Here is a 144,179-nt window from a genome sequence, read left to right as displayed (position 1 = left end):
ATGGCCGGCCGCATCGCCTCATGTGCACTTGGATCATCCGTCCCACCAGCCATACCATCTGGGCACCCAAGCCACTCCACCTTCACCTCCGAGGCGAGCTCTGACACTCTTCCCCCACTAAGACCCCAGTAGAATACTGCGATGGCTGGAGGTGTTTTAATCTTCATTGGTCTAGACGGCAGCTACACCGTTATTAGCATGGGATGCAGGAGGAGCAACAAGAGGGGGATGGTTGCCATCTCACATGTGGGACTGCATATATCAACGAATCAGCAGGTGACACATCATCCACGCAGCATGGTGGTGGCATCCTCTCGCATGCCGGGTGCCCGGCTCCTGCTTAGAGGTTCACTATCAAGCGCGGATTAAGCCCATAATTGTAGATTGTAGCGATCGCAACAGTGTATAGTAGCAAGGCTACAACTGTCTGTCTTGTTCTGTGAACTTATCGAGAAACACGGGGTTCTAAAAAATAGACGCCTTTTTCGCACCAGAGGTTCATGTTACAATGTCTTAACAAGGTTTCTGTGCTGTGGCCTCTGTTTGTAGCAACAACAACGATGAGCAAATTGCCGATAAATCAATATTCCCTCTTAAGAGGCCGCTTATTTGAGGTCCAGGGCTAATTAGCGGGCGCATTTCTAAACGATTCTGTAAAATAGGATTCTCGAGAAAGCCTTTTCGGTGTCACAAAATCCTTAATGCTTCTTAAGTTATATGCGCGGATTTTCTGCATGTGCAGATGTCCCATCGTGCCTTGGGTAGTGCATCAACCTACATATAGTTTCCACGAACGTGCTGTACTTTTCAAAGTGGTGGATTTAATTTTAATTTTTAGTTTTCTGACCCAGTATTAGGATGATGTGATGCGTTTATATTACTGTAGTACGTACAAACTCGCGTGTAGGGGCGTCTGCCCAGTAACGAGCCAATTTTCCAAGACTAATTGTGCGCGATGCCCAACTTCCAACCATAAGGAGGTGACCTCTGTAAGGTCACTGCTTAGATGTGTGCGCTAGATTTATGATCATGAGTCATGATCATATATAGTGAGATGACCTTAGCGTATCAAGAGCTGACCTCTACGCAGGGTGAGATGTATGTACTGCATTCGCTTTGCAACAACAGCAAACTCAGGAGAGAATATCACATGACTAGTGAGAATATCATCTCATGACTCATGAGTCACTGACTAGTGAGAAAGCACCAAGAATGCCGGTGCATGATGATATAGGGAGAAGCACCTAGGCATTACATGCTCTTTTGCCTCTACTCTTCCTTTTTGCATGAAAACCACAGCATGACCTAGTGCCATGCACAATGGTTATGTTTGTTTCCCCTTTACAAACAAGGCAAGGACTTCACACCAAAACAAGAACAGATAAGGAAGCTCTATGAAGCATGCAAGAAGAAGAGTTTCACGTGGACACATCTAGATGTGGTATATGGGAACACTTGATGGATGTGCATATGCTAAGATTGTGTTTTGGAATTGCTATGGCTATTCATGGATGGTGCGAAGAGGCATAAGTAGGCTATGTATAGCAAATGGTGCCAATATTATCTTTTTTGCAGGAACATGGGAACATGATGCATGCCAAGTTCCACATGTAGAGGCATACAATATTTAATGGCATTTGGTGACACTATACATGTGGATCCTGAGAAACTTTGCAAGTGTGGATCCTGATCCTCTTAACTAATGCCTTGATTTGCAGCCATTACACACTTGACTCTTTTGAGTCCATGTTTTGGCCAAGGATGCAAGGATCCTGATTATTTCACTTCTCTACTTACGCTAATCATTAAGCCTAATTTTTAATATTAACTAATGGAATTCCCTTAACTTAATAAAGAGCTCTCTAATTATAGAATTGAGAGCAAAAGAGATATATAAGACTAGGAAGCTTCAAGAAATGGCCTCCTAGGATGCTATACATTACTCCATAGCACATTAGCAGCATAATTAAATCCTAGGGAAAGCTTAATTACTAAAAATTCAAAGAAAAACTAGAAGTTTACTTACAATACTTACACCTTGACTTTCGTAGAGCGAATAGTGGTCTTCTAGCTCTATAAACTGCTTCAAAATCACCCGAGAGTGGAGAGGATAGTAGTAGGAGGTGATAGAGGCAACAAGAGGGAGAGATTGTTATGACAAAAAAAAACTCACAAGGGCTAGGGAAGTAGGTGAATTTTTTAGCTTGATGATAGGGAAGCAAAGTCTCCAGATAGCCCCAATACAACATCAATAGGGTGGGTATGGTCATATATGGAAAGGGGATGCATTAGGGGAAGGTTGAGGTCTATGGGGGCCCTTTAAGCTGCCATATTATGTTTTTAAGTATTTTTGCTTAAGGACTCTAAGCAAACTTTGACTAGGCCTGAAAAGGGGATCTTTATGCAATCATTATTTGAATTTCTATTTTTTCAAATATATATTTGCTTGAGCTAAATTGGGAGTAACTTTTTAGTTTCACCAAATTCAAAATGGCTGAAAAGGCTTTCCTCCTCTCTTCCCTCCACTTTTAGGACCCCCACCACTTTCTTTCTCTACATTCTCTCTCTAAGACACCCTCATCTCATTGAAACTCTCTTTCTCTTCCCCTTTCTCACATTTGGGCGTGCCATGGCCAAGCAGCTCTGATTAGTAAGCTTCCATAACCTCTGCACTTCCAAATGCTGATATCTCACACTCTCTCATCCTCCATGCCTCATCTTTTTATCATTTTCTGCTCTCTCTCTCTCTCTCTCTCTCTCTCTCTCTCTCTCTCTCTCTCTCATGTCTTTCCCACATTGAAGTGCAGAAAATCCCTCTGTCAACCTCCATAGCTTCAGAGCTTCCCACTTTCCATTCTTGCATTGTTTAGCATACATATCCCCTACTTCCGTCTACATTCTACATCTCTCTCTCTCTCTCTCTCTCTCTCTCTCTCTCTCTCTCTCTCTCTCTCTCTCTCTACTGTATTATGCTGCAAAACCTCAATCTACCATCTTCTATGCCTTTTGTCATCTTCCTTGTCCTTTTTCCTATTACCTAATCACTATCCATCTATGATCTTCTAATATTTTTTACAGTAAAACTTCATTGCACTCTCCTCAGAATACCCTATCCTCACTCTCGCATTGTGTTCTACAAGAAGCACTTTTCAGCATTGCCTAACCCTAAAGAAAATGCCACTTGAAGATATATCTAATAGAGCACCAAAGTTCAGGTTACATGTAGATTTGGCTGTTGCTGAGTATGCTACCATCCGCAGCTCAAAAACAAGTGGTGTGACCAACGTGCCATTGGATACTCTTCGATCACAAGGGCGAAAATGTATTGACCTCTGGACGAATGGATTCATATACCCTATTGACCCTCTCACCAATGCTCCACCTCATTTTGTTAATATCACTACATTTCTTACGTATGTAGGTGATGGAGCTAATGGTCTATTTGGCTATTGTAGGAGGCTTTCTTTTGTTGTTGCAGCTCAGGAATCACATGCAAGAGTGCATTTTCGAGGCTTATGGCATGAGTTGCAGCAGCAACACAAGAAGGACATTGATAGGCTTGAAGAAGTGGTGAACAACTTGAAAACTCAGAATCAGGAGCTCCAGAAGAACAACTTGTTGCTTAAGCAGGCCTTTGATATTGAACGGGGACAAGATGAATGCAGCCAAACAAGATGCACGAAACAAGCAACGACACCTTGCAAGCCTGAAGAAGCTTCCAGTAGGCTTTCGACAACGGAAGAGAAAGCGTCAGTCCCTAGAAACCTTGGCAACCCTAAGTGGAGCAAGAAAACGACGTGTACGAGCAACAAGGTAACTTCTATTCTTGCCATTATTTTGCAGGCCATTCTGTTTTGTGAAACATATTGATGTTATTTTGTATTTATGTTCCATGTAGAGATATTGCTGTGGGGATATGATGGGATATGAAGGTGGTGCTGAGGAATGTAGAATAGGCATATTGAAACATGTTGTTAAGTTATCAGACATATCAAAGCTGCTAGAAGATCCCACATGCAAAATAGCTAAGCAAATCCGAAACAAAATTTTTGGAGAGCCGCAAAATATGGTAAGCCCCATACAGATTATGGATGCATGTGATAGTGCTGGTGTCAGTAGGAAGGGAGATGAAGCCATTTACAGGGTGTTTACACTAGGTCATCGTGCTAAAGGACTTCTACGACCCATGCTACCAACTCCATACAGTGTAACCATGGCAAGAAAAAGTACAAACTCAGACATTGCAAACAGGTTATATGGCTACCGTCATGTGGAGGATGCTCTGCTTGTATGTACTTCTAAGGTATTTGAATACAACAAGTACAACAATGTCTTTATTGATTTAAGGACCCTTCAAAGAGCTATGATTTCTTATTATGGTCTAAGCATTGAGGAGTGCCAAGGTCAGAGGCTGTGTTTGTGTTAAAGCTTGATGAGTGCCAAATTGTAAAAGGATGAAAATTAGAAAGAGTCAGCCTAACACTTATGAACAGGGCTATCAAAGGAAATCCGGAATAGGATGATAATCTTCTTGACTATAGTGCATAGAAAAGAATATATGCTGGTTGTCAGCATTTGAGCTTCCACAGGAGACGAATGATACATTGCGATGGTACCTTACCCGAACAGGCATCCCAAACGTCATATCATTGCAATCAAAAGGAGAGACTTTGCATGTGGAAGATGCAAGAACATTTACAGTTGAATGGCACATGGCAATGGATTTAAAGACATTGAAGTGTATGCTAGGATGCAAGCTAGGAGCAAATACTTTTTTCCATGTATTTATTGCTGCCATTCAAAATCAGAGTATATTGAACGCGGCAAAGCTTCAGGCAAGGTTGCAGCCACCAAGACAACCAAATCTCATGCAAAGGGCAAGAAAAATGTACAACCACCTTCAATGAGTACAACACAAAACAAAGATCCAAAGAAACCTATGCAGTGGATTAATGGCATTATGAGTTGTAATACTGTGACACAAAGTTGGGGTTTTGACTTTGGTCACTTCTTAGAATCAAAACACAATTGTATGAAACCTCACAGCCTCCTCACCTCCCTTTCTCTCCCTAGGTTAAGATAAAGATATACACATCAAAGGTGAGATCATAATTCATGGAAGGAAAGATGAAAGACTCAGGAGAAGCAAGAATTTCTGCCAGTCTGGCAGCTCCAAACAAGAGGGCAATTCTTTGTTGAAAGAAAATCTTCCGACTCAGGATTATGTGAACGGAAACATACGGGGAATGTTGGTAAGGTTCATCCATTTGAATTGGGCGATTTGGACAAAACATATTAAAGCAAAAGAATATAGCAATTACCTACAAGAGGATAAGACACATGGGATTTGCTTTTTGATAAGAGATTAAGAGGAATTAATCATTATTAAGAAGAAAGAATGGCCAAAAGTTTATAAAAACAGAGATACATAGAGAATTTCATTGCTTAATCCATATAGACTATGCAAAAGAGGATTACATACGTGCGTAGAGCTTGAAGAGAGCTTCACGCCTATATAAAAACTTTAAAAAACGGACAACCGAGTGAAAAGTTATGAGCATTTTACTACAAGACTATAAAACTGCCAAAATTCTGATCATCAATGAAGTAAAGGATTAAGAAATTAGTTACATGATTGGAAAGAGCATATAAAGAGCTTCCTAGACATATAATCAATTTTAGAAACCAATACCCGAGTGATGAGTAATTATTGAAATTTGGGTACAAAAACTGCACTTCCCTCTCTTTGCATGAAACCTCAATTTTCACATAGCCTCTTGCCTCTCATCTCCTTCATGATTCAAGCTAGAGGGTAAGGGTTAACATTGCTTAGCAGACAATCGTAAAGATTTACCTATGGTCCCCAAAGTCTTTCCACATGCTCATTACCGCTAAAACCATTGGTACCTCCAAAGGAGGGCGGCAATAAGGCAAGGGCTACCTTGAGAAGTCATAGGCCCGCCAAGATAATAACTCCTTATCCCACTTATCACATGAATCATCAAAGAGGTCCAAAATTGGGTTAAGCATGAGGAGCTAATGCTAAATGAGACATTCACATGTAAAGAGAGTGTTTGAATAGGGGTTTGAAAGATAAGAGAATGGCAATGACACAAAATGCTCAATTGAGGAGGCTCATTCCTTGATTTGAAAGGGAGAGGAGGGCTCCTTTTATAGGTGGAGAATCACCCTCTCTTCCATTGTTACAAATTACAACATAAAAATCTTCAACCCTTCAGTGACATAAGGGTAGATGTCACCATCAATTGTTCTCTTAGGCTAAGTCTTCTATTAATTATTAAATTGAAGACTTTTTGACTTTGAAAGTGTGATGAGATAATAGCCAAGTCTAAGTGGCATGTAGGTGGAGATCCCACTTACACATGGTGGAATTCTCCTCTTCCATGTAGGCATTCTAGAAGAATCTTTCCCAATTATGCACCTACACACACTCCTCCACATGCCTTCCACACTCCCCAACTTGTAGCCTTATGGTGAATACCATATTAATAATACAATAAAAATCCATGTGAGCATTTACAATGTGTGCACCCTAAATCAAGTAAAACCATTATATTTGAAGATAGAATGTTGTTATCAGGGTAGCTGCCAAGCCGCCGCATCACCACGCCGTTATTCCATTGTGGGTGCCGCAATCTTCTTGGACAAGCTTCCACCTTATTACCATTGAGAAACCATCAAAATATGCACAAAATTGAAAATGAAAGATATCAATTTTTCATGTCACATCTTCCCCCCCCCCCCCCCCAGCAGATTCTCCATGCTTTGTCTTGGGGGTCCGTTGGCCATGGTGCTCGAGGGTAAAATATCTTTAGCCGCGGTACTTATTGGCACGTCCGGGAACCTCCTGTCCACTTGCATCCTCTAGAAGATAGGTGTTATTTTTAAACTTTTTTTTAATCATGAAAGGGTCTTCCCAGCGTCGAAGAAGCTTCTTATCTAGCTGTTTCTCCACACGGCTATCATACCTCATGACTAAGCTTCCTTACTTGAGTTCTGGCTTCTTCTTCTTCTTCGTGAGAGTGTCATGCCTTGCCTTGCGTCGTTGTTGTGCAGCCTTCAAATTTTGAAGTGCCTGAAGTCGCCTGAAGTCACCTCTCATCCAAGGTCTCCAGTTGTACTAGGCGTTGGGCATGTGTTTCTTCTTCATTATTCAAGCGTGCAAAAGATGTGCGAAGGCTTGTGATTTCCAATTCTATTGGCAAAATAGCCTCCATTCCATAAACTAACTGAAAAGGTGTGAAACCAAGAGAGAGTTTGTGAGTTGTCCTATAGGCCCATAGGACCTCTGGCAAATGCACATCCCACTTTCTCTTCATAGCATCCACTAGCTTAGACAAAAATCCACAAAGCAGTCCATTAGTTTTTTCTACTAAACCATTACATTTGGGATAATAGGGAGTTGACATAGCATACTTTATTTTTAATTTCTGCACCAAAGCTTCAGTCAAGTCATTCCTGACAGACCTCCCCCCATCCATAAGGATTTCTAATGGACACCCAAATCGGGCACATATGTATTCCCTGAGAAAGGATGCCACAGCCACCCACTGCTTTATTATTGACCATGGCCTTTGCTTCTGCCCACCTTGTTGCATAATCTGTGGCCACCAATATGTAATACTTTCCATGTGAGGAACGAGGAAGTGGACCCACAAAATCTAATCCCCACCTTTCAAATGAACCATATGTTGGGATAGGGTTTAAGGGTCCGGGAACCAATTGCTTATGCCCATATGCCTGGCATACTTCACAGCTTCTGCACCACTCATAGATATCTTTGCTAAGTTGAGGCCAATAGTAACATGTGTTAAGGATCCTCCGAGTTGTGCTGGCTGAGGCAAAGTGACCTGAACATTCATGACATGATTCCATAATCCTTTTAGATTCTTCCAGGCTCACTACCCTCCTAAGAATCTTATCCTTACCTTGCTTGTAAAGAACATCCCCTAGAATTATGTAAGGATGAGCTTTCCTGGTAAGCCTTTGTTTCTGTTGAGGATTCAATCCAAGAGGGAAGTATCCTGTATCTAAATAGTGTTGAACATCTTGGAGCTCAGGCCAACCTGTATCCATTAATGCAAGAGTAGCTTCTTTGAAAGAAGCCAAGGTTTTAGTAGCCCATTCATCAGCCTTTTGATTATCCTTCCTGTTCACATGCACAAATTTACAAAACTCAAAGCTTCTTTTAACTCCATTGCCCTTTTATACAATTCTTGGAGGTTAGGACTCCTTGCCTTATATTCTCTTTTTCATTTGTCGGATGACCAATTGCGAATCCCCCTTTAACCTCTACCTCTTTAATTCCATCTTTTACGCAATCTTCTAATCCCCAAATTAATGCATTGTACTCAGCCACATTATTTGATATAGCCCTTTGGAAATTCCCTACCCTTGGCCCATACCTCTTTTCCTTCTGGATAAAATAAAACTATAACCCCAGTCCCACATTGCCTGGAAGGGCTAAAGGCTCCATCAAAATGCATAGTGAAAGCAGTTGGTGGTGTCTCTAAATCTTCATATACTTCTTTCTTTGTTCCTGTTCCTTCTTCCTCTTCCTTCCTTGTAAGCAAATATGCAAGAGAGGCCCTAGTGGTGTTTTCTGTAATAAAAGTGAAAGAGAATTCTTGAAGCTCACAAATCCACTTTGCAAACTTCCCTCCTGCAGGATTGGGTTTGCGGACCAAGAATTGTAAAGAAGGTTGAGATGTGAGGAAGAAAAAAGGGCAAGGTAACAAGTATGACCTGAACTTCTTTACTGCAAAAACAAGAGACAAACCACCTTTCTCCATTTCACCATACCTCTCCTCGGCATCAGTCAGTTGTCGGCTTGCATAATACACTGGTTGCATATGCCCTTGCTCTCCCGTTTGCAAGAGTATAGCACCCACTGAATGTGATGAGACACTTGGGTTCACATAAAAGTCCTCCCCCCACCTAGGAGGCCGCACAATTGGACTTTAACTCATGCATTCCTTGAGCAAACAAAAAGATTGAATTTGATCGGGCCCCCATTGGAAAGAAACATTCTTCTTTGTTAACAGATTTATAGGATACATCTTCTCAGAGAACATGTCAACAATGCGTTGGTAATACTTTGTTTTTCCCAAAATCCTCCTTACCTCCCTTACATTGGTAGGTGGTGGGAGGGCCACAATTGCCTGCATCTTCTCAGGATCCATCTCTATGCCTTCTTCTGAGATAACATGTCCCAAGAGAACACCTTCCTTCATGCCAAGCGGCATTTTCCAGGATTAAGACACCCTTTTGCATCATCAATACTTTGCAAGGCCAACCTCAACTTTTCCAAGTGATCCATGTGGCTTGAATAAATGCAAAAATCATCCAGAAAGACCCTTATAAACTTTCCCAAGTAAGGTGCAAATACTTGACTCATGAAGCGTTGAAAAGTTGCTATTGCATTGGTCAAGCCAAATGGCATCACCCTATAGGCATACACTCCCCAAGGGGTGATAAATGAGGTTTTCCTTTGATCTTCTTCACAAATCTGGATTTGAAAGTATCCAGAGTATCCATCACACACTGAATACAATTCATGACCTGCAACTTGATCCAAAATCTCATCCCCTGAAAGGATAAAGGATAATAATCCCTCTTTGTACATGCATTCAGAGGGCGAAAGTCCACACACACACGCCATTTTCTACCCTTTTAGGAGTGACTACAACTGGGGAAATCCACTCTGAATTCTCTACTAGAAAAATAAATCCAGCTTCAAGCAAATTAGTTACCTCTTTCTTAAGCACCTCTGCTTGCACTACTCCCAAACGCCTTAGCCGCTGTACCACTGGCTTACTTTGGGACTTGAGATCAATCTTGTGCTCTACTAGGGTAACTTGGCGTACTTGTGAGTAGCTGTTTGCAAAAAGGTTAGGAAATCCATCCAACATTTTTAAGTAATTCTCCCTTTCAGTACCTGCTACTATGGACTCATCAAGAAGAAGTTCATTTTGTTGGTGAAGACTAGTGAGGTCCACATCTCCTTTCTTGCACATCTCCTTTTGTTGGTGAAGACTAGTGAGGTCCACATCTCCTTTCTTGCACATGGTTGAAGAAGCTTCCCCTTCCAAGGCTCCATTGTCTTCATCAAGCATACTTGTGGCATTTACAATGTGTGCACCCTAAATCAAGAAAACCATTGTATTTGAAGATAGAATGTTGTTATCAAGGTAGCCACCAAGCCACCGCATCACCACGCCGTTATTCCATTGTGGGCGCCACAATCTTCTTGGACAAGCTTTCACCTTATTACCATTGAGAAACCATCAAAATATGTATAAAATTGAAAATGAAAGATATCAATTTTTCATGTCACAATACCAATTGTCCGCCTAATTGTGATCAAGAAGATATCTCATGGAGCCCTATATTAGAGATTCCACTTTCCCGTGTTCATATTTGCACGCTTCATGCTAGGTTATGCATAATGGACAAATTACTGAAGTTACATATCAATTATGCATGGAATATGGAGCCTGAACATCTTCGCAAACAATAACGAATGCATTAGTAAGCTGGAAGATGTCCTCTCAAGCGTGGGGCTTTATGGTGGTGCTGTAAAGTTAACTAAGGATACTAAAAAGTCAGGACCGGGTCGTGATAATCCAAACAAAATATGCATGGGTGGGTCCAAAGCTAGACACCTTCTCTCAAATTATGAGGGGTACAATAGTCACACAAAATATGAGATATGTAAGGCCATTTGTGGATGCACCACTTATCGTGGGAATTATGCAGAGCTTGGTCTCAAGCATGAAAGGGTGTGGGAGTCACTTGATAAAATGATTCAATTGCTAGAAAAGGCTCCACTTGTTGGCTGAGGAGATTACAAACTTAAAGACTGCAATACATACATTTACTCAGCAAATGGTTGATGCATGGGGAGAAACACATATCACCCACTATATGGTATTTACCTTTCTATCTATTTATTGGTATTAATCGCCAAATAGTAAAATTCTGATATGATCTTTGTTGCAACACATTATATTTGCCCACGCAAAGTTTTTTCTTGACCAATATGGTCCAATGGCAATTTGGAGCACCCAAGGAATAGAGCGCTCTCATTATCAAGCTAAGGCAGCATACTTTAAGAACACGCGACATGGTGGAGGTGGTAAGGAAAAAAGCAATGCCTTGCATGAGATGTTTAATTGGTTTTATCGCAGTTTGGGAGGTCGACGCCGACAAAAACCAAATGGGCAGGTGTCATTACTACGAAAGGTTGTAAAAAATGTCAATATGAGCAATTGCATGGCGAGCATCAAGTGCCATGCATGGGATGTGTGAGTGGTTCGGTGCGTGTAGGCGTATCGGTCGAAAATGGGTTCCATATTAAAAAATTATACCCTTTTTTAAGTCAAAGTTTTTTTTAAAATTTCTAGAGATATTTTTTTTATCAATAAGTTTTTTCAAAAACTATATAAACCTGTAAAAGTCAGTTTTAAAAGTACATTTTCACATTCATTCACTCGTGTAAGTCAATGGATGGCTAGAACTAAGCACACTGCACGCAAGACTGAGAACCCAAACGTACTGTCTGGTGCACACAATTTGATACAGGCAGTTGCCGCTGCACAGGCATTTCAACAAGCAAAAACGCATCAAAAAGAAGCATACAAGCATGGATAGAGAGGTAGAGACTCAACAGGAAGGTGTACAACAGGATGTGTTTTCAGGACTGGACAATATTGAGGATGTCTCCAAGCAGCCTGGAGACACCAGCTCATTTAGAGCCACGCGTACACCATTCCCTCGACCTCTCTCAGAGGCTGAGCAGTAGCAACGTGTGCTAGAAGAGCAACAATGCCAGATTGATGAGGAGGCGCATAGAAGAAGAGAGCAAGAGCAAGCTCTACTCCCTCAGCAGCTAGAAGAGGAGCTAAGGGTCGCATTTGAGGAAGACCAAGAAGCACTTCTCTGTACTGAACAAGACCAGTATCAACAGGCTGTTGACTTCTATGAAGCAGAGGAAATAAGCCGTCGTGAGGAGCAGGATAGGCTCTTAGCACAAACACTACATGAGGTAACGTGCAAAGAGGCAGCCACCAGAGGTGGAGATGGAAGAGGAGGAAGGACGATAAGAAGAGGAACGAAGGGAGAGGGAAAGACGGGAGCAGGAGGAGCAACAAAGAATTAAGAAGCACGCAGATTAAAACAAGAACAAGAAAAGAAGAAGGCAGAAGCAAGTAAAAGAAGACTAACTCTAGATCCAGCCGAACAAGAAAGGCGAAAAAATTTAGAAATGATAGACAACCATGGGAAGAGAGGTCGCATCCACCACCACCCCCTGTAGCCAAAAAGAAGAGAAGATGGAAACCGGGGACCATGGCTCTGCGAGAAATCAGAAAGTACCAAAAGAGCACAGACCCCATCATGGTGGGGCGAAGGCCCCTTTTGCAAGAGTTGTAAAAGAAGTCATCGACAAAAGTACAGAAACAGGGTCACTCGGGTCCAGAGTACGGCACTCGAGGCCCTCCAAGAGACGTCAGAAACAATTTTGGTCTCTCTATTTCAAGATTCGGTGCTGTGCCATGCTCACGCCAAAAGGGTGACCCTAAAGCCTGTTGACATGGCAGTTGCACTACGTCTACGTCAGGATAAAACGCTCCATAGGGAAGGCTTTATTGGATAGGATTAAGCTTTTATGCGGCCTTTGTGCCTTTTGTAATCTCCAACATTGTAATACATTTTTTTTTGAATCTATAAGATATTGTAAATGACTCGTTAACCAACGTTTTTATTTATTTCAATTGTGTTATAAAAGCAGACATTTTATTTCATGTACTGTGGTTTGAATGGGTAAAACTGTTGATCATGTATTAACTGCTTTAGTCAAACAAGAACAAAATTTGTATTATTGTTGATAAGGTGATTGTGAAAACAAATATGAAATTTGATTATTATCTTGTTATACGTGGTATTGTTGTTGGCATTGAATAAAGGATCCTTCTATAGTGTAGAAACAAAATTAAACTGAATTTATTTTAGGAAAAAAAAAGGCTTAATGCTCAATAAGGCCTTAGAAAAGCTCAAGGAAAAAAAAAAGCCATTTGGGGCTCAAAATCACCTGGTGAAGTCTGGCAGCAGTAGATACAACATTTTTTAAAAAATCAAAATTTTTTCTTTTTCTTTTTTGATGTTTGTAGGCAGATTAATCATCAAAAAAGTGTACACAATGCATGAATGAGTAGAATAATTAAAAAAGGGCCTGTGCGCTACGACGCGAAATTAAGCCTTTCTTCAGATTTGAAATGCTTAAATTTGTACCGTAGCAGTGCACAGGCCTTTTTTTTTTCATTTTTCTACTCATTCATGCATTGTGTATACTTTTTTGATGCTTAATCTGCCTACAAACATCAAAAAATGTAAAAAATTTAATTTTTTTTTAAAATTTAGATTTTGTACTGCCAGATTTCAGCTGGATGTTAATTGACAATATTTGAACAAATATTTGATCATTATCAATGAAATTGTTGCCATATATATAGGCAGTGATGTGTGTGAACACACTTAGGACCATCGGGGTATTTTTTCCTCTTTAGGAGGTTTTTTTCCCCGGCTTGTACATACGTCTATCATTCTAGGGCTAACTTATCTTTGTACATTGACACAATCTAATACATCGTGTGTTGTGTGCATTCTTGCTTCTTCTTCTCCAAGCTTTGTGTGCTTTCCTGCAACCCTAATTCCAACAATTGGTATCAGAGCAGGCATCGGCTCCCAGGGCTACACTGCTAGCACCCTCCGACTCACGTTCTCCAATTGAGGTGAGCTTTCACGAGCGCTTGCAGGTCCCTATACTCTGCAGATAAGCCCGTGGAGCTTTGCGTTCTCAGAAATTGCATCTGAGGTCGTTTCGGGCTCCATTTTTGCATTTCAAGTTCTGCACAGGTGTTTTCGTCATTTTGTGCAGAAATTTCGACAGTGCAGTTTTCTGTAAAACAGACATACGTATTCTATTGTGGACCGTGCTACATAGCACGAGTTGTTTTCTGTTCAGTCTTTGCTTCATTACAGGTAGCTTTTGCATCAGTTTCAGTCAGTGGCTATGGCTGATAACAGCAATGATGTATTTCGCATGTTGTCTACTGATGACAAACTGGATGGAGACAGCAACTACCCACTTTGGGCATACATGATGCAACATGTTTTGGTTGCAAAAGGAGTGTGGAACATTGTGCAGGATATGGATGTACGTCCAGGTTCTGTGGATGTAGGATCTGTTGAGGATGTTGCAGGTTCTAGCAGCTCTACTGTTGCTGCTGTTTTACCCACTGCTGAACAAGCTCGTTGGGATGGTAAAGATGCGTAGGCTCATGCCTTGATTGCACTTTCTGTCAAACGTAACATCACCCCACATATTCGTTCAGCTAAAACAACAAAACAAGCTTGGGATATTCTAGCTGGTTTGTATGTAGATTGTAACGAGGCAAAAATCTCTTACTTCTTGCGTAAAGAGCTAGAATCAAAGATTATGCAAGAAGATGATGACATGAATATTTTTCTTGCTGAGATTAAAGATCTCAAGGAATAGTTAATTTCTGCAGGTGAGATTATTCCTGATCATTCTCTTGTGCAGAGTGTTCTTGATGCTTCATATTAGACTTTTGCTTCCACGTGGAGACTTGTTACTGAGACTTGATGTTGTCAAGTATGATACTTTAGTCAACAAGCTCTTGCAAGAAGCGCAGTCTAGGCAAAACGAGGCTAGGCAGCGTGCAGTTGATCAGGCATTTGTTGCTGCCCAAGCAGAGAAGAAGTGGTAAGGCAGCCCCTTCCACTATTTCTTCTCCTATTAGTCGGTTTGCAACTTCTTCTCCTTCAATAGGTAGCAACAATAGGTCAGAGAAGGCTCTTGATAAAGGCAAGAAAAAAATCAGGTGCAACTATTATAAGGCAAATGATCATATCATTAAGAATTGCCCTAAGCTAAAGACTAAAGAGGCAAAGAAGAAAGAGTCAAATGCAGCCACAATAGCGGATGCTTCTACAAATGCATATTTTGCAAATGTTGTGCAAGATACAGAATGGGCGTTTAGTGTGTATTGTCAGTTTGACCCATCTGTACATGATGCATGTTTGGTAGTTTCTGTTGACTCTGATGTATGGTATTTTGACAGTGGTGCTACAAAGCACATTACCTCGCATCGTGATATGTTCACTTGTCTTGAGGCTGTCCCTAATGGGAATACTGTCACATGTGCCAATAATGCTTCTTACCCAGTGAAGGGCGTTGGTAAAATTATGCTTACTGATGGGATAAAGAAGAATCTATTGTCTGTCTCTGCGCTTGCTAGACTTGGACTTGTAGCCAAATTTGTGGATAACAGATGTACTGTTCATGATTTGTCTTCTGGTGATACGATTATTGCATCTGGCACCTTGTTTCGTGGGCTGTATAGGCCCAATTCTTATGACAAGTGTGTGGAAGATTCAGCAAATGTAGTTTCTGATGATGAAAAGGCAGTTTCAAATGCAAAACTATGGCATGCTCGTTTTTGTCATCTAAACTTTGCTAATTTGCTGTGTTTGCAGAAATTTGATATGGTTACTTCATTGCCCCCTCTTGAGGCACCATTGAAACATGTTTGTGAAGGCTGTATTTTGGGCAAAATGCAGCGTTCTGCATTTCCAAAGGATGGTTCTGTGCAGAGGCCACTCGCAAATTGTAACTTGTACATAGTGATGTATGTGGGCCTATGCAAACTCCGTCATTTGGTAAACACTTGTACTTCGTGACTTTCATTGATGATTATTCAAGGCATGCATGGGTATATCCACTAAAGGCAAAGTCCGAAGTGTTTTTGTGCTTCAAACAGTTTTCACTTATGGTTGAAAATGTATCCAATTGTACTGTGGGCACCCTCCGTTCTGATCGAGGGGGGGGGAGTACATGTCTAAAGAGTTTGATGCATTTCTGGCTAATCGTGGGATAAAACACCAATGTACAGTGCCATATACCCCTCAGAAAAATGGTGTTGTTGAGAGGAAAAACAAGTCACTTATGGAGATGGCACGACGTATGGTCAAGAGCCAAGCTTTGCCACATGCGTTTTGGCTTGAGGCTGTCATGTGTGTTGCATATGTACTCAACAGATGTCCCACTAAGGCCTTGCAGTCTGTTACTCCATACGAAGCTTGGCATGGCAGGAAGCCTTCTATTGGTCACTTGCGTGTCTTTGGTTGCTTGGCCTATGCTTTAGTGCCTGTGCAACAACGCAGAAAATTGGATGATAAGGCTATCAAATGCATTTTTGTTGGTTACAGTGTTGATAGCAAGGGTTACATATTGTATCATCCGCAGTCAAAGCGTATCTTGATTAGTCAAGATGTTGTTTTTGTGGAAGATGATGTGCAGCCTTTGTTATCATGTACCAAAGAGACAGGTGTGAGCTCACGGGATGTATTTGATACGTTGTTGCCTCTATTTACAGGTGGGAATTCAAATGTAAGTCCTAATGAAGCAAATATTCAGCCTATGCAGATTTCAAACGACATCATAGATCAACCTATTTCTGATGCAGATTTACATGATGTAATTTATGAAGATAGGGCTGAAAATGAGCAGACTAGAGGTATGCCTAAATGGCTGGTGCAAACCTTGCGTGATAGTAAAATTAATGCACCTATGTCTAGTCGTACTCGTTCAGGTTTTCAGCATGCCTCTTATGCATCAGATTGTTATGCTTTGGCTGTGTCTAGTATGTGTGAAGAGGAAGAACCTCTTTCATTTGATGAGGCACAAAAATCAGAAATTTGATTGGCTGCAATGTAAAGTGAATATGATGCTATAATGAAGAATGGTACATGGTCTTTGTGTGATTTGCCTATTGGTAAAAAGGCCATTGGATGTAAGTAGGTTTTTAAGTTGAAACGAAAGCCAGATGGCAGTGTTGATCGCTATAAGGCTAGACTTGTTGCAAAGGGTTATGCTCAAGAAAAGGGCATTGATTTTGATGAGACCTTTGTTCCTGCTTATCGTATGACTACCATTCGTAGCATTTGTGCATTGGCAGCTCATAATGGTTGGAATGTACATCAGTTGGACATAAAGACTACATTCTTGAATGGAGATTTGCATGAGGAGGTGTATGTATTGCAGCCTAATGGTTTTGTTCAAAGAGGGTAGGAAAACAAAGTGTGCAGGTTGAAAAAGGCTTTATATGGTTTAAAGCAGGCTCCACGAGCTTGGTATGAAAAGATACATGCATATTTGACTGCACATGGTTTTCAGAATAGTCCAACAAAAAGCACCTTGTATGTTAAACATGTGGATGATATGTACATCTAATCATTGCTCTCTATGTCGATGACATGCTGCTCACAAGACCAAATGAGAGTCATATTGCTGATTTTAAGGCTGATTTGAATGCCTCTTTTGAGATGTCAGATTTGGGGCATTTGCATCATTATTTGGGGATACAATTTAAGCAGTGTGATGGAGGTATTGCTTTGTGTCAGACAAAGTATATTGAGACATTGTTGTGGAGATTTGGCTTTGAAGACTACAAGCTTATTGCTACTCCAATGGAGACAGGTTTGAAGTTGAGTCTTCATGATGCTGGAGATCACTTTGATGTCACACTCTATCAGACAGCTTGCCTCATTTATGTATGCATTACGAGGCTGGACATTCAGTTTGCAGTCTCACAGAGGTGAGCAGGTTAATGCTTAGCCCAGGGTCTCAGCATTGGAAGGCAGTTAAACGCATCTTTCGCTACTTGAGTGGCACCATACATCTTGGGTTGTTTTATGCCAAGGGGGGATCGTTGTGCCGCCAGATTTACATGCTTTTTTGGACTCAGATTGGGCTAGTTGCTAATGACACAAGAGTGTCCACAAGTGGTTTTTGTTTCATGCTCGGTAGCTCATGCATATCTTGGTTGAGCAAGAAGCAACCTACTATGGCCACTTCTAGTTGTGAAGCTGAGTACAGGGCAGCTTTCACAGCTACGGTTGAGTGTGTGTGGCTCAGACAGCTTATGGCTGACTTGGGTGTTGGACAGGAGTCTGCCACCTCTATCTACACTGACAGTCAGAGCGCATTCGTAGTTGCGAGAAACCCAGTTCTTCATGCTCGCACGAAGCACATTGAGGTGCATTATCACTATGTCAGGGAGAGACTCTCAGCAGCAGGAGAGATCAGCTTGGCCTATGTGCCAACACAGGACAACCTCGTCGATCTTTTCACAAAGGCGCTTCCTCGCGTCGGTGAGAAGTTTGAAGCTTTCCGCAAAGCTTTGGGCTTGCTCCCCTTTGTGGACTGATCTACTTCGGGCATGGCACTTCCCTATACATGAGTGCCAACTCTCGTTCACACCATCACTCCCAGGGGAGATTTGTTGCCATATATATAGGCAGTGATGTGTGTGAACACACTTAGGACCGTTGGAGCACTTTTTCTCTCTTTAGGAGGTTTTTTCCCCCGGCTTGTATATACGCCTATCATTCTAGGGCTAACTTATCTTTGTACATTGACACAATCTAATACATTGTGTGTTGTGTGCATTCTTGCTTCTTCTTCTTCTCCAAGCTTTGTGTGCTTTCCTGCAACCCTAATTCCAACAGAAATTTCTTACACATTCACATGGCTGCCAATAGTTTATAGGACATAGTGCTGACACAACAAATAAATAAGAGAAATGGTTGAGAATTCTTAAAAACATTACAAATAAAAAAGTATACATTTTGTATTGAATTCGTAGAAAGAAAATTACAAGTTCCTGAGAAGATTTCTTAGAGCTTCTTTATCTTGGTCACTCTGTGTGGCTTTCTCACCTAGGCTATTAGCTATAATACTAGGATTGGTTACACCTTTGGAGATTGATGTAGCACAATGGCTTAGTACATGGCCGGTGTAGTTGCCTGCAAATGTATACATAGCTGCCTTCCTTGCTAATAAGTATACATTTGTTTGCATTATTTGCTAGCCCATCTTCGATGAGAACCCCACTTAGAGCTTTACACTTGATGAGCTCTGCTTGTGCCTCCTCAGAGTACTCTAAATGGATAACTCGAATAAATGATGGAGAGAGGCTAGAAAGATAATGAATTAGGGAGGTGTCTCGTCCATCGGATTGCACACGAACTCCACCTCCACATGCAGCAGAGCAAACTTGTCAACAAAAATATAAGCTTTCTACAAGAGAAAAAGTTTAGGTGTTAGTAACAACTCACTTATAAATATGAAGGCATAGCTTCTTAGAACTTTGATTTAACCCCACCTCAATGTCATCATCACATTGGCTTGTGCATGGGTTGCATATGTCTATACTACTTCCATGCTGCTCAACTGATGTATGTGGTTGAAATGCTTCTTGAGGGACACTTTCATACTCTGCTGCTACATTTTCTATAGCAACAAGAGCATTGGAAACAGTTTCCTCAATTGTATGTTCTGTATCATAACCTTGGAATGCTAGCGCTTTGGTAAGATCATGGTCATCAAAATCTATCTGTACACCTGCAGTCTATTGCTCAGGTGTGTCTTCTTTGCAGAAACCAGACCCAATTGCTAATATGCTTAGGGCCTTATCCTCCCTTAACCCCAAGGATTTACAAATGTCATCAAGGAAAATAAATTTCTTTTTATCCATGACGATGGGATTCAAAGTGGTTACATCCAACTTAGGGATCTCTTCCACAATTTCATCCCCCTCGAGGTCACCATGAGGCTCTTCATCCTCAGTTGACCCTTGTTGGAGAAGCACCAAGGCCATGGACGCTTCAGCTTCATCTGAGAAAACCTCTTCCACCTCGCCTTTGGATTCCTTCACAAGAGCTACTTCTTTACTCATTGCCTTTCCCTTCTTTTTTTCTGCATCCCTGGCTTCTTGCAGAAACAGTGCTAATGTCATATCCCATGAAAGGAAGGTGGTGCCTACATTATCAACCTGCAATTCATAAACGGTGTCATCATCTTTGACCCTGTAATTGCTATAGATGTAAGCCCTTTCAAAAATCGGTTGAGCGTGAATCGGAACGACGTGTCACCATGGTACAGATGCCTGATTAAGTCCACTGGAACCCATTTAGTGGTGGACTCAGGCAATTGCACGACATATTGTGCCACTACATCATTCATGTACTGGACCTGCTCTTGAAAAGCCTCTGCATGAAGGTCTATAGTTCCCTGCATATCAATCACCCCCTCAAAAATGGGGACCAAAACCTTTTCTTATAAAGCATTCCATTTAAACATTTAATAAAATTTTAAAACATACTTAAAAATTTTAAAATTAACAAAATTAAAATCCAAATTGGAGTGAAATACAGAGGACATTCGGGCTATGGTGCAATCAAAATTTTTGTATTCAAAAGTACACTACAAATTATCACCAAAATTCACTCAAAATGTTACCTAAGTCTGCAACTTAATAGTCTTTCAAGCTAAGGACCCTAGGGGGCTTCAACAATGACATACAGAGTGTATGTTTCTCTGAGCGAAATTCCAATCATCATTAACTATGACTGTATGCTCCTCTCCTGGGTGAACTTCAATATGAAGTTCTACCTCCTCCCTAGCATAGAGATCAGAGTCCAAAGCTTCCCATTCACCATGCGAGCATTTCCACCTTCTAATTGGGTACACCATAGTTAGATTTTGCTTGCCTATCTGATACCTGCATCTTACCATTGACATTACCGCTGAGCACTTTATTACGTCGCCCTGATGTTCTGCCACCTTGGTGGTCCAATCGCCTTTTAGAAATGTATCTAGAGCTTCAAAGGCCCCATCTTTGCTTATCCACATTGTTGGGGTGCGATGGAACTTGCCTACTTTAAAAATAGCAATAAACACATGTAAAGGCATGAAAAGAGATACACTTATCCTGTGGATCCATATGCAGCCTTTAGGCTTGACTAAATATCATGGAAAATCTTGCACTAAAAGCTCTCCATTGTGGTGGGGTCTAGAATGGGCCATTCCGGGCTATTTAGTGCAGGAGGAGAAATTGGCTCAAGTGCTCCAAACCTTCTCCTCTGTGGCACAACATATGTTGCAGCAAAGAAAAATACTCTTCTATTTGTTGCAAGTTCAAAACTTGTTTCCCCAGCATACATAAGCCTACCTAGATCAACATGACATGCTTCGAAGGTCCCTGTAAAACATTCTAGAGGGCTGCCATTCCACACATGTTGAAGGGAAAACATCTGCATACAATAGAATACATTGGAGTTCTTGATATTCCCATAGTCTTCATGCAAGCATTTCTCTAAAGCAAAGAAACTATAAACAAGTTCTGAAACTTACTGTTAGTTGGGAACTGTGGTGAGTTCTCATCTTCAAGATGTATTTGGCTTGATGTGTAAACATGTTGCACCTTTGCAAGCCGCTTTCCATCCTTGTTGCAAACTTTGAATTCTAAGATCCTTCCTTTCCAGTGATGGCTTGTGGAAGCCATATGCCTTCGGCGGGGAACCTTGTGTGCACCCCTCAACCTGGGTTGCATTGTTATCCACATGAACCGCTTAAAAACGGTAGGAATCCAATAACCTTCATCATCCTGTACTTTGGAAATAGCCATGGACTCGATAGTGGAGGATGGCCTGTGTACACACTGAAGAGCCATAGATTGCCCAAATAAAAAGAAAGTGAATGTTAAGAATATGGCAAAAAAGCAAATACCTGCTCAGAGAGAGAGAGAGAGAGAGAGAGAGAGAGAGAGAGAGAGAGAGAGAGAGAGCTAGCTAAAGCTTCTTCAAAGTAGATCGCTGCAAATCCATACACACATACAATACACACACACACAAAGAAAGCTAAAGCTTCAAAAGAAAGCTAATGAGAGATTGCATTAGGTGCCTGCTTTTGCAGAGAGAGAGAGAGAGAGAGAGAGAGAGAGAGAGAGAGAGAGAGAGTCTAATAACAGAGCTTCCTCTAGAGAGAGAGAGGCTGATTAACAGAGCTTCCTCTAAGTAGCTGGTAGCAAAGAGCTTTCCTCAAAAGAAAGCTAATGAGAGATTGCATTAGGTGCCTGCTTTGCACACAGAGAGAGAGAGAGAGAGAGAGAGAGAGAGAGAGAGAGAGAGTCTGATAATAGAGCTTCCTCTAGAGAGAGAGAGAGGCTGATAACAGAGCTTTGTGTGAGTAGCTGGTAGCAAAGAGCTTTCCTCAAGTTGGAGATAAAGATAGGGCTGCAAGTGAGGGTTTAGAGAGTGGTAGATGGGGAAAGTGGGTTAGTCTAAAAGGGAGGAGAGAGAAACACGCCCCTACTTTTGGAGGGAAAAGGGAAGTGAGGGGGGGTGACTTTTTAAAACTTTTCCTTTATAAAAATATAAAAAGAAAAGATATTGAAGATTTTATTTGTTGTGCAGATCTGAAAAAGGTAAGATTCTACCTTTGACCACAAGATTTAGGCTCTTAATCAGCCCAACATTTTTGTACACATGTATTTTTCCTATTATCTCTTTAAACTCATGGCAGCTTAGGGCCCCCATAGACCTCAACCTTCCCCTAATGGCAAGAGGTGAGAAGCATTTTTTAGCTTGATGATAGGGAAGTGAAGTCTCCAGATAGCCCAAATACAACATCAATAGGGTGGGTATGGTCACATATGATGGAAAGGGGATGGTAAGAAGTGAGGGAGGGGAGAAGCATCCTACCCTTTCCAGAAGGAGCTATGGTGGACACATGGCTAGCGGATGGGCAAGCGAGCTCCTTTAGTAGGTTCCCCAAGTAGGCCCTTATTTAAAAGGTCTAATTAACAAAGATTACAATCTGTGCACACCTAAGTGTCTGAATGGTCACTTACATTGGACCAAAATTTTACTTTCATAAAAATCATGAAAAATAGATTATTTTAATTTTCTAAAATAATTTGATGTTTTTCTTGCTAATGTACCATGCCTAACTTGAAATCAAGATTTATTAGCATAACTCCTGATAATGGCCAACTTAAGAATTTTTCTCTCTCTTTACCCAGTAAAAAATCTCTTGTCTAATAGTCACTATATTGTTGCTCAATAAAATGTATAAAATATCTATTATTATCTATCATTGAGTCTCGAAATCAAAAGTAATTTTATATCTCTTTATAGGAGTGCCGTAAAAGAGAATGACTAAGATTACAATCCAAAGGGCCTACATTCTTTTTTATTCAGTTCTTTAAGGGCCCTTCCATAAGTCCACTAATGCTCTTATATCCCCATCTTTAGCGTAAGGTTAGGGTGGCCAAAACAAGAAGAAACTAGTCCAACCTACTCCTAACTAAGAGATTGGAGTATAGGTGAAAGCACACATACATTGTTAAGGGACTCCATCTCTAAAAGACAGAGTTTAAAATGTGATGATTAAGGGAAGCGTAGTTCTTTGGACATATACATGATATATGTTTCATTGGTATAAAGGTTGTTTATAATTGAGAGGAAGAAATAAATGTAGATGTGAAAAGGGGTAGATATTCCATATATCATGGATGCTATAATTAAAGTGATGTCATGGAATCATGTGGAATGTGCTAGACGCATGGAGAGTGTGTTCTCTAGATCTCCATAAGAAGCATGTGTACAATTAATGCTCGTTGAGCTATTTCAAGAAATTCTTAAGAGCTCTCATTTGAAGCGAGCGTGATTATCAATATGATTTTATGTGTTGAGTGTATCCTGTTTCTCATTTGTGATTAAGTTTAAGCCTTATTAATGCTTCATCATTACAATGGAGTTATGATTAGCATTTGACTCACCATGGTTGTTGCACACTCATCTACCTTCAAATCGTATGTGCTCTTTTATATCCTTTTGGCATAGCCCCATTGGTGACAACACTCCCTCGTCGCTAGGTTGACCCTGTAGTCTAAACATTGTAAAGTAAAATAAGAGAAAAAGAGGAGTGTGGGTGGCCGATGTATTGGCCTACAGATGGGTGGTACGGATCAGTCTGATGCTTTCCTTTTTGCACGTTATATGATGATGAAGATCTTGGAAAGAACCTTCCATTAGAATTTTGTACAAAATATAGCATACTTGCATCGTTGTTTGATTTTTCCTAAGTCTTGTTGTATTCTCTTGTTATTTATGTTGAGACGTCAAGCTTAACCATAGCTGACACTCACAATGTGACTAGGTGATTGTTCCACATTTACATCACTGTTGCGTTTGGTAGCCGACACGACAAGCTCTACTAGAGTTGACACTCACAACATGCCTGGGTGACCGTTCCACATTCACATCACTGGCGCATTTGGTAGCCCCCGATACGATGGATCTTTGCAAGTGATTCTACAACTGGAGTACACTTACATATAGTTAACCCACTGAGTTGTGGCATACTTATCTTGCTAGCTCATTTACTTAGCATGTTAACATTACAGACCACGTGTACATAGTACTCTAGTACTTATGTTGGTTTTCACTTATCTTTTGTAGCCTTCTTTTGAGAACAAGAAGAAGAAGAAGATTTTAGCCTTCCATCTTTGTGTGTGTGTTATCTATTTTTATGTGTGTGTGTGTATGCTTGCAAGAGCTTAAGCTCTCTCTCCTTCCCCAATCGTTTCATGGTAGCAAAGCCTAGCTCAAGCTAAGGAGCTAAGCAACAAGCAAAGGAAGCTATGAAGGCAAAGCAAGCGTTACACCGGGTAAGAGTATTCTCATCATCTCTTCCCCTTCTTGTTTAGGTACGACACCCCCTGGGTAGCTCCGAGAGCTACACATCTCTGATTGAGGAGGTGGCTTTGCAGGCATGGAGGTGCCTATAAGGTATGTAGTACTTTGTACTTAAGCTTTGTAGAATGGCATTTCAAGCATGTTTTGATCACTGTTGCAAGGTGTTCTCAAGCACTTTTGAAAAGTTATGGTTGAGATTTGTATTTGCTCGAAACCTGGTTATTACAGTGTAGCAATGCATTTTGGGAGTGTAAACAGTGTTTGCACATGTATTGTTGATCTTCGGTGCATGTACATGTACTCTGGTCACATCTAGTGATATAAAGTTATGTAGAATAGGTTGCATTTAAAAATTATATCTTTGTAGGTTTCTGGTTGCAAGCAAACATGTCTGAAGGATTTAATTAGATTGTGAAATGAGAAGCTGGACAAGAACTTCCATACTTGGAAGTTCAAAATGCCCAATTTCCTAATGGGTGAAGGATTTTGGGACTATGTCAAAGGAGACAACGAGGAGCCTCTAGAGTTGCCTGGAGAGAATGCCCCTCCAACATATATAAAGGTATTCAAGGATTGGAGTGATATGAAGAGTGGGAAAATATAGCAAAACAATTATGCGTCTTTAAGCAAGCAGGATGAAGATAAATATGAGTATTTATTTGTTATGCACAACACATGGTAAATATAGTGATTGTAGATATATCCACAAATGATGATGATATATGGTATGTGGACTCGAGAGCCTCTAACCACATGACCTATCATGGTGAGTGGTTTAGAGATGTGAAGAACTTGGAAAAACTAGGTTATGTAAAGATGGGAGATGACATAGCTTGTCATATTACTCATATTGGAAATTGCCTTTGGCTATGTAAGACGACAAGATGAAGTACTTATCTGATGTACTCATGTGCCCAACAACACAAAGAACCTAGTTTCTATTGGGCAAAAGATTGAGCAAGGTTTGCAAGTATGTCAACCTTGATGATTGCTATATAGAGAGGACTTCAAGAACAAATGTCATTTGGTTGTAAAGGGAAAGAGAGTGGGCAGAACATTTACTTTGGATGTAAGAATGCCTCAGGTCAAAGCTGCTATGTTTGCACAAGAAGGTGCAGGTGATATGGCCAATTTGGCACAAATGCATTGGTTATTTAAATGAATCTCCCTCTTTTATCTTCGTCAAGAGTTGGGAGTGGAGGGGGCTTGATGGTATGAATGAACATATTTAGTTCTAATTACTCTTCATGATGAGTAATAACAATAGGATATTCAATATGCTAAAATTTGATCTAGATGTTTATAGATTTTATGATAGAGCTTTAGTATGCCATAAAGAATGGTATAGTGTACTTGCGTGTAAGCTTAGATTCTTGTGTGTCATATCCTTGGGTTTGGAACCCAAAAAAATGAGTTGGTAAGAGTTTAAAAATTAGTGGGAGTGCAGGGAAGGTTAAGAGGCATAAAGAGTTCAAGCATATCTTCCCTCATCCAAAATGGTAGAGTTCATTAGTACCCGACACCATGATCTAAAGTTAACTACTATTGGGTGAGGGCATAAGTATACATGGCCTTATAATTTATAAGATAAATATCGTTATGAAAAATGGCCATAATAATGGTGGGGTCAACATCTCTATCAAAATTTTATTGAACTAATGCAATATCCCCTCTAGTTAGGTCTTGACTAATGTTTAGGTCATATTGTAGGAAAAATGGCCATAATCATGGTGGGATTAGCATCTCTATTAGAATTTTGTTGGACTAAAGTAATTTCCCCCCTAGTTAGTTCTTCACTCGTGTTTAGGTCGTATTGTAAGAAAGAGTGTTCGTGTAGAAAAGGAAAGTGTTAAAGTTTGAGGAGGGGACCGAGGAGTCACCAGTAGTAAAGCCAATTGCAAAGCTCACTCCACGAGTTACCTCATGTGGTGACTTGGCTTTTCAGCTCTAGTGGCTAGAGTTGTTAGCTCAATTGTTGCTTAAGTTGGGCTATCCTTTGATCTTTCTCTATCAATATTGTTATAATAGCCACTTCTCTTGGTGCCCTTGCCTACAGAAGTTGATCATATCTTTCAATGGCCTACATGCTACTTTTGCATGTTCTTTCAACTATAGAAGGGTCTGTCAAGGCACCTCTTCTTTCATTTGTAGCTCTATCTTTACTTCTTAAACTAATGCTATCAGGTGTGACATGACCTATGGTGGCTACTGAAGCCCATCTCTAGCTGTTCTTTGTTTGTCTTTATCTTTGCATGTTGTGCTATTATAGCATGGGCATGTTATCTATTTAGCTCCTCTCATTCTTTTTCCAAAAATTCAATTTGTTCCTTCTTTACTTCTTTGACCTTGTGTAATGTGGTGATTTTCTCCTCTGCTAGATTCTTGCTTATCTCAAAGTCTTTCTATATTTGTTGCACCTTGAGCTCATTTTCTTTCTCCACTTCATGTTGCAATATTTTTTCATACTTAGCTTTTTCATCCTATAGAGCTGCTTAACATGCTGACTGACTTGGTGGGCTTGCAGCCTCTAGTTCATGAATTTGAAATTCTAAGACTTGGCCTTTTCATCCTATAGAGCTACTTAACATGCTGGCTGACTTGGTGGGCTTGTAGCCTTTAGTTTATGAGTTTAAAATTCTAGAACTTTCTTGTCAAACTCAACCTTCATCTCATCTATGTGTGCATTAATCTCTCCCAGTTTATCTTGATACAATTGTTATCGTTCTTGGAGGTCTTGCTGCTGCTCGGCTATCCTTCTCCTTGCCCGTTCTTCAACCAGCTCTTCTTTTCTCCTATGTAACTCTTCACATGCTTCTAACCTATTTTTATGAAATGAATTATTCCTCGTCAGAATATAACGTGAGCATATGGCATTTGGTCACAAGCTTCTCATTGTCCTCATCTTTTTTTATTTTATCATCCCTATAAGACTCCACATTTTTGTATCTTTCTCCCAACCAATGTGCTAAGGCTGACGTGATTGAGAAAGCTCAACTCTATGGAGATAACAATGGTAAATCCTTGAATCCCCCTATGGCTGGCATTTACAACATGAACTCCAACACTCTACTCTTATCATTGACTTGCTAGATATGAATTTCATGCTGATTGGAAACTATCGCAAGTTTCTCCTCCACTTTACTGTTACCCTTGTCCCTAATGATACTCATCTTTGTTAGATTTAGTTCATCAAGTTCCTTCTAAATTATTTCTACATTTTTGTCAATGGGACAAGGTGGCACTTATAGTTTCTTCTCCAGAAAAATGTTTGTTTGCTTTCAGTGGTCACTCTCTCTTACTAGGTTTGATTCCTTCAATTTTCTATCACTGGACTCTTAGTGCTTGTTTGTCATAAACGTTTATTTTTGTGAGCTCTGGTATCCAAATCTTTGGGGTACCCTTCTAGTATCTTATTTTTGTGAGCTCTGGTATCTAAATCTTTGGGGTACCCTTCTAGTATCTTATGCTATTAGCATTACCTAAACTACTTAGCAATTGGACTCCATTTAACTGGCTCACTTTTCCATTGTGGTTGCCAATGGTGTTGGTCTTTCTGGTCTTGAGATAGGGACTTTCTTCCCTTTTACTTGGGGTAACCAAACCTCTTTATTCCCTTCATTGCAGCCTTGTGCCAACAAGAGATTTATCGAAATCCACTACTTTTAGGTTGGCTAGTCCCTATAAGCTGTTGAAGTTGTTACTCTGGTTGGTCTTTCCTCAATGTAGATTTCTTAGCTTGTTAGATCATCCTTATTAGAACTTGAGCAACCATTCTTTAGAACTTGGGAACCAAAGTGGTATGTCATGCTACCTCTCTTTGTCTACACATTGGATGGTTTATTCTTACCATTGTATGAAACAATCCATTACATGGATCCATGCTCTCCCTGGTTATCAACTCTTCCATAACACCTGTAAGCATAACATATACCTTTCTAGCCACCACAGGGTTACTGTTGCCAAATAAGTTAAACATCCTTCAACCTTCACCATGCTAGCATGGAAACTTCGAGCCTTTTCATAAGTAGTTTGTAGCAATTTTGGTTTACCCAGAGATTCCCATGTTTCATACAGTACCAAGTTATAATTGGCCCCTAGTTGATTAGAGCTATGCTCATGGTGTTGGTGTTTCCATTCATCAAAACTTAAATATTGACCTTGCAAGTTCAATATCTAGGTCATTATCCTCCATGGATGAGTGTAGCCATGTTGGTTGATAATGTTTTTCCCATCTGTTTTTTTGCTTTGTTGATTCTGGGAATATCATCCTCTTGGTGAGCCTTTTCACCCTATCTTGCTCTTGTTGTATCTGCAGTACTAGAGGGTCCATGGTTGCATCTTCATCAGCTTATCTTCTTTAAACTTTTGCACACTATGACCTATAGAGGCGGTGTTCGAATATTGTGCATCTCAGTGTATTGGAATTGTGCCTATTTATTGGGGTTTTATATATTTTCTCTTGCTTTGTGTGAGTCGTGGAGCAGTCGGCTAGCTCCATAGGGGCAGTCAACCAGTTTCTACAATCTCTATATAAAGGGCCTCCTCATCATCACTTGTGGTATCCATTTCCTGCACATTGTAATGCTCTTTGTTGCTAGCTATTTCCATTGTAAAAGCATCATACTATAATAAAGGTGATCTTGTCAACAAGTGTGCTCTCTCTCTCTTTCCTATTATTGGATCTAGTTCAACCTCTTCCTTTCTTACAAGCTCTTGGGCAGCTTGTTTTATTCTCTCTTTCTTCAACATGGGGTTGGGGTACTCCTTGAGTTCTAAGCTAAGGGCTCAAGAAGCAGCTTTTTCTTTGGCCTCTTAAGAATGGTCACGGGTTCCGTCAAGGCCTTTAGTAGGCTTGGAGGTTCCATTATTGGTTCTAGGATTGACTTTGGAATAGGGTCTAGCTCTTTCTTTGGCCTCTTAAGAATGGTCATGGGTTCAGTCAAGGCCTTTAGTAGGCTTGGAGGTTCCCTTATTTTTTCTAGGATTAACTTTGGAATAGGATCTAGGGTAGGAGCGGAGTCAGTGGTTTGTACTTACCCACTTGCTTAATGATCACCCTATACCTTTCTTACAACCTCTTAGGCTTGTTTCACTCACTTCCTCTCCACTCACCAGTGGGTTGTGATACTCTCCACTCACCAGTGGGTTGTGATACTCTCCACAACACTAAAGAGGGAGGTTATTTCACTCACTCCCTCTCCAACACCAAAGAGGGAGTATCACAACCCACTCACCAGTGGGTTGTGATACTCTCCACAACACTAAAGAGGGAGGTTATTTCACTCACTCCCTCTCCAACACCAAAGAGGGAGCTTTTTTCACTCACTCCCTCTCCAACACTAGGTTGTGATACTCTTTTAGTTTCTTAGGTTAGCATAGTTAATTGGTTAGATGATATGTTGTTCTCCCAAGGAAGGCAACTTTGGAGCTCTTATTTAAATGACTTTCTATGGTCACGATGGCATCATCCTTTAGGATCAATCATGCATTGTTCTTTCATTTCATGTGCTCTTTGATGTGGCTTCTTCTTTTGGAACTCTGGTTTTGGTCCTCTAGCCTTTTCTGGGGCTACCTTAGCCTTTGGGTCTTGCACCTTAGGCTTCTTAGCTCAATCTTCTTACCTACTTGCATTTGAGGTTGAGGCTTGAGCATCCTGCTTATTTGTGGCCTTGGATGTTACCGTAGATGCTACCCTTATCTTGGATTAGAGCCTTGTGATGGCAAGGGGGGCATTGAGGGGAAATGTAGTATGAACGAGTTAAGGCTCATTCGATGGCTGATGCTTCTACCATTAGGGTAATTGTAACTCTATTGGGACAACCCTTAGAAGCATGTTTTAACAAGTGACTCGATAAGGAATGCTATTGGGGCCTTGCATAGGATTAAGCATGCTAAACCCTAGCTTGCTAACCCTAGAAAGCCAAGATTTAGCTACTCAAGAAGTATGTGTGGATTATCTCAAAGGTATTTAGTGGCTTAAGGGATGCCCATGGACATCTTAAAACTTTTCAACAAGTTTGTGTAGCCTTGGGAGTGAATGAGGCCATGATAGAAGAAATTCTAGGGTGTGAGGTATCTCCAAGTCCATGAAAGTTTGTAGGCTACGTCCCCAATCTTCTTAAGGACCTTGAAAGGACCGTAATATCTAGGAGAAAGTTTATCACACTTTCCCGTTTTCATGGTTGCTGACTGCGCAGGAACCTTTAAAAATACAAAGTCACCTTCTGCAAAGGTCACTTGTTTGCGTCCTTTATCGGCAAATGTATTAGCGCGATCCTGTGCGCTACGGATGCTCTCACGTGCAGCTTTGAGCATATCATTCATTTATCAAGGAACTCCTTGACAGATTGAATCTTCTCCTTTTCCAGGCCTACAGCCATCGGAGATCTCGGCTGGCATCCATACATTAACATGAATGGTGTAAATCCAGTCGCTGAGTGTTTGGAGCTGTTATAGGCAAACTCCAATAAGGGCAAGTACTCTTCCCAATTAGATTGCTTCTTACTAATATAACAACGCAACATATTCTCGAGTATTTGGTTAACTCTCAGTTTGACCATCAGACTCCGGATGATCTACCATACTCATACTCAGAGTAGTATCCAATTTTTTGAAGATTTCCCTCCAAAAATGACTGTTGAACTTTCTATCTCTATCTGACACTATATCTGCGGGCAGGCCATATAGCTTGTAGAGATGTTCAATAAAGAGTTTTGCCAACTCTGGCGTTTTTATAGTTGTCTTCGTGGCGATCAACTTTGCCATTTAGTTAACTTGTCCACTACCACCCACACCGAGTCATTTCTCGACTCGTCTTGGGTAAACCGGTAATGAAATCCATGGAAATGCTTTCCCATTTTCCTTGAGGAATCTCCAGCGGATGGAGTAGTCCTCCAACCTTAAGACGTTCATGTTTATTGACATGGCACTTACTGCATTTCAGCACATAAGTCTGGACGTCTTTAAACAAACTAGACCAATAAAACTGTCTTTTTACTAGTGCATAGGTCTTCTGAATCTTAGGATGACCCGCACTTGGACTATCAAAACTATACCCCGAAGGCTCGGCTAGCCTCTCCGGACTAACTCTCGCCTCGCTACCCGCCGCACCTACGGCCAGTCTCTCCGGACTAGCATTACTTGCCGGCGAGGAAGGTGGGCGCGGTTGTGACAAAGTGCGTATGCGTACAGCACGCCAGACCTCTATAAAGACAGGATCATGCTCACACAAGCCGATTTGGTATTTCAACCAAAAACTTAAGGCAAATTTCATGCCTTATTTTGCATCATGTCATTAGCACAGAAGCTAATGTACTGGAGAGCACTCTAGTAGCGCAAGTTCTTAGACTATGCTACTAGATATTTGTAGACTACGCTACCATGTTGCTTCACCAACTTGTTAAAACTTCTCCTTGGAAAGATCTACGGCCATAGGAGAAATAAACTAGAGCCAATCTAATCATTCATCACAAGGATTAGTTCCAAAGTTGAGAGACTTCTCTTTCAGAGTAACATCTTTGCACAAGCATATGCTCTAGAATCTTGTTGAGTTTCTAACTACCATCAATCTACGGATGGTTAAACTCCACTCTAACTCAGAGTAAATGTAAGTTTTGAAGATTTCCCTTCAAATATAACAATCAAACTTCCTATCTCTTATGCCATACTATATATGCGAGGGCCATATAGTATGCGGAGATGTTTGATAAAGATTCTGGCACCACTACGGGTGTCTGGAGTTACATCCAATCACTTACAACTCTTTGTTGCTATTACCAGACACATCCCTTCAAGTATTGTCTGGACTCACACAACTATTCGAGTTTATGTGATATTTGAGGATATCCCTCCTTTCCCTTAAGAAAGGTTTTTGTCCTCAAAAACTCTACTTTCAAGCGGACTACGCGCTAGTGTCATAGGTCCAAGAACAAATCTAGACCATGTTTAATATCATATGTTATATCTTGAGTCCTTCCAAGAAACTTTTAAACATCTTGCAACGAAGATGTGGTATAGTGTCTACGCACATATGGTGGTACTATTGATAAACTGCTTTGCAACAGATCAGTGGTTTCACACTTGTAACAAAGTGCTTTATTGTTGCATATTATTACCCTTCATAAGTGGTTACACACTTATGAATTATTTGGGTGCGTTGTACCATTTATCAAGAAAATTCCAAACTATTAATAACCACATTATCAATCCACAGATAATGACTGAGCTTGCTGCGAAGCCATAGGTTGCTAGATAATTGATGGTAATTACACAAGCCCAATGTCTCATTACATCATACATTCAATATAAATGCAAACATCACAGTACTTCGTGATGATGAACTTAGGAATTTCATCTATCCCTGTTTGGTGTTGGTATGAAGTATAACTATGAGAACATTATTTGCTGCCTCCTCATTATAGCGGCAAAGCTACCTACCCATCACAGGTGGCAATCTCTACCAAGCTATAATCAATGACAAGCAAATAAACGAGTACTCTTGTAAGAACTTCATAACCATATCTCACACCCAACTCATAATCACTACGGATTAAATGTCAGGGCTTGCAAAATTGAATGTTATCTGATAGGTAGAGGGGATCATCAAACTACGGATGACCTCGACAACTCACTAGGACTAGTGATGTGTAACTTTTAAGTTACTCCACTCTCCTTGCTTATTCCATACCATCGAACAAATCGGTCCCTCGATTTGAGCAACGTCAACATATTTATGAGTACCTCGATACTCATGGATTGTGGTTCGGTAATTTAAAATGTTGATCTAGAGTATCTTTCACTCAAGGATCTTAATGTTATTAGCAGTTATGTATTAGTAGTGAGTAACTACGTACCCACTATCATCACACTAGTAGCTCCATACTAGTCTGTGAGTAACTCCGTACCCAATGTCGTACCTCCCCCGAGTGGGAGCACCATATACAACCATCTATAACAAGATGCTTAAGTCACTTGTTGCTAAGAAGTGACTACACAAATTGACCCCTCCATTGCACATTGCAGTACAATCTCTGGTATTACAACCCGAATTTTTGGACGTCCTTAATAGAGGTCAACTTAAAAACTAGTGCATAGGTCTTGTGGAGTCTCGGCTGACCTAACTACACCACTGGTGACTTCCTACAAAAAATGTGGCGCCGAAGTCACCACCTATGTACTTTAACTCCGTAAAGTACATGGTCTTCATCTATCATCTATGGAAAGTTGTAAAACATTCCTGCGAGATGGATTTTTATCACCCTAAAATTATTGTGCACTATTTTAGTGTGAAGAGCTTTTTTCCTGGGTACCATGGTTCACCCCAAGCTCATCTTTTGCTAAATTCTCCGATTTAACAAAAGATATGTCTGCCTCCGAACACTCCGGTTCAGCCCCAGACTTTGAGTTTACTTCTTAACACTCCGGTTAAGTCAAAACTCACCAGATACAGTAGGATTTACCACTAAGCTCTCCGGCTTAGCCTTCTATCCTAACTCAGCCCGAGTTTATGTACACTTCATATGTCGGATCCGATACTAACAACAACCAGGCTCATTTGGAGTGAGATACTACTCACTATTGCCATGTAAAACCTTATTAAATCCTAGAAATGCTCCACTCATTCCTTAGGGGTCATACGACTTATAGGGTTTACACGCACATGAACTTTGTAAGCAAAATAGCCTGTCATGCAATATTACAATTGCTTATGTAGGAAAGTAATATATTTCCCAAATTCATATGGTAGCAACTAAAATGTGCTCACACAATCGCACACTTATGTTGAACATAGGCAAGACTACACTTGCAAAATGCTATAGGGCGTCCCCCATGCATGAAACTGTCCAACCAAACTAGTCTTACTGCTAACCTCTAGATTTAGATCACTCCGGAACTAAATCACTCTGTTAGCACTAGTACACCATCATGGTCTTGCTACCTAGAGCTTCTCCGAACTCTGTAACTGGGTTTTATCCCAACTCATGGCTATATTTGTAATTGTCAAAGTTCAAATTTTATCTTGCACACTTTATCACTACGGACAAGTGTATATACAGACCTGCCAAAGAGTCAAGTTACATGCACAAGCCTTGGCGTCCCATTCCACCAAGACTACAATCGATTCCGTGAGAATTGATGTCCCATACCATCAAATTACCACCAAACCAATTGATGTGACATATAAAGAGGCTCTTTCCCCCCTCGAAAGATCACCACAAACTCTCGAGCAGTGGGATGTCGACGCATGGCAATAAAAAGAAGAGAAAACCATGCTTAGTAAGTTTAAGAACAGTTCTCTTCGATCAACTTCTATAAGGGCATTGAGCATTACATCTCAAGATTATACCCCTTCAGATTTGTTTGTCACTACAAAACAAACACAAATTTGTCCGAACAAAACTTTAACTCTAGCAAGACAACGCTCGCAAAAGCGGAAATTGAAATCTGGCGAGGCTACGCTCCCAGAGTCTAACACTAGTCATGTCTAGAGAGTACGTTGCCAATGGGGTCATGTGATCAAGGCTACTAGCAGGTAATCGACAAACGCGACCTCAATCCCAGCTATCTTAAATGCCATTGACCCATTTTAGAAGTCATGACCATGGCAAGACTGCGCTTGCAAAAGTGTCTCTACGGACTACATTTGTTCGTCACAATGGACCACATCCAAGTAGACATTTTTCATTGGGTCTAAGCACATTGGAGCACGAACTTCTTCTTGTGGACTTTCAACAAGAACAATGTGTCTAATCTGCTCTCATATTACTTTGTGGTAAACCACATGGTTAAACCACTAATTAACAGAGAGAATATATCATGTATTTATGTATTGTCAACGAATACTTCTCGAACTACGCGAGAACATTACCATCGATTTCCCTCTTGCCACCTTAAAAAAAATTCTAGTGCACTACGGCACAATGTGGGTATGAGTGCACTTACGACGTGACACCAACATGTGCACGCTGTCGTGAAGTGTGCGGAGTAGCCAGGAAAGTACGAAACTTCTAGCTGTGAGAGTTGGTGTCGAACCTAACAAGGAAACTCACATACAAGATTTCCCAAGGAGTATTGAACACCATTATTTCCAATGACAAATACATGTGTCCTCTTCCCTCAATACATCCTTGAATTCATCCAGATGATTGCACAGAATTGCATGAAATCCCTTTGAACCATTCACATGTGGGCATAATAAAGCTTTTTAATTTTTCCAATATACATGTGGCCAGCTACATCCATTACATCCAGTGCCCTCAAAACCATTAAATCATGATGCTCTTTTTCACCTGAAAACCTGCCTTAATATTCTAACATTTCACAAGCAAAAGATAGAATACGGCATAGCTATTTCATGTACATAATTTCCAAAACTCAGTCAAGCAATCACAAGGCCATCTTCCATGATTTTACAAACTTCAGTTCTTCCAAAATTTATATCTTGTTCATCAACCTTTGCCCATATATTCCAAAACCTTTAAGGGCTTATTTGCCATGCCCTTTTTCTAAAGTAACAAGGTTAATTTAAAATTAAGCTTATCTGAAATAAGCGAAAGGTGAACACGTTGATTTTTCCTTTGTTTTTATTAATCAAAGATGGCCGCTTCAGCGCCGGTACACGGAGGAGGAGGAAATGGCGGAATAGAACCCTCTGCTGTTGACTGTGAGCTTGAATTTTCCAGAAGCACATCATTGAATAGCACTCAACTTTCCCATCATTTCTAGCACCTAAAAGCAGTACACAGAAGATAAGCCCTTCCCATCAAATTGACTGGTCGCCATCGACGCTGTTCTTCTCAACTCTGCAAAAATCCCTTTCTCTCTGGTTCGCCGCCGTGAAGCTCCGGTCTCTTCTCTCTTTCCCGCGGCGATTTCGGCGCCCCTACCCGCCAGCTTCTGCCAGCTGTATATACCATTAAGCTGCGCTCTTTCTAGAAATTCCCCAATATTTTGTTAACCTTAGCACTAAGGTTATAAAACATAACCTTAGCATTAAGGTTAAAATCCTCAATGCACCTATTATTTCCCTTTCTTCCATTGTTATGGAGTGTTGACCATATATATATATATATATATATATAATCAACTCCTTTTCACCTTTACACCATAACCTTTCTAAAGGTTTTTCTCACGCCTTAGCTCCATTTAGCATCCTTATTGTGCATATGATTTTTGCCATTTGAAACATACGATCAAGATCCCGACCAATATGCACCATTAGGTTCTCTGTCTCAGTGCTAATATCACAAGCAAAGTCCAGTCCTATCAAGGCATAAGATATCTGCTAGCTCCAAAATTCTCCATAAGCATAAAAAAAAATCCTCCACAATTCACACCACACTGTCAAAGGCTTCAAAACCTGGCTCAGCCTCAGCTCATCTTATTGAACCTTATCTACAATATGAACATATATACTCAGGCATCATATAATGATTCGTCATGGCACATAACCTCATGCATCTGGATGTGTATTTGACGGCCTCACATGCACGGTTTCACATCATAGACGTACCACGGCACGACAACGCCATGACATGACTTGTGTGTGCAAGACTGTCAATGGTTCAGCAGACATGGGCACACTACGGCACCCTTAGATGTACGTGCACCGCACGAGCAAGTGCGTTATGCCACAAATGGCCAGGTGCACTACGGCACGACTGTGCCACACTTCTTCCAAAGATATAACTCCAAGTGTTGGTGGGGGGTTAGTGTGCTACGGCACATATATTCGTCTACTACACCATGAATACAAAGCATGTGCACTACGGCACGAATCAGACATGAGGGTATACGTACACTACGACACGATTGGGTTGGACTCTACCAATGCGTCCACAACTAGTACCAAACATTGGAGAATGCAGGCATTATGCATATTCTCACGGGCTACGGTCATAGACGTGTTCACTAGGCACAACGGCCATAGAACGGCTTTCTCTCGAAGGACTCGGCACTACGGCCGTTGGATTTGTCTCTCTCTTAGCACGCGACGCTACAGCCGTGTGCGGTGGGTCTCTCTCGTGGAAAACAGGCACTACGGCCACACGGCGCGACGGTCGTGTTGGGTTGGTTTCGTGGGGTGTGCCGTTGTTCTGTGTTTTTTTTTTTTTTAAATAAATAAAATAAAATAAAGTAACGGGCCGGGACGTTCTCGCCGCTTCGGGCGTGACCGCCCGTTCGTGGGGAGTGTTCACAAACAGGCTGCTGGCTGGTCGTCCGTTGCCAGCTCGCTGGGCATGCCCATATGTGGTATCAAGGGTTGGCCGCCTATATTTTCATTATTCATAAAAATGAATAATTAAAAATATATTTAAAAAAATAAATGGTTTTTTTCTTAAAACCCTTTTTTTTACATCTTTTTTTTTTAAAAAAAAAATTTCCTGGCCGTTGCAGCGCTGGTTAGCTGCCTGCTGATGGCGGGCCGGTCTTTGGCTTGGCTGGCGTTGGCTGGCCGTTGCCGCCGGTTGGCTGGCCGCCGCTGGCCGCCGCGCCTGGTTGGCTGGCTGGCCGCCGCCGCCGCCGTCGCTTGGTTGGCTGGTTGGCCGGCCTGGCTGGCTACGCAGCCGTCAGAGCGCCTGGGCTCTACGCCCCCCCCTTTCAAACGAGGGTTAGCACTTTTCGCAGCTATTCAAGTGTTTCGCAGCATTCAACGCATCTCCGCTGACAATGGGGCTGGTTTCGCCCCCCACCCCCACACACAATGTGTGGTCTGCGCCTTTGCTGACAACGGGGCTGGTGTCGCTCCCCACACACAATGCAAGTCGGGCCCCCCAGGCTCTTCCACGCAGCCGTGGGGCTCGTGGGTTAGTGGTCTTCGCCCCCCCCCCACACACTTGCCTTTTTTGTGGTGATCTTTCGTGGGGTTGGTTTGCGCCCCCCCCCCCCACCTCTACAGGTTTCAATTCGCAAGCATTCAGAGGAGACGTTTTCGCAGCATTCGTAGCCATTCAACGCGAAAACAAAAAGAAAGCAAACAAAAATTGAGCTTACCTGCGATGCTCCTTCGTGTGTGTGACGGGGAGAGAGAGAGAGAGAGAGAGAGTTCTTCCCCTCCATTCTTCCATGGCTGCCTCCTTCCACACCCTCCATTCGAGATAAGGATAAGGAGACGAATGGTCGAAAACCATCGAGTGGGCTCCAGTCCCCCGGTCACGCGCGGGCTCTAACAATCCCATCGAACCACGCTCTGATACCAGTGTTACATTCCCGTAACGCCGCTACGGGCATTACCACAAGAGGGGACGGCCTCTGGCTCACCACCCAGCCATAGAGGAAGAATGAGGATTGCCCCTCATCCCCCAGGCTATATAGTGTGTGGCCTGCCGTCCACACTAGCCTGGCCGCCCATGACTCCGCATGGGCGTCCTCTCCCACTGAACCCCGGATATAGCCATCCGGTCTGCCGTCGGTCCACAGGCGTTACAGCCTACGTGACAATAAGTTTACTGGGGGATTCAAAAAAGTATGTGCAACCTTGGGAGTGAATGATGATCCCTCAAGGATTGAAGCTGGGCCTTTGCATTAAAAGCATTGAAGGCATTGGCCTCTATGGCATATTGCACCATAGCTTGGAACACAAGGAGGTGGTGACATCTCTACGATTTGGAGCCTATTTTGGATACCCATATGGATCGTATTGCTCGTATGGATTTTAGTGCTCATAAGACCTATAGCTCTCATATATTTAGGGCCTATATTTAGGGTTCTCTATATTTGTAGAGTCATCAAGCATTGTGATTGGTGCCAGAGGTGGGTATGGTAACTTTGGTGTGGCCTATATATACCTCTTAGTAAGGGGTTCTAGTAGGGGGTGGCACTAGAGTATGTGTCAAAACTAAGGAGAAATTGATGGGGTTAGTAATGCTAATGGTTGCCTTGGGGATTGGGAGCATCTATCCTAGTAATAGAGTCCACCTTATCGAGCTTCCTTGAGTTGTATCATGGTTCACGTGGCACTGACAATGAGCACAAAACTATTACAACTTTAGACTTAGCATTTGATACTCCACGCTTGTATGGTTTTATTGATGGAAAATTATGCACCAAACCATATCTCTATGTGGGAATAAATGTGGGTGTTGGGCATATGGGGAACTCGCTAGCTCCTTGCTAGTTTGGTGGGTCGACCCTACCAATGGTGGCCTAATTTTAGCTGAGGAAATTTCATACTAACTCATCTATGCTCATGTTATAAACCAAAGACCTTTCTAGTGGCGGTTGGGCTCCGTAAGTTATAAGGCTTAGAATGATGCATCCTCTATCTCTTGGTTTAGATGACGATGATTACTAGGTTCCTATCTTACAAATTGTCTACTAGGTCCACTACTGCCCTGTGGTAACACTCATCAAAGATCTAGTCCCTAGACCTGTAGAGTCATCAAAGATCTAGTCCCTAGACCTGTAGAGTCATCAACAAGGCTCTTCACTTTAGACTAATCATGAAACAATCAATGAGAATTAGTCAATGAGCGACAAGTCATCTAGTCTTTCTTGGAGACTACATCTCATATGGAGATATCTGGAGATATTTGGCGCTTGGGGACATCTCATATGGAGATATCTGGCTCTTGTTACGTAGTGCCCCAAATGGATTCTCCTTCCTCTTACTTAAGGTTATAGATCAAAGTGATGGGACTCCATCTAGATTTTCTTAGTTAAACCCAAGTATGAAAGTGTCATTCAAGGCCTTATATATAGCCTTTTTAAGTAGATTTATGCTTTAAGTTTGATGAGCAAATCTTGGTGGGATCATCTATCCTTCCCATGGCTTTACAAAAACTTTTTCAAATACTAAATGGGATGTGTTCCCATCAAATCTGATCAATTATGAGCTTTGAGATGTGGATAGGCTTAGCCCTAGTGAAATCCATGGTTCTATGTGCCATAACCCCCCTTTATACTTCATGTTGTTCCACAACTTGTCTTTGGTATGTATTAAGGGAATGATTGTGCATAATCCTATGCCTCCAAGTTTAGAGTTTCAAGCCCCATGGGATTGAGTTGTATGGAATTGATCCTATGCTTGCCTAGATCTGAGGTCGTGGGCCTGTGAATACCTGAGGACCCACTAGGTTGTTGTCCTAATGGAATATGTAGGTAGATCCACTAGCCCTTATGGAACATGAAGGTGGAATCGATATCCAGGATCTATTCTTTAACTTTCCCCACATTCTCTACTCTTCATCCTAATTGAGAGGAATTGAAACTTGGTTCCATGGTGAAGAAATGTCCCCAGGGCTCCTTTGAGCTTTGAGAGGTGGCACTCCTACTTGCACTATGTGTGCTTGCAGATTGGTTTGGGGGCTAGCCACCTCCGATGATGTGTTGCAAAAGAGACATGTCTCCATTACAATAAGGGAGGTAATGGGGCTACTTAGCTAAGGCCATTCCTAACTCAAGATCAATGTTAACGGTTTGAAAAAGTGTGGCATTTGACATGGATGTAAGGCCCCCTATATCAGGACTAGCTGTTTGTGTTAAGAGCACCTGGGCACTCGACAATTCCTAGTTTAGACATTGGATAGTGGCCAAACAACAAGTAGGATGCATTCTTACATAGCCTATGTGTGCTAGGTAGCAAACCAAGAACACATTGTTGTGGGTCCCTTTTGAGGGTCCAAATGGTCTGAGATGGCTACAAGAGTTGTACAAAGTCCCACAACTATGTTGTAGACTAATATAATCTGATGTTATGGTCAGTTGGTCATTTTGAACTCAGTTGTAGGTTGGTGGCTGACCTATGTCCATGTGAGCCTTGGGCACTATATATAAACTAGTTGGTAGCCTTAATTTATCATCAAGTTCATTGTGTTTAAGCACTCTTATAAACAAGACATCCTCCGCCCTCCATCCAGAGTCTATCTATATCATCATCAAAGCTCTCATGTTAGAGCATATGGGTGGGTGAATATTAATTAGTTTATAAACAAAGTTAGTAATATTTCTTATAAATTTTGATTACAAGAAATAATATTATTTACTTTCCACTTCTTTCTGCAATTTAGTGAAGATCCTGGTTATTGTGTTTTCATACATGGTATCCACCAAAAGCTTAGGCTCTAGGCAAAACTTATTTTGACACTTTGCTATTTAAAGGCAAATTTAGAGAGATGGCTCTAACTACAGACAACGCAGCTACTCTCGTGCCCATCCTCCCCCTTTTTTGGTAATGGAAAGTTGGATAATATAATTACACTCTAGAAGTTCAAGATTATGTCCATTCTTTATTCATATGAGTTGTGGGAAACAACAATAGGGATTGATTCAAACTCTAGATCCAGTAAATCCATTACAGACCATACCACTAAATCCCGCTCTCACTTTAGCAGGGCGGCAAAGGAAAGTAAATACGTTATGTGCCATTGCCACCAGCATTACGTATGCAATGTGACCTTAATTTAGCATACCACCATAGCTTTTGAAGCATGGAAATTTCTTAAGAACTAGTATAAGAAGAGGAGCTAGACAAGAATACAAAACCTTGAGAATCAACTTGCATGAGTAGTTAATATCATGGATCAAGAATCTAAAAGATCAAATGTGGGGATCACTATGAAACTGGCATGCATGAGCATTAGAGTTTTCCCTTGAAGTATGACAATTTGGTAAACTCACTGAACCTGCAGCCCGTTCCTTTACTTTACAGCATTTAAAGATGAGTTTCCAATGCCCGAAGATTGATGGTCTACATCGACTAAAGATGAGTCTCCAATCCTCAAAGATTAGAGATGGATTGATGGTCTATTTTGGCTAAAATTGAGTTTCTAATGCACACATGATGGAAATTTATTTTTGATTTAATGCTTCATTTCAATTAGAAAATGCAATATTAGGCACCTATGAAGCTCTAGGATATGCACAAGGATGATGTACCTAGATTACGAGATTAGAATAAGGATCTGGAGACTAGACTAGGGAATGGCCTTGTTTACTAAATTAGGAGCTTAGAGAATAAGGAGCTAGAGACTAGACTAGAGAATAAGCGAGTTTTGGGTGGTTGTGGACAAGTGTGAATGCTCCCATAACTTAAGTTGTATATAATTCAAAATCTCAAACCTCAATAGACTTTTACATGCTATTTTAACTTGGGAGCTCTCTTTCTATCTTTCGTCTTGTTGATGTTCTTGCTTTCATGCTTGTGTATGCTTCTTTGTACTCTCATGTGTTTATTGAGAAGAATGCAAGGGGAGTGGGTGAGCTTGAGCTTCTTGCATGCTTTCTTCTTCACCACACACACACACAAAAGAATAGAAAAACACACAAGAGAGAGATGGATGACTGAATTTTTCACTATCTTCTTCACTTCTCTATAACCATAACATAAAGATAATAAGGGATTGGGTGAGCTTGAGCTTCTTGCATGCTTTCTTCTTCACGCACACATAAGAATAGACAAACACACAAGAGAGAGATGGATGACTGAATTTTTCACTATCTTCTTCACTTCTCTATAACCATAACATAAAGATAAGAGTATATACTATAAGGGATTGAGTGAGCTTGAGCTTCTTGCATGCTTTCTTCTTCACGCACACATAAGAATAGACAAACACACAAGGGAGAGATGGAAGATTTAATTTTCCACTATCTTCTTCACTTCTCTACAACCATGCCATAAAGATAAGAGTACAAGATCCATAATGTGAAACCCCACTATATGAGCTAGCGCTATAACTATATGATCTAGTGCTATAACTATGCCATAACTCTAATAAACCAAAGTGGCTGTCATACAACCTATAAACCACTAGCAACATATCAACAATAATCTCACCAACCATGCAAGTGGTATAAGTATGGAGCCATCATCCAAGTGTATCATGTATATCTACACTAGTTGAGCTCAATATCTAAACACTCCCCCTCGAGCTCAACTCCATACTTTGCACTCCAAGTAAGATTCTAAACTTGCAAATCTTCTCTGTACCCAATGCTTTTGTAAAGATATCAGCCACCTAATCCTTTGTTGGTGACATAAATCAAATCCATATCCTTTATGCTAATAAACTAAATCCACATCACCTGTTCTTCCTCAAAATTGATAATACATCTCAATTTTATTTGTCCTAGCATGATACTATGGGTTACTACTGTGGCCAATTGTATGCTGCTCATGTTGTCAACAATAAATGACAACTTTCCTATCCAAGGGCTCACTCATATCTGTAAAATAACTTCCATAACCAAGCTACCTCACATGTCACCATAACAGCACCCCTGTACTTAATACCTATACTCAATATAAAGCAACCATCACAAGATGACAGAGCTCTGCTTCTTGTTGCTCTAACTAACAACATCACTCCCAAAAGAGAATATAAAGCTGTTAGCTAGTAGATTCCTGTCTACCAACCTAATCTACATATATGTACTTGTACCCATGTACTTGTACCCACCCTATCATCCCATATGTGGACAGCAAGCATATTGCCTCTTACAAGCTAAATCTCATCACATGATCTAATCACCTCTACACTATGAAGTATCTGAGCTCACCTGAATCTTTCATTTCAAAATTCTTCCTGAGAAGCATCTTCACCTCATGAATATCCTCATCACTATCATGAATGTTATTATCATGATGCATCTTCTTCTTGAGAAGCATATTTCATGAATATCATCATCACTGTTACCTATGACAATCAAGTCATCAACATAGATACCATAATCCCCCTATTAGTTTTTCTCACATAAAGTGAGAAATCAACATTGGATATCTGAAATCCAATAGTAATAAGATGTTCCCCTATCTTATTTGACCATGCTCGAGGTATATGTCTTAAGCCATACAAGGCTTTGTGCAATGTGCAAACAAAATGTGGGTGTGTGTGATCCTTATGTCCTTATGCTACACCATGTAAAATTCCTCCTATAAGTCACCATGTAAAAAATTTTCTTTATATCCATCTAATGTAAAGACCATCCTTAGCTCTACAACTATAATAATGATTGCTCTCATGGTTATTATCCTAGTAATGACTACTCTCATGGTTATTATCCTTGCAGGAGCTGAGCTAAATGTATCCTTATTACCATGTGTAAGTGCATATGGCTAGATGTCTCCTTATGGTCAATGCCATATGTTTATGCTGCATATCCCTTGGAAATCAATCTTGCCTTATACCTACTAATAGAACCATTTGAATTATGCTTCACTTTGTAGACTCACTTACATCCAATTACCTTTTTGTGCTCATAAATATAGCTTGATACATTCCACTTTGGGCCATTAATATCAAAAAGTAACTTGGTCCCCAAGCTTGGCTATTTACACTAAATTGGTTGCAATTTAATTAAATGAAACTATGGGCGGGTGACCATCATCGCACATCAAAATACGACGGTCGCGCACCGGCCAAAATCCATTGCACCCACACTACTCCGTGCACTGATCTACTCACCAAAAATACAAAACACATTAAATCTCGCTTATCCACCCAACACGATGCGACCATTGCTCCACGCTCTCGTGCGTAGCTAGTCATGACCATGTGGCAAATGAGCGTACCATAAATATCACATAAAATATCAAATAATTCCATAATTAATTCCACAATTCTCATTTCCATAACAACGATAGTAACAATGGTGAATCCACACCCAATAAGCTTATCCCTTAAGGGTAAAGCTCCCTTGTGTCTACTTCTCCACAAGGAGAAAAGCATTAGGAAAACCCTCTCTCCCAATGGACTCTTACACCCTTTCTCCCAAGTTTTCTCTCCTTCTCTAAACCTTCTCTAGTTGGCTTCTTATTCTCTCTTATGGATCACCTGCTCTCATAGGCATTTTGATGTGTCATGTGGTCGTACTATAGGAGCTGAAAATTCAGCAAGTTCACATGTATCATGCAATGGGAAAGAAAATGTGTCATGTGGTGGTACCATAGGTGCTAAAATTTTAGCAAGTTCACAACAAAATTAAAACGTCACATATACTTGTGATATTTGTGTCCTTCTAATAATGTATTTTGTAGCAAAGCTATCCAACATCACTATTACGGATCTTCTTAGATCCTACACTATTGACCGACCCTCTAATTAGGATTAACATTTGCCTCTACTTCAATTTGCATACAATGATACCCCCCATTCGGCTACTGGTTGAGCTCCCTTTGAAATTGTCTATGGCAAGAAACTTCCCATTTCTGTCTCTACCATAATTAGCGATATTCCAGCTGTGCTGACACTTTAGCTTATAACCATGCCACTATTTTAGCTGAAGTCACTGAATCTATTAAACGAGCACACTTGAAATACACTGCTCAAGCCAATAAGAAACAACAACCAATGAAATTCAAAGAAAATGATCTAGTTTGGCTTCGCATAGAGAAATGACAGTTAAAGAATATTGCCAAGCATCCTAAGATCAAGTTGGCTCCTAGATTTTATGGACCATTCACAATTATCAACAAATCAATGAAAATGCATTCCGCTTGGGCATTCCCACTCACTGGAAGATACATAACTCATTTCACATTAGTTTATTGAGACCCTTTAAAGGCCCCACTCTTGTTAACCCTATTATTGATGATCCACCTCTGCTCGAGGATGACTCTAAAGTTCTAGTACCTGTTAACCCTATTATTGACGATCCACCTCTGCTCGAGGATGACTCTAAAGTTCTAGTACCTGAAAGTATAATAGACCATGACCAAACAACTACCGGTACTGGCACTGTGTATCATCATTACTTGGTGAAGTATAAGAATCATTCTATTAAAGAATCACAGTGGATTCCTGAAACATCGCTTACCCCGCACTACTGACACTTGATTCTGGCATACCACTCACATTCACATTGATTCTTTTATGGACACCGATTCGCCAACTGAGGCATTGTCATAGTTCCTCCACATGTTTTGGTGTCGATTCACCGATTGAGGCAGCACATTCTTTTAGTGCCGATTCGTCGACTAAGGCAGCACATTCATTTAGTGCCGATTCGCCAGACTGAGGCAACACATTGATTTAGTGCCAATTCACCGACTGAGACAGCACATTTATTTAGTGCCGATTCGTCGACTAAGGTAGCACATTGATTTAGTGCCGATTCGCCGATTGAGGCAGCACGTTAGCATGAGGTTGGCCACCCTTACTTTTGTTTATTTCACACAACTGAGGACAGTTGCTTTTTAACTCTGTGGTATGTTATGGAAATGAGAATTGTGGAATTATTTGATCTTTTATGTGATATTTATGGTACGCTCATTTGCCACATGGTCGTGACTAGCTACGCGCGAGAGCGTGGAGCAGTGGTCGCACCGTGTTGGGCGGATAAGCGAGATTTAACGTATCTTGTGTTTTTGGTGAGCAAATCAGTGCACATAGTAGCATGGGTGCGATGGATTTTGGCCGATGTGCGACCGTCGTATTTTAATGTGCAATGATGGTCGCTCGCCCATAGTTTTATTTAATTAAATTGTAACAATTTTAATGTAAATAGCCAAGCTTGGGGACCAAGTTACTTTTTGATATTAATGGCCCAAAGTGGAATGTATCAAGCTATATTTATGAGCACTTGCTTTTTGCTAATACATAAATACATGCATGAGGAAGCGTGCTCACTCATGCATGAGGGGAGATTGAACCCACTCTCTTTGTCGTGCATAGTTGCTATATTTATCTTCTTCTTGTTTTATTTGAAAAGCTGGAAGCTATGGTTATGGAAGATTATTGTCAACAATCGTACTTGTACTTGCACTTGCACTTGTGGCAACCTCACACTCATGTTTCCACTCGCACTTGCACTCATGGTCACACGCGCTTGTAAAACCACTTCCCACTTGCACACACTCGTGCCCATATCCTCCATATTTTTAATTCATCCTAGTTGAACTAAGAGACTAGTGAGTCTAAGGAATTCAAATATGAGGTTCTTCTTAGCACATTGAATGCTTGTTCCAAAAGACTCAAGGGTGATAGACTAGTCTCGGCAGTTAGAGTAGGTAGGAAGAATGAGAATGAGGGAGGAGCAGAGTAAGTCGAATAGGTAAGAACAATAATGAGGGAGGAGTAGAGTAAGTCGAATAGGTAAGAATGAGAATGAGAAAGAAGAGTAGGGTAAGTAGAATCTTAGTGTTGGTAGCCCCATTTGAATCTAGGGGTAGCTCTTTTAAGTGATAGTAATTAGGACAGGATGAATGCGTAGATCAAATGGGTTGCCTTAGGCCTTGCCCACTCACTTGGCCACTACCCCTTTAATAATAAGTAGTTAGCTTGCCCACTCACTTGGCCATTACGTCTTACAATAATAAGCAGTTACCTTTTAATAAAGGATCATAAATTCCGTATAGTGAATAATTTGATGACCTTGGTAGTAAATTGTACTTCATGATTGGATATCATTTTTAATTGGTGGATACCCGAACCTTGTGATGATGTGTTCATAGGTGAATAGTGTAGCGCTTGTGGTTTGAGTTTATGTAATGCCATAGTTGTGGCCCACCTTGTTGGCCACTCTAGCTACATTGTTTATAGAATTCATTGATATCCTTGTGTAGTGTAGACCATCATAAACCAGCTTGTAGTATACCTCTTTTTGGGATCTTGGTTCCAAAATGTTCCCTTGTAGTACTACCATGTGCTTCACTTATAAGAATTCCTTGTTCTCAGATTTGAACAAAGTGATGAAGTATATGATCAATATCCTTCAAATCAATACATTCCACTTGTAAAATCATGGTGAATTTTTGTAATCATTGGACTTGTAATCATGGTGAATTTTTGTGCTTTCAACATAAATACCTTTCTTAAATTGGGGTGCATCTCCTTAAGAAACTCCCATGGATATCTTGTCACATAATCGCTAATGGCTCTGCCCTTTAGCCAGCATACAACCAAGTACTTCATGGAGAAAACTGCTACCATATTTATTTTTTTAAAATAAATTTAAAAAATAGTGTGGAAAGTTTTTCCCAAAATCACGATTCTTATCGACAGGCACGCTAGTACTAGAGTTCCATGCATGTGTAAGAGAAATTCATAGACATGAGAGAGAGAGAGAGAGAGAGAGAGAGAGAGAGAGAGAGAGAGAGAGAGAGAGAGAGAGAGAGAGGGCAATAGACAATGCCCAATCATTAGCACTCTTAAAACAAAGGCATAGAAAGAAATTAGTAGGGCATAAAGGCCTTAATATAAGCCTTCTTAGCCAAAACCAACCCTGATGGCAAGGTTTGCAATTAGATACCCATCTCCTACTTGTTGCAAGTGATGAACTTAAATTCTCAAAGCAGTTGGTGATCACATAAAAATGGAGAAAATTATGAAGTAAATATTGTTAATTTTTTGAACAAATATGATTCCTTCATCTACAAAGATCACGTCCACGTTACACAAAGTGTCAAAGGTAGATGCCAAGTTTCACTAAAAGAATGACTATTTTAAATGCTCAAGGAGAAAGCTATGAATGCTCCAATTCTCCCAAAAAAAAAAACGAGGTGAGATGTGATTTTCATGTGCATGTTGATCCATCAAGGCTAATCATTGGAATATTTTTAGCTCAACGTTGTTATTAAAATTTCATGGGAAACTCATTAAAACCAAGAAACAATGACCCCAGTCAATCTATCTATTCTATTAAGCACAAGTTTCTCCCTTTACCACGTGTCACTCTCTCTAGCCATCTCCCTTTTTAAGTGGCCAAAGGAGAGGAGGGAGAGAGCTAAGGAAGAAAGGGGAGTCCCTTTCTCAAATTTTAATTTTCTCATATCATGTCATTCCAATTTTGAAATGAGAGAAAAATAGGGGCCTCCTTCATAAAAGGTGAGCTTCATAATGAAAACTTCAATGTGTAGGTATATATCTCTTTCTCTCTCTGATTGCAAAGAAAAGGCAAATGATAGTGCATATAAAATACACTTATTTAAGAGTGAACACACCCCACCACGCATCCCCACCTATTAAAACTTCATATTAATTAAAATTATATATGTATGTGTGTGTTTATTTATTTTATAAATACACATGTATATATATGCATATATGTGTCAATATGTCTAAATATAATAAAACATAATATTATACATAATATATATTTACATGTGTGTGTGTGTTAGAGAGAGAGAGAGAGAGAGAGAGAGAGAGAGAGAGAGAGAGAGAGAGAGAGAGCAACTAGCAAGTAGAGAGATAGAGAGCAACTAGCAAGTAGAGATAGAGACAGAGACATACAAGTCTGTGTGTGAGAGAGTGTGTGTGGGGGGGAGGAGAGTGTGTGTTTACATTAGTGCATGTGCGGGTGTGTACATGTGTGTGTGTGTGTGTGTGTGAGAGAGAGAGAGAGAGAGAGAGAGAGAGAGAGAGATTACATGTAAGATGAATTTATTTGAGAGTGAGCACACCTCACCTCGTATCCCCACCATTAAAATATATCTGTGTAAATTTATTTATGTGTGTGTGTGCGTGTGAGAGAGAGAGAGAGAGAGAGAGAGATAGATAGACATAGAATTTATGTGTAGAGAGTGTGTGTGGGGGGAAAGAGTATGCGTTTGCATTAGTGCATGTGCGTGCGTGTGTGTGTGAGAGAGAGAGAGTGAGCGTGTGCATGCATGTGTGTGTGTGTGAGAGAGAGAGAGAGAGAGAGAGAGAGAGAGAGAGCATGTGCATGCATGCATGTGTGTGTGTGTGAGAGAGAGAGAGAGAGAGAGAGAGGGGAGAGTGAGTGTGTGCATGCATGCATGTGTGTGCGTGTGTGTGTGAGAGAGAGAGAGAGAGAGAGAGAGAGAGAGAGAGAGAATAAAAGGAGATATCAATAAAATATAATTATAAATTAAAGAATATATACATGTGTGTGTGTGTTTTTATTTACATTTATAAGTACATACATACATACATGTAAAAAAAACACACACACATATGTATGTATGTATGTACTTATAAATGTAAAAAACACACACACATGTATGTATGTATGTACTTATAAATATAAATAAAAACACACACATATATATTCTTTAATTTAATTTATAATTATATTTTATTGATACCTACTTTTATTCTCTCTCTCTCTCTCTCTCTCTCTCTATATATATATATATATATATATATGTATGTATGTATGTATGTATGTATGTATATGCGTGTGTGTATACACACACCTACACACACATACGTGTTTTATAATTATATTTTATTGATACCTACTTTTATTCTCTCTCTCTCTCTCTCTCTCTCTCTCTCTCTATATATATATATATATATATATATATATATGTATGTATGTATGTATGTATGTATGTATGTATATGCGTGTGTGTATAGATATATATATTATATACACACACCTATACACACACCTACATACACACACATATGTATGTATGTATGTATGTATGTATGTATGTATGTATATGCGTGTGTGTATATAATATATATATCTATATCTATACTATCTACTATGCACAAGTTTTTGGGAGGGGAGGGGCCACATAGTGTTTGGGAGAGGGCGAAGTGTTGGGGTAGGGGAAAGAGAGAAGGGGGTGTGATGGGGGACATGTTGGGGCAGAGGAGGAGAGAGAGAGAGAGAGAGAGAGAGAGGGGGGGAGTGGAGGGGCCACATATTGGGGAAGGGGAGAGAGAGAGGAGTGTAGTAAATATATAACAATACATTATAATAATGATACATAAATCAATATATATATATATATATATATATATATATATATATATATAAAATATAATATATTAATACTATTATATATAAATACATTCACACACATATATATACATGTACACACAACCACACACGTACATGTGGAAGGTGTACATGTATATATATATATAGTATATATATAATAATGTTATATTAATACTATTATATATAAACTTATATGTAAACACATTCGTACACATATATGTACATGTGGAAGGTGTGTGTATATGTATATGTGTGTGAGTGTGAGAGAGAGAGTTTTTATGTGTGAGTGTACATATACAAACATATGTATACACACATACCATACAAACACGTGCATATACAAACACATACCACACATAAAAACACACAAGCGCATACACTCACTCATACACACTTACACACATATACACATGCTTAGATGCATATGCACATACATACATATGTATGCACATATGCATAGGGTCACCCACTTGTGTTGAGCTTCATTAAAGTTTATTTTATTATGACCAAGTAACTTCCCATTGTAGACACAAAAAAAAAAAAAAAACCAAATTTGAATGGACTCTAAGATATATCTGTGTTTTCTTTCATCATCTTCTTCTGTCGATCCAAGCCAGCCTCTAAAGCAGGCAGAGAGAGAGAGAGAGAGAGAGAGAGAGAGAGAGAGAGAGAGATCGGTCTTGGTGTAGTGCGCTCTCACAAAGCGTGTGATCCACTAGCTCTCTTTTGGGCGCCATGGCGACATTTGATATGAACGATCGAAAAAGTAAGCTCCCACACACAGGAAGAGAATTTTCCAGCTCTTAAAAAAGAAGAAGAGAAAAATTGTGGTGTCTCGAAAATTCATTTTATGTCAAGTGTAAATCTATGACCTAGCTCTGCCCACAGAAATTGGAATAGGGCTGACTGGGTTTGGAGCGTTATTCACCCTGTTGGGGGTAATCTTTTTGTTTGACAAAGGCCTTCTTGCAATGGGCAATGTGAGTAGAGTCCTTTTTTTTTGGGTCGATTTTAGCATTGGAATCTTTTGATGACATTTCTAACCTACCAATTGAGGATTCAGGTACTGTTCATATCAGGGCTGGCTCTCACTATTGGCCTCAAATCTACCACATCTTTCTTTCTAAAGCGCAGCAATTATAAGGTCTTCACTCCATGCTCATTAATATCCTTAGTGGCTACAAGATGAGGTTGTACTTTTACACTAGAAAAAGTAGTAGACAACAGGTCTATCTCTTGCAGGGCTCAATCTCATTCTTGGTTGGATTCCTGTTGGTGATTGTTGGATGGGCTTTTGTTGGTATGATCCTTGAAGCCTATGGCTTTGTTGTTTTGTTCAGGTAAGATGACTTATATTTGTCACTTGATTTGTGCTTGACATTAGATTGGCTTGTTTGTTGAGGTAAAGCGACTTCATTTTGCACTTCCGTTTGATAGATACAAAGAGAGAGGGACAAAATTCATGAAATCGCCAAGGTTGATATTGAAACTATTATTCTCAGGAATGAAGACCAAGACAGTGTTCAGAGACGGGGCAAGAACTAAATGGGAATTGGATGGAACTGAATGGGAACTGGATGGAACAGATGCACAGATCTTCTTTAGAGTTAAGAGTGGATTTGGAGACTGGACTGGGTATTCAGTGAAAAGGTTGCCAGGGTGGGAAGGATGACAGAGGGACTCCGGGAATAGAATGGGATGATGACAATCATCCAAGAAGCAGATTGGAATCTCGTCATCAAGTTTAACAGAGGGGGATGTCATGTGCACACACATGTACATGCTAATCTGAGGGGTAATCCTAGAGGCAACATGACAAAGACTCACTAGAACCAGATTTTGGAGCAAGTGTTGCTAGTTTTGGAAGGGATTTGACTAATGGAGGACAAAGAGGGTTGTCGGCCAGCATTAGCAAGAGCATGTCCAGTCGGTTGTAGCAAAGTTCATAATATTTGTCCAGGAAGCTGGCCGACCAGCAGTCAGCTAGTTTATTATGTCATATCCAGCCTATGAATAGTATTGGATGCTCATCGTTTTTCTCATTTAGGTCAGCAATGGGCTGAGTCATGGAATTAGGCCTAGCTTAGGGTTTATACCTTTTCATGGAAGGTAGCCAAGGGCTGCAAGGATTTATGCACCTTTTTGTACCATAGGAAATACTAAATTTCTAGCTCTCTCTCTCTCTCTCTCTCTCCCCTTTTTGCGAGGCATCGGGCTCGTCCGACCAGGCATCTCACTTTGGCAGATATCCAGGCCATCCGGCAGAGACCCATGCTAGAGCTCCTAGGATGATTACTACTCCAGCCATATACTGTTGTACTCACTGTCACTTTTGTACTCCCCCATATTCATGTATTCATGTATCCATGTACTCATGCACCCCATTTTGACTAGTAGCATTAGCTTCCCACTCTCCCTAGTTGCTGCTTCCGGATGCTCCCTACTGATGTATTGTAGGGCTAGATACTTACCTTGAGTCCTTTCTTTTCTTTTCCAAATAGTGTATCAGATGTCACATGGTTGTAACTTTGGTCTCATAGGTCACTTTGGCCTTTTGAAGACGTTAATATAACATTTCATTTCATTTCTCTCTCTACTCTCCCTTCTATTTGCGTTTTTGCATCAGCATGTTCTAGATGGTGTTTAGGGCTGAAAGAAGCATCTCAGAGCTTCCGCATGTAACAACTTGGTCTTGTCATGAAAACCTTATGCTACAACCATGAATAAAGCTCTGATATGCTTTGAGAAATGTGCACCTGTTCTTCTTGTCACCTCCTTGTGTTGAATCCTTGTACCTTTCTTGGGTTGATTGTCGTAACACGTAACAAAGCCTTCTTTATATCCGTGAGTTTATGCAATTCCACTTTGAGAGAGAAGAGAAGAAAAAGAGAGAAGATAGTAGTCGATACAGTATTGGGTCCCAATTACCCACTGAAAGCGGCCCCCACCCCCCCCTCCCTCCCCTTTGCAAGCAGGAGTATTTGCTTATATTTCTTTGGAGAACTTTTACAATGAATATGAATGATGACAGAGGACTGCCAAACGCAAGGGCGAAGTAGACCGAATGCAGGCTGATCCAGATGCTGTCCAAGCTCCTTTGAATAACTCTTCAATGACCACTACGCAAGCCTAAAACTGAGGGATGCACATATGCTGGCTGTATGCTAAAGATACTCCTCAAGGAAGCCTTGGGAAGGAAGCACACTGAAGTGCTGAGTGCTGAAAATATGCACAAGAAAGGCGAGAGGCTTTAGGCACATGTGAACTGCTTGGAACTGCTGTGGAACTGGTTCGTTCATGGATGATTTATGCTGAATGCTGGGTGCTGCTTATATATGGATTTTTAATGCTAGTCGGTTCATATAGATGCTGTCGGCTAGCTAATTTTGGACAAACAATGCTTGTTTGCAGCATTAACCTGATGCCTGGCTGACTGGTAGATGCTGGCCGACTTGTTGATGGGCTGGATGATGGCTGATTGATTCCTGGAGGCATCTAGTGCTGGCTGATCACCCATAGGTTTGGGGCATCTGTAGGCTGCCGACTGGCTAGCTGCCTATGCCCTCTATGGCTGGGCTGGCCTCTGGCTGGCCCATAGACTTATTTACCATGCAACTACATGCTTCTGATGCAACTACATGCTATGCTACATGCCCTGAGGTTGATCGTGGTAACGCACAACAGGGCCTTCTTTATACCTTTATGTGGTGAGATCCTCAACATCCAATTCATAGAGTAGAGAGAGAGAGAGAGAAGAGACGTAGACGACACAATATTGGGTCCCAATTACCCACTGAAGCCCTCCCTTGCAAGCAAGAGTATTTGCTTATATTAATTCTTTGGAGAATTGCTGTACAATGCTCGAGAACAAACGATATGACTCCCCAATGCAAGGACGAGGAAGACCGTACGTCGGCTGAGTCCACCAATCCAAGGCACTGCAGAAGAGGGCCACTTATGCAAGTCCAGATAGCTTTAGGACTGAACATATGCTGGCTGAGAATGGAAAAGAGGAGCTTCAATGATAGCATGGAGAGAGTAGGATACTGTATGTTGACTGAGAACTGCTTGTTGTTTTGCTGAATTCTGGAATGAATGATGCTGATTTATGCACTTGCTTTTATAGTCACAAAAGGTGCTGGTCGGCCAGTTCCCTTTTGGACAAAAAATGCTAAAAAATAGCATTAAATGCTATAATCAATAGGTGCCTGATTATTTAATGCTGCCAGCCTGCTGGCTGACTGTACAGAGCCCAAGACAGGCTGCTGTTTGTGTCCCATGGCTGCCCCTTCTGCTGCCAATAGGGACATGTTGCCCCTGCTTGCTGTCGGCTGCCTCAAATAGAGGGTCAGGGCTGTAAACGGCCCTTGACCAAGCTGCTGACAAGTCCACCAGTCATGGGCTGGCCTTTGGCCCATTTTGACCTATATGCTGTTATGCTTCTGATGCAAGATCTTGGCTAAGGCTGACTTCTACATGCACTAATTTGATGAATTTTCCAAGTGGGTTAAAAGGACTGACTCGAGAGTGACCTCTATGGCTCGGAGATTGACCTACATAACTCGTGCCTGACTGTCCTTGGATTGAGGGCTCACAATGGGGCCACAACATACGACAAATATTCCTAGAAAAAGGTATTACTTCTGTACAAATGTTGCACTGATAATCATGCCAGTGTGTCACTATGTACCCCATTTGCAGGGTGCACATGGCATGCTATGGTTTGACTTCTACATGTCCTATTTGATGAATTCTCCGAGTGGGTAAGAGGATTGACACATGCAAACTCTCTAGGACCGTGGAGACTAACCTACGTAGCTTGTGCCTGACATGTCCCGGACTGGAGTTTGGGGGTCACAATGGGGTCATGACATACGACAAATATTCCTAAAAAGGTAAATTTTGCTGATGAATGTTGCACTAATGTAGAGCGAGTGTGTCACATAGCACTTCAGTGCAGGGTGCATGTGACATTTTGGACCAATGTAGGGCTTCAACCAAGAAACATGGAAAACATTATGCATAGTCCAACTATTTGGAAGCTTAAGCTTGGAAACATCATTTATCTTTTTAATGATAGGAAAGGGTCCAAAGCTGCGAAAGGAGAGTTTTGGACAATGTTTGCCCACTCGCTTCAATCTCTGCTTCATTATCTAGAGATATACTGTCACGTGCATCCCGCTCTTGGATGCCACGTCGACATATCTGAACGCAAGACCTGGAGTGGAAATTGGTCCCATGTGAGCCCAGTTCGGGATGAGTCAACCAGGGTTCCACTCTACGCGTTTGAGGTCAGGTGTGCACTATCCTGCACATGAAGGGCCAGTCTGTATTGTGAGTCTCCCTTTGGAATGATGTCAGATGATCTGAGTATCTATTTTGGGACCGGGTGCCGGACATCTGTAGATGCATGTAGGAAAGGGGCCAGCCTATAAAGCTACCCCAGAACAGGGCTTAATGCTCCTGTAGTGGGCATGGGGGAGGTTTAGAACCACCCCAAGGGCCCAGGAGGGCCCCATGCTGTGTCCACCAGCCCTAGCATGGGCTGGGCAGGCTGTCGGCCAGCCCTAGGGGCCCTGGCTTGGCAGCCGATAGGGCCTAAGGCCTTGCCCAGCCAGTCGGCCTGGTGTGGGGGCAGCCCACCTCACTTGCTCATGGCTGCCCAGCAGCCTAGGCAATGCACATAAGGGCTAGCCATAATAATAGTGTGAAACGATGACCAAAAAGGCAGCATTTAATGCTAAATCTTCTGGTCGTGAGAATATTATAGGAAACCGACCCTAGTAGAGCTGGCCGACCAAAGCTAGCAGGGGGTATGTAAACCCAACACTGAAATTCAGTAGTTCATCTCATTATTCACGAAGGGTTGCCGCATTCCAAGGGCTAGGACAGCCAAGGGGAGTGCTCCAACCAAGGTGAACATTGTAGGTCAAGATTCAGTCTTTATTTTTAGATATACACCATTCGTGGTGGGGGCCCTACAGAGGGTATTTGGGACCCAATACTGTGCCCTCTTCTCCCTCTTTCCCCTTGCCGTCCGTCTCTGTTCGCTCGCTTCTGCCCACTCGCTATTGTTCGCTTCTGCCCACCCACCCTTGCTACCGTCTCTCGCTCACTGTTCTATTTTCTGCACTCTCTCTCTCTTTCTCTCTCTTTCCCCTTGCCGTCCGTCTTTGTTCGCTCGCTTCTCTTGTGCTGTCTATTTTCTGCACTCTATCTCTCTCTCTCTTTCTCTCTCTTTCCCCTTGCCGTCCGTCTCTGTTCGCTCGCTTCTGCCCACTCGCTATTGTTCGCTTCTGCCCAGGCATTTCAGCGCCTGTTCGCTGCGCTGCGTTAATATAACACTCTCTCTCTCTCTCTGTCTCTCTTTCCCCTTGCCGTCCGTCTCTGTTCGCTCGCTTCTGCCCACTCGCTATTGTTCGCTTCTGCCCAGGCATTTCAACGCCTGTTCGCTGCGCTGCGCTGCGCTGGCTTCCCCCCTTTCCCCACCCACCCTTGCTCCCGTCTCTCGCTCACTGTTCGCTGCGTTGGCTTCGCCCTTTTCCCCACCCACCCTTGCTCAGGCCCCCAAGGCAGCAACATAACTCTCTCTCTCTCCTCCCTACCTGTGGGAAGGACTGCAGAGTGATCCGGAGGAATGGCCCCGAGTCTCCAAGAGAAACTCGAGGCCCTCGAGACGGCAATGAAGGCACTAATCAAGGAGAGCAAGAAGACATCCGATTCCAACCTCAATGAGGTGGAGAACAAACTACACCGGCACATCATGGCTCTCGAAGCACGGGTCACGAACCTCGAACAAGAGAACACGGCACTCAAGGAGGAGGTGAGTGCATTGAAAGGGGAAATGGTAGCCATCAAGAATACTCAGAAGGAAGAAGGGGAGATCAATGACAACACTCTCACGGCCATCAAAGAAGAGATCTCCAAGGAGATCACAAAGGACATGGAGGGAAAGCTCGAAGCCAAGCAATCAGGATGGGTTGAGGTGGTGGTGAAGAACATCCGTAAAGAAGTGAGGGAGGAGACTCAAAAGGAAGAACACCAAATCATTCACACCACCATTGAGGAGGAGAAGATGAGGCATGCCCGCCGCCTCAACATTCGAGTCACAGGTATAGCCGAGACACCCGACTCCACTCCCGAGAAAGATGGACAGCTTCTATGCATGAAGCTCGGCTACAGGGAAGAGCACCCTCTCCCCTTCACCAAAGCATGGAGAGCCGGGAAAGACTCAACACGCAAGCGAGCCCTCATCCTACAGTTTGCAGGAGAGACGGAGAGGGTCACCGTCATGAGGAAGAGGGTCATACTACGGGGTTTAGAGGGAGCTCCTATTTTCTTGGATGATGATCTCACGAGGATGCAGCTTGAGCATAGGAGAACTTGCATGCCACGAGTCTTACACGCGAGGAGAGAAGGCAAGAAGGCCTTCTATCGAGATGGTCGGGTCATCATTGATGGCCGGCCTATGGATTAGCGGTTTGGGGCCTATGGGACACAGACCAGGCCACTGACAGAGATACACATGGCAGTATGGAACTGTAATGGTTCACTATGGGTGCAGCCTGGACGACTGGAGCATGTTATGGTGGGGAGAGACATCATACTTCTGACAGAGACACATCAGAGCCCAGAGAGAGGGCTACCTCGAGTAGAGGGATTCCAGTGGGAGTCAGCATACAGGAGGCCACACGCCAGGGTACCTCGAGAGGGTCGAGGGGAGTAGCAGTTCTATTCAGACGGGAGCTACAGGGGAGACTGAGAGTGGTAGCATAGGATCCAGAGGCCAGATACATGTGGATCAGCTTACAGCTCTCACAGGACAGGGTTATATACATAGCTCTATGTTACTTTTCTCCATCAGGATCCTCCTATGTCATTACAGAGGACATGCCACAGGAGGAGGAGACAAGAGCCTCGCCATACACTTGTTTGTCAGAGGAGATTATGCATTATTCTACACTAGGGGAAGTATTTCTCACAGGCGACTTCAATGCCCACACACAGAGCAGACAGTGTGAGGTGTATGACTATGATGACATGGAGATCCTCGACCTTGTGGATCCAGAGGAGATAGGGGCTAGTCGGGCATCAGAGGACACTGGACCAGACAGAGGACATTATGGGGACCACTTACTAGAGTTGGGAGCCAGGCATCGTCTCGTTATTTATAACGGGATGCTACAGTGGCCGGGATCAGGAGGGCTGACATGCTTCCCACATGGAGGTCATACACGGACCGGAGGCACGGTGGTAGATTACATTATGGGGTCTTTGGAGGCATCACAGCTTGTCACCTCATTCTCCATTCCACCTCGTCCTATTGGGGTAGATCATACATACTTGGCATTTTCACTAGCTGGATCACGAGTATCACTAGCCTCCCACATACCGACGCCACACACTACCATCTACTTCACACATGACATGGTAGGCATATACACTGGCAGAGTAGAGGATATGCTCCTACTCATGGATCCCCTGGCACCTATGGATACCATTACAGCCCAGCTGGCATCACTCCTACACACGGCTGCACTACAGAGCTTCCCACATCGTGTACACTCAGGAGAGCCTGCGAGATCTGGGACTATGCCCCAGAACAGATGGTATGATGACGAGTGCAGAGCCCTATACTCTCGGCTCCGCATACAGAGAGCCTTGGGAGCCATCACAGAGCAGGAGTCGAGGAGAGAGATGAGGAGACTTACTCGCCGCAAAAGGCGGGCCTTCGCAGAGATACAGGAGCTAGAGATCTTTCATTTCTTCATGAGTAGAGATAGCCCTGTCTCATGGCGGCACTTCAGAGAGCCCCGGACACCGACACCTATTGTAGACCCACAGACATGGCACACATATGCAGAGGGCCTATACCACGCCCCACAGCAGCCACCTATACCTCAGCCACAGGAGCCTCGACCTACCACAGCTAGCTTCTTTACCCACTCGATGGTACAGGAAGCTATCCGCCGCCTACAGCATGGACGGGCCGCCGACCATATGGGCCTGCAGGGTGAGCATCTCATATATGCAGTAGATTCTTTGGCTCCTTTTCTTGCACACCTGTTTAACAGGGCACTCGCAGAGGGTTTGCCTGCGGAGTGGACGATGCACACCATTGTGCCGATTCCCAAAACAGGGGATATGCTCGATCCGAGCAACTACAGGACGGTTATGGTTGGCCACGTGCTGGCCAAACTCTATGGTGCAGTGCTGGAGCAAGAGCTTAGCTTATATGCTGAGCGAGCAGGTTTACGCTCATCAGGGCAGGCAGGCTTCAAGAGAGCTTTCTCTACCACTGACCATGTATTCACTTTGAGATGTATGATTGATCAGGCCAGAGTGAGGAAGAGAAAGCTCTATTGCTGCTTTGTGGATTTCCGCAAGGCATTTGACACAGTACCACGAGAGAGGCTCTTTCAGCGCCTGCAGTCTCTTGGCATAGTAGCAGATATGACATGGGGCATCTATGCATTATATGAGCAGGTTTTTGGGCGAGTCAGATGTCCAGGAGGTATGTTCGAGACTATTGCTAGCACCATTGGTGTGAAGCAAGGATGCCCACTTTCCCCCACGCTATTTGGGTTATACATTGATGAGGTGGCTGACTTCATTACACGGGGAGGCGGAGATGGAGTTGATTTAGCAGGTACCTCAGTACATATTATGCTCTATGCTGATGATATTGTATTAGTGTCTGAGTCTCCAGGTGGTCTACAGCAGCATCTATATGCACTCGATGATTTCTGCACACAGAGGGGTCTTACTGTGAACCTTGGGAAAACCAAGGTTATGGTCTTTCATACATCGAGACACGGCAGGAGTCAGCTGACATTCACTCTCGCAGGACGCCAGGTGGAGGTGGTGACATCATACGTGTACCTAGGGGTTACCTTCTCTGCAGCAGCCACACGCTTCACCATGGGTTCAGCAACCAGAGCTAGATTGACACGGGGATATGCAGCATTGGCTATGCTAGAGAGACAGTGCCACCAGGTGCATTTTCAGGAGCCCCGGACGAAGGGGTGGCTATTTGACACATTAGTCACACCGGCATTGATGTATGGAGCAGCGGGATGGGCGCCAGGCCTTGCTACCCATTGGTGGACACAGATAGAGAGACCACAGGCCCTCATGATGGCACGCATGATACGTAGCAAACCGTCAGTACCTCATGGCATTATCCGAGTAGAGTTTGTTGCGCCTCCTATGATGGTAGAGGCCATATTTCAGACTATATGCCTGCTAGACAGATTCAGAGAGATGCCACAAGACAGATTGTCATACAGAGCTTTTGAGGCATCTAGACAGCTGGCTGAGGCAGGAGACAGAGGATCATGGTATGCACAGGTCACACATTGGTTCTTACAGCATGGTCTAGACATGAATCATCTACCACCATTCCAGTATGACAGGGATGCACCACATATCCGTCTCTCTCATAGTGAGAGGAACAGAGAGTATTGAGACAGGATCTATGGCAGCTCTATACACGAGAGACATGGATATCGCCTACACAGCCTCTTCCACCGAAGATGCTATACTACAGAGATCACTTCATGAGTATCACTGATGATGGATTTATAGAGAGACCTAGATACATGGAGGGCTTTTTACCACACGGCTCCCGAGTGGCTATTGGTCAGCTTAGAGTTTCATCACACCGATTGGAGATTGAGACTGGCAGAGCAGCACGGATCCCTCGAGAGGAGAGGGTATGCAGATTGTGCAATGAGGAGGTGGAGAGTGAGGAGCATTATGTATGCAGATGCAGAGCATATACAGCCATCAGAGAGAGATATCGCATTTTATTCAGAGAGCCACATTCCCTACGCTAGATCTTTGAGGCAGCAGACCAGCGCATACTGGGGAGATTCATTCTAGACATACAGCGCCACAGAGAGACATCATTACAGGCTCAGACAGCTCCAGAGGGGGGACGACAGACACAGATTACTACATTTTTTTAGAGATCCACCCCCCTCCCAGCCCCTACACGGCAGGGAATTACTCTCCAGAGAGCACAGACACTTAGAGCCCGCAGGAGACAGAGGACACCTGGCTTTCGGACACCACGCCTATACCAGAGAGAGATGACAGAGATCAGAGCTCAGTTTCACAGAGAGGGTGCGGAGCGACTGGCTCGCTTCAGAGCACACCCAGGCATGTTCTTCAGGGAGCTGTGGACACCCCCTTCATTGATGTATACCATTTTATACCCCCAATATGGTACAGGATGGAGCTAGCTAGGTTGCATATCATGATTGTATACTCCACGCATATAGCTTTCCATTCTGCTAGTAGTAGAGCTCCACCCCCCTTCACCACTCATTGTACTTATTGCACACCCAGATTCAGCTTTTTTTAGTTCAGTACTTTTTCATTTTGTTGGGATGACAGAGGATACCCCATACAGGTACTCCGATTTGTCTCATAGGCCGAGTTCGGTCTTTTGGAAGACGTTAATAAAATCTTTCTTTCTTTCTCTCTCTCTCTCTCTCTCTCTCTCTCTCTCTCTCTCTCTCATGGAGGGCTTTTTACCACACGGCTCCCGAGTGGCTATTGGTCAGCTTACAGTTTCATCACATCAATTGGAGATCGAGACTGGCAGAGCAGCACGGATCCCCCGAGAGGAGAGGGTATGCAGATTGTGCAGAGAGGAGGTGGAGAGTGAGGAGCATTATGTATGCAGATGCAGAGCATATACAGCCATCAGAGAGAGATATCCCATTTTATTCAGAGAGCCACATTCCCTACGCTAGATCTTTGAGGCAGCAGAGCAGCGCATACTGGGGAGATTCATTCTAGACATATAGCGTCACAGAGAGACATCATTACAGGCTCAAACAGCTCCAGAGGGGGGATGACAGACACAGATTACTACAGTTTCTCAGAGATCCATCCCACTCCCAGCCCCTACACGGCAGGGAATTACTCTCCAGAGAGCAGAGACACTCAGAGCCCGCAGGAGACAGAGGATACCTGGCTTTCGGACACCACGCCTATACCAGAGAGAGAGATGACAGAGATCAGAGCTCAGTTTCATAGAGAGGGTGCGGAGCGACTGGCTCACTTCAGAGCAGACCCAGGCATGTTCTTCAGGGAGCTGTGGACACCCCCTTCATTGATGTATACCATTTTATACCCCCAGTATGGAGCTAGCTAGGTTGCATATCATGATTGTATACTCCATGCGTATAGCTTTCCATTCTCCTAGTAGTAGAGCTCCATCCCCTCCCCCACTCATTGTACTTATTGCACACCCAGATTCAGCTTTTTAGTTCAGTACTTTTTCATTTTGTTGGGATGACAGAGGATACCCCATACAGGTACACCGATTTGTCTCATAGGCCAAGTTCGGTCTTTTGGAAGACGTTAATAAAATCTTTCTTTCTTTCTTTCTTTCTTTCTCTCTCTCTCATCAGCTCCAGATCCAGGACATGCTCCACCGCCATCGAGCTACCTTTCCACGTGACATAGCTGAGGGAGACCTCTCAGTCATACTCTTCAGCCCCATGCCTGATATTTTGGAGAGTGGTATACCATCTACTCGGAGCTGATGTTGCTCTTATGTTTCTATGTTCTTAGTACTCCATGATGAGTTTCCATGGACAGTTTTGTATCACCCCAGTGAGATAGCTATGTTTATGTTTTCTTTTTGTTTTATTTTCCATTCCATGATGAGATATGCCATGGAGATTATTGTATCACTTTGGTCTCATAGGCCCATTGGGTCTTTAGTAGACGCTTAATATATCTTTCTTTCTTTCTTTCTCTCTCTCTCTCTCTCTCTCTCTCTCTCTCTCTCTCTCTCAGACTTCACCATCCCTCCTCCCCCCATACTAGCTGACCACGCATTACTTTCTTTCAGATCTCATGCCCCATCGTACCGCCCACACCTACACCCCTTGTCACCACCTTCACCCGGATTCATTTCCATCATGATCTTGACCACATCTATGAGGACCACCTCTCCCGCCACATTTCAGCTCTCGACTTATCCCTTCCTATCTCCACCATCACATCCCAACTTTCCTCCATCATCCACGACTCCGCCCACGCCAGCTTCCCCTACACCACATGCTCCACAAGTAGTTTGCCAGTGGGATCCCAATCCTAGAATGGATGGTATGATGAAGAGTGCAAAGCCACCAGGCTTCGCCTCTTACGCAAGAGAAACATGGGCTGATTTCAGCACATAAGATGCAACGCATCTTCTGTACATTCACTCACCGAAAGAAACAAGCATTTCTCGCTAGACGAGAACAAGAGTTATACTAGCTCTTTTTGAGCGAGGGACAACCCAGAAGCTTGGCGCATTCTGGAAGAAAAAAGAGCACCTACACCTATCACAGATCCTACCTTGGGGAACCCTATGCACGACAGCTGTATGATGTGCCAAACCAGCCTATACCACAAATGTCACACATCCCTAGGCCTACATCATCTTATCTCTATGATTCCCCCAATGTTACTAGGGCTCTTAAAAAGCTGCATAATGGGAGAGCAAAAGATCATGAGGATCTACACGCGGAACATTTCGCCCACGGGCACCATGTATTGGGTCCCATTCTTGCCAGTCTTTTTAACAGAGCGCTCTGTGAAGGCTTCCCACCCTCCTGGACCACCAACACCATTGTCCCCATCCACAAAGTAGGAGATCCCACGGACCCAGGTATCTACAGGACTATCATGATTGGTCACACACTGGCCAAAATCTATGGGGCAGTACTAGAGGACATGATGAGCTCTATGGCAAAGAGGATGGGAAACATAGCATCAGGCTAGGCAGGCTTTAGGAGAAACTTATCCACGTTGGACCATATCTTTACTTTACGGGCTATCATAGAGGAGGCGAGGTTCTCAAAGAGACGTGTGTATTGCTGCTTTGTGGATTTCTGCAAAGCCTTTGACTCCGTCCCTCGATCTCGTCTGATAGGACTTCTAGGAGCTCCAATTCTCACATGAGATGATATGGGGTGTGATGGCACTATATGAGGCAGTACTTGGCCGAGTACGTGCACCCGGTGGACCTCGTGTAATATGCGGAAGCTTCGGAGAAGATCGGTAACTTCAAAACTCAGAATTCAGCACTCTTTCGCGACGGAAATTAACGCACAAACTTGAAAGGAGAAGTGCAGAAAATAGAGAGAGAGAGGGAGAGATGGAGAGACACAGTATTGGGTCCCAATTGTAATATGCGGAAGCTTCGGAGAAAGATCGGTAACTTCAAAACTCAGAATTCAGCACTCTTTTCGCGACGGAAATTAACGCACAAACTTGAAAGGAGAAGTGCAAAAAATAGAGAGAGAGAGGGAGAGATGGAGAGGACACAATATTGGGTCCCAATTACCCTCTGTAGGGCCCCCACCACGGATGGTGTATTTGCTTTATTAGAATGATGAGAAAATTGAAAGAAAATACAGCAATCTTGGACCTTTTCTTGGCTGGGAATACCCTGCCCTTGACTTGAATCCTTCACCCCTTTGCGTTAGCAAGCCCTTGGCTGTCTTGGCCCCTTGGATTGCTTGAGCACTTGGTGAATGATGAGATGAATGATTGGGATTATGGCCTCCACTATTTATACTTCCCATCAGGAGCAGTCGGCTGGTTCACTTTACCTCCACGACTGGATTTAATAATATAAAATGCTGAAAATGCCTTGCTTTCACACTGGACTGTCCTGGCTGCCTCTGTGGGCCGCTGTCCAGTCCAGCGCAGGCTGCTGGGCAGCGCCTGGGCACTGGCCGCCTGTAGTCCAGGCTGCCCTAAGGGCTAGCCAACTGGCTGGGCTGGCCCAAGAGCCAGTCGGCTGCTTGGCCAAGCCCTCTTGGGCTGGCCGACAGCCTACCCAGCCCCTCCTTGGGCTGGCCGACAGCCTGCCCAGCCCTTCCTTGGGCTGGTGGGCAATTCCTGGGGCTGCTTGGCCCCATTTTTGGGTGGCCCATAGCCTTCCCTGTGTCCAAATCTGCTGCATACCTACATCTACACAGCTGTCTGATATCTGGTGGTAGACCAAACATACAGAACAACTGACATCATTCCAGAGGGAGACTCACAGTGCGGATTGGCACTGTTTCATGTGCAGGACAGTGCACACTTGACCTTGGACTCATGTGCACGACAATGCACACCTGACCTCGGACGATTGAGATGGATCCTTGGCTGACTCGTCCCGGTCTGGGCTCACATGGGACAAGTTCACTATCCCAGGTCCTGCACCTTCTGTACAGAAATGTCTACGTGGCATCCAAGTGCGGGATGCACGTGACATCCCCTTCTGCTTAACTTGACGGAAGCTGCATAGCCTCCAAATAATCCGTCAATAACGCCGGATAGTCTTCAAAGAACTCTTTGTCGAGCCATACCGCTTCATGAGTTCCGCGGTCCTGAAACTTCGTGAGGAACTGTCGTAGTCTTCGGCCTGAGCCATGCTTGAAACGGTGCCGAAGGATCTGTTCTGGAACCATTACTTCTGCTTCATCTACAATGTTTGGTTCCGCTTCGTCTTTGACCTCTGAAGGGGGTGGACCTGCATATGGCTTTAACCAACTGACATGAAATACATTGTGCATAGTCCAACTCGGAGGTAGCTTTAACTGCATAGACACCTCATTAATCTTTTTCCAGATGGGAAAAGGTCCGAAGCTCTTGAAAGACAACTTTGGGCATCGCTTGCCCACCCGCTTCAATCTTTGCTTCATTATCCGAAGATAACCCAATCTCCTTCCAAAAACTTCATATCCCTTCGGTCTTTATTGGCCTGCCGAGTATAGGCCTCTTGTGCTTTAGCCAATTTGTCCTTTACTGACTCTAAAATCCCCTGGTAAGACTCCGTCACTCTGTTCGCCTCCGGTATTGAAGACGAAGTCTTGGTTAACGACGACTGGAAAGGTCTTCCAAACGCTGTCTCATATGGAGTCCTGCCAATAGCTGAAGAAAAAGAGTCATTCAAAACAGCTTGAACTAAAGGCAAAAACGATTGCCACTTACCTTGTTGATCGTGGACATAACACTTCAACACATCAAAGGCCAACTGGTTGTATATCTCTGTCTGGCCGTCTGTCTGTGGGTGGAATGCATTGGAAAAATTCAGCTTAGTATCAAAATTATCAAACAATGCCCTCCAAAAATGACTGGTAAACTTGGAATCTCGGTCTGACACTATGGTTCTAGGAATCCTGCCAATCGGGTACCAATGCCGAATGAACAACTGGGCAACATCCTCGGCGGTCACATTGGCCCTGCAAGGAATAAGCATAACAAATTTGCTAAACCTATCAACAATAGTTAAGCACTGCGTATTACGCTTACTCGGACTGGGAGGCAGATTTGTGACAAAGTCCATTGAAATGTCTTGGAAAAAGGACCCTCAGGAATTGGCAAGGGCTGTAACAACCCTATCTTCTTTCCACGAGGAGCTTTCACCTTTTGACAAATGTCACAGCGTTGTACATATGTAAACACATCACGCCTCATCTCTGGCCAATAGTATTGCCGTTCTAATTTCTCCAGAGTCGAATTCATGCCCCTGTGACCACCTGTAATGGCGTCATGGGCATCATGGAGAAGAGCTGCCCTGAATGACTTCATGACACATAGTCGGCCCTTGTAGAAAAGCCAACCATCGCGTATCAGAAAATGCCATGGTCCTGTGGCATCCAATGCCTGTTCCCACTGAGTAACGAATTTCTTGGAATCCGCGTATGTGTGCTTCATGTCCTCTAGTCCTGTACCAACAAGGTCAAGTCTAGTGGTCTGAATCGTAGACACTTGTCCCTTCCTGCTCAAAGCATCGGCCACTGGATTGGCCTTTCGTGGAAGGTACTCAATCATACCACCGAACTGCTGGAATATCTGACTCCAGCGGTGTTGTCGATCACTCCACTGTGCACTTGGCATCGTCTGAATCCAGCGCAATGCCTGATGGTCAGTGCGAACCTCGAAGTCACGGCCATACAGGAAATGTTTCCAATGTTTCAAGGCCTGTATAATAACTGCTAATACACCTCCGATTGCGATGTTACTCGCATCGGTGATCACTTGAAATGGTTCGTCCCACGAGCCAAGGGCTAAACAAGGCGCTTTTGACAAAGTCACCTTGAGGTTCTGGAATGCCTCCAACGCTCGTGGAGTCATTCGAATCTTTTGCCTTCTTGTTTTCACTCCCTTTAGCAAATCGGTGAGATCTGCCGGGAGATTAGAAAACTTGTCGATGTGGGTGGAATATGCCTGGCATATACCCACAAATGATCTAATGTCATAAGCTGTCTGAGGTACTTCCCAGTTAACAATCTTGGCCACTTTAGGCGGATCAAGTCGAATGCCTTCAACACTAATTATATATCCCAAGTAATGCACCTGGAACAGATAAAATTCTGACTTCTTGTCATTGACGTAGAGCTCGTTGCTTTCCAGCAACTTAAGGACTTTCTCCACATCAATGTCATGCTGCTCAACTGTAGCTGAAAATATGAGTATGTCGTCCAGAAATATGAACACACACTTTCCAATCAAATCCCGGAAAATACGCATCATCATGCAGTTAAATGTAGCTGGGGCGTTCGTCAAACCAAATACACGACTACAAATTCATAGTGGGCCCGTTCTATACGGAAGGTTGTCTTGGGGATGTCCCCCTCCACAATCCGCACCGGGTGGTACCCACTCTTTGAATCCAATTTGGAGAACACCTTTGCTCCATTGAGCCTCTCGGGAACATAATCAATTTGAGGCATCGGGAATCTGCTCTTGATAGTCAGCTTGTTGAGTGTATGATAATCGACACACAAACGGGAAGACCCATCTTTCTTCTTGACAAACAAGATCGGTGTTGCAAATGGCGACACACTGGGGCGGATGAAGCCAGCTTGCAACAATTCTTGGAGTTGGCGGTCCAACTCCGATTCCATAGCCTTGGAAAGGCGATACGGAAACTTGCTTGGGGGTTCCAAGCCTGGGAGGAGGTCAATCCTGTGATCCTCCGGTCTGGAGATGGGGAGCTGGGGAGGGAGGTTGTCTCGAAGAAAAATCTTCTGAAACTATTCATGGAGAACCAAGTACTTCTCGGAAGCACTGGTCACCGTCTGGGCTGTCTGGATGTAAATCATCGCACACTGTGCGCCTTTCCTGACCACTCGCTTAGCCTGCAAGTGGCTTATGAGCGGAAAGTTCGGAATTCCTGGTTCACACTTAATGGTCACCGGGGTGTTTGTGAAGGAGCTCAGCTGTTAGGGTTAGGGTTTGGAAGGTACTTCAGCAAGAAACGTGAGAAGCAGAGAGAGGAACACGACTTCTCTTATATTCAGTTGATAAAAATGAAGTTAAATAGCCACATAAAGAAGTGACCTAAAAGATGTGTTCACATGGTCCGGCCATAAAGTGTGCCAGGTGGACCAAATCACTTATAAACTATTATAAGTGAAACTAAGCTAAAACTGGGGGAAAAAAGCTCCACTAACTGAAGTAAAAAGTGCCCTAGTAATCTACTGATGATCACTAGCACTCCTCTGGGTGCATACACAGCATAAAACCCAACAAACCCCCCTGGAGTGATATGTGATCACTGTACATCATCCACCAAAAGGAAACAAATTCAAAGCAGTGCGGAAAGCTTCGAATTTCGGACGTGGTAATGCCTTGGTGAAGATGTCTGCCACATTCTGATCTGTAGGACAGTAGATCAGACTGATATCACCTGCTTGGAGTCTCTCCCGAACAAAATGATAGTGAATCTCAATGTGTTTCGTGCGAGCATGAAACACAGGATTCCTGGCCACGGCAATGGCACTCTGACTATCAGTATAGATAGGTGTAGGCTCCTCCACTGAAATATCCATATCAGTCATGAGACGACGCAGCTAGACACTCAACGGTAGTAGTGTAGGCTGCTCTGTACTCTGCCTCACAAGACGAAGTGGCCACTGTGGTCTGTTTCTTGCTTAGCCAAGAAATACATGAAGAGCCAAGAAAGAAACAATTGCCACTAGTGGAATGTCTGGTATCAAAATCACTAGCCCAATCTGAATCGCTGTAAGCATATAACTGCATGTCACCCCCCTCAGGATAAAGCAATCCAAGAGACAAGGTACCCTGCAAATATCGGAATACACGCTTCATAGCTTGCCAATGTGACAATCGCGGGCTGTGCATGAATCTGCTCAACTGAGATACGGCATACTGAATATCTGGCCGTGTAGTACACAAGTAAATAAGGCACCCAACAGCCTGAGCATATGTAGTGGCATCAAAAGAAATACTGTCATCTTGTAGTGACAGTTTCATCCCAGGCTCCATAGGAGTGCTAGTAGGCTTGCAATCCTGAAATTTAAACTTCTCTAGAAGTTTAGCAACATACCGAGATTGCAACAACCCAATGCCTCTGTAATCCTGCACAAACTGTATGCCTAAATAGTAGTGTACGAGCCCCAAATCAGACATGTCAAATGTCTGTTGCAGTATCTCTTTAAAAGCTGCAATTTTGTCATCATTTGATCCCATGAGCAAAAGATCATCTACATAAAGACTGATGACCAATAGATCTTTCTCTTCTTTCTTTACATACAAAGTGGCTTCTGATGGACTGTTCACAAAGCCTTGAGTGAGTAGGAAAGCATCTATCTTTGCATACCAAGCTCGTGGAGCTTGTTTCAAACCATACAAGGCCTTTTTCAGCCTGCATACTTTCCCTTCATGACCATGTTCTGCAAAACCTATGGGTTGATATACATAAACTTCCTCCTCGAGGTCCCCATGTAGGAAAGCAGTCTTGATTTCAACTGGTGAACAACCCAACCACGATGTGCAGCCAATGCAATGACACACCTAAGTGTCGACATACGGGATGTAGGAGCAAATGTCTCCTCATAATCAATGCCCTTCTTCTGTGCGTAGCCCTTTGCAACTAGACGGGCTTTGTACCTGTCAATGGATCCATCTGCATGTCTTTTCAACTTATAGACCCACTTAGTACCAATAGCTTTCTTGCCTTTGGGCAGATCAACCAAATCCCATGTTTGATTCCTTTTAATAGAATCAAGCTCATCCTGCATGGCTTTATTCCAATGCACATTGTCTCGTGCATCCACAAATGAATCAGGCTCATCATCATCCTGTAAACTGGCTGCCATAACCATATTTAAATCCATGATGTGTGCATGCTCATTGGTCCGTGTCTCCCTACGAGTACGGCCAGCAAGAGGACCCTCTAGATGGCTGTCCTGTAATGTCCTCAAATACCATCTAGGTATGTGTCTGACCTGTGGAGCCTGCTGCCCCATATTTCGCTCAACTGCTGGCTCAATAGCCTGCTGAATTTCTGCACCATCTTCATGATTAGCTGGCTGTCCTGTACCCTCATGGGTTGGATCACCAACTGTGGAATGAAACTCCATAGGTAGTAGACCTTCAAACACATCATTTTCAGCCTGATTTACATCATAACCAGCCATGGAAATTTCTGATTTTTCATCAAAAATCACATCCCGACTAGTGAATATCTTCTTGGATAGTGGGTCATGTAACCGGTAGCCCTTGCTCTCACGGCTATACCCAACAAAAATACATTTTGTGGCTTTATCATCCAACTTCCTCCTCAACTCTTTGGGTATGTGTGCATATGCAAGACACCCAAAAGTACGAAAATGTGATACCGAAGGCTTGCGGCCATGCCAAGCCTCAAAAGGAGTAATGGAAACCAATGCCTTTGTGGGACATCGATTTAAAATATGACAAGCACACGTAACAGCTTCCACCCAAAAGATATGTGGTAGCTTCTTTGCCTTTAACATACATGTGGCCATCTCCATGAGTGACCGATTCTTCCTTTCTGCAACCCCATTCTGCTGTGGAGTATAAGGAGTAGTATACTGATGTTTGATACCTCTACTCTCAACATATGTGACACATATTCTCCCCCTCGGTCAGAACGGAGAGTCTTAACCTTGCATCTTGACTCTGTTTCAGCAAGTGCTACAAAGGCCAAAAATGCATCATATACCTGTGATTTCTGTGTCAACGGATAGACCCAGCATATACGAGAGAAGTCATCAATAAATGTAGCAAAATAGAAGCAACCTCCTAATGATTTCGTCTGCATGGGACCACAAAGATCACTGTGTATAAGCTGCAACTTTTGCTCGTAGAGCCTGATCACGTGGAAAGGAAAACCGATGCATTTTTCCCAAAATACATCCTTCACATATGTGATCTGGAGGCTTCTCCATAAGAGGTAGGTCTGTCAACATGTTATGTCGTTGCATAAGCATAAGACTACCGAAATTTACATGCCCCATGCGAGCATGCCATAACTCTGCATCAACCATAGCTGGAGTAAGAGTGAATGCATTAAAAGCAGACTGATCCACTGGCTGAAATGCATCCAACTGATAAAGTCCATGACATAATGTACCAGTAAGCATCAAGGTCAAAGCATTAGCTTTGTCTCTGACCATGCATTTGTCATCATCAAAGTGGACTTGCATACCACACTGTGCTAAAGAAGAAATGGACAACAAATTCTTCTTTATCCCTGGTACATATAAGGCATCTGTAAGGCGAAGAATAGAGCCATCAATGGCTGTGAACTGAATCTCCCCAATGTCACGAATTGGATATGAAGCATTATTGGCACACTGAACGGTTTTGCCAACAGGGGCAGGGCCTACATGACAAAACAAATCCCTGTGAGATGTAATATGCTTTGAAGCACCACTATCAAAATACGAAGTACATGCATGCTCTGTCACACTAAGTGCTTGTGAAGACCAAGAGGCATCATAGCTGCATGTGTAGAAACATTAATCCCTGTCCTCAACAAAAGAAGCAGTCTCCGGAGGAGCTTTAGAGGCATCATTTACAGACATTCCAGATTCCTTTGCCTTCTCTTTGGCAATCCTCTTCCTACACTCTGTGATGTAGTGACCTGGCTTCTTACAGTAATGGCATTTGCCCTTCTTCTTGGGCTGTCCATCACCTTTCTTGGTATCCTGAGATGAACCACCATCACCTGAATTCTGATTTGAACTCTTTGGCTGAGATTTGCCTTTCCCTTTTTGACCTGTAGTAAATGCTTGTTCAGCACTTGTGTTCATATTCATGTTCTTCCTGATTTGCTCTTCTTGTAGCAAGAGAGCAACAAGCTCCTGATACTTAAGGGGTTCAACAGCATTCCTCATGCTGAGGTTCAAAGAGTATGAAAAGCCAAGTAAGATCTTGGCAAAGAGTTCAAGATGGTGGACACAAGCTGTGTCTCAGGAATAATCTCATTCACATTGATGAGTTGCTCTCTCAAATCCTGCAGCTTGTTCAAGTGGCTAGAGATATCATCTCCTTCATGCGTTTTCTGATTTTCCAGCTCTCTTTTCAAAAACGAGATCCGAGCCTCATTACGAGCAGCATACATCTGCTCCAAAGTCACCCATGCATTCTGTGAAGAGCCAGCTGAACGAATATGAGGTATAATAGACCTCTGTACTGACAATGCAATAAGTGACAAGGCTTGTGCATCTCTGGCATCCCATGTCTTCTGAGCATTTGTTCTTTGAACAGGCAATGGCTGACCTGGTGCCTGTACCTGTTGTCCTCGTCCACGAGCACCCCCTTGGGGAGGAGTCTCTGGAGCCAATGGACTTGGACGTGGTTCATCACCACTAACAAAATCCCAAAGACCTTTTGCCACCAGCACATTTCTCAGCATAAAACTCCACAAGGAGTAGTTCATGCCTCCAACTTGTCTTCCTTAGACAAATACGTGAATACATCACTCTGCTGTTGATTTGCCATCATGCCAATGCACAATGTTGTACCTGTGTATCAAAAAAAACCCAATAGCAATAACCCTGAAAGCAACTGTACTCCACTGAATACAGCTAACCCAAATATGCCTGCTCTCTCAATCCTCTGAATGTGCAACACAATGCACCACTGACTGAGTAGAGCAGCAAAAATGGCTTACACAGTGCACCACTGACTGAGTAGAGCAGCAAAAATGGCTTACACAGTGCCAAAATGCCCAAAAATGCCCAAAGTTACTGCACCCAAAACCTTGCAAAAAACCTGTAGAGATTTCTTTGCAAGAAAATCTGCCTGTATCTGCTAGAAAATTTTCACAGAGAAAATGCCCAAATTTCAAAACTTGTAAAGCTTACCACAAATGTGACTTTTGCAGGTACAAGTCGACTGTTTGCTGTACGGAACAGTAGACAGGTACACGTCGACTGTACGGCGACTGTACGGAGCTGCAGGTACACGTACGGACACTGATGGCGTGCAGCAGTACGGGCAGGGCAGGCCAACTCAGCTCTGATACCAAATGAAGGAGCTCAGCTGTTAGGGTTAGGGTTTGGAAGGTACTTCAGCAAGAAACGTGAGAAGCAGAGAGAGGAACACGACTTCTCTTGTATTCAGTTGATAAAAATGAAGTACAATAGCCACATAAAGAAGTGACCTAAAAGATGTGTTCACATGGTCTGGCCATAAAGTGTGCCAGGTGGACCAAATCACTTATAAACTATTATAAGTGAAACTAAGCTAAAACTGGGGGAAAAAACCTCCACTAACTAAAGTAAAAAGTGCCCCAGTAATCTACTGATGATCACTAGCACTCCTCTGGGTGCATACACAGCATAAAACCCAACAGTTTGACACATTCCGATTGATCTGGAACGTGTGCTTGTCCCACTTGACATCAGGAAGAAACTTGTGAAACCACTGAATACCCAAAATTATGTCTGCTCCTACACCTATATAGCCAAAGGACTTGAGCAATTTGTTGCGCTCATACTTCTGGTCATGGGCTCCAACTGAAGCACCGGGGTTTGAAGAACTAGGGTTAGCTGCTGGGGTCTGTGTGGGAGCTGAGCTCACCATGGAAGCTGTGGCATGCATCTGCAACTCAAGTAAGCAGCTTGGCTGCGGCTCTGACCCCGCGAGAGGGTCCCTGTGTCGAGGATCTGGTATCTGGGATACGGAAGGAGAGGGAGGAGGAGATGGAAAACGCGACGCTGGAGAGCGGGTACGCTCCTCCAGAGCCAAGATCCGTGCCTTCTGCTCATCCAACTTGGCTGTCTGTTCTGCTCATCCAACTTGGCTGTCTGTTCTGCGATTGCTCGCATCATCTGCTGGAACATGTATGTGACACTCAAGCCTAGTGCCCTAGCTGGGCTGCCTGGTGCACTCTGGTCCCATGGTTCTGGGTCTCTCTCGTTGCCGAAGCTCGCCATAGCAGGAAAATGCAATTCCTTTCCGGAACGCAATCTGACCATCCACTATCTGTGTGGGAGACTTCCGGAGGCTTCCGGAGGCTAAAAACCAACCGTCCTTAGAGGGATAGGAGTCACTCTGAAAGGGGTAGTCCACCGGCGTCTAAAAACCAACCACACGAGCGAGAAAAATTTTCTGGTTTTCTTTGCTGAATCTTTGTACTTGAAGTAGGCTCTGATACCACTGTAATATGCGGAAGCGTCGGAGAAAGATCGGTAACTTCAAAACTTAGAATTCAGCACTCTTTTCGCGACGGAAATTAACGCACAAACTTGAAAGGAGAAGTGCAGAAAATAGAGAGAGAGAAAGAAAGAAAGAAAGAAAGATTTTATTAATGTCTTCCAAAAGACCGAACTCGGCCTATGAGACAAATCGGTGTACCTGGATGGGGTATCCTCTGTCATCCCAACAAAATGAAAAAGTACTGAACGAAAAAGCTGAACTTGGGTGTGCAATAAGTACAATGGGGGGAGGGGATGGAGCTCTACTACTAGGAGAATTCAAAGCTATATGCATGGAGTATACAATCATGATATGCAGCCTAGCTAACACCATCCTGTACCATACTGTGGGTATAAAATGGTATACATCAATGAAGGGGGTGTCCACAGCTCCCTAAAGAACATGCCTGGGTGTGCTCTGAAGCGAGCCAGTCGCTCCGCACCCTCTCTGTGAAACTGAGCTCTGATCTCTGTCATCTCTCTCTGGTATAGGCGTGGTGTCCGAAAGCCAGGTGTCCTCTGTCTCCTGCGGGCTCTGAGTGTCTCTACTCTCTGGAGAGTAATTCCCTGCCGTGTAGGGGCTGGGAGTGGGACGGATCTCTGAAAAAATGTAGTAATCTGTGTCTGTCGTCCCCCCTCTGGAGCTGTTTGAGCCTGTAATGATGTCTCTCTATGGCGCTGTATGTCTAGAATGAATCTCCCCAGTATGCGCTGGTCTGCCGCCTCAAAGATCTGCCGTAGGAAATGTGGCTCTCTGAATAAAATGGGATATCTCTCTCTGATTGCTGTATATGCTCTGCATCTGCATACATAATGCTCCTCACTCTCCACCTCCTCTTTGCACAATCTGCATACCCTCTCCTCTCAGGGGATTCGTGCTGCTCTGCCAGTCTCAATCTCCAATCGGTGTGATGAAACTCTAAGCTGACCAATAGCCACTCGAGAGCCGTGTGGTAAAAAGCCCTCCATGTATCTAGGCCTCTCTATAAATCCATCATAAGTGATACTCATGAAGTGATCTCTGTAGTATAGCATCTTCGGTGGAAGAGGCTCTGTAGGCGATATCCATGTCTCTCGTGTATAGAGCTGCCATAGGTCCTGTCTCAATACTCTGTTCCTCTCACTATGAGAGAGACGGATATGTGGTGCATCCCTGTCATACTGGAATGGTGGTAGACGATCCATGTCTAGGCCATGCTGTGAGAACCAATGTGTGACCTGTGCATACCATGATCCTCTGTCTCCTGCCTCAGCCAGCTGTCTAGATGCCTCAAAAGCTCTGTATGACAATCTGTCCTGTGGCATCTCTCTGAATCTGTCTAGCAGGCATATAGTCTGAAATATGGCCTCTACCATCATAGGAGGCACAACAAACTCTGCTCGGATAATGTCATGAGGTACTGACAGTTTGCTGCGTATCATGCGTGCCATCATGAGGGCCTGTGGTCTCTCTATCTGTGTCCACCAATGGGTAGCAAGGCTTGGCGCCCATACCGCTGCTCCATACATCAATGCCGGTGTGACTAATGTGTCAAATAGTCACCCCTTCGTCCGGGGCTCTTGAAAATGCGCCTGGTGGCACTGTCTCTCTAGCATAGCCAATGCTGCATATCCCCGTGTCAATCTAGCTCTGGCTGCTGAACCCATGGTGAAACGTGTGGCTGCCTGCAGAGAAGGTAACCCCTAGGTACACGTATGATGTCACCACCTCCACCTGGCGTCCTGCGAGAGTGAATGTCAGCTGACTCCTGCCCTGTCTCGATGTATGAAAGACCATAACCTTGGTTTTCCCAAGGTTCATAGTAAGACCCCTCTGTGTGCAGAAATCATCGAGTGCATGTAGATGTTGCTGTAGACCACCTGGAGACTCAGACACTAATACAATATCATCAACATAGAGCATAATATGTACTGAGGTACCTGCTAAATCAACTCCATCTCCGCCTCCCCGTGTAATGAAGTCAGCCACCTCATCAATGTATAACCCAAATAGCGTGGGGGAAAGTGGGCATCCTTGCTTCACACCAATGGTGCTAGCAATAGTCTTGGACATACCTCCTGGACATCTGACTCGCCCAAAAACCTGCTCATATAATGCATAGATGCCCCATGTCATATCTGCTGGTATGCCAAGAGACTGCAGGCGCTGAAAGAGCCTCTCTCGTGGTACTGTGTCAAATGCCTTGCAGAAACCCACAAAGCAGCAATAGAGCTTTCTCTTCCTCACTCTGGCCTGATCAATCATACATCTCAAAGTGAATACATGGTCAGTGGTAGAGAAAGCTCTCCTGAAGCGTGCCTGCTCTGATGAGCGTAAACCTGCTCGCTCAGCATATAAGCTAAGCTCTTGCTCCAACACTGCACCATAGAGTTTGGCCAGCACGTGGCCAACCATAACCGTCCTGTAGTTGCTCGGATCGAGCATATCCCCTGTTTTGGGAATCGGCACAATGGTGTGCATCGTCCACTCCACAGGCAAACCCTCTGCTAGTGCCCTGTTTAACAGGTGTGCAAGAAAAGGAGCCAAAGAATCTACTGCATATATGAGATGCTCACCCTGTAGGCCCATATGGTCGGCGGCCCGTCCATGCTGTAGGCGGCGGATAGCTTCCTGTACCATCGAGTGGGTAAAGAAGCTAGCGGTGGTAGGTCGAGGCTCCTGTGGCTGAGGTATAGGTGGCTATTGTGGGGCGTGGTATAGGCCCTCTGCATATGTGTGCCATGTCTGTGGGTCTGCAATAGGTGTCGGTGTCCAGGGCTCTCTGAAGTGCCGCCATGAGACAGGGCTATCTCTACTCATGAAGAAATGAAAGATCTCTAGCTCCTGTATCTCTGCGAAGGCCCGCCTTTTGCGGCGAGTAAGTCTCCTCATCTCTCTCCTCGACTCTTGCTCTGTGATGGCTCCCAAGGCTCTCTGTATGCGGAGCCGTGAGTATAGGGTCATACCATCTGTTATGGGGCATAGTCCCAGATCTTGTAGGCTCTTTTGAGTGGACACGATGTGGGAAGCTCTGTAATCGTGTGTAGGAGTGATGCCAGCTGGGCTGTAATGGTATCCATAGGTGCCAGGGGATCCATGAGTAGGAGCCCATCCTCTACTCTGCCAGTGTATATGTCTACCATGTCATGTGTGAAGTAGATGGTATTGTGTGGCGTCGGTATGTGGGGGTTTGGTGATACTTGTGATCCGGCTAGTGAAAATGCCAAGTATGTATGATCTGCCCCAATAGGACGAGGTGGAATGGAGAATGAGGTGACAAGCTGTGATGCCTTCAAAGACCCCATAACGTAGTCTACCACCGTGCCTCCGGTCCGTGTATGACCCCCATGTGGGAAGCATGTCAGCCCTCCTGATCCCGGCCACTATAGCATCCCGTTATAAATAACGAGACGATGCCTGGCTCCCAACTCTAGTAAGTGGTCCCCATAATGTCCTCTGTCTGGTCCAGTGTCCTCTGATGCCCGACTAGCCCCTATCTCCTCGGGATCCACAGGGTGGAGGATCTCCATGTCATCATAGTCATACACCTCACACTGTCTGCTCTCTGTGTGGGCATTGAAGTCGCCTGTAAGAAATACTTCCCCTAGTGTAGAATAATGCATAATCTCCTCCGACAGACAAGTGTATGGCGAGGCTCCTGTCTCCTCCTCCTGTGGCATGTCCTCTGTAATGACATAGGAGGGTCCTGATGGAGAAAAGTAACATAGAGCTATGTATATAACCCTGTCCTGTGAGAGCTGTAAGTTGATCCACATGTATCTGGCCTCTGGATCCTGTGCTACCACTCTCCCCTGTAGCTCCCGTCTGAATAGAACTGCTACTCCCCCCGACCCTCTCGAGGTACCCTGGCGTGTGGTCCTCATGTATGCTGACTCCCACTGGAATCCCTCTACTCGGGGTAGCCCTCTCTTTGGGCTCTGATGTGTCTCTGTCAGAAGCCCACAATAACATGCTCCAATCGTTCAGGCTGCACCCATAGTGAACCATTACAGTTCCATACTGCCATGTGTGTGTATCTCTGTCAGTGGCCTGGTCTGTCTCCCATAGGCCCCAAACCGCTAATCCATGGGCCGGCCATCAATGATGACCCGACCATCTTGATAAAAGGCCTTCTTGCCTTCTCTCCTCGCGTGTAAGACTCGTGGCATGCAAGCTCTCCTATGCTCCAGCTGCATCCTCGTGAGATCATCATCCAAGAAAATTGGAGCTCCCTCTAAACCTCGTAGTATGACCCTCTTCCTCATGAAGGTGACCCTCTCCGTCTCTCCTGCAAACTGTAGGATGAGGGCTCGCTTGCGTGTTGAATCTTTCCCGGCTCTTCATGCTTTGGTGAAGGGGAGAGGGTGCTCTTCCCTGTAGCCGAGCTTCATGCATAGAAGCTATCCATCTTTCTCGGGAGTGGAGTCGGGTGTCTCGGCTATACCTGTGACTCGAATGTTGAGGCGGTGGGCATGCCTCATCTTCTCCTCCTCAATGGTGGTGTGAATGATTTGGTGTTCTTTACGGATGTTCTTCTTCACCACCTCAACCCATCCTGACTGCTTGGCTTCGAGTTTTCCCTCCATGTCCTTTGTGATCTCCTTGGAGATCTCTTCTTTGATGACCGTGAGAGTGTTGTCATTGATCTCCCCTTCTTCCTTCTGAGTATTCTTGATGGCTACCATTTCCACTTTCAATGCACTCATCTCCTCCTTGAGTGCCGTGTTCTCTTGTTCGAGGTTCGTGACCCGTGCTTCGAGAGCCATGATGTGCCGGTGTAGTTTGTTCTCCACCTCATTGAGGTTGGAATTGGATGTCTTCTTGTTCTCCTTGATTAGTGCCTTCATTGCCGTCTCGAGGGCCTCGAGTTTCTCTTGGAGACTCGGGGCCATTCCTCCAGATCACTTTGCAGTCCTTCCCACAGGCAGGGAGGAGAGAGAGAGAGAGAGTTATGTTGCTGCCTTGGGGGCCTGAGCAAGGTGGGTGGGTGGGTGTGTGGGTGCGTGGGTGGGTGGGTGGCACAGCGCCTAGCGGGGAGGGAGGCGGGCCAGCATAGCGAACAGAGACACCGCAGCGCAGGGGGCTAGGGCAGCCAGCGCAGCGAAGGGAAGAGTAGTGCTACTGATGCGAACAGAGAGACAGCAGCGCAGGGGGCATTCATCGCAGCGAACAGAAGGAGTGCAGGGGGCTAGTGGGCGGCGAAGGGAAGGGGGCTAGTGGGCGGCGAAGCGAGACACAGCAGCGCAGGGGGCTAGGGCAGCCAGCGCAGCGAAGGGAAGAGTAGTGCTACTGATGCGAACAGAGACACAACAGCGCAGGGGGCATCCAGGGTAGCGAATAGAAGGAGCGCAGGGGGCTAGTGGGCGGCGAAGGGAAGGGGGTTAGTGGGCGGCGAACAGAGACACAGCAGCGCAGGGGGATAGGGCAGCCAGCGCAGCAAAGAGGGAGAGATGGAGAGGACACAGTATTGGGTCCCAATTACCCTTTGTAGGGCCCCACCACGGATGGTGTATTTGCTTTATTAGAATGATGAGAAAACTGAAAGAAAATACAGCAATCTTGGACCTTTTCTTGGCTGGGAATACCCTGCCCTTGACCTGAATCCTTCACCCCTTTGCGTTAGCAAGCCCTTGGCTGTCTTGGCCCCTTGGATTGCTTGAGCACTTGGTGAATGATGAGATGAGTGATTGGGATTATGGCCTCCACTATTTATACTTCCCATCAGGAGCAGTCGGCTGGTTCACTTTACCTCCACGACTGGATTTAATAATATAAAATGCTGAAAATGCCTTGCTTTCACACTGGACTGTCCTGGCTGCCTCTGTGGGCTGCTGTCCAGTCCAGCGCAGGCTGCTGGGCAGCGCCTGGGCACTGGCCGCCTGCAGTCCAGGCTGCCCTAAGGGCTAGCCAACTGGCTGGGCTGGCCCAAGAGCCAGTCGGCTGCTTGGCCAAGCCCTCTTGGGCTGGCCGACAGCCTGCCCAGCCCTTCCTTGGGCTGGTGGGCAAGTCTTGGGGCTGCTTGGCCCCATTTTTGGGTGGGCCATAGCCTTCCCTGTGTCCAAATCTGCTGCATACCTACATCTACACAGCTGTCTGATATCTGGTGGCAGACCAAACATACAGAACAACTGACATCATTCCAGAGGGAGACTCACTGTGCGGACTGGCACTGTTTCATGTGCAGGACAGTGCACACCTGACCTTGGACTCATGTGCAGGAGAATGCACACCTGACCTCGGACGACTGAGATGGATCCCTGGCTGACTTGTCCCGGACTGGGCTCACATGGGACCAGTTCACCATCCCAGGTCCTGCACCTTCTGTACAGAAATGTCTATGTGGCATACAAGTGCGGGATGCACGTGACACCTCGGGAGATATGTGTAGCACTATGGGGGTTAAGCAGGGCTGCCCACTCTCACCTACACTCTTTGGCCTATACATTGATGAGATCACAGTATTTGTGGATAGTTTCAGAGGTAGAGGTTCACCATTGGCTCAGACAGTAGTGGCCATATTGCTATATGCTGACGACATTGTGTTGATCTCATTGGACAGATTTTGCAGGGAGAGACTTTACGGTCAATTTGGGCAAAACCAAGGTTATGGTCTTCAACACATCTTATGCAGTCGCCTCACGATTTTCTCACATACAGAGATGCCCCAGTGGAGATTGTGCAGAAGTATGTGTATCTAGGAGTCACTTTTACAGGCCCTTTGTTTTGCATGACCGCAATTGCCACCACTGACCGACTTGTGAGGGGGCATGCGGCATGCCTCCCTAGCCCGTATGGAGAGACAATGTTTCCAGGCACATTTCCAAGAACCCCGCACGAAGTGCTGGCTGTTTGATACTCTAGTACAACCAGCGGCTATATGGTGCAGCCCTTTGGGGGCGAGGCCTAATGAAGGATCACTGGAGGAGCATAGAGAGGCGATAGGTGATGATGTTGTCACGCATGATCAGGAGTAAGCCATCTGTACCACATGACATTCTACATGCAGAGTTTGGGGTGGTCCCACTGCTTACAGATGCCCTTTTTCAGACATTCTCTTATATTCAGCATGTATACACACTTGACAGAGATTGCCTCCCACGACTAGCACTAGAGTCCTCTATGCAATTATACGGCGAGAGGGAGAGGGAGCGATTGAGACGAGCTAGATTGCCCTCTTCCTCGGCGACACGGTCACCACCATTACCGACACATGCATGGTGCTTTGAGGTAGTCGAGTAGTTTCATGCACATGGCATACAGATGGACCATCTCCCCCCGTTTCAGTATAGCCTGGATTTCCCATACCTTGATCGCTCACGTCAAGAGATCGACCGGATCATCCGGTTAGATCTACTCGGGCTACACATACACCAGACATGGGTGTCTCCGTCAGAGATTGGTAAGAAGTGTGAGTTCTATAGAGATCACTTCTTGAGACTCTCGGAGGATGGATTCTTTGAGATCCCGGGATACATACAGATACACATGTCACATGCCATGCGTATCATGATCGGCCAGCTCAGGGTATCCTCCCACCGGCTCAGAGTAGAGACTAGCAGAGTTGAGAATATCCCACATGAGGAGAGGACATGCACATTATGCATCATAGGAGTAGTAGAGGATGAGGCCCATTATATGCTCAGTTGCCCGGCTTACTATGAGATACGGGGGAGATTCCATTGCCTCTTCCGAGAGGGATTCGGACCACTCACACGGGTGATACAGTTTGAGGATTAGAGGTGCTTGGGCATGTACTTGATGGAGCTCAGACGACATAGGGATGTAGTGTTGAGGCAGCATGATGAGAGGTAGGCCTTGGCTCCCACAGGACACCTCACAGAGAGCCATCACAGATTTCTTTGTGGTACATACATCCACATCAGAATCTACTGCCCACAACAGTTCCTCTACTATGACATCAGAGCCCACCACCCGTACACACGCTCCAGCTCCACGCCCCAAAGGAGTTCTTAGTAAGAGAGCTCGATCCATTCTGCGAGAGCCATACGTCCCCGACTCAGAGCATCAGGACCCTCCACCACACAGATGGATTCATGAGGTTCTCTGCCAACATGCCATGCTCCCATCACAGAGGCTTGACAGTCACTCCACCATCAGATCGGTTCTGGCCGAGGCGGGTATCGACATTAGCTGATCACAGCATATCTCACTCTATACAGGATCATCTGTTGATCACATGTACTGTCAGATGTTTTCATTTTACTTTTTCTTTTAGTTTTCCATGGTTTTGTATATCCATGGTACCATTGTATTACTTTTGGTCTCATAGGCCCTTGGGGTCTTCCGTAGAGAAAGGGGGCGCAGAGGTTCTTCTTCAACTTGATGCTCAAGAGAGGCTCATGCTTCTTTTATACTTGGGGAAGCCTTGCTTTTTGTCAAAAAGTGATGCTTTTGCTTTGCTTTGCTTTTGCCTTTTTATTAAATATTATTAATAGTAGCCAAAGTTCTTGATTTGTGCTTTTACAACTTCAGGGCCTTACTTTTTGGCCCTAGAGCTGCTTTTTGCGAAAGCGGCTTTTAGCTTTTTGGTCCAGCTTAGTCTCCTCTTTCCAATGGTGCCCTTGGCTTGCGGTCAACCCTATTTGACTTTTTGCTTTTTCCTACTTTTTGACCAAGAATGGTGCTTTTTCTTAATCAATCCTTATGGACCCTGTCCCCATGTCTTTCTTCCACCTGTCTGGTGTTCGGGCATGGATTTCATTATGTGAAATAGAGCTAGGAGGACCAAATAGTTACACTCGCCGCTCTCTCTTGCCCACCCCCTCTCTCGCCCTCACCTACCCACCTCGCCCTCCCCTCTGCTCGTGCTGTGCCCCCCCCCCCCCCCCCCCCCCCCCCCCCCCCCCCCGAGCTACCTTTCCACATGACATAGCTGAGGGAGACCTCTTGACCGTCCTCATTAGCCCCATGCTTGATATTTTGGAAGTGGTATACCATCTACTCGGAGCTGATGTTGCTCTCATGTTTCTATGTTCTTAGTATTCCATGATGAGTTTCCATGGACATTTTGTATCACCCCAGTGAGATAGCTATGTTTATGTTTTCTTTCTATTTTATTTTCCATTCCATGATGAGATATGCCATGGACATTATTGTATCACTTTGGTCTCATAGGCCCATTGGGTCTTTAGTAGACGCTTAATATATCTTTCTTTCTTTCTTTCTTTGCTACCCCCTCTTCCCTTCTCTCTCTTTACTGTCCAACCTGCGCCTCCTCTCTCCTCCTCTTGTTACCTGCCTCCCCACTTGCAGCTGGCCACCTATGAGGGCCACGAGTTGAGGACCAGAATTAGTACTAGAAAGGGGACCTCTTCAGTCCAACATGGCCAGCTGGCAGGAAACAAGGACTAGAGGTGAGGAGAGGAAATACAGCTCGATTTGGGCGAGCACACAGAAGATCAGCGACCCCCATATCAAAACATGCCTGACCACCATGAGAGAAGTATGCAAAATGTAGGATACGGACATTGAGCACCTACAAAAGAAGCTCCGGGAGGAGAACAAGGATAGTGATGACCTTATGCGTGGGTTGTGTGCCTCCATGCAAGAGGAGATGGATAGGTGGAAGGTAGACATGGAGGTACACATGGCAACTCAGCTAAGAAAAATGCAGGAGGAAATGGTCCAAATGTTGGATGCAAAAACCAGCCACCATGCCTCACTAATCACAAAGTTGGAGGCCCAAGTCGCCACCCTTAAAGTGGAAAATGAGACCTTGAGGGCACGTACTCAATTCGAAGAAGGAGAAATTCAGCCATTCCTCAATGATGAGCTGAATCCACTTAGAGAGCAAATGAAGACCCTCCAGGAACAAGAGGAGGAGGCAAACGGGGCAACCACATGGGCCGAGATGATTAAGAAGACACAACAACAAGTGGAAGAAACGGGCAACTGGATTGAGGTTGCCAAGAAGGAATGGAACCCACCATCATCCCCAAACATCATCAATGACACACTCGAAGAGGAGAAAAGAAGGAAGATTAGGGCATTGAATGTGAGAGTGGTGGGATGGAAGGAAGGAGCCTCGCCAAAAGAAGACGTCATAGCACTATGCAAAAAGATGGAAATCCCTGATAGTCCCTTCGTCGAGGCATGGAGGGTGGGCAAAGACACCACCAAGAAAGACACCACCAAGGAACACGCACTCATCCTGGAGTTTGTGGGGTTGGAGGCGAGGCAAGCATTCCTTACCAAAAGGCGGGCACTAAAAGGAGAAAAGACTTACCTCGAAGACGATCTCACACTAGCACAGGTGGCACACATCTTGGATTCATGAAAGGCAGGGAAATGGGCAATGTACAGAGATGGGAGGGTGACCATCACAGAGCGGCGTGCCCAATGACGGTGCGAGGCCTATGAGACCAAGCTAGAGATTGCGGTTTGGAATTGCAATGGCGCCTTGAGAACAGATGTAGGTCTGTTTGAGGAGACATTTAGAGGGAGAGACTTGGTCTTATACATAGAGACACATCAGTGCCATGGGAGCTGGCTTCCAGAGGTGAGAGAATACAGATGGGAGTCTGTTCACCGCCCATAGCCATGCATAGCAGGGGGTACCCGGGGGTCAAGAGGGGTGGCTCTACTATACAGGGAGGAGCTTCAGCTTGTGATACAGGTGGTTGGGCGGGAGGAGGCGGCACGGTTTTTGTGGGTGAGGATTCAGACAGAGAGGGCCCAGGACATCTACCTTGTAGTGTCCTACTTTGCACCCTCCACTTCTAAATATGCCACCCATGGAGAATCCTCGTACCTGCCCCTTTATGATGACATTATGAAGTTTTCTAGTCTAGGGGACGTCCTCCTGGCTGGAGACTTCAATGCGTCACCACATGTGCACAGGTACCCTTCTTTGAGACACATGATCCCATGTACCAGGAGATTGACACGGTGGGTACGGATTTGGAGCGAACATCACAGGATACAGTCGCTAGACATTTATAATGGCCTGGATCCAACTCCTTCACCTCCTACCCCTTCGGACATGGAGCCACTACAGTGGACTATCTAGTGGGATCCCTCCCTCTGATCCCACTCATTCCAGAGTTTACCATCTCGCCACGTCCCATCGGTGTTGCAGGCGACCATGCATACCTGGCCTTCTCCATACACCACCCAACCACTTGCTTTGCCCCATCACCGCCACCCGAGATACCACTTCACCAGAGAGACCTCTTCCATCTATTCTGATCACGTCTACTGCATCCTCTCCAACCTTGACCCCACATCCCACTCGATGAGCTTTCCACACAGCTCGTAGCCACCCTCCATACGTCCGTTGCAGCCACCTTCTTGCACTTCAGAGCCACCCCTACATCACCAGGAGGGACTGTCCCACAAAATAGCCGGTATGACGAGGAATGTCGTGATACCCGAGCCCGTCTACATCGGGAGGTGGTGCTAGGATCCACCACTCACCAGGAGGCGCGAGTGATCTTCCGACGTCTCACATGGAGGAAGAAGAGAGCCTACCTAGCCAGGCTTGTGCATGTCATGTGCAAGATTTGCCATGGACAGTCTCTGAGGCTAGTCCTGAAGGGCAATAGATAAAGGACTTAAGAACCAGTTAGAACCAGATTTTGGAGCAAAGGAGTGCGAGACATGGACAGTGTTGGACTAGGAGAGGACAAGATGACCTGTTGGCTGCATGGTGTGTTGTTGGCTGCAAGAAAAGGCAGGTCGTGAACAATTTTGGCAATATGTGTCCAGTCGGCTGGCCGACCAGCAGTCGGCCAGCTCTCTAGTATGTTCAAAGGCCTATATAAGGCACTCATGGCTCATTGTGTTTTTCATTCACTCCCCCTTTGGGTGTGGGTCTAGAATAGGACTAGAATAGGTGTTCTACCTTTTCATGGAAGGCAGCCCATGGCTGCAAGATTTAGATGTACCTTTTTGTACCATATGAATATACTGAATTTCCAGCTATCTCTCTGTCTGCGTTTTTGCATCAGCATGTTCTAAGTGGTGTCTCAGAGCTTCCGCATGTAACAGTGCAGGAGCTATACCAGCTATTTCTTGGGAGGGATTGTAAGGAGGCCTAGAGGATCTTCTAGATCATCGTGTGCCGACTCCGATTACTTCACCCGGCACCTGGCACACCTATGCCACCTCTCTCTACCATGCCCCCGAGCAGCCACCTCTCCCCCATCCACCCGAACCCCGTCCCCCACACTCTTCCTTCGTTCACCGAAGCATGGTGAGAGATGCTATTGACAGGATGCAGACTGGGAGAGCACAGGATCATGATGGACTCCTCACCAAGCATCCTTGCTAGCTGGTCATCGAATACGATTGTACCTATCTTGAAAGTAGGTGAGCCCATGGACCCTAGCAACTACAGGACTATCATGATTGGTCACACCTTCGCCAAGATTTATGGTTCGATTTTGGAGCATGGCTAAGTAGATGGTCCGAGGAGCAAAGACTCAGAGCACCAGGTAGGCAGGCAAGCTTCCGGAGAGGACACTCCACACTAGATCATATCTTTACACTACGGCGGATCATTGAGCAGGGGAGAGCTCACGGGCATTGGATATATTGCTGCTTTGTGGATTTCCGCAAGGCTTTTGATACCGTCCCACGGGCTAGACTGATGAGGAGACTGCAGGATATGGGAGTGCCAGCAGAGATGCTTTGGGGGATCATTACACTCTATATCAGTTAGTCACAGGCAGAGTAAGGGCTCTAGGAGGTGACTCGGAGATCATACATAGCACTATCGGGGTGAAGCAGGGCTGCCCCTTGTCTCCTACTTTATTTGGTCTATACATTGATGAGATCTCGGATTACATAGACAAACATGGAGGACTAGGAGCACATTTAGTAGGAGTCCTGATACTGATCCTCTTGTATGCAAATGATATTGTTTTGATTTTTGATTCACCAGAGGGGCTGTAGAGGCATTTGGATGCATTACAGGTCTTTTGTGAGGACTGGGACCTCACTATGAACCTTGGAAAGACCAAGGTCATGATCTTTAACCTCCCCATAGTGGATAAGTAGATCTGCAGTACAGTTTACATACACTAGAGAGCCTGTGGAGTATGTTACCTCATATGTATACCTTGGGATCACTTTTGCTAGACCTCAGTTCTCGATGCGGAAGGCGGCTGAAGCTAGATTGATGAGGGGATATGTAGCCCTTGGCTCGCTAGAGAGGCAAAGCTCACAGATACAGTTTTAGGAGCCAAGGACGAAGCTTTGGCTATTTGATACTCTAGTTACACCTGCACTACTGTATGGTGCCCCCATGTGGGATCCTAGCTTATACCACAGGAGGAGACAGAGGAGAGAGCCGGCCGACAATCGAGACAGATATAGAGGAGGTATACGATGGGTGGAAGCCAATGGAGAGGCCCCTAGTGGCGATGATTAGGAGTAAGCCATCAGTGCCACATGTGATTGTGCGAGCAGAGATGGGGGTTGCACCGATAGTGACAGAGGCTCTATTCCAGACAGTGACATACTGGGACAGGCTATGGGAGCTTCCACTAGATAGATACCCCCGGTTAGCCTTGGAGTCCTCGAGACAATTGACACTCGAGAGAGATACAGAGTGCTGGTATGCACAGGTAGGCACTTGGTTTGGCATGCACGGCATGCAGATCGAGGCACTCCCCCTGTTCTAGTACAACATAGAGGCCCTGTCTTTTGCTCTCAGCCGCAGAGAGTGGAACAAGGTTATGAGGAAGGACTTTATCAGACTGGATACTCAGTTAACATGGAGTTCACATAGTTGTCCACTGGGGACGAAGATGGCCTTCTATAGAGATCACCTCCTATGCTTGACAGAGGATAGCTTCATCATCCGCCCACGCTACATGGACACACACCTATCTTTTGGGGTGAGATGTGCGATCGGCTAGATCCACACCTCGTCCCACCAGTTGAGAGTGGAGACTACTAGATATGGACCTAGGGTGGCCGCACTAGAGAATAGGATATGCCAGCTCTGTCACACAGTGCCCGAGACAGAGGATCATTACATATGTCGATGCCCTGTATACTATGAGATTCGGGGGAGATTCCACTGCCTCTTCGGAGTTGGGTTTGGACCAGTTTCCAGGATCATGGACTTCTCAGATCAGAGATGCCTGGGACTTTTTCTTCTAGAGCTCCGCAGACACAAGGAGTCCTTAGTGAGATTCAAATCAGCTGTACTTGCTCAAGGACCAACACAGAGAGCTCTCGACTTCTTCCAGACCAACGCTCTGAAGGTCGACCCACCCACCATACCCGGACCACAGGCTCGTGCAAGAGCTCGGCCGAGAGGTGTGACGCTCGACAGAGCCACTGAGTTATGTAGAGCTTGACGCCCCCGACCCCATGGCCCTCGCCCACGGCCACGCCACCACAGGAGGATCTAGGCCATCATCTCCCATCATTGTAGGACCTTCTCGCGCCGGCTTAGTTTTACCATCTTGAGCACCATGTCAGCGGCCCATGAGGGATGTATTAGGGTGATATGAGAGTTGTCTGCTCATGTACCTAGATCAGATTTTATAGTTCTAGATTTTTGTTATCTTTCTTTATTACTATTCTTTACCCAAGATGATGTACCTCATGGATATGCTGCAACCTTTTGGTCTCATAGGTCATTTTGGCCTTTTGAAGACGTTAATACAACTCTCTCTCTCTCTCTTTCTCTCTCTCTTTCTCTCTCCCCCACTCATTGTACTTATTGCACACCCAGATTCAGCTTTTTAGTTCAGTACTTTTTCATTTTGTTGGGATGACAAAGGATACCCCACACAGGTACACTGATTTGTCTCATAGGCCGAGTTTGGTCTTTTGGAAGACGTTAATAAAATCTTTCTTTCTTTCTTTCTTTCTCTCTCTTCCGCACATCTTCTACAGTTTTATTCGTCATGATTGATTGCTGATTTTTGAGCATTGAGGTTACCGATTTCACCATGAAGCTTGCGCATGTTACATTGGTATCAGAGCCTTCTTCAAGTGTGAAGATTTAGCCAGAAAAACCAGAAAAGAAGAAAGATTTTTTTTCCTCGCTTGTGTGGTTGGTTTCTAGACTCCGGTGGACCACCCCTTTTGATGTGACTCGTATCCCTCGAAGGACGGTTGGTTTTCAGCCTCCGGAGCCTCCGGATGTCTCCCACACACATAGTGGATGGTCAGATTGTGCTCCAGAAAGGAAGTACATTTTTCTGCTATGGCGAGCCACGACGAGGAGAGAGAACGACGAACTTGGGGACAAAGTGCACCAAGTACTCCTTTGAGGGTGGCAGACATGAGTGTATAGGAGATTGTCATGTGCACACCCTATTGGTTGCACAAGTGACATGGCATCCATGTTGGATTATATCATCTCCAGAGGGTCTACATCACCTCTTTTCATGTTTGTATTGGCCATTTATGAGGCCCTGCATTGGCATATCTTAGTAGAGATTATTCAGCATTTTTCTACCATTTTTTTGGTGTATTTTTAGGCATTTTATGCTACTGTCTTGCTGTCGGCCCGCTACAGCTGGCCGACCAGCACCCTGGGGGAATATATAAAGGCTGACTCCCTTTCCCCCAGTTTATGTCATTTTTCAGCATTCACTTCAGGTCATTAGCAGCTGCTACTGCTTCTTACCATTGTACAGCACCTATGGGCTTCCCTTGTGCTCAGTATTCAGCAATAAACATCAGTTTCCAGCATTTATAGGTCTTATACCTGGGCCTACATCTGTGTTTTCTATTTGCTTCACTTTCTTTCATGGTCTCAGAGCAAAACGCTGACCTATGAGCAGAAGAGAGACGTGTTTTCTGTTTTGGAGTAGAGGCTTTGACAGTTTGTTGCGTTTTCAGCAGATTTCAGGGTAGAATGTGCTGTGTTTTCTTCCGAGAGCAGAGGCTTCCTCAAGATTGCTGCGTTTTCTTCATCTGACACTTGGGACTGTTATATTTCTGAATTTTCAGCAAAGATTCCTGGATTTTCTGATTGCTGAAGCCCTCTTCTAGGTGCTGAGGACAGGGATCTACATCTTGGAGAGATCTTCTTCCTCTCCTTTCAGTTTCCCTCTGTCCCTCCCTTTCTTCTTGCAGTGCACAGCCTGAGAGGAGGACTTGCTGTTTTTTTTTTCAGCCCCTTTCTTTAGAGAAGGTTTCTTCTCAGAGGACATGCCTTCACGAGGTTTCTCTATTGTTGCTCCTCCTCCTGTTGATTCTCCAGCACCATCACAGCGTGGATTCCCTGCTCCCGCTCCACAGGTGGTTCCTATTCCCAATCTTTCCTCTCTGAGTTTCTCTCATCCAGGTCTTACTCCCACCCCTACCCACATAACCATCCTATAATCCTCCCCAAGTTAGTGACTCCATGAAGCTTACAGCAACCAAATATCATACTTGGTCTTTCTACACTCAGTTGTTGTTGGAAGGAGCCGGTGTGTGGATGGCCATCTCCACACCTCACTTGGTGGACCCTGCTTTGAGAAGCATATTGGATGCTCGGGCTTGTCTTATCATCATTCATTGCATGACTCCATTCATACAGGCACAGTTTGTCTCTTACCGGAGTAATGCTCATCAGACGTGGACAGAGATCCAGAGGAGGTATGGGAGAGTTTCGACAATGAAGATTGCCAAATTGGAGTCAGATCTAGAGAAGCTTACCATCACTGAGTCAGATAAACTTGATTCAGAAGATTGGAGAGTTCTCCCGTATCAAGCTGTAGCTTGAGGAGTACGGGAGCACCATCAACAATCCCATCCATAAACTTCTTGGTAAGTTGCCTGCTTCCTTTGATTCTTTTAGGGATTGTATTTATTTCCGTGATCCTCTCCCCCCTTTTGAGGAAGTCGTGAGTTATCTCCACGACAAGTGCATGCTTCGCAGAAAAGGCAATCCAAGTCTGCTTTTGTTGCCTCTGACAAGGGCAAAGGCAAAGGCGGAAAAGGGAACTTCAACAACAACAAAAACAAAAACAAAGGCAAAGGCAAGGGTAAATAGGAGGATTCTAAGGAATCCAAGGACAAAAGCAATGAATGTGATTATTGTGGCAGGTCAGGTCATACTGAGGCTTGCTGCTTTGCTCGTAGTGATGATTCTCGAGCAGCAAAAGCCAAGTATAAAGCCCAGGATGCTTCTAAAGCATCTGACAAGGACAACACCAAAGATAAAGGCAAAGTTTCAGAGGATGGATCTGCCAAAGTTGCATACATGGTAGTCATAGATTCATCCACTTCTTCAAAGGATTCATTCCTCGTGATCACAGATAACAGTTCCTTACACTCAGTAGAATGGAGTTGTGGAACGAAAGAACGGGACCGTCAAAGAGATGGCTCGTGCTTTGTTGCATCATGCAGATCTCCCTCTTGCTTTCTGGGGTGAAGTTGTGGCTACCTCAGTTTATCTCATTAATTGCTCTCTCACAAAAGCGGTTGAGGGGATGACTCCGGAGGAGGCTTTTACAGGCCACAAGCCATCCGTTTCTCATCTTCGTGTTTTCGGCTGTGTTGCTTATGTGCATGTCCCAGATAAGAAAAGGACCACACTTGCCCCCCGAAGTCAAAGAGGATGATCTTCACATGCTATAGTCTGAGATCCAAAGGGTACCGCTTTTGGGATCCGGAGGTTGATAACATCATTTCTCGTGATGCTTGGTTTGATGAGAGCTTGTTTGGCATTGATTCCTCTCCACCTGATGCATCTTTCGACTTTCTGGATGATCCATTCCTAGTAGATGCTAGTGATCTTTTACCTCTTCCACGACCAGCTCCTCCTCCTCCCCTTGTTGCAACCCCGGTGCTAGCTGCTCCTTTACAGTCACCCGTTCCTGTTGCATCAGCTTCTGCAGCTCCCAGTCCCTCTACGAGTCCTGCTTTGACTCCGAGATTACCCTCACCAGTGCTTACCTCATCACCACTTCTAACAGCATCGGATGAGTCCTCTACTGCAGCTGGATCTTCTTCTTTAAGAGGAAGGTTGGCCTACCTTGGTGGGTTCAGCAACTCTTTAGAGATTATGGTCTCACTGATGCATAGCTCCATAACTAGATCTCTACTACCACCCCTAGACCTTGCTGTTCATCTCAGGCTTCCACATCTCATCACACAGTGAATTATGCTCTCATGAGTTCTCTCCAGGAGATTGATGAGCCTGAGATTGATGTGCTTGAGAGTCAGAGGAGGCTCTTTCAGAGCCGCAGTGGCGGCAAGCCATGGAAGCAGAGATGGCCTCTATTGAGAGGAATAACACTTGGTCTTTGGTACCACGGCCTTTACATCGTCGTGTTATTGGTGTGAAATGGATTTTCAAAGTGAAGTTTCATGTAGATGTACTTTGGACAAGTAAAAAGCCCGCCTTGTTGCACGAGGATATGCTCAAAGGGAGGTGAAGACTTTGATGAGACATTTGCTCCTACAGCCAGGTATACCACCATCAAGATTGTTTTGGCTCTGGCTGCACACTTCAGATGGCCTGTGTTCCATATGGATGTCAAATCGGCTTTTCTGAATGGAGATTTAGAGGAGGAAGTTTATGTTGAGTAGCCTCCTAGTTTTGTGATTTAGGGACAAGACACCCATCTTTGGACACAATATGCCCAAGATAATGTATCTCTGACAAGAAGAACTCACTCTTCTTTGCATTTATGAAGAGTTTATGCTTATGGAGCTCTTCAAGAACAATAGCCAAATGAGCTTTATGCTCTTCTTCGGTCTTCGAGAAGACTAGGATGTCATCAAAGAAGACCCCTATGTGTATCTTCTGTAGAAGGCTCTTTATGGTCTCAAACAGGCACCTCGTGCCTGGTATCATAAGATTGATGCCTTCTTGTTATCTCTTGGCTTCGAGAGGGCATATGCTGACAGCAATCTCTATGTGCTTCTTTCTGATGGAGATATTTGTGTCATTGTTTTGTATGTTGATGACCTCATTCTTTCTGGCTCAGATAAAGGGTTGGTCACTCAGGTTTGAGATTACTGATCTTGGCCATTATTTTCTTGGGCTGGAGGTTTGGCAGAAAGATGATTGCATAAGCAGAAGTATCTGAAGAAGCTGCTCCCACTTTATGGGTTGTCAGATTGTACCCCTCTCTCATCCCATGGATCCCAATGCCAAGTTATCCAAGGAGGATGATACACCCTTGGTGGATTCCACAGAGTACTAGATGAAGCACCAAAACCAAGTTTCAGCTCCTCCACAATAAGCAAAGAGATCAACTCATCAAAATCAGGGGAGTCTCCACCTCTAACCCTGATAGAGGTTTTAGATGCTTTGTAATCCTTGCCCAAAGAATTCAATGTAATGGCAACCAAATCATCTTCCATGGGGGAATCCATGGGGGCACCAATAGATGCTAGTGTTGTTAGTATACACTCAATGCCCGTTTCTCAGCATGTATCTCACTTTGATGTATAATGCACATTTGTTAGGCCCCCATTATGAGGAGTAGTCATGGTGCATGTCTTCCCGGTTACTATCTTCTCGGATTCTCACAGTGCTATTGCTCTAGCACAGAACCCTGTGATACGGGGACGATCCAAGCATATTGAAGTGCATAATCATTTTGTACGCGACTGGAGTTGGGACTTCCTCGACTAGCCTACTGTTCTACCAAGGACAATGTGGCTGATCTCTTCACCAAACCACTTCCGAGAGCTACTATGGAGGTGTTAAACCACAACACAAATGCTCCAGAATCTGATGAATCCAAAGTGCCTCAGTGGAGGAGAGAAGATACGATTTATACTCGGCCTTGGTGGAAGAAGCAGAAACAGTCCTCTGCTTTTGAGACTTCCAAGAAACCAATCCAGTACCAAGCATGAAGCAATATCCAGATGTAGACCTCCAAGTATCAATGCAGCTTGCCCAATCAGAATCTGTGAAGCCAACCAAATCAGCACCACTGGAGTAGGTGATGCCATAATCTGAAGTACGTCGAAGATAACAAAGAACTCTCAAAGCTGCCTGCCAATGAGACCTTTGAGCAGCTGATGAGAACTGGCTGAGAACACTCATAGCATAGACGGGTGTTGGCAAGGTAAAGCAATGAGCCAACAATCTGTCGGAAAAGAAGATTTAGTAGACTTTGTAAAAGATTTATCCTATATCCTGAAATCTCTAGATATAGACGTTTTACGTTCTAAATTTAAAGCGAGGTCCATAGCAGAACTAAGGTCATGTGGATGAAACATATTAACGTCAGCCCTAATGGTAGAATTAAGTCCAGCAATGAATTTCCTACGTTGCTCTTTTTCCTTGACTTTTTCAATTATTTGAATTTGTAAAAGAATATCCCAAAATTTTCAATATAAGCTTGGATATTCTCTTTTTCAGTCTGTGTTGGTATTAGACCGCCCTACTTGGAGGTCTACATCTGTCATGTGCATCATAAATGCCATGGACATTTCCAGGGCTAAATCCAGAAGAGGTAGCCAGATAAAGAGTATGAACCAGATAGAGTCAGGGGTTGGAGCACAAGATACAGAAATGGACATGTATGGACTCAAAGCAAGGCCTAGAGGGCATGAAGGAGGTGTCCTGACAGTGCGTTAGAAGCAAACACAGGCTGTCGGCTGCTCACAGAAACACGTCGGCTGAACCAGAGGACAGGGGCAGCAGCAGGCGCATCATGATCAAGGAGGAGATCCAGTCAGGGGCTACGTTAAAGCATTTAATGCATTTACAGTCGGCCAGCATACCAAGTGTCCAAGACCCATATAAATAGCCAAGTGTGCTCATAGATTGAGTCATTCATTCCACTAGGGAGTGGATCAAGTTCTAGGACAGTTTTTGGTGTGTTACCACCTTTTATGTAAGGCAGCCTATGGCTGTAGATTAGGGTACCTTTTTGTACCATACGAATATACTGAATTTCCAGCACATCTCTCTCTCTCTCTACTCTCTCTCTATATCTGCGTTTTGCATCAGATGGTTTCCAAGAGTGTTTAGGGCTGAAAGAAGACTCCCTAGAGCTTCCGCGTGTTACATTGGTATCAGAGCATCAGGCTCAGCAAAGCTAGACACTGAATCAGTCCCATATGATGGTGTACAGGTCCAAGGTACAGGAAAGTACACATATACGAAGCCCAAGGCAAGGAAAACAGAATCGGGAAGAGATCCCAGGAGGTTTGTTGGTGGTGTTTCACAAAGCCAAAGGGGATGGCAGTCCTGTGAGCCAGATAGGTTCTCGGGCAACGGTCCCAAGGGAGGATTATTCTCTAAGGGTGATGTGAGAGTGCCAGACTCATTTCTCAGGAATGAAGACCAAGACGGTGTTCAGAGTCAGGGCAGAAATGGATTGTGCACTAGAAGGAACCGATGCATAGATCTTCATATGAGACAGAGTGGTTTGGAGAACAGGCCGGGTTTTCAGAGAAAAAGGGTTGCCAGGGATGGATGATGACAGAGGGACTTTGGGAAAGGATTGGGATGATGACAGTCATCCAAGAGTAGGTTGGATTCCCGTCATCAAGTTTAGCAAAGGGGGATGTCATGTGCATAATAAATGCCATGGACATTTCCAGGGCTAAATCGAGAAGTTGAAGCCAGATAAAGAGTATGAACCAAATAGAGTCAGGGGTTGGAGCACAAGATACAGAAATGGACATGTATGGACTCAGAGCAAGGCCTAGAGGGCATGAAGGAGGTGTCCTGACAGTGCGTTAGAAGCAAACACAGGCTATCGGCTGCTCACAGAAACACGTCGGCTGAACTAGAGGACAGGGGCAGCAGCAGGCGCATCATGATCAAGGAGGAGATCCAGTCGGGGGCTGCGTTAAAGCATTTAATGCATTTATGACTGGCCGTCGGCCAGCATACCAAGTGTCCAAGACCCATATAAATAGCCAAGTGTGCTCATAGATTGAGTCATTCATTCCACTAGGGAGTGGATCAAGTTCTAGGATAGTTTTTGGTGTGTTACCACCTTTTATGTAAGGCAGCCTATGGCTATAGATTAGGGTACCTTTTTGTACCATATGAATATACTGAATTTCCAGCACATCTCTCTCTCTACTCTCTCTCTATATCTGCGTTTTGCATCAGATGGTTTCCAACAGTGTTTAGGGCTGAAAGAAGACTCCCCAGAGCTTCCGCGTGTTACAACATCTGAATATTGCTTCATGCTTGGTACTGGACTGGTTTCTTGGAAGTCTCAAAAGCAGAGGACTGCTTTTTCCACCGAGGCCAAGTATAAATCCTATCTTCTCTCTTCCACTGAGGCACTTTGGATTCATCAGATTCTAGAGCATTTGTGTTGTGCCGACACTTCCCTGGTTATTATCTTCTCGGATTCTCAGAGTGCTATTGCTCTAGCACAGAATCCTGTGATACGGGGACGATCCAAGCATATTGAGGTGCATTATCATTTTGTACGCGACTGGATCGAGTTGGGACTTCTTCGACTGGCCTACTATTCTACCAAGGACAATGTGGTTGATCTCTTCACCAAACCACTTCCGAGAGCTACTATGGAGGTGTTACTTCAACATGCTGGTATTGGACCGCCCCTCTGGCACTGAAGAGAAGGTGTTGGATTATATCATCTCCATAGGGTCTACATCACCTTTTTTCATGTTTGTATTGGCCATTTATGAGGCCCTGCATTGGCATATCTTAGCAGAGATTATTTAGCATTTTTCTACCATTGTTGTGGTATTTTTAGGCATTTTTGTAGCATTTTATGCTACTGTCTTGCTGCCGGCCTGCTACAGCTGGCCGACCAGCACCTTGGGGGAATATATAAGGGCTGACTTCCTTTCCCCCAGTTTATCTCATTTTTCAGCATTCACTTGAGGTCATTAGTAGCTGCTACTGCTTCTTACCATTGTACAGCACCTACGAGCTTCCCTTGTGCTTAGTATTCAGCAATAATCATCAGTTTCCAGCATTTACAGGTCGTGTACCTGGGCCTACATTTGTGTTTTCTATTTGCTTCACTTTCTTTCAATCCATAAGCATTTATCCAGGCATTAATCCATTTATCCAGGGCATTTACAACATATAGCACAGCATGAGCATGTGTTTGGGGCTTTTACAGCACCCACATCAGCACCTAAGACAACAAGAGCATTTAAGGCAAGTAAACATGCAGCAAAGCATATCATATAAATAGAAGCGCATCATTCAGTCCATCTCATCTCCATCATCTCTTCATCGTTAGTGGAGTTCAGCATACAGTCAGCATCTTATGTTCTCTTCTCAGCGTTTCCTTCCTAAGGAGCAAAGGGAAGACAGCAGATCAGCATCTTCATACAGCAGTTCATCATCAGCATACTTAGCAGCTCCTACCTCCTACATAGAGGAAAGCCAGCACCGAAGGGTGGACCTCAGCAGTGGAGCAAGGAACAGTCATCCATCATCAACATTCAGCATATCTCACTCTCCCCGAGTTAGATCTTCATCTAGGACAGCATAGATCTATTCATAGATCTTCATTGTAAGCCATTCATTTAATATAGCTGCATTGCATTGCATTGACAACTTTGTCTTATCTCTTAAGCATCATGAAGTGAAGTTTTAGTTAGCCTAAGGTTGTGATTACTACGATCTATCCCCACATGTCACATTGGTATCAGAGCTTTACAGGGTAAGCAACCTTAGTTCATGTTCATTCCAAAAGTCATTCAATAAGGCAGCATGTTAGTCGCTTCCACTCAGTTAAATCCAGTTCTCAAGATCTTGCGAGCCATCCTTAGGGTTTTCCCCTTAGGCAGCATTAGTAACCCATCCATCTGCATTCTTGCACAACATATAGGGTTGCACATGGCTTGCATCAGCATAGTAGTCATCCTAGCAGTCAGTCTAGCATTTTGCAACTGCAAGGCATACATGTTTTACCCATGAGTTCTCTGGGGAAGAATGACATCCATCATCAAAGGAGTAAAGGGAGTTTTGGGCTTCAACTGGCAACAAGGGGTTCTCTTCCACAGAAGAAGGTGAAAGTTTGCTCCAACATCGCGTCAGGAGGTTCAGAGGTTCAGGAATGACAGAGATGGTGTGTGAAAGGATTCCACAAAGAGGTCAGGGGTGACTAAGGTATTTCCACATAGTTTTAGTTGCATTTGTCCTGTAGCTCCCACAGTAGACCAGTCTTTGGCTCAAAGGATTCAACTCCTGTAGTCGACCTCAGTCTTGACAGAAGAAGAAGTGGGGCAGTTGTTTCAGTGGAGGAGGAGCAGCAGAGGAGTCGAAAGGTTGTTAGGTGTACCACCCAGCAACAGTTTAGCAGAGGGGAATGTCACGTGCACACCCTATTGGTTGCACAAGTGACATGGCATCCATAAGCATTTATCCAGGCATTAATCCATTTAGCAAGCATTAATCCATTTATCCAAGGCATTTACAGCATATAACGCAACATGAGCATGCGTTTGGGGCTTTTACAGCACCCACATTAGCACCTAAGACAACAAGAGCATTTAAGGCAAGTAAACATCAGGCAACATCAAGTCGTGTGCATTTATGGTAGCCGACAGTTGTATTCAGCAGCCGACAGTAGGTTTTTGGGCATTTTATGTAGTCGTGGAGTCTCCTACACTTGGCTGACTGCTGTATTGTACCCAACCAGCAGCAAAGCATATCATATAAATAGAAGCGCATCATTCAGTCCATCTCATCTCCATCATCTCTTCATCGTTAGTGGAGTTCAGCATACAATCATCATCTTATGTTCTCTTCTCAGCGTTTTCTTCCTAAGGAGCAAAGGGAAGACAGAAGATCAGCATCTTCATTTAGCGGTTCATCATCAGCATACTCAGCAGCTCCTACCTCCTACATAGAGGAAAGGCAACATCGAAGGGTGGACCTCAGTAGTGGAGCAAGGAACAGTCATCCATCATCAACATTCAACATATCTCACTATCCCTGAGTTAGATCTTCATCTAGGACATCATAGATCTATTCATAGATCTTCATTGTAACCCATTCATTTAATATAGCTGCATTGCATTGCATTGACAACTTTGTCTTATCTCTTAAGCATCATTAAGTGAAGTTTTAGTTAGCCTAAGGTTGTGATTACCACGATCTATCCCCACATGTCACACAGATGACGCGAGCAATTGCAGAACAGGGTACCAAATTGGAAGAGCAGAAGGCGCAGATCTTGGCCCTGGAAGGCTGGAAGAGCGCACCCGTTTTCCAGCCCCTCTTTCTCCTTCTGTTTTCTAGATTCCGACAGCAGATCCTCTACCGAATGACCCTTTTGATGGGTTATGACCGCAACCGAGTTCGATGCCCGAGTTGCAGATGGGAGCAATGGAGATTCGACAGATGGAAGATTGTGTGGTAGCATCTCGTGCTACTGCACAAGAAGACGCCAGGCAACACGTGGAACACGAAAGATACCTTGCGGCTTTAGACGCCAGAATGACACCAGCGGCCTCCTCTAGTCATTTTCACGAGAAACTGAACTTCAGTAAGTATAATGGTAAACTCGACCCCACAACTCTCTATTTCGGGTTGCATCAGTTTGAAGTTTATTTTGCTGCAATTAGAAAAAAATGATACTGACAGAGTGATGTTGGCTAGTTGGTACTTGGAAAGTTAGGCGCCATTCCTTGGTGGACCCAGTGGGCTCATTCCCACAGCAGATTAGGTATGGTGGCTTATGTTTGGGTCGAGTTTGTCCTCGACCTTAAGTGGCGGTTTCTACCGCCCCATTACCTTGAGTGACTCGAAGACGAGTTTAGGGGAGCGCGTCAAAACGTGCAACCAGTCCTTCAGTTTGCCAATATAATTTCAAACTTATGTTTGCAATTGGGCTTATCTGATAAGGACAAGAAAGGGCAATTCCTTTATGGCCTTGACACACAAATCCAGTGGGAGGTGCGTATGTTTAGGCCAACTACCTTCGAAGATGTGTTAAAATGAAGCATAATGGTGGAAAGACCAAGACTTCCTAGCTTGCCACGCCCAAGGCAACTGCCTCGGGGGAAAAAGGCCAGAACCAGATGGGGTCTTCCCCAGGACAGAGCATGGGAGTCTCTAGCTCCAAGAACTCAACCAATGTGCCCAGGCTTACTCTAGACCAGAAAGCTCAGGTAGGCAAGACCGGTGGCAAATTGAGTGCCGAGGAGACGTGTGAAAATGGTATTTATCCAGACCTAAAAAGGGAAATTTTTTGGATTTTATTGGTTTTATTATTTGTTTTTTGGGTCTTGCTGTTGGCCGACACCCCTTGGCCTAGCCGACTAGCAGCCCCACTTACTATATATAGGATATCCTCATCATTCAGGAGATTGTACTACCTCATTGACACTATCAGGTACCATGGGACATCAGCCCTCTCTACTAGTACAGAGCACATCAGCGTTTTATTTCTGCTCATGGGACATCAGGCCTCTCTGCTACACAGAGCGTTTTACTTCTGCTCATGGGACAACAGCCCTCTTTGCTACATAAAGCATACCAGTGTTTCACATCTGCTCATGGGACAACAGCCCTCTTTGCTACATAGAGCATACCAGCGTTTCACCTCAGCTCATGGGACAGCAGCCCTCTCTACTACAGTAGAGCACTTCATCGTTTTACATTAGTTCACACCTTGAGACAGTAGCCCACTCTCTGCTACAGTACATTACATCATCGTTTTCTTCTACAGTTTACCTTGGGACAACAACGTACTCTTTGCTACAGTACATCATCGTTTTTCTACAATTCACCTTGGGACAACAGCCCTCTCTGTTCACGATCTCACATCATCGGGACGGCAGCCCTCTCTGCTCCTCACCTCTCACTCAAGTATTGCAGCACCCTTGTCACCAGAGCTTGCACCACTTGCACCACTCAGGACGGCAGCCGTCTTTGCTCCTCACCACCACTTAGGTATTGTAGCACCCTTGTCACCAGAGCCTGCACCACTCGGGACGACAGCCCTCTTTGCTCTTCATCACCCTTTAGGTACCGCAGCATCCTTGTCACCAGAGCATGCATTGCTTCACCTTCCGTTGCCCGCTACCACTCTTGGAGTGCCTCTGCGTCCACTGACGCGAGCCTTCGACACCGACCACCTCACGGAGTGCCTTTGCCTCACATCGACGCAAGCCTTCGTCACCCATCGTGCTTCAACTCCGACATCATCTTTGCTTCTGCACTAGTCTTCTACTCAGAGGGGGATACATTCCTTCTGCCAATGTGTCAGTGTGGGACCTTGGCATCCATCATCTTTGCTTCTGCATTGGTCTTCTACTTAGAGGGGGATACGTTCCTTCTACCAGTGTCAGTGTGGGACCCTGGCATCATCATCTTCTCTCATCTTCTCTCATAGTCCCCTTTTTGGCCTGAGAGGGGGTGTGTGAAAATGGTATTTATCCAGCCCTAAAAAGGGGAATTTTTTGGATTTTTTTGGTTTTATTATTTGTTTTTTTTGGGTCTTGCTGCTGGTCGATAGCCCCTGGGTTGCCCGACCAGCAGCCCCACTTACTATATATAGGATATCCTCATCATTCTGCAGATTGTACGACCTCATTGACCCTATCAGGTACCATATGTGCTGTTGCTGCTACTGCCGGCGGCTACACTCCATCCGGTTCGTCATTTGTGCCTGTCAGCTCCAACACATCAGTGTTTCATATCAGTTCATGGGACAGCAGCCCTCTCTGCTACACAGAGCACATCAACGTCTTACTTCTGCTCATGGGACAGCTGGGACAGCAGCCCTCTCTGCTACATAGAGCACATCAGCGTTTTACTTCTGCTCATGGGACAACAGCCCTCTCTGCTACATAGAGCATACTAGCGTTTCACCTCTGCTCATGGGACAGCAGCCCTCTCTGCTACATAGAGCATACTAGCGTTTCACCTCAGCTCATGGGACAGCAGCCCTCTCTGCTACAGTAGAGTATTTCATCATTTTACATCAGTTCACACCTTGGGAGAGCAACCCACTGTCTGCTACAGCACAGTACATCATCATTTTTCTCCTTCAGTTGACCTTGGGACAACAGCCCACTCTTTGCTACAGTACATCATCGTTTTTCTACGGTTTACCTTGGGACAGCAGCCCTCTCTGCTCACCATCTCACATCATCGGGATGGCAGCCTTCTCTGCTCCTCACCTCTCACTCAGGTGTTGGAGCACCCTTGTCACCAGAGCTTGCACGATTGCACCACTCGGGACGGCAACTCTCTCTGCTCCTCACCACCACTCAGGTATTGTAGCACCCTTGTCACTAGAGCCTGCACCACTCGGGACGGCAGCCCTCTCTGCTCTTCATCACCCTTTAGGTACCGTAGCACCCTTGCCACGAGAGCCTGCATCACTTCACCTTCCACTGCCCACTACCACCTCGGAGTGCCTTTGCATCCATTGACGCGAGCCTTCGACACCGACCACCTCATGGAGTGCCTTTGCCTCACATCGACGCGAGCCTTCATCACTGACTGTGCTTCAGCTCTCTCTGACATCATCTTTGCTTTTGCATTGGTCTTCTACTCTGAGTCTCCTCACATCAGAGGGCCTCTTGTACATATTCACTCACCATCATATATACACTCACTCACCCATTTCATGCTGTGTTGTTTTGCTCATACTTGTAGTCCTTTTGTCCTTTTGCCCTCACAGACAGCTCAGTACAAGGAGGGTAGGTGTTTCTTTTGTCATACAAAAGGAGACACTTCTAGGGAGTGTCCTAAGAAGACTAGCACTCCACAGACAACCACCCCAGCCTCCACGGCCTCTATGGTGAGCCTAGCTCCCACACACACCCTAGCGGTTGTCCCTAGTTCTTCAGATCCGAGTGCTTCAGTTGGTGCAATCGTTAGCCGGGAGCTAGAAGATAGGTAGAAGGGCACCCATGACGAGGAGTATGAGCGCAACGAATTACTCAAGACCTTTGGCTACATAGGTGGCCAGAGAGGAGTCATCGTGTTTGTCAATGGTAGCATAGAGTATGTGGTCTCATGGAACAGGCCGCTTTGGCGAGCCCGTTTCGTCTTGACTTCGGTGGACAAGAAAGTTGAGGGTTTTAGCACAGGCATGACGAGGAGCATCAAGTTTGAAGCTCCAAGTGCTAAATTAGTCATTCAGGGCATAGAGTTTGTGCGCGATTTTATGGTCGCCCCTCTTGTAGGAGCGGACATAATTTTGGGAATTCAGTGGTGTCACAAGTTCCCGCGAGATATTGATTGGGACAGACACACTTCTCAGATTAGCCAGAATGTGTCCAAAGCTCCAGTGACCATTAAGTGTGAGCCAGGAATCCCGAACTTTCCTCTCATATGCCATTTATAGGCTAAACGAGCAATCACGAAAGGTACACGTTGTGCGATGATTTACATCTAGACTGCCCAGATGGTGGCCAATGCTTCCGAGAAGTACTTGGCTCTCCATGAAAAGTTCTAGAAGATTTTTCTTTAGGACAATCTCTCTTCCTAGATACCCCTGTCTAAACTGGAGGACCAGACCTCCTCCCAGGCTCGGATCCCCCCAGCAAGTTTCCATACCGCTTGTGCAAGGCAATGGAATCGGAGTTGGACCGCCAATTCCAAGAATTGTTGGAATCTGGCTTTATACGTCCCAGTGTGTTGCCATTTGCAGCACCGATCCTGCTCGTCAAGAAGAAGGATGTGTCTTCTTGATTGTGTGTCGATTATTGTGCACGCAATAAGCTGACTATCAAGAGTAAGTTCCGGATGCCCCGAATAGATTCCAGGGCCAAGATCTGTGCTTTTGCTCTTCCAATTTGGTACCTTGTTGTGCGATTGCTCGCATCATCTGTTGGAACATCTCCTATACACTCATGCCTGATGCCCTAGATGGATTGCTTGGTGCACTTTGGTCCCTAGGTTGTTCTCTCTCTTCACCACAACTCGCCATAGCAAGAAAATGCAGTTCCTTTCCGGAGCGCAATCTGACCATCCACTATGTGTGTGGGAGACTTCCGGAGGTTGAAAACCAACCATCCTTCGAGGGATAGTATTGATTGGGACAGACACACTTCTCAGATTAGCCAGAATGTGTCCAAAGCTCCAGTGACCATTAAGTGTGAGCCACGAATCCCGAACTTTCCTCTCATATGCCATTTATAGGCTAAACGAGCAATCACGAAAGGTACACGTTGTGCGATGATTTACATCTAGACTGCCCAGACGGTGGCCAATGCTTCCGAGAAGTACTTGGCTCTCCATGAAAAGTTCTAGAAGATTTTTCTTTAGGACAATCTCTCTTCCTAGATACCCCTATCTAAACTGGAGGACCAGACCTCCTCCCAGGCTCGGATCCCCCCAGCAAGTTTCCATACCGCTTGTGCAAGGCAATGGAATCGGAGTTGGACCGCCAATTCCAAGAATTGTTGGAATCTGGCTTTATACGTCCCAGTGTGTTGCCATTTGCAGCACCGATCCTGCTCGTCAAGAAGAAGGATGTGTCTTGTTGATTGTGTGTCGATTATTGTGCACGCAATAAGCTGACTATCAAGAGTAAGTTCCGGATGCCCCGAATAGATTCCAGGGCCAAGATCTGTGCTTTTGCTCTTCCAATTTGGTACCTTGTTGTGCGATTGCTCGCATCATCTGTTGGAACATCTCCTATACACTCATGCCTGATGCCCTAGATGGATTGCTTGGTGCACTTTGGTCCCTAGGTTGTTCTCTCTCTTCACCACAACTCGCCATAGCAGGAAAATGCAGTTCCTTTCCGGAGCGCAATCTGACCATCCACTATGTGTGTGGGAGACTTCCGGAGGTTGAAAACCAACCATCCTTCGAGGGATAGTATTGATTGGGACAGACACACTTCTCAGATTAGCCAGAATGTGTCCAAAGCTCCAGTGACCATTAAGTGTGAGCCACGAATCCCGAACTTTCCTCTCATATGCCATTTATAGGCTAAACGAGCAATCACGAAAGGTACACGTTGTGCGATGATTTACATCTAGACTGCCCAGACGGTGGCCAATGCTTCCGAGAAGTACTTGGCTCTCCATGAAAAGTTCTAGAAGATTTTTCTTTAGGACAATCTCTCTTCCTAGATACCCCTATCTAAACTGGAGGACCAGACCTCCTCCCAGGCTCGGATCCCCCCAGCAAGTTTCCATACCGCTTGTGCAAGGCAATGGAATCGGAGTTGGACCGCCAATTCCAAGAATTGTTGGAATCTGGCTTTATACGTCCCAGTGTGTTGCCATTTGCAGCACCGATCCTGCTCGTCAAGAAGAAGGATGTGTCTTCTTGATTGTGTGTCGATTATTGTGCACGCAATAAGCTGACTATCAAGAGTAAGTTCCGGATGCCCCGAATAGATTCCAGGGCCAAGATCTGTGCTTTTGCTCTTCCAATTTGGTACCTTGTTGTGCGATTGCTCGCATCATCTGTTGGAACATCTCCTATACACTCATGCCTGATGCCCTAGATGGATTGCTTGGTGCACTTTGGTCCCAAGGTTGTTCTCTCTCTTCATCACAACTCGCCATAGCAGGAAAATGCAGTTCCTTTCCGGAGCGCAATGTGACCATCCACTATGTGTGTGGAAGACTTCCGGAGGTTGGAAACCAACCATCCTTCGAGGGATAGGAGTCACACCGAAAGGGGGTGTGGTCCACTGGATTCTAGAAACCAACCACACAAGCAAGAAAACTTTTTTTTTTTTGGGGGGTTTTTCTGGCTGAATCTTCACACTTGAAGAAGGCTCTGATACCAATGTAACATGCGGAAGCTTCATGGTTGAAATTGGTAACTTCAATGCTCAGAATTCAGCAATCTTTCATGACGAATATCACGCACAAAATTGAAGTAGATGTGTAGAAAAGAGAAAGAAAGAAAGAAAGAAAGATTTTATTAACGTCTTCCAAAAGACCGAACTCGGCCTATGAGACAAATCGGAGTACCTGTATGGGGTATCCTCTGTCATCCCAACAAAATGAAAAAGTACTGAACACAGTATTGAGTCCCAAATACCCTCTGTAGGGCCCCACCACAAATGGTGTATTTGCTTTATTAGAATGATGCAAATCAGAAAAATAAAGACTAAATCTTGACCTTCTCGATTGAGATAAATCTCTGCTCTTGACCTTGAGTTTTCACCCTTGCGTTAGCTTCTCCTTGGTTGTTCGGGCCCCTTGAGTAGCTTCAGCACTTTGTGAACAATGAGATGAATGAATTGTTTCTTGGCTGGAGCATATATACTCACAAAAGCTTCTAGTCGGCCAGCTTTATAAAACTCCCATGACTTGTTTCAATAGCATTTAATGCTCTTTTATGCGATCGTTTCACACTGTGGGTTGCTGGCCTCCCCTTCATTGCTATCCAGCCACCAATTTGGGCCTGTAAAGCCTGCGCATGCCTTGAGCCATGCCCACACTAAGAGGTTGGTCTCAGTCTTGGGGTAGCCCTATGGGCTGGCCCCATTTCTACATGCAAACCTACATGCCTACACAGAGGTCTAGTATCCAATTGCAAACCAGATACACAGAACATCTGACATCATTCCAGAGGGAGACTCACAGCGTAGACTAGCATTGCTTCATGTGCATGAAAATGCAGTCTTGACCTTGGATGCATAGAGTGGAACCCTGGCTGACTCGTCCCGGACTGGGCTCACATGGGACTAGTTTCCACTCCAAGTCTTGCATCTTCTTGTTTGAGTATGTCTATGTGGCATCAAAGTGCGGGATGCACGTGACAGTACCACTAGGTGAGGATTGTTGAGGGGGACATCACCAAGACAGCCTTCCGTATGGAACGGGCTGTGAGGGCAAAAGGACGAAAGGACTAGATGTATGAGAGATCAAAGCAAATCAACACAGCATGAAAACGGGTGAGTGAGTGGATATATGATGGTGAATGAGACCATGCCTTTTGTATGGAACGGGTTGTGAGGGCAAAAGGACGAAAGGACCAGATGTACGAGAAATCAGAGCAAATCAACACAGCATGAAAATGGGTGAGTGAGTGTATATATGATGGTGAATGATAACATGTACAAGAGGCCCTCTGATGTGAGGTGACTCCGAGTAGAAGACTAGTGCAGAAGCTAAGATGATGTCGAAGCTGAAGCACGGTCGATGATGAAGGCTCGCGTCGATGTGAGGCAAAGGCACTCCGTGAGGTGGTCGGTGTCGAAGGCTCGCGTCGGTGGATGCAGAGGCACTTTGAGGTGGTAGTGAGCAACGGAAGGTGAAGTGGTGCAGACTCTGGTGACAAGGGTGATGTGGTACCTAAGGGGCAATGAAGAGTAGAGAGGGCTGCCGTCCCAAGTGGTGTAGACTCTGGTGATGAGGGTGCTGCAATACTTGAGTGGAGGTGAGGAGCAGAGAGGGCTACCGTCCCGAGTGGTGCAGGCTTTGGTGACGAGGGTGCTGCAATACCTGAGTGGTGCAGTGGTGCAAGCTCTGGTGACAAGGGTGCTACAATACCTGAGTGGTGGAGAGGAGCAGAGAGGGCTGCTGTCCCGAGTGGTGTCGATGAAGATAAGCAGAGAGGGCTGTCGTCCCGATGATGTGAGATGATGAGTAGAGAGGGCTGCTGTCCCGAGGAGAACTGTAGAAGAAAAACGCAGATGTGCTGTAGCAGAGAGTTGGCTGCTGTCCCAAGATATGAACTCATGACAAAATGCTGATGTGGTGTAGTAGAGAGGGCTGCTGTCCCAAGATATGAGCTGATGTAAAACGCTGGTGTGCTCTACTGTAGTAGAGAGGGCTGCTGTCCCAAGATATGAGCTGATGTAAAATGCTGGTGCTGAACGGTGAAGATGATGAATTGATGTAGTGCAGGCGCCGGCAGCAGCATCAGCATATGTATGATGTGGTGGTGACTGATGTGATCACCAATGTGGTACGAATGCTGAATGGTGAAGTGAATCTATATATATATATATATATATGGTGGTGTGCTGCTCCTTGGTCCAAGGAACGTTGTCGGCCAGCGGCAAGAGACCCAAAAAACCAAAAGAACAAATAAACCCAATAAAATCCCCTTTTCAGGGCTCGAAAAAATGCCATTTTCACACACCCCCTCTCAGGCCAAAAAGGGGACCATGAGAGAAGTTGAGAGAAGATGAAGGATACCAAGGTTCCATACTGACACTCTGGCAGAAGGAATGTATCCCCCTCTGGAAGCAAAGTCTGATAAGATTAGACAGGGAGATCGTGATGGCAAAGGTGGTGAAGATGAGTAGATGTACGTGGGTTGATCATTTCCCAATGTAAGATCTTGAACGGGGCTCTCCATTGAGTGAGAAGTCCCATCCTTTGTGTGGTCTAGATCATAGTAAGGAGAATCAACTTCAGGTGAGAAAAATTGGTCCTCCGAGAGTGCGGGTAGACGATCCATGCTGTGTGCTCTCAAGGTCTTCAATACCTTTACTCACGATAGCTTTGATACCATGTGAAGTCAAAAGGACGAAGGGACTAGATGTACGAGAGATTAGAGCAAATCAACATAGCATGAAAATGGGTGAGTGAGTGTATATATTGTGACGTAACTCATAGTTAAGTGGGAAGCACTGATCAGGGGACATGGCATAAGGCATACACATACGTGTGTGTGAACAAGGCCTTATGGTAAAAATACTAGAAGGCTCTAATTGGGGTAGTCGTGTAGAAGGAAGGGTATTGATCTGGCACTTCTCCTGCGCTCTCGAGAAGGAGAAGTGTGCAGAGAGGATGGGTTTGTGTAGAGACCAGGGTACATGGATGTATATATGTCTCATGCCATGCGCACTACTATTGGGCAGCTTCGGGTATCTTCACACACTCTAGAGATAGAGGTAGAGAGAGCTACAGGAGCCCCAAGGGAGACACGTATTTGCAGATTGTGCCACATAGAGGTGGAGACAGAGGAGCATTATGTTTGCCATCGCCCAGTATACTATGAGATTCGGGGGAGATACCACTGTCTCTTCAGGGAGGGATTTGGTCCACTCAGCAGAGTTATGCAGTTTCATGATCAAAGATTCTTGGGGGGATTTTTGATGGAGTTACGACATCATAGAGAGCGGCTATTACAGCAACTCCCATAGCAGAGGGATACTACATCTCAGACACGGATCACTACCTTCTTCCAGCCACTTAGTGGTGGGACATCCTCCACAGCTCCTTCGGTCCAAACCCGGGTCACTCGGAGACGCACTATCTCTACATCTACTAGTAGAGGAGTGACATCAGCCCAAGTGAGAGAGCTATGATCCAGGAGACGCCCCCGTGCACCTGGCCCTTGCCCCCCAGGTCTCCACCAGACACACATTGATGAGATCTTGAGGAGACATAGTAGAGAGGACAGACCCTAGATTGATCTAGCACAGATTGGGAGATATCTTGCCCCTAACCCGATGTATGACATCCTACACCCAGTCATTGGCATCGGTTGGAGCTAGTTGCTTTATTGGATGTATTTACCCCCCCTCCCTCCCACCCACCCCACAGTAGTTAACCAAAGCCCTGTATGTGATTTATCTCCACATTATAGAGTACTTTGTACTTTTTTTTCTTTTGTATACATTTGATGTCCATCGAGACATGATGATGATGTACACAGGTTTTGTCTCATAGGCCGTTTTTTGGCCTTTAGAAGACGTTAATAAAATCTTTCTTTCTTTCTTTCTTTCTTTCTCTCTCTCTCTCTTATATCCCTCTTATGGCACTGGATGGAGTTAGACATAGATCTGTATAGCATGCTTGTACTACCCCTTCAGCATATAGAGATGCATCTTGTCTTAGCACTCCATCCACATCCCCACCCCTCTTTATATTGTTTGTATATGGGCTCCACCGATCCATGATGATTCACAGTTGTATCCAGACACATGCACACTTTTTCTTTCCTTTCTTTTCCTTTTCTTTCTCTTTCTTTTCTTCCGATGACCGGAGGAACACAGTTGTATTATTTTTTGTCTCATAGGCCGACTTTGGCCTCTCGTAGACGTTAATATATCTTTCTTTCTTTCTTTCTTTCTCTCCCTCTCTTGGAAGGAGGTGCACGGCTATAGGCGGCTGCAAGAAGCGCACAGCCGTGTGGGTTTCTCTCTCTCTCCTACACACTTGTGGGGCATTAGCTTGGTGTTTGGTGGTTCCGAACACATGAACACAGACATCATGTCGATGGCGTTCGACTGATGGAACTTTCAGCTTCTCTTTGCTTTGGTTTAGGACTGTTTTGGAAAGGGTTTATGGATTGTTTCGTGGCAGTGCATGTGGCTGCGAACATGAGCAATTCCCGGACTGTTTTGAGATTAGTTCGAGGTCTGTTTTGAGACTGTTTATGGGCTGTTTTTGGTTGGCTGCAAATTCAGCCATGTGCTTGGGTTTCCGGCTGCAGTACAGGTCACTTGGATATGTTTCTTAGCTTGGAAGTGATGCAAGCTCGCATGGGTGCATGTTCATGGAGCAGATTGTTTTCTTCCTGCTTCTTGAAAGGAACAAAGGGACCTGCAGTTGTGGGCATCTCTATGTTTCCAGATGTTTCATGAGGAAACAGGTCAATGGATGTATGCCGTTGTTGGCACTGTCTTTGAATGGTGCTGTGTATGGTTCTGTGTAGAAACATGACAAATGTTTCAAGGGGAAACAGGCCTAAGGGTTTCATGCAGAAACAGGTCGTAGGTAGGAAACATGTGTTTATGGTTTCTCCAGGAGATAGGTCACATGTAGGTACAAGAGTGCTCTGTATGAGGTACTAATGAAGTGACTCTAAGTAGTAGACTGGCAATGAAGCAAAGACGAAGTCGAAGCAAGAGGTCGGTCATTGACGAAGGCTCGCGTTGAGGACAGCGATGGCACTCCGTGTGAAGTAGAGGAAGAAGGCTGCAATTGTAGGATTGCAGTAGATGCAGGTGTGCTGCTGAATACTGAGGGAGCAGAAACGCTGTAGTGGTAGAGCTGACGATGATGATGATCAATGATGATATTCAGCCGGCAAATGCAGAGTTGTGTTGCGCAGTTAGTAGAGCGACGGCTGGTTGATGTGGTGTTGGTTGACGTTGATCAATATGCGATCACGCGCTTGGTTGACGAAGTGCCAGCTGGTATATGTTGGTTGACGACCACGTTGGTTGATCGAAGTTGATGATCGCTGGGCTGCTGCAGTGTTGTGACGTGTGGGTGGTAGAGTGCTGGTGATATGCAAAGATGATGTGTTTGATTGGTCGAATTGCAGAGGGGTGCTGCGCTGATGCGTTGAGCAATATGTTGTCATCATGAGGGGGGGGGGTGGGGGGGTGCGGGGAACCAACGAGGCCCGAATTGGGTCTACTTGTGTAAATGGAAAGGAAGGGACTTCAGAAAATACTTGGCAAAAAGCAATCACAACTCGTTTTTCGTTTTGCAGCTTTTCACGTTTCGCTACACAAACAACCGTCTCCCAACCACAATTGAATCGACGATTAGTCCGTCACGCAAAGGCACAAGGCACCAATGCCGTTTACTTATGCAAATCCAAATATGCGAGTCTCACGTTATGATATTGCGGCACACTTATGTACCTCCACAATGTGATTACTTTTTGCCAAGTATTTTCTAACGAGTCCCTTCCTTTCCATTTACACAAGTAAACCCGATTCGGGCCTCATTGGTTCCACCAATCCTTGTGTTTCAAAATTTCCTCGAACTCAAACTCACTCCCTTTATCTACCACTAGGGCTGGCCCCCTATCAACCACTACCCTTTGTGGATCCTCATGTTTTGGTGCAGAGCGAAGCATTGAGATATGGAAGATGGGATGGACCTGAATGTGTGGAGGAAGATCCAACCTATAGGCGAGATCACTCACCTTCTCAACTATCTTGAACGGGCCGTCATACCTCCGTGCTAAGCAGTCCATAAACTGTCCTGGATCCATTTTCAAGTAAACCATTTCCCCTTCCGAGGAGATAGCATGTTGCCATTTCTGATTGGCGTACTTTTTATATCTACCTTGGGCCTTCTCGATGTTCTTCCGTGCGGTTTCTCTCCTTCCATGCTTCCAAGAAAGCACCTCCTGCTGGGGCCACTACGGCCACCGATTGTGAGGCAAGTTCTCCTGGAGAGAATGTTTGATACCCACAACTCAACTCGAAAGGCGAGAAGCTTGTTGAGCTATCCCATTGAGCATTGTACGAATACTTGGCAATGTCCAAGTACGTAGACCAATCCTTTTGGTCCAATTGCACATAGTGCCTTAGATAGTCTTCCAAGGTTTGATTCACACGACGCTCGGTCTGTCCATCTGTTTCAGGATGACAAGATGAACTAAACCGAAGTGTGGTACCTGCAAGAGCAAACAATGTCGACCAAAAATTGCCTGTAAAACGTGGATCTCTATCACTTATGATTTCCCTAGGCAAACCATGGTACTTAAAGACATGTTTGAAAAAGTAACTCGCAGTATCCTCCGCCTCACATGGAGATGTGATGGCAATGAAATGCGCATACTTGGTTAATCTATCAACCACAACAAAAATTCCAGAATTGCCTCCGGATAGAGGTAAACACGTGATGAAATCCATGGAGATGGACTCCCATGGTCTCTCCGGAATCTGAACTGGTTTGAGGAGTCCGGCTGTCCATCGCCATTCCGCCTTATCCTGCAAACATACATTACAGGTTCTCACATAGGCAACAGGCCAATAGAAGGATTGAGTTACAAGCTCCAATGTCTTCTCTTGACCTGGATGACCTGCCCACAATGTATCATGATACTCATAAAGGAGTTGCCTATGCAGCCCCGGCTGCCGTCGGCACATACAACCGCTGTTGTTTGTAGTAAATCAGCCCATCACGGACTGAGATATGCTTCCTGTTTCAGTCCCAGCTAGATACGACTGAGCCAACTCATCCTCCAGGTAGCCGCTTCGGATAGACTCAATCAACTCATAAGAGTTCAAGACTTGGGCAGCTGCCAAGTGAGTTCTCCTACTCAAGGCATCGGCCACCAAGTTGTCTTTGCCCAGCTTGTACTTCAACTCGAAGTCGAAACCTGCAAGAAAGTCTTGCCATCTAGCTTGCTTTGGTGTTAGCTTAGGCTGAGATATAAAATAACTTGTGGTTACATTATCAGTATGAACTGTGAAGTGTTTTCTCATTAAGTAGTGCTTCCATACTCTTAGACAATGAACCACGGGCGGTCATCTCCTTTTCATGTGTAGGATAACGAGTTTCCCGATCCAACAGTTTACAGCTTTCATAAGCCACGGGGTGTCCATTTTGCATCAGGACTCTGCCTACGGCGTAATCCGAAGCATCCTTGAACACATTTAAAGGTTAATCATGGTTAGGCAAAGCCAAAACAGGGTGAGAGCTGAGGATTTCCTTTACCTTCTCAAATGTGGCTTGGCATTGGGGCATTTGTGGGACTGCCTTGTGAGATTTGTAAGTGACGTCGCAAGACCCGCATACTCATCCATGAAAATTCTGTAGAATTGTGCTAGTCCATGAAAAGACCGCACGTCGTGAACTGTAAGTGGAGTTGGCCATTCCACTATGGGCTTCACCTTGTTCTCATCGGGCATAAGCTTTCCGTCGCTCACTTTGAAACCCAAGAAGTACACAATTGCGTAGCAAACTCACACTTGCTTTCTTTGAGATACTTGTTGTCCCGCAGCTTGTCAAGTACCTTTGTGAGATGTTCCACATGCTCATCAAAATCCCGACTAAAAATCAGTATGTTATCAAGATAGACCACAACAAAATCATCCAAGTACTTCTGAAATATGTTATTCATTAGAGTAGAGAAGGTAGCGGGTGCGTTGGTTAAACCGAATGGCATCACCAACCACTCATACGAACCATACCGCGTTCGGCACGCTGTTTTCTCCACGTCTTGATCTGGATGCGAATCTGATAGTAACCTGAATGTAAGTCAATCTTGGTGAACCACTTTGCCTTCCCTAGTTGGTCAAACAACTCCCTTAGGTTGGGCAATGGATAATGGTTCTTGATCGTGATTTTGTTCAACGCACGGTAGTCAATACACATGCACATGGATCCATCCTTTTTCTTGACAAACAAGACCGGGGCACCATAGGGTGAACGTGAGTGTCTAATGAACCCAGCCTCCACTAGCTCATCAAGTTGCCTCTTGAGCTCAAGTGTCTCATCATGGTTCAGCCTATAGGGTGCCTTTGAGGGTGGCTCACTACCCGGAATGACCTCGATGCGATGGTCTACCCAATGTTGTGGGGGAAGCTCCTTAGGGAGCTCATCCGGCATGACATCCTTGTACTCTTCCAACAGTTTTTTGATTTCAGGTCTCATGTCCGTTTGAGCCTGGCTCTCAGCCTTTACCTCAAGCAACGTGGCGAAGAAGACTGTTTTGGCCTTCCGAGTGGCACGCTTAAGCTGCACAGCGGAGAGCACTTGAGGAAATGATGTTCCGGGCTGTTGGGCAGCCTCTACCACATGTAGCTTCTCATCCCCAAGTATCAACAGCTGCTCAGAATATGAGGAGATCATAACCTTGTTTGGTCTCAACCAACCTTGCCCACCTTCTTGGCTGCGGAGTTCACAGCCTTCAGCAAATTCCCATGGTCCTCTTTCGCCTTGATCACCAACTCTTTTGCCTTCCTTGGGGTAATGAAGTTATGTGTAGCACTGCTATCCACCATTGTGCGCGTCAGCCTACCATTGATGATAGCCATCACATAGAGTAGACGAAAGGATTTCTGTTGGGTCCCCTCTTTCATGGTACTCAAAATCTGAATGGTCCCCCGGCCTTGAACACCCGAGTTGGATGATCCGGACTCCTGTATGGCTTGCATACTTTGCTTCATGGGACAATGCCTAGCATAGTGATTCCCATTGCAAATAAAGCAGTCAATGTTATGAGACTTGGCCCCACTAGAAGTGGAGCTGGAGGTCCCTTTGCTTCCACTTGAAGCTGTGGACTTGGTTCCACTTGAGCCTCCACTCTTCTTAGGTGAGCTACCACTCTCCGACGTGGTTGCCTTGGGCACGTAGGTCCCCCCACCACCACGGAAGGAAGTCCTCTTACCCTTAAAAACACCCTTACGTTGTTTTGCATTCGTAGAGCGATTAGTGTTTTCATTTGCAGAACCGGAAGAGCGGTTACCTGATTTGGCCGAAGTTGAGGATGCACCTTGCCGTCCATGTTCTTGCCAATCACTTAAACGGTCCGCCACTTCATAAGCATGAGTACGAGTCACAACATTTTGATGACGGAGCTCATCGTGAGCCTAGCCTTTGAGGCGGTTCATGAACCCGAAGAACCAGTCCTCATCCGACATGTTCTTGATTTCCAGCATGAGGGCACGGTGCGCTTTGATGTAATCACTCACCATTCCTGTGTGTTTCAGATTATCAAGGGCTTGGCGTGCTTTCCATTCGGCGTTCAAGGGAAGGAACTGTTACTGAATTGCAGTTTTCATCTCATTCCTACTAGATATCAGAAACGTGTTGCGGCCCTCCGCAACGTCGTCCAAGTAGTTCCTCCACCACAGTTTTGCATCGTTGGTGAGGAACGTAGATGCATGGAACACTTTGTCTGAATCTGCGGTAAGTTTAGCACTTTTGAAAAACTGTTGTACCATACTGGGGGTATAAAATGGTATACATTTGTGAAGGGGGTGTCCACAGCTCCCTGAAGAACATGCTTGGGTGTGCTCTGAAGCGAGCCAGTCGCTCCGCACCCTCTCTGTGAAATTGAGCTCTGATCTCTGTCATCTCTCTCTGGTATAGGCGTGGTGTCCGAAAGCCAGGTGTCCTCTGTCTCCTGCGGGCTCTAAGTGTCTCTGCTCTCTGGAGAGTAATTCCCTGCCGTGTAGGGGCTGGGAGGGGGATGGATCTCTGAAAAAATGTAGTAATCTGTGTCTGTTGCCCCCCCTCTGGAGCTGTCTGAGCCTGTAATAATGTCTCTCTGTGGCGCTGTATGTCTAGAATGAATCTCCCCAGTATGCGCTGGTCTGCTGTCTCAAAGATCTGGCGTAGGGAATGTGGCTCTCTGAATAAAATGGGATATCTCTCTCTGATGGCTGTATATGCTCTGCATCTGCATACATAATGCTCCTCACTCTCCACCTCCTCTCTGCACAATCTGCATACCCTCTCCTCTCGAGGGATCCGTGCTGCTCTGCCAGTCTCAATCTCCAATCGGTGTGATGAAACTCTAAGCTGACCAATAGCCACTCGGGAGCCGTGTGGTAAAAAGCCCTCCATGTATCTAGGCCTCTCTATAAATCCATCGTCAGTGATACTCATGAAGTGATCTCTGTAGTATAGCATCTTCGGTGGAAGAGGTTGTGTAGGCGATATCCATGTCTCTCGTGTATAGAGCTGCCATAGGTCCTGTCTCAATACTCTGTTCCTCTCACTATGAGAGAGACGGATATGTGGTGCATCCCTGTCATACTGGAATGGTGGTAGATGATCCATGTCTAGGCCATGCTGTGAGAACCAATGTGTGACCTGTGCATACCATGATCCCCTGTCTCCTGCCTGAACCAGCTGTCTAGATGCCTCAAAAGCTTTGTATGACAATCTGTCCTGTGGCATCTCTCTGAATCTGTCTAGCAGGCATATAGTCTGAAATATGGCCTCTGCCATCATAGGAGGCGCAACAAACTCTGCTCGGATAATGTCATAAGGTACTGACGGTTTGCTGTGTATCATGCGTGCCATCATGAGGGCCTGTGGTCTCTCTATCTGTGTCCACCAATGGGTAGCAAGGCCTGGCGCCCATACCGTTGCTCCATACATCAATGCCGGTGTGACTAATGTGTCAAATAGCCACCCCTTCGTCCGGGGCTCCTGAAAATGCGCTTGGTGGCACTGTCTCTCTAGCATAGTCAATGCTGCATATCCCCGTGTCAATCTAGCTTTGGCTGCTGAACCCATGGTGAAGCATGTGGCTGCTGCAGAGAAGGTAACCCCTAGGTACACGTATGATGTCACCACCTCCACCTGGCGTCCTGTGAGAGTGAATGTCAGCTGACTCCTGCCCTGTCTCGATGTATGAAAGACCATAACCTTGGTTTTCCCAAGGTTCACAGTAAGACCCCTCTGTGTGCAGAAATCATTGAGTGCATGTAGATGCTGCTGTAGACCACCTGGAGACTCAGACACTAATACAATATCATCAGCATAGAGCATAATATGTACTGAGGTACCTGCTAAATCAACTCCATCTCCGCCTCCCCGTGTAATGAAGTCAGCCACCTCATCAATGTATAACCCAAATAGCGTGGGGGAAAGTGGGCATCCTTGCTTCACACCAATGGTGCTAGCAATAGTCTTGGACATAACTCCTGGACATCTGACTCGCCCAAAAACCTGTTCATATAATGCATAGATGCCCCATGTCATATCTGCTGGTATCCCAAGAGACTGCAGGCGTTGAAAGAGCCTCTCTCGTGGTACTGTGTCAAATGCCTTGCGGAAATCCACAAAGCAGCAATAGAGCTTTCTCTTCCTCACTCTGGCCTGATCAATCATACATCTCAAAGTGAATACATGGTCAGTAGTAGAAAAAGCTCTCCTGAAGCCTGCCTGCCCTGATGAGCGTAAACCTGCTTGCTCAGCATATAAGCTAAGCTCTTGCTCCAGCACTGCACCATAGAGTTTGGCTAGCACGTGGCCAACCATAACCGTCCTGTAGTTGCTCGGATCGAGCATATCCCCTGTTTTGTGAATTGGCACAATGGTGTGCATCGTCCACTCCGCAGGCAAACCCTCTGCTAGTGCCCTGTTAAACAGGTGTGCAAGAAAAGGAGCCAAAGAATCTACTGCATATATGAGATGCTCACCCTGCAAGCCCATATGGTCGGCGGCCCGTCCATGCTGTAGGCGGCGGATAGCTTCCTGTCATCGAGTGGGTAAAGAAGCTAGCTGTGGTAGGTCGAGGCTTCTGTGGCTGAGGTATAGGTGGTTGCTTTGGGGCGTGGTATAGGCCCTCTGCATATGTGTGCCATGTCTGTGAAAGAGAGAGAGAGAAAGAGAGAGAGAGAGAGAGAGAGAGAGAGAGAGAGAGAGAGAGAGCATATCTTGATACAGAGTTCTACACCCACTATTGGGCACTGATGACGTTAGTGGGGATGTCGTAGCATCTAGTCCATACTATGTATAATGGAGTTGATAGTTGTATAGTCTTGTGGGTTGACTACCATGAGTATATAACATGCACGTTCCTAAAAGGTGAATTTGGGCATGTTCTTGGATTCATCTAGGTATATAATTCAGCCGTATTAGCGGACATGCAGATTTCACATTGTGAAGTTTTCGTCCGAGTTGCGGCCAGTTGATATTGTGCTTATTCTTTCTATCTTTAGCGGTGCATTTGCCCTATCAACTACTTATTTGCTGTACGAATTCTTTCTATTTGCTACTTCCCTTGGTGCTAGGCTTCATTATGGTTGAGTTTGCCCTTCATCTCCGGAGGTTTGACAGAAACTCAGTACGAAGGGCTTTGTGTGAATATATGCTCTTATGTGTGTGTGTGAGAGAGAGAGAGAGAGAGAGAGAGAGAGAGAGAGAGAGAGAGAGAGAGAAAGATATATTAACGTCTACGAGAGGCCAAAGTCGGCCTATGAGACAAAAAATAATACAACTGTGTTCTTCCGGTCATCAAAAGAAAAGGAAAAGAAAGAAAAGAAGAAGTGTGCATGTGTCTGGGTACAACTGTGAATCATCATGGATCGGTGGAGCCCATATACAAACAATATAAAGGGGGGTGGGGATGTGGATGGAGTGCTAAGGCAAGATGCATCTCTATATGGTGAAGGGGTAGTACAAGCATGCTATGCAGATCTATGTCTAACTCCATGCAGTGCCATAAGAGGGAGAGAGAGAGAGAAAGAAAAGAAAGAAAGAAAGATATATTAACGTCTGCAAAAGACCAAAATTGGCCTATGAGACAAACACGTAGTACAATGATGTTCCTCCAGTCATCAAGAGGAAAATGTGGAGTGAGAATAAAATGTACAAGTATGACAACACGACCATAGGGGACTCAATGGTGGTGTACAAACGAGAGGGTGTGGATGGATCACTAGGGCTACTTATGCATCTCTATATGCTGAAGGGGTGATACAAGTATGATATGTTATCTACTCCTAACTCCATCCAGTCCCATAGTTTGGGTACAATATGTCATACATCCGATCTGAGGATGCCGTAAATGTCTGGAACATGCGTCCTGGATCAGAGCGAAAATGTGCGAGCTGCTCCTGGACCTCCTGCTGGTGTCGAGACCCGATGGCCGCGATCTCTCTGTGGTGTAGCTGTGGTGTCTGGTAGCCGGCTAGTCTGGGTCGTCGCCTAGCTCGAATCTCCTCCGCTCGCTGAGATGTCACTCCCAATGTGTGTGGCTAGCCTATTGGTGCCAATCTCTGGAAGAAGTCAGTCAACTGGGACTGTCTTTCTCCGCTATGATGTGCGGGTGTCTGAAGTAAGATCTCCCTGTGTCTCTGTAGTGCTAGTAGTAGTCTGCCTAGCTGTCTCTGGTCCGATCTCTCCCAGATCTGTCTAAGTGATGTGGTCCCTCTAAAAACCTCAGGATAGCATGCCCTGATCTCTTGCAAAGCACCACACTGGCAAACAAAATGCTCCTCTGTCTCTACCCCCGTCTCGCATAATTTGCAAATGCGCTCTGCTCGAGGGATGCGTGCTGCTCTCCTAGTCTCGATCTCTAGTTGGTGTGATGAGACCCTTAGTTGCCCAATGGCTACTCTGGCTCCATGTGATAAGTGGACCTCCAAGTATCGTGGTTGCCGGATGAAGCCGTCTGTGGAGGTGCTCAAGAAGTGGTCTCTGTAGTAGAGCATCTTCGTCGAGAGTGGCTGACTGGGAGATAGCCAAGTCTCCTGTATGTGGCCCTGCCAAATGTCATGTCTCATGACTCTGTTCCTCTCTGTCTGAGAGAGGCGTCTGTGTGGTGCAGCTAGGTCATACTGTAAGGGTGGTAATCTCTCAATATCAATCCTGTGTGATGATATCCACTGTACCACCTGGGAGTACCATGACCAGGTATGTCCCTCCTCAGCAAGCTGTCTGGATGCCTCAAAAGCAGCCCGAGATACCCGATTTAGTGGGAGTTCTCGCATCCTGTGTATAAAAGATATAGTCTGGAACATGGCCTCTACTAACATAGGTGGTACAACAAACTCCGCTCGAAGGATATCATGTGGTACTGAAGGTTTGCTACTGATCATCCGTGAGAGCATCAAAATCTGAGGGCGCTCTATCTGTGTCCACGAGGATGTAGCCATACTGCTGCTGCATACATCAATGCTGGAGTAACTAGTGTATCAAATAGCCACCCCTTAGTACGGGGCTCCTGGAAGTGTGCCTGGTAACACTGGCGTTTCAAAATTGCTAGTGCTGCGTACCCTTGTGTCACTCTGTCTCTGGCTGCCTGTGCCATAGAGAGTCTCCCTGATGAGCTGGTAAATGTGACCCCAAGGTATACATATGAGCCCACCACCTCTACCTGTCCCCGGGCTAGTGTAAGGATAGTCTGGCATCTGACTGCTGCTGATGTATGAAAGACCATAACCTTGGTTTTCCCAAGGTTCACTGTGAGTCCTCGCAAGTCGCTCCGCATAGAAAGTATCCAGGGCCTGTAGATGCCTTTGTAGCCCTGTCCGAGTATCCGACACAAGAATGATATCATCAGCATATAATAGAATGTGTACAGTCGTACCTGAGATGTCAATCCCAGAGCCTCCTCCGTGTATGATGTAGTCTGCTACCTCGTTGATGTATAAGCCAAAGAGTGTCGGGGAGAGAGGGCAGCCCTGCTTCACACCAATGGTGCTGGCAATCATATCTGATAGTCCCCCTGGGCATCTAACTCGTCCAAACACTTGCTCATATAATTTGTAAATCCCCCACATCATGTCGGGGGTATGCCCAGTGTCTGTAAGCGGTGGAAGAGGCGCTTTCTCAGGACTGTGTTGAAGGCTTTGCGGAAGTCCACAAAACAGCAATAGAGTCTCTGTCTCCGTGCCCGAGTTTGGTCAATCAGGCATCTCAGGGTGAAAATGTGATCAATAGTAGAGAAGGCTCGCCGAAAACCTGCCTGACCAGGGGCACGAAGCCCCTCCCTCTCAGCGTGTGTGCTCAATTCTGCCTCTAGGATAGCCCCATAGAGTTTGGCCAAGGTATGACCAATCATGATAGTCCGGGGTCCAACATGTCCCCAGCTTTGTGGATCGGTACAATAGTGTGCATCGTCCACTCAGCCGGGAAACCTTCTACCAGAGCCCTATTAAAGAGGTAAGCAATAAAAGGAGAGAGAGAGAGAAGAGCATATCTTGATACAGAGTTTCACACCCACTATTGGGCACTGATGACGTTAGTGGGGATGTCGTAGCATCTAGTCCATACTATGCATAATGGAGTTGATAGTTGTATAGTCTTGTGGGTTGACTACCATGAGTATTTAACATGCACGTTCCTAAAAGGTGAATTTGGGCATGTTCCTGGATTCATCTAGGTATATATATATATATATGCTTCTGAGTTAGTTTAACCTCTGTTACTTATTTGCACTTGGACACACTTATTTGCACTTCAAAGGCAGATAGGCCTTCTTACTCTGCTAGATAGCAGGTTCTTGACAACAGAGTTGTGTACCTGGGTATGGACAGGCATAGTAGGCTAGGTATTTTGTGTAGTCTTACAAATGGGTTCCAACATTTATAACCAATCTTTCATGAAAAAAGAGATCTGGATCAAAAGTTTTTTTTTTTCCAAATAAAACATTTTACATAGTGATTATGGGTTTCGTGAAATCGGTGCATTCTCCTAAGGCACAATAAAGATGGTGATTGCTCTTGAAGAGTTGGGGCATTCAGTTCACGCAAGGTGCTGACATGTTCACAAAGTGATCTGTTGTGTGCAGTGGTTTTCTGCCAACAGCAATGGTGTTCTTGTCTAGAATACCAGTGATTGGTTGGTTTTTCCAGCAGCCCTTCCTTATATCTGTAAGCAGCTCTCCATCTCTTGTTAAATATACTAAGCAGTCAGTTGTACTGTATATGCTCTTGAAGTGCTGTCCATAAGATCTACAAGGTTGCATGGGTGCATTAAAACTAAGCTTGTTGTTGGTGGTACATGTGCAGTTTTTCGATCGTTTTCGACAGAGAAGAGTGCCGGTGTGATGGTGAATTGCATGAGGGTGGACATCTGTGTAAAAAAACTTTAATTAGCAGGGGCAAACAGCTTTCCTGAATTGTAAATTGGGCTGGCAAGAAAATATGGAATTGTGTTTAGTTAAGCCTTTTTGATTGTCTGGAGCAAGTACAAAGGCACGTTGTGCACTATGCGTGGTAAGCAATGTGTGAAAGCCACATCGGTGCTTGTCTTGATAATGATCACGCCGATTTTCAGTGGAGGCGGCCAGTTATATACACACAGATGGACCAAAATATGGTCTATGGGACCTGTGCAGCAAGTGCAAAAGCATGTTAAAGAGGCAATCTCTATCCAATGTGTACAAGTGGAAAATATAGGTGATCATCTGAAAGAGGGCATTGATAACCAGCAGTGCTGTCCCAAACTCTGCCAAGACTATCTCATGTGGTACAGAGGGCTTACTTCTGATCAAGCGTGAAAACATCATCACCTACACTCTTTCTGTCCTCCTCTAGTTCTCCTATCCCAGATAGCCTCACCAAAATGGAGCCTTGTACATCATAGCTGGCCTCACCGATGTGTCAAACAATCAACTGTTCGTGCTAGGTTCCTGAAAGTGTTCTTAGAAGCATTGTCTCTCCAGTCGAGCCAGTGCAGCATATCCTTTCGCTAAGCGAGCATGGGCAGTGTGAAGATAGGACCGGTGAAGGTAATCCCGCAATAGACTTATGACGGTCTCACCTCTATAAGAGAAAGATTGTATGGCTGCCATTGTATATGAGGTGTTGAACAGCATGATCTTGGTTTTACCAAGATTCATTGTGAGATCTCTCCTCACAATGAATCTTGGTTTTACCAAGATTCATCGTTGTGAGATGTCTCAAGTGCATCCAGATGTCTCTGCAGCCCCTTTGTCAGATTGAGATAAGGATCTGCATACAAGAGAATGTGGACTATTGTCTAGGCTAGTCCTAATCTCCTAATCTGTCAATAAAATCTGAGATCTTATCAATGTATAGTCCCAAATAGTGTGGGAGAGAGTTGGCAGTCCAATGGTGCTACTACGAATCTCACTTGACATGTTGTTTGGAGCCCGAACCTGCCCATCGCTGACTCATAGAGTGCCTCGATGGTTGCTCATAATGTGAAGATGTGGTCTAGGGTCGTATAATTCTTCCTGAATCCTGCCTGTCCTATGGCCCTCTGTCAGTGCCTGTAGTGTAAAGATGTGGTCTAGGGTCGTATAATTCCTCCTGAATCCTGCCTGTCCCATGGCCCTCTGTCAGTGCCCCTCTGCCCATGAGCCCCAAGAATGCGCGCTTCTTCCGGCAAGTATGGCGGCGAAAAGATCTCTGCTTTTTTCATGTAGAGATCTGGCTGCACTCATTTTCCTGTAGGAGGTAAAGTCGCATGGTTTTACACTCTTCATCATACCAACCATTTTGAGGCTATGAGCCAATAGGCGGCTTGGCAGTGGAACAAATGGTAAATGGAAAGCTGGCTTGTGCAAATTCGTGAAGAATGGATGTGAGCTGTGAGGTGAGGGCGGGTAGAGGCAATGAGTGGTCTCGATTAGCTATATGGCTGTCTAGATGAATCTTGTATATGGTATCCTAGTCATGGTGAAATTGGATGCTGGTGAAGGTAGAAACAAGGGCATTTGGGGGAGGTGTAGGTGGAGATTCGGATATGGCGAAGGCTAGGTAAGCATGATCAGCCGCATGGGGGAAAAGGTGAAATCCTGGATGCATCGCATAAAGATAGGAGAACTGGTTAGATAGTCTACCGTAGTCAAACCACCCTTACGTGAAAAACATGTGAATGTGCTAGACGAGGGCCATTGGGACATCCTATTATAGTCCGCTCATGCATAACACCCATCTCTAAGAGGAATCTGTCATAGCTAGTCATGGGTGCAGTGTTGCTGCATATTGAAATCATGTGCATCAATCTTGGAAAGGACCTCTAGATCTGTATGAAAATCATACAGTTGCACCTGTGCATTGGCTGTCTGGGTATTGAAGTTCCCCACAAGAAGAATGTCTCCTTGTTGAGCGGACTCCACCAAATCTGAGTAAAGGGGAGAATGTAGATACTAACCATCCAATGGTTACCCTCGTAGTAGCCTTGAGCTTTTAATAAGCGTTTGGGGATCCATTTTAGGGTAACTTGTAACTTGGACTTCATGCGTTGATTCTTGTGTTGAGGTTCTCCTTTGTTGGTCGGTGGAGGTGGTATGGATTGAGAAATCTTGGGAACCCATTTCAAGGTAGATTTGGGTTGCCACTTTGTGCTTGTCATATCTATTCGTTCTCATGACATGTAGGTGTTTGATGTGTGGAGGCAAAAGAATCGAGAGTTCTTTGAATATTGGACGTTGAAGTGGAGGTGGTTTCCATAGATTTTGTGGATGTTGAAGCTTTCTCGTCATTGCGACCCTCAATAATAGTGAGAATTGGCAGGGGTTTATGAGAAAATTGTTCAATTGTGGTTTCACCCATAGAGACACACCCTGTCGATCAGTCATTCATACATCTTGTAGGCTTCATCCATGTACGACCAAGTATTATTGGTTCAGGTAATGTTCTAGTAGGCATAACCAGGAAGCCTGTTGAGATTGCCATCACAGTATATCTCTATTTGTAATAGCCCAAGAGCCTTGCTATTTCTACCATGGATACCTTTCACCTTTAAGGAGGTATCTACGAGTTGGGGTTTTCTCAACTGGTTCCATGCATTGAAGGAAATTAGATTTTGACTAGCCCTTGTATCAAGTAATGCATTATAAAGCACTTTACCCTTAAGGGCTAGGCAATTGAATGGATGTTCGTATGTGGTCCTCTGTGTCCCCTTCAACCTCTCCCACAAAGGCTTGTGTAGTAGGTCTAAGGTTTCTTTCTCGACGTTGTTGTAGTTGGCTCGTCTTTCCCTTACCTCCTCTTGGGCTTGGGTATTCATTGTGTATATATATATATATATTGGAATGAATATGACCATTGTTTTGCTTATGTAATGGTATGCAAGCTTTATGCATGCATACCATTACACATGCTCTCATTATGCATAATAGCCATTATGCATAAAGCTTAATCCAAAGTCTAATCCAGAGAGCATGCATACTCTATACTCTATGCATGCATAAAAAGAGTATAGAGCTTGCACACTATATGCTTGCTCTCTTTATACAAGCATAGATTATGCAAGCTCTATGCACGCATAAAGTATGCTCTATACTCGCATAAAGCACTTTATGCATGCATAGGGTATAATAAAACCAAAAGTGCAAAAAATAAATAAAGTAAATACTCCCATAGCACGTAGCACTCGAGAGTGCATCATTTAAAAATATGGTGCGTCTTTGCTTGTGGAGAGCTTGTTTGCTTCTAGGCTTCAACTAGAAACAAAAAACAAACCAAAATAAACAAGAAAATATTAGCTTATGTAAAACTTTCAAACTCTAAAGAAAAGACAGTAAATATTAAAAAAAAACCTAACCTTCACAAAACCCAAAACTAAAAATAATCCTAAAAAATTACAAATCTTAACAAAATTCTCAATCCTAAAAAATACTAAACCCGTAACTCCATGAAATGGCAAAATTGCATTGCAGTGATGAGGGAGGGATGGGCAAGAGGTGAAGGCAGGATGGGCAAGAGGTGAAGGCAGGATGGGCAAGAGGTGAGAGGAAAGTGTGAGAGAGAGTAACAAGGCCATAGGACGAGCGAAAAAAAACACTATTGAAAAAAAGTAAAATGAGAAGTGTTTTGGTCTTTTATTTCCACGACATCGATATGATCGTCGGTATGAATGTCGATAAAACCAAACCGTCGGTATGAACGACGGTATAAACATCAGGTAAGTGTTCGTATAAACAATGGCATAAACATCGTTATCTACCAATAGTTTTACTGTTATGTATACGATATTACCAACGTTCATAATGAACGATTATATCGAGGACGGGGGTTAGGATTGAATATATATATATATATATATATATATATATATATATATATATATATATATATATATATCAAACCGTAGGTGAAGGGACCATCACTTGTAGTGACACTTGACTATGCAAGACCTTTCAATGTAACAAAAACAAAAACAAAAAAAGCAAAAATCTTGGTAAATAAAAAAGAAAACCTTATTTTTTTCTCTACTCACACAACACCATCCATGTTTATGAGAGAGCATAAGAAGGTAGCTCTTCTCGAGCATGTAAAATTAGTAAACTAGAAAATGAAAGGTAGCAGATTACTCCATGATAGGCCGGGCCCAAGATGTTATTTCCTAGTAACATCTCTATTCTCTTTCAATCTTATCCTAGATTTCATGGGAATACTATTGGATAAGGGTTTGGACCACACTTTTCTACAATTAGTTCATTTTCTTCTCCTCCTTTATTTTCCTTCTTGCTTCTTAGTTGTGCAATAAGGTGTAGCATACAACAGTTTCTCCAAAGGATTTCTAGTCTGGGCTTTGAAGAGAGTGATTGCAACACCCATAATTAGAGAAAAAACCATTTTGGTATAATAATATTTATAGGAAGACCATGATGGATGAGTTTTAGCATGTGTTTTTAAAATTATAGTACAAAATCTTTAAATAGGTACTTCTATATTTGGTTGTATTACATATAAAACTTTATATAAATATTATGAGACTTATGACTATATGAGGGAAAGCATGATGTCATACAATGAAATCCCATCACTCAATGCTATGCTAATATAAAAATAATGAAAATCCATCATAAAGTATCCTCAAACTTCTAGTTTGATGCATCTAAGCTCACCGTTGTTTTTGTTTTGTTTGACTTTGTTATTTGATAAATTATCCTCAATTCTTTGTTTGAAAATTATTCGTAATGTGAAATATATTCATTATGGCATTATGCTCAAGTTATCCATGTACACTTAAGTTATTCGGATATATGTGTCACATTAATAATATTTACCGTGTGTCAAAATATGATTCAACCATAAATTCTATAGATCACATATTGTTTCCAACATTATACACATGCTGTTACAATGGTGGCATTGTTGCAAAGGTGTGCATATAATTGCAAAGTCAAGACTCAAAACATATATTTGCAGGTTTTTTTAAAAAGATTTGTAAGTAAATTTGAGTTTCTGTGTAAACTTTTTGGGTACATAATGACAAAAATAAAAAATGTGTGTACCCATATTTGCAAACAATTGAAAGTATTAACACCAATTTCTATGAACTTTTGGGGTTTTTAATAGAGTAAAAAATGAAGAAAATTTAAAAAATACAAAAATTGAAAAGAATTTGATAAACACACTTGACATTGCAAGAATTTAATCAGTGCCTACACCTTTCAACGTAACAAAAAACAAAAAAAAACTAGAAATCTTTATGAACAAAAAAGAAAACATGATCTTTTTCTCTACTCACACACTCTATTGTAACACCATCCATGAACATGAGAACATAAGAAGATAGCTCTTCTCAAGCATGATGTAAAGTTACTAAACTAGGAAATGAAAGGCACCGTGCCAAAGATGTTACTTCTTACTAACATCTCTATCCTTGTTGGAATTAGGGTTGCAGGAATGCACACACAACTTCAAGAAGATGAGGAAGCTTGAGCACAACACAGTAGTGTATTATGAGTGCCAAAAAATGAAAGATAACAAGCCCTAGAAGATAATGGGCGTATATACAATGCACGGGGGAAAAAACCTCCTAGTGAGGGAAAAAGTGCCCCGGCGGTCCTAAGTGTGTTCACACACATCACTACTATAATATGGTAACAAATCCCCCCTGGAGTGATGCGGTGAACAAGAGCTAGCACTCATGTATAGGGAAGTGTCTAGCTATGTGGACGAATCCACAAAAGGGAGTAAGTCCAAAGCTTTGCGAAAAGCTTCGAACTTCTCACGAGGCAGAGCCTTTGTGAAAAGGTCTGCAAGGTTATCCTGTGTTGGCACATAAGCCAAACTGATCTCTCCTGCAGAGAGTCTCTCCCTGACATAATGGTAGTGCACCTCAATGTGCTTCGTACGAGCATGGAACACTGGGTTCCGCGCAACTGCCAATGCGCTCTGACTGTCAGTGAAGATGGTGGTGGCAGATGGCTGCCCAACACCCAAATCAGCCATAAGGCGTCTGAGCCACACACACTCAACCGTAGCTGTGAAAGCTGCCCTGTACTCAGCTTCACAACTAGAAGTGGCCACAGTAGGCTGCTTCTTGCTCAACCATGATATGCATGAGCTTCCAAGCATGAAGCAAAAACCACTCGTGGACACGCGTGTCATAACAACCAGCCCAAATGAAACAGGCTCACTTTCATCGCACATACTAGAAACAGCCAATGCATAACAATCTGACGCATAAGAGGCACCATGAGAGCCAGAACGAGTGCGACTAGACAAAGGGGCATCCAACTTGCTGTCACGCAAAGTCTGCACCAGCCATCTAGGCATGTTCCTAGAGCCCTCAATCTCTTGTCTCTCATCCTCAAGTGCATCATGCACATCTGCATCAGATATAGGCTGATCTGTGCCATCATTTAAAACCTGCATAGGCTGAAAAACTGCCTCATGAGGTATTGCACTTGACTGTGCACCACTGAAAAGAGGCAACAATGTATCATAGACATCACGTGAGCTGATATCTGTCTCCTTAGTACATGAAACCAAGGGCTGAACTGCATCTTCCACAAATACAACATCACGGCTAACCAAAATGCGCTTTGTCTGTGGATGATACAAACGATAGCCTTTGCTCTCAGCACTATATCCAACAAAAATACATTTGACAGCTTTGTCATCCAATTTTCTGCGATGTTGCACAGGCACTAATGCATATGCCAGGCAACCAAAAACACGTAAATGGCCAACAGATGGCTTGCGGCTATGCCAAGCCTCATATGGAGTGACAACCTGTAATGCTTTGGTGGGACACCTGTTTAGTACATAAGTGGCACACATGACAGCCTCAAGCCAAAAACCATGTGGTAGACTTTGACTCTTAACCATACATCTTGCCATTTCCATGAGAGACCTGTTTTTTCTCTCAGCCACACCATTTTGCTGTGGTGTATACGGCACTGTACATTGGTGTTTTATCCCACGCTCAGTCAGAAATGCATTAAATTCTGAAGACATATACTCCCCCCCTCGATCTGAACGGAGGGTGCCCATCTTACTTTCTGACACATTTTCAGCCATAACCAAAAACTGTTTGAAGCACAAAAACACTTCGGACTTTGCCTTCAAAGGATATACCCATGCATGCCTGGTAAAATCATCAATGAAAGTCACGAAGTAAAGGTAGTTTCCAAATGATGGAGTTTGCATGGGACCACAAACATCACTGTGAACAAGCTGCAATCTGCGTTCAGCTCTCACTGATCCATCTTTGGGAAAGGAAGCACGCTGCATTTTACCCAATATGCAGCCCTCACAAACATGCTTGACAGGTGCCTCAAGCTTAGGCAAAGAAGACACCATTTCAGATTTCTGCAGGCGCAGCAAACTTGCAAAATTCAGATGACCAAAACGTGCATGCCACAGTTTTGCATTTGAAATAGCCTGCGTATCCATAATAGCACATGCTGAATCCTCTACACATTTGCCATCCATATTGAGCTTATACAGCCCTCGACATAGTGAACCAGATGCTACAATGATGTCACCACAAGAGAGATCATGAACAGTACATCTGTCATCCACAAATTTTACAACCAAACCTGTTTTGGCAAATGCGGAGACTGACAGCAGATTCTTTTTGATCCCTGGCACATACAATGCATCAAAAAGTGTAAAGGTGTTGCAATTTGCAACATTCAGCACAATCTGTCCAACTCCTTTAACGGGATAAGAGGAGTTATTGGCACAAGTGACAGTATTCCCTGTGGGAGCAGACTCAAGGAAAGTGAATAAACTGCGCTGCGAGGTGATATGCTTAGTGGCACCACTGTCAAAGTACCATACATCTGAATCTACTGCAGACATACATGTGTCATGCAAAGATGGGTCATAACTGCACTGCGCATTGAATGCCCATTCTGTATCTTGAACAACATTAGCAGATTCATTGTTAGAAGGAGAGGCATCTGCAACAGCCATACCAGCCTCTTTCTTTTTAGCCTCTTTCGCAGCCAGCTTAGGACACGCTTTAATGACATGATCATTTCCCTTACAGTACTTGCAAAATGTCTTCTGTTTGTCACCCTTCTTCTCATCTTTGTCTTCCTTCTTTGGTTGCGCAGCATTTGCAGATTTCTGCTTACTAGAAGAAAAGCCAGCTTTACCTTTCCCGCTTCTCTGACTAGCAACGAAAGCTTGATCTGCGACACGCATAATATTCCTGTTTTGCCTTGACTGGTCTTCTTGCAGCAAAACAGAAACTAACTCCTCAAATGATAAGGCATTGGGATTGCCTTTCATCATCAAGCGAAGAGTGGAAGCAAAACCCTGATAAGAATCTGGTAGACCATTCAAAACAGTCTGCACAAGTGAACTGTCTGACAGGATTTCATCTGCAGAAATGAGCTGCTCTTTGAAATCCTTGATCTTTGTCAAAAAGCTATCCATAGAATCACCTTCGTTCATATGCTCACTCTCCAACTGTTTTCGGAGGTAAGCAACACGAGCCTCATTTCTTGCCTGATACAATGTGGCAAGTACATCCCAAGCATCCTTAGAAGTCCTGCAGGAGCGAATATGTGGGATAATGGTACATTTGACAGACAGCGCAATCAAGGCATGAGCCTGCGCATCTCTACCATCCCAACGAATCTGCTCTGTTGAAAGTGGTGGTTCTCGAACAGCTGCTACAGCACTTGTGCCTGCACCATCATCAACAGTACCTGTTTCTGATGTGTTTGCAGCATTCCCAGCCACAATAGGACGTGCATCAATACCCTGCACAATGTTCCATAACCCCTTTGCTACCAATACATGTCGCATCATATATGCCCACAATGGATAGTTGGTGCCATCCAACTTATCCTCAGCAGCCAACATGCGGAATACATCATTGTTGTCAGCCATGGCCAATGACTGTACTAGTAGATGTAAATGCTGTCTGTAAGAGGTAAACCTGTATAAAATCGACCTGTGCTATGTAGCACAGCCCAAAACAGACGAATGGGCACCTGTCCTACAGATTTTAATCTTGACAGAAAATCTGCACAGTAGTACGATTTTGCCTGCGCAGTACTTGGAATGCAAAAACGGAGGGCGAAATGACTTCAGATCAAAATTCTGAAACGAACAAGCGCTACGGGCTTTCCCACGGCATATACTAACCTGCAGACGCTCGTGAAACCTCGTCGCAATCGGAGGAGATGAAGCGGCAGGTGCCGGTGATGCTGCCCGGGAGGAGGAAGCCTGCTCTGATACCAATTGTTGGAATTAGGGTTGCAGGAATGCACACACAACTTCAAGAAGATGAGGAAGCTTGAGCACAACACAGTAGTGTATTATGAGTGCCAAAAAATGAAAGATAACAAGCCCTAGAAGATAATGGGCGTATATACAATGCACGGGGGAAAAAACCTCCTAGTGAGGGAAAAAGTGCCCCGGCGGTCCTAAGTGTGTTCACACACATCACTACTATAATATGGTAACAATCCTCTTGTAGTCTTATCCTAGATTTCATGGAAATACTATTGGATAAGGATTTGAAACACACTTTTCTACAATCAGCTCATTTTCTCCTCCTCCTTCATTTTTCTTCTCTCTTCTTACTTAGTTGAGAAATTAGGTGTAGCATACAATAGTTTCTCCAAAGGATTTCTGGTCTGAGCTTTGTAGACTGCAACACCCATTGGAGAAAAAACCATGTTAGTATGACAATATTTATGGGAAGAGCATGATTGATGAGCTTTGCCACGTAAGAGGGTAAAGCTCTTGAGCTTGTCTTGATCTTGGAAATATGGTAAGTTTCCCATGACTTTGTATGGAGAAGAATAAAAAGTACTAATAAGATCAAATAAATGAAACCAACAAAAAAAATCAAGACTATCATATTTTAATTTCTTATAAGATCTACAAATTCAACATTTATTTGGTATGAAATGTGATTGGTGAAATGATAAGGAGAAATTTTAGCATGTGTTTTTAAAATTATAGTAAAAAATATTTAAATGATTGCTTCTATATTTGGTTGTACTACATATAAAACTTTATATAAATAGTAGATGAGGGGGTTATGGATGTATGAGGGAAAGCATGATGTCATACAAATCCCATCACTCAACGTTATGCTAATTTAAAAATTATGAAAATCCATCATAAAGTATAATTTAAACTTCTAGTTTGATACATTCAAGGTCACCATTATGCTTGTTTTGTTCGACTTTATTATTTGATAAACTTATCCTCAATACTTTGCTTGAAATACAAGATATATTCATTATGAAGGGGTTTTTACATTTTGCTTTCTTTTCATATAAATAAATTTTCCATTACAAAATGTGATAACTTGTTTTGTGTTTTAGTTGTGTCATATAACATGTCTATCAAAATGCCTTTGCAAGGTCAAATCTTTTTTCCACAAAGTGCTATGTACAGGCTTTATCTATTTAAGTGCACCATTTCATGACGCTGAGAGATTTTTTAAGAGTCGTTGCCTCGCATCATGGGAAGAAATGGTGAGTGTCCAAATTTTGTCACATGGTGGCATGGAGTGAAACTTAAGTAATAAGAATCCAAAACATGGGAAGGACTAGTTCCAATAGGCCCAAAAAAAAGAAGAAGAAAAGTTCCAAGGACTAGTTCTAATATGCAAAAATAATAGTTCCACAAGGTGTAGTTCCAATATGCCAAAATTATTGTGAAGGCTTCAACCATGGAGGAGTCTCTCTCTCTCTCTCTCTCTCTCTCTCTCTCGCACACGAAGAAGGACTTGGTTGTTGCATTCATGCTTTCCAATCACGCTTTTGCATCACCGGCCTTGCATTGCAAAAAGCCTTATCATGTGTCGCCTCGGCGATGTTACTACTAAGAAGAAGAAGAGCTGGCGGACCCTCATGGGGATAGTGTCAGCACCGTTGTTGTTGTTGTTGCCTTTGGACCTTGTAAGCGTTGACACCCAACCCTTGTGTGGCCCTTGAAAAGAAATACTTACCAAGAACTTCCGGTTTTTCTTCTAGTGGGGTAGATGTACTTAATGTTTCTTGAGCGACATGGTATTTTGATAGCTTTCAACATCATGTCATGGAATAGCTCATTAGAATGAAAGCCAAAGCCAGGGTCATGGGGTGCATGCCAGGGTTCGAGAAAAGACGGCTTCTCTTTATTGTGGAGGTTGCCCAACTTTTGAAAAATCCGCCTCATCTTGAGAAGACTGCCTCCAATCTTTCAAAAAATGCTTGTTCAAAATTGCCTTTTTCTATTCAACCCATGGTGACAAGGATGCATGTCAAGCTCACCCAAAAATGTTTCCCGAGCACTGGTACATGAGGATCTCCATATTGATGCTCACTCTTCTTGCCTTCACATCAATGAGACATAAATGCCACTAGAAACTTGCACATTTGTGCTCGTCTTGCATCAGGTCATTTTCCTTCATTAATACCCATTGGAAACTTGCACAAGATGCAGCTTAGCCAAGAAGGTGAGGCTTGTTCGACTAGCCCAACCCATGGAACCAATAAAATGGGATTTTGGTCCTACACTTTGCTAGAAAGTCAAACCAGAACTATCAAGAGGCAAACATAATTTCAAAAGATGGACTAAAACACAACCAATCCATATTTCATAACCTCCCAAGCATAAGAGTGAATGCCCACAAGAATTATACTTGATAATTATTATTTGGGAGAATTGACAAGAGAATGAAAGTTGCACAAGAGCTTGGGCATACTAAATTCTTGGAAATGTTGTAAAAATTAAAGACAAAGAAGAGCTTACTTTGGAAATGTTAGGTTGAATAATTGTTGACAATCATATGCATGGTGTGATCTCACTGTGCATGCAACATGGAGTATGAAGAGCAAGCTTGCATTGGCTTTCAAGCAAGCTTACCACTGCAAGGAGTATGCGTGAGGGATTTAGTGCTTCTTATGCAAGTTCTATATCAATGTTACTTGTGTAATTCAAATGACATCATGGACCAAAGGAGATAGCACAATAAGAGGAAGATTAAGATGTTCTAGGGGACCTTTAGGATTGCACGTGATTAAAAAGAGGATTAGAGTGCATACAATTAAAAAAAAGAGGATTAGAGTGCACATGATTAAAAAGAGGATTAGAGTGGTTATGCAAGTTCTACATCAACATTACCTGTGTTATTCAAATGAGATCATAGACCAAAGGAGGCACCACCATTAGGGGAATGTTAAGATTTTCTAGGGGCCCTTTAAGAGTGCACATGATTAAAAAGAGGATTAGAAAATGGCGAAATGGGAGGATGCGGCACATTAGAAAAGTTTTGGTTTGTTTAACCCTTTAAAAAATATGGTCAAAGACTTGGGTCCTATAAGATGTCGCTTTTAAAAGCTAGAAAGTCACTTTTGAAATCGAGTTATTATTTTTTACTTAGGTATGGAGTTACCTCTTGTATTAGTAAAAAGAGACTTGTAGTGGTATATTCTTCTACAGAGGAGGCATCATTTTATTCTACATAGGAGGTATCATGCTATGCTTCATGTGAAGCAGTCTCATGGAGGAGGAATTTTGGGGGACATGGGTGTGGCTCAAGAGCAATCGATTGAGTCCATGAGAGTTTTACAGGACATGGGTGTGGCTCATGAGTTATCAAATTTTGGGGGACGTGTGTGGCGTGCTCAAGAGCATTCAACAAAGTCCATGAGAGTTTTGCAAGACATGGGTGTGGTTCATGAGTTGTCAAATTTTGGGGGACATGGGTGTGGCTCAAAAGCAGTCAATGTAGTTGGTGTGTCACAATTAAAGTTGCATAGCAATTATGAAGAACCTGCAAAGCACAGTGAGATACATTATCACTTTATACACAAGTTGATTTTGGACAAAGAGGTTGAGCTATTCTACTGCCAACAATGGAGAATTGTGTGGATATCTTTGCAAAGGCACTTGGGAGAGATCTGATGATGGAGTGGAATCTTCATCCACTTGACATTGAACCAAAGAGGTAGTTCGCCTCTATAGGTGGACTTTAAAGGGGGGGGATTAAAAATCAATGCTCCAACCTCATCATCATCATTGTGGGATGGGGTTCTCGATGTTGTAGTTCACCTACAAGTGGACATTAAAAGGAGGGGGTATTGGAAATCAATGCTCCACCCTCATCATCATCGTTGTGGGATGGGTTTCTCTATGTTGTAAGGTCCCCTCTATGACACGTAGCATCTTTTGTGTTACGCACTCAAGCGCTCGAGTGGTAGCTCCTAGTTTAGTTATTGGGGATGTTGACCATGTGTGGTCGGATGGTTAGGAGATAGCTTATGTAGACTTGGCACTATGCCAAGCATGATGCATGTTAGTGTGGTTTGATTGGCTACAATCTTGGGTAGAAGAAGATCTTCTAAGTACACCTAGTCCTTGAGTTGTAAGGCCTAAACGAGCACCTTAAAAACTTTGGATGGTGGGTTTGGAAGCTGCACCACTATGACCATAGATCTTTGTTGGTCTTGTATGGTCCTTGTAGGGTGATATGGTGGGTTCAGTCCATATAGACCAATATGACTAATGCTGGATAATATTATAGATTAGTGTGGCAGTCTTCTTAGTCATATTGAGATCAATAACTTTGATCTATCTTCACTACATTGTGTGCCCTTTTTATATGTATATGACATCTCCTCGACCAAAAGTCTACCTAGATGGACATCCTTTGTCTAGAGTCTACATCAATTGCCATTAAAGCTCCTTGTTGGCGCATGAGTGGCAATAGTTTATAGCTTTGGTTTGCAACAATAATTTAGTATTATTCTCCATCTCTCTTGCATTACTATTCTCCATATCTCTTCTTGTAGGAAGTTCCTTTGTTTGATGACAAATTTTTGATGAGATAACATAATTCTTACGCATAATTATTATGATGTTCCGGTCACTATGGACCCCTGAGGTGGACACACTCCGGCTACGCGAAGTAAGGGAGGAATGGCGTGTGTTCACCTCCTAGCTATGGTAGAGCAAGAATGAGGGATCCCCCCATCCCACTAGGTTATATGTAGGGACCTGCTTGCCCACACTAGCCTATACACCTGTAGTACTCCGACCCAGGTGTCTCACACCTGAACCCTAGACTCACTCGCCACCCACTCTCTGGCATGCGGTCTCATAGTCCTGTCAAGCCCACATACATGCTACACGCTACCTGACATTACCTCTCCCTTAAGAAGATTTTTTGTCTACAAAAAAAACTCTGGATAGTTTTTGGTAAGCATACTCAAGCGTTCCCATGTGGATGCTTCATCCTCTATATCCTTCCACTTTACAAGTGCCTCTCAGTACATAGTATGCTTCGTCTTCAATTCTCTAAATTTGAGAATCTTCTCAAGTTCATGTGGAAGAGACAGTGGTTCAACAAGTTCCATCAAAACATTAGGAGTAACTACGTTCTCCTTATGGTCAACGGTTTTTCAGAGTCTACTGACATGAAAAATAGGATGTACTCGAGAGCTGTGGCAACTCAAGTTTATATGATATGCCACCAATCTTCTTAAGGATTTTAAATGGACCACAGTATCTAGGAGAAATCTTTTGACACTTTCCCATCTTGAGAGTCTCTGACTTTATAGGGACTTTCAAGAAAACAAAGTTACCCTCTTCAAAGGTCACTTCCTTGCAGCTCTTGTCAGCATACCATTTTCATAACCTTGTGCACTACAAATGCTATCTCTTGCTACTTTTAGCATATCTTACATGTCTCCAAGACTCTTCTCCTTTTGTAGCCCTACTATCACCACCAGGAGATCTTGGCTGGAAACCATACATTAACATGAATGGACTAAATCCAGTCGTCGTCGCGGCTAAATGCTTTGAACTATTTAAAGCAAACTCCAAATTTGACAGGTACTCCTCCTAATTGGATTGCTGTTTACTGACATATGCTCAAAGCATGTTCACTAACACTTGGTTGACTCTCTCAATCTGACCATGAGGCTGTGGATGATCAACCGTACTCATACTGAGAGTCGCACAATAAAGAACTTAGCGTAACTACATACTTGTAAGCCTTTATTGTCTCGATTTTAGCCTTGGTTTTTTTGTTTTGTTCACAAGATGACAAAATAGTGTTTAACAAATAGGGGGCTCTTCCTAGGCTGTTTAAGTTTTCATTACTTAAACCAGTTTCAACTACGGAAACATTAACTTTAAAACTTGTTTCATCTATGGAAACAACATTTTCAACATATGTTTCATCTACGGAAACAAAATTATGTAAGAGGGTACAAAGATATACCTCATGAATATCATTAGTATCCGATGGCACGCCACAACTCTAGGGACAAAATAAGGGGTGCCGTTGGACCTCACGCTTACCCTATAGCCTCACTAATCTCCCCTCATGCATGAACTCTAGGGTATTATCCTAGTAGGGATGATGCAGGATAGGGCCTAGGTTATGTAACCACTCCCTGCTTAGATAAATATTTACTCTAGCCAAATGCATGACCTAAAAGTCTAATGAAGTCTCATAGTCCTGCATAGCTAGTGACACCCCTAAGATCGCTATATCCCAAATGGTACTATCGTGATCATTAGCTAACGAGACCATATACTTATGGTCACTCTTAGGATCAAGTAATCACAACTTCTTTCTTAACCACTACATGATTAATAAAGTTGTGTGTGGCAACATTGTCAATCGTGATGGTGACTCTACAATCACCTATCCTACCATATAATCAAACCAAATCATGTGGTCCAAATGATGGCTTCCACATAGACTATGTCATGTAGCAATCATGGGCACAATCCGTATGATCAACCGTGACCTCTTTGAAATCTACAAAACTAAGAGGTAATCGCTGGGATAGTATGAACCTGTCTTGGGGATTTTACAACCTTTTTGGCATCACTGGAACTCCCTCTAGTGCCCAGCTTAGGACATGCTGCCTTGCTATGTCCCGCCTCAAAGTAGTTAAAGCATAAATTTTCCTTCCTGGCTTTTTCATACTGCTATTGCTTTTGGATCTTCTCTTGGTTTTTCTCTCTAGTATGGCGTGGTTTCTTCACCCAACGCCCACCCTATCCCCTATGCTCAACATGGTTCCCTTGCCCCTTTTCATTTTGAAATGACTTTCGTTTAAAAATGCCACCTTCTCGTCAACAGTCTTACTAAGACGACTGGATTTGGATTGATGTAAAACGTTGTCATAAATCTGGGCATATTTAGTAGCTTCATTGAAATCTTTAAGCTGCTTAGGCTCAAAATAAGCCTCATAATCAGGGAGCAAGACCCTTTTGAACCCATGTAGAGTTTGGAATTCATCGATTCCCTTTAACCTCAAGACAATCTTGTGTAGTTAGAGAAATACTGGGGTGAGGGAGATGCCCTACATCAAACACTTATCCCACTCCTGCCATGATCTCTGAACTTTGTTCAATTGTAGGAATTCCTTTCAAAATATCATTTTGAACTTTGCTAAGCACGAGGACTCATGGCACTGTCGGCCAAGCTCATCCACCACTTGTATGCCTTACCTGTCTCAATGATAGGCTGGCCTCTACGGGCCTCACCTTATCTGGAAATTACGTGAGGTTATGAACATCTGATCACTTCTACATGAATATATTCACTACGTCCTTATTGTATTCTTTCTCCTCCACCCCAAAGTTCGGCATCTTTAGTTAGGTCCTTGAGAAAATTAGCAAACACTACAGGCTGTTTTGTAGGCATTACGGCTTGCTTACCCACATGAGGCCCTACATCCTCTTGAGAAATTCTCGTAAGCATGGTTAAGATCTCACCTTGATTTTTCTCTAAGGCCCTGGTCCTAGCAAATAAATTGGCAAGGAACTCATGCAAGCTTTCCATCTTGGAATCATTCACATCCATGTCTATACAGAGAGAATCGTCTCCATACTTCTCCTCATCAAGGAGATCATCCTGAGAGCATCATCTCCATACTTCTCCTCATCAAGGAGATCATCCTGAGAGTGGGGTCGTCATTAGCCTTACTAGCTTATGTGTGGACTGGTCGTAGTCTAATGCTATGTCGCCCATCACCACAGATGGATTGACATAGTTGTCAATGGACAAGGTCTATGGAAGGGGATCCACTAGCTCACGTGAAACCAAGCGTGGGAAAATCACATAGGTTTGGCGAGCTACCATATCTTGGTGCATATGCCCAAGCTCATCTTGCGATAGGCCAAAAATAGGAGACAAGATACTAGAAAAACCCCTCGAAGTCCTGAAAAGAGAGACGAAATAGACACGTGTAGAGAGGCAAACCCTAATTAGCTCTCATTATCTCAAACCATCAACATCTACATGATAGAGAAGCTCCATAGCTTTCCTTCATCGCACACCACAAAACACAACACGCTACACTAATGATAAGTTCACACTGAAATAACCTAAGTCTAATGTCCACACACTTGGCCAGCTGGACGTGGCCATTATTGTCCACACACACACTGCTAGACTGGTGTCCACATGCCACCGCTATCCACCAGATCACGATGAGCTTACATTCTCAAAACACCCCCCCCTCAAGCTCACCATATCCATCTCATGTACTCTAAACCTATCTTTGAAGTACTCAAACTTCTCTTTACCAAGTGGTTTGGTAAAGATACATGCAACCTGCTCTTCAGTCTTCACATATGTTAACTTTAATTGTCCATCCAACACTTTCTCCCTGATGAAGTGATAGTGGACCTCAATGTGTTTGGTCCTCACATGATAGACTAGATTGCTTGCCAACTGTATGCTGGTAATGTTGTCACAATGGATGACAACTTTCCCATCACATTGCTATCGCAAATCTTCGAGTAGCTTTTTTAGCCATACCACCTCACATCATGAAGCCATAGCTGCTCCTCTATACTTTGTCTCTGTGTGCTAGATAAAGCAATTGTGGGTTGCTTTTTGCTACTGCAATTCACCACTGCACTTCCCAATGTGAAAGCATTGCCATTACGTGCCCAATCTGCGTATGTATATCCATGAACATCCATAGCTTTGTCATACTCATAAAGGAGTCCATAATGTGCTGTAGCTTTCACATATCTCAAGATTCTTCTCACTGTATCCAAATGTGGTTTCCTTGGGCTTTACATAAACTGACTCACAAGCCCAACTGCATAGCATAAATTCGGTCTAGTGATAGTCATGTATATCAATCTCTTCACCACAATCAGTCCTTTGCTTAACATTTTGTTCCAATGGTGTGCTTATTGGCTTACAACCTATCATGCCATACTTTGCTAGCATGTTCTCAATGCATACTATCTTTGAACCAACCAAATGCCTTTGTTTGTTTTCACCACTTCAATGCCAAGAAAGCATTTCTCCCAAGTCTTTCATATCAAATTCACCACATAATGAAGCTTTCACATTAGCAATATCCTTGCTTGAATCACATGTCAATTAAGTCATCTACATAGATGACAATCACCACAATACCATGTGCTTTCTTCTTTTCATATAGTGATGAATATGACGTTCCTCCATATTGAAAACCCCAATGCTAATGAGATACCTGCTTATCTTGTCTATCCAAGCATGTGGTGCTTGCTTCAATCCATACAAGGCCTTCTTCAACTTACATACATGTGTGGGATATTTGGAATTCACATAGCCTTCTGACTGCTCCATGAACACTTCTTCTTGCAATTCACCATTTAGAAATGCATTCTTTACATCCATTTGATGCATTTTCCAACCATTTGACACACTCAATGCAATCATAGATCTCATTGTTCCCATCTTAGCCACAGGGCTAAATGTCTCATCATAATCCAAACCGTGTGTCTATGCATATCCCTTTGCGACCAGCCTTGCTTTGTGCCTTTCTATTGATCCATCCGACTTACATTTCACTTTATACACCCATTTGCAACCAATGGCATTCTTTCCACTTAGTAATGCAACCAAGTCCCATGTATCATTGTGTACTAAGGCATCCATTTCTTTGTTCATTGCTTTCTCCCGTACATGCTTTCCAATAGATTCTCCAAAACATGATGGTTCCACATGCTTTATCATTGATGTCATGTACACATAATGCATTGCATACCCATCATATGTCAATCTCTCTACTGGATACCTAATACTTTGTGATCTTCTCAAAACCTGTGGATCACTTTGTACACCATGTGCTCTAGCATGTGGAGGAACATATCTCTCTTGCCTTACACCTAGAGTACGTAATGCTGGGATGCCAAGTTCTTCATCTAAGCTTGTTATGCCAATTCCTTCAACTTTCTTTTTGTGTCTATCATCAACAACACTTCCATGTCTCAACATTCCTGACTTGTGCTGACACTACCATGTCTCAACCTTCCTGACCATGGACTTTCATTAACACTTCCACTTGATGTTTCAACTGGCCTAGATAATGAAATAGTACTCTCTTTTGGCAAGTTCACATGCACATTTGTATCTATGTCATCCACCATAACATCATATTTGTTTTTGTACCAACTTGCCAACTCATCAAACACTTTATGTCTAGAAACGAGCACTTGATTAGTTTCTGGATTATAACATTTGTAAGCCTTTCTATCTTGTGCATAACCAATGAATATGCACTTCTCAGTCTTTGGGTCCAATTTCCTTTTCTCATCTGGCACATGTACATAGGCAATACATCCAAAAACTTTGAGATGCCCAAGGTCTGGCCTAAAACCTGTCATCCTCATCTTAGGAGTACTCTCATGTATGGCAGCTGTAGGTGTCTTATTCAAAATTTACACCGCTGTGGCACATGCTTCTGCCTAAAAATACAAAGGCATACTCTTATCATTCATGAGTTCTCTTGCCACTTCACCTATTACACGATTGTTTCTCTCAGCAACTCCATTTTGCTGAGGAGTGTACCTATATGTAAGCTGCCTTCTAATGCCATGGTCTCTCAAGAATGCATGTGAGATGTACTCACCACTACCATCTATCCTCAAACACTTAATCCAATGGCCATATTGCTTCTCAACAAGTGCTTTGAATTCTTTGAACTTGCCCAAGGCTTCACTCTTCTGTTTCAAAAAATAGATCCATGTGATCTTGCTGAAATCATCAATAAATAAATGTGATAAAATAAATGCTCCCATTTATTGATTGGGTTTGTGTGGGACCCCATATATCGCTATGTACAGCCTCAAGAGGGCACATACAATCGCTATGTGCAATCCTTGTTCAACAATTTGTGCCACTGATTCCAAACTCTTTGTAATCAATGGCACATACAACACCTCAAACATAGTTTTCACCCTGCCATCATGTATCCTCAATGGCACACTACCAACATGTGTAATAGGATGCTAAGTATCATCACCAGTAGCAACATAACCCTGATTTTGTGTTGGCATCATATTATCAAACCACTCTCCATGACA

General features: G+C 44.1%; 3 protein-coding genes across 3 annotated transcripts in view; 2 read left to right on the top strand and 1 right to left on the bottom strand.

Moving 5' to 3' along the window:
- Positions 1–649, top strand: part of LOC147609191 (uncharacterized) — a 2,761-nt gene extending 2,112 nt beyond the window's left edge. The window contains exon 1 of the mRNA XM_086787915.1: positions 1–649. This exon is cut by the window's left edge and continues 2,112 nt beyond it. Coding sequence (XP_086644041.1) covers positions 1–121 — 121 coding nt within the window. The 3' untranslated portion in view covers positions 122–649.
- A 51,172-nt stretch (positions 650–51,821) lies between these two features.
- On the top strand, positions 51,822–124,049 carry LOC147609189 (vesicle transport protein GOT1-like). Its single transcript, XM_086787690.1, has 6 exons — positions 51,822–52,042; positions 52,165–52,256; positions 52,340–52,420; positions 52,519–52,616; positions 123,467–123,548; positions 123,687–124,049. The coding sequence occupies exons 1-6, from the start codon at positions 52,012–52,014 to the stop codon at positions 123,723–123,725; spliced, it is 423 nt and encodes a 140-aa protein (XP_086643816.1). The 5' UTR covers positions 51,822–52,011; the 3' UTR covers positions 123,726–124,049.
- Positions 117,130–118,944, bottom strand: LOC147609190 (uncharacterized). The gene has a single exon (XM_086787638.1). The coding sequence runs from the start codon at positions 118,927–118,929 to the stop codon at positions 117,130–117,132; it is 1,800 nt and encodes a 599-aa protein (XP_086643764.1). The 5' UTR covers positions 118,930–118,944.
- Positions 124,050–144,179: the final 20,130 nt, after the last annotated feature.

Source organism: Cibotium barometz, chromosome 51, assembly GCF_041138505.1.
Source record: "Cibotium barometz isolate CiBa-2024 chromosome 51, ASM4113850v1, whole genome shotgun sequence".
NCBI classification, from domain to species: Eukaryota; Viridiplantae; Streptophyta; class Polypodiopsida; order Cyatheales; family Cibotiaceae; genus Cibotium; species Cibotium barometz.
This window is presented reverse-complemented; position numbering and strand designations above follow the sequence as displayed.

Coding starts and splice junctions, on each gene's coding strand:
- LOC147609189 (XM_086787690.1), top strand. CDS start 52,012: ATGGCGACATTTGATATGAACGATCGAAAAA. Junction 52,257..52,339: donor GCCTTCTTGCAATGGGCAAT/GTGAGTAGAGTC, acceptor TTGAGGATTCAG/GTACTGTTCATATCAGGGCT. Junction 123,549..123,686: donor AGCAGCCCTTCCTTATATCT/GTAAGCAGCTCT, acceptor GTACATGTGCAG/TTTTTCGATCGTTTTCGACA.
- LOC147609190 (XM_086787638.1), bottom strand. CDS start 118,929: ATGACATGGGGCATCTATGCATTATATGAACAGGTTTTTGGGCGAGTC.